This window comes from Antedon mediterranea, chromosome 7 (genome assembly GCF_964355755.1).
Source record: "Antedon mediterranea chromosome 7, ecAntMedi1.1, whole genome shotgun sequence".
In the NCBI taxonomy this organism is placed as follows: Eukaryota; Metazoa; Echinodermata; class Crinoidea; order Comatulida; family Antedonidae; genus Antedon; species Antedon mediterranea.
The window spans coordinates 11,342,621-11,463,961 of NC_092676.1; the positions used below are offsets into that span (position 1 = coordinate 11,342,621).

The 121,341-nt window shown below is 34.2% G+C and overlaps 3 protein-coding genes and 1 long non-coding RNA gene across 6 annotated transcripts; 3 read left to right on the plus strand and 1 right to left on the minus strand.

Annotated features, from left to right (window-relative positions):
- The first annotated feature begins 3,222 nt into the window (after positions 1–3,222).
- On the plus strand, positions 3,223–31,283 carry LOC140054171 (chromatin modification-related protein MEAF6-like). The gene is made up of 6 exons (XM_072099065.1): positions 3,223–3,408; positions 22,292–22,404; positions 27,648–27,735; positions 27,889–27,928; positions 28,661–28,844; positions 29,715–31,283. Exons 1-6 carry the CDS (start codon positions 3,325–3,327, stop codon positions 29,758–29,760), a joined length of 555 nt encoding a protein of 184 aa, XP_071955166.1. The 5' UTR covers positions 3,223–3,324; the 3' UTR covers positions 29,761–31,283.
- Positions 20,241–116,197, minus strand: LOC140054170 (osteopetrosis-associated transmembrane protein 1-like). 3 transcript variants are annotated; one of them, XM_072099062.1, is made up of 8 exons: positions 114,225–114,306; positions 100,514–100,856; positions 88,658–88,887; positions 88,107–88,212; positions 86,792–86,901; positions 86,268–86,417; positions 85,613–85,778; positions 20,241–20,644 (listed from the first exon to the last, which is right to left on the minus strand). In XM_072099062.1, exons 2-8 carry the CDS (start codon positions 100,515–100,517, stop codon positions 20,490–20,492), a joined length of 921 nt encoding a protein of 306 aa, XP_071955163.1. In that variant the 5' UTR covers positions 100,518–100,856; positions 114,225–114,306; the 3' UTR covers positions 20,241–20,489. The 3 variants fall into 3 exon arrangements, with proteins under 3 accessions (XP_071955163.1, XP_071955162.1, XP_071955164.1); XM_072099061.1 differs by lacking the exon at positions 100,514–100,856 and having other exon boundaries at positions 114,225–116,197; XM_072099063.1 differs by lacking the exons at positions 20,241–20,644; positions 100,514–100,856 and adding an exon at positions 31,389–32,329 and having other exon boundaries at positions 114,225–116,197.
- Positions 40,732–42,705, plus strand: LOC140054814 (uncharacterized). Its single transcript, XM_072099910.1, has one exon. The coding sequence runs from the start codon at positions 40,969–40,971 to the stop codon at positions 42,703–42,705; it is 1,737 nt and encodes a 578-aa protein (XP_071956011.1). The 5' UTR covers positions 40,732–40,968.
- Positions 106,024–106,823, plus strand: LOC140054720 (uncharacterized). Its single transcript, XR_011846563.1, has 2 exons — positions 106,024–106,266; positions 106,739–106,823. It is a non-coding gene; the product is annotated as an uncharacterized lncRNA (long non-coding RNA).
- Positions 116,198–121,341: the final 5,144 nt, after the last annotated feature.

Consider the following 121,341-nt stretch of genomic DNA (forward strand, 5'->3'; position numbering starts at 1 on the left):
ACTAGTGATACGTGTCTGTAAATTTCTAAAAGCTGCAAATGAATTGCCGATTTTAACCTAAAAAATAAATGTTTGGTCCCTGCATGTAACATGATATTGACGCGTCTCATAGCGAGCTGGCGCACGAACGATTCGTACAAAGGACACCGCCAGACAAACTGCGTACCTATAATTGTTTAGATCACTGGCAGTCAGGCAGCATGCATAAAGTATATAGCCTTCCGACGTACATCAGTATTTATGTGTGACTATGAAGTATAATGTATCATAGAGGATTATAGTGAATATTAATATTTTACACTATAATAATATCTATGGTATCAAGTACTGTAGTTCACATTATGGCATCCGATTATTTTTTTCTAGACCACCAGCCGATACGTACTAAAATGTATCAATATCACCTATTTACATATTTATATTCCTCAACAAATTTCTGTAAATAAATATTATAGATAGAGCTAGCAAATAGCATTTGCCTTCGCCCAGTTTGCTTTTTTCGGGGCTGCTCCTAGATATATTCAAATATTTAGTGTCCGAACCCCCCCTTGACAGATCCTGGCTACGGCCCTATGATGGTACATACATTGGTTTGTGGCTGCCTATACAGTATTATATTATTAAAATTCTAGGCCTATTATTATTATTACAATGACGTTCAGTACTACTATTTTTACAGTGAGTATAGTATTAGCCTCTAGTATGTATAAATCTGTCACTCGTGCAAAAAACTGCTCACGTTTTGTCTTGTGGTTGCTGTCACGCATCAGTGAGCATCGGTGGCTTACCGAAGAGTCGATTGAGTCCGAAACGAACCGATGGAGGAACTCTCGTACGGAAAAAAAAATCGCTTCCGGCAAGCGGATTACCCAGTAGGCAATGCGGCACGCCACCAAATCAATGTAAACAAATAAGATTTACATCTACGCGATAAATAGTACGACTTTATTTTATCTTTCGCGTCAAAATGAAAGAACATCTATATAAAATTCGATTATATAAATTTACTCCATTTGATATTACAATTACATATGCGTATATCACTGTCCAACCTCAAACGGCTACAGAATAAACACTGACTGTATGGAGGACGAATTTTGTAGGCAGTCGGTTGAGGCATAGTTATAAATAGTGTCGCGGGGCGCAGCGCGATGCTACGCACTTCACGCCCAAGGTCGGCCGCGGTTGGCCTAGGCTGGGATGATGGCTTAGTTTATGTGCGAGAGAAGCATTTTTTGGAGATGAATTGTAATAATTGCCAAATATATTGTCCAAAACTGTCTTTTTAATTTTTTTTTTTTAAATTGATAGGCAGGGGGATGTTCTTTCCCCTGTTTGGACCTCTCTTTCTATTTTGTGTGCTTCAGGCCTACAAATACAAAGTTCTTTCATTGCAAGGGGAATTTTACTCCGATCTGCCACAATACAACTGTAGTATACTGTACATACATTACTAGATACAAAAACAATTGTTACATTTTTTTAATTTCAAAAAAGTAAAAGTATTAAATATTAATTTTAAAAATTCATAATCATAATTTGTTCTTTTCAACCCACTTTTATTAGCTCAACTTTCAATATTACAGACAGGATTAAAATGCAATAAAAATACTGAAAAATCTCACTTTATACAATATTAATAAATAAAGATGGAATAATTAAATACACTCAATAAATAAATTACGAATGTATGGTTTTAGCCTTCTTAGATACAAGGAAAATTCTATTATTTTGATTTCTTGTATTACAAAAGAAGCCAATAGGCCTAAACAACAGTACTGATAATAACTGAATTCTGGTTATTTCCTTTCACTTTAAAGTATGAGGTGTGTGAAAATAGTGATTTTATTTGTAATCCCATAGGATACTGCTCCTTTTCAAGAATCAAAAATATAAACTATTATTAGTATTACTATTAAAATATAATTGTCCATCAGTTCTGGCCTTTGTATTTAATTCTTGTGTAAAATACCACTTTGCACTCAATCATCTATCTTCTCAATTTTACAGTATGATGACAGACATATATCTTTCTGAAATAGGGAAAAATATATCATTAAATTATTTGGTCACTTTTCGAACTGTTACATAATCATTTGATTACTTATTATAGTATTTTAAAATACTATACATTTTTAAATTCAAAACAAAAGTCAATATACTATTTATTAATATTGTAAGTATTCAAAAATGTTTACATTAATTAACTAAATATTTTTCAAATAAAGATGAAGAACAAAATAAATATGAGGATCAAATTTAAATTTAAATTTATTAAATAAAACAAACAAACAATAACATCCTCACGATTTTTTATTTCATTACATTTAATTATTTCTGTTAATGTTATTATTAATAAAACGCTATATTGTCTTGTACATTTTTATTAAAAACTCCTAATTCCCGAACAGCTTCAGTTTTTTCCTTAATCTTCCATCCATCCAAGCCTTGTTTGATCCATCTATCAAGACGCCAATCAATATATCATTCATCCTCCCAGACTTTTTTTTTATTAATCATACTAACTAAACTAGGCCTAGTATTCGGCATTAAATATGCCTAGGCCTACTACTATCTAGGCCCTAAATCAGATTGCGCAGAAACGCCTGCCTGAACTAAATTTAAACAACAATTTAATAATTTTGTTAATGTTTACTAACAAAAAAATATATATTCTAAAAACTTACCATTACAATTTACCAAATACAACACGAGAAAACTTCCCGAACAAACAATAACACGTCACACGTGGATGTGGTTCAATGGTTTATTATACACTTCCGGGGTATGTGATCGCGTAACTTGCTTGCCGGAATGGCTGCCCATGGAATTTCACTCATGCGCAGTGTATAAGAGATAGGACTTCCCTATCTTGCGCCACTTCGTGGCGCTATAGTATCTTTGGTCAAAACACAGTGAAGTTTTTTATAAAATTAAATATAATTATTGTTATCGTTGCGTTGCGTATCGTTCTCACGTACGCAGCAGATAGGCTCAACACAGGCGTAGTAGTGCGTACTGCGTATAGTAGGGCATATCTGATTGGTCGATTGCAGCCGCCATCTTGTTGGTTCCCTCTCTCCATGGAGAATCACTTTTTGAACTGCTATAACATTGTTCATTGCGATCTAGCCTTCGGCTTACAGCTCACTGGTGGCTGACGATGTTCATTCTCTTCCCCACCAATTAACCACCACCAAAGATTGTATAGCGCCGCTATATAAATATAATCTTTGTTCCAACCACCAACGGCCATCATTTTTATTTGTTGTTTTGTGAAGTTTTTCTTTTTTTAGTCATTTTCGTTGGTTAAAGTGTAACATAATGTCATCAAAATCATCACAATCACAGACAGCAGATACGAGGTCGGAATTGTCAGAACTTGTTAAAAGAAGAACTGAAATTGCCGTAAGTAAGTTTTTAAGCCTTAAAGGCATCGCATTTGCACGTCTCAACTCAATCGATCTAGCCTGGCCCTACCTCCTAGCTAAGTTTAGGTTAGGCCCAGCTAGGTAGGCCTAGCCTAGCCTAGCTAGGCCCTAGCAGTAATAGCCTAGCAGGCATAGCACACACATTGTATTCAGTCCTATTATAAGATGCAGCTTGGTTGGTGAGAGAAACAGAAAACAATTTGTAAAATTGGACTAACCAGGCCTTGTCGGCGCTACTGCAGTTTCGCACCACACTGTTGTATCTTCGATTTCTCGCTTAATTTTTTTCTCACACCCACATCATACAATTTTGGGCCATTATGTAACATGTTCCCATGATTTAGCCACCGTTAATTACCTTTATCATAACAAAAAATGCATTTCAAAACAGCTCCTTTTTTCGCGAATACTTCGATCGAACTGTGGCCATTTTAGAATCAGAAAATTGCCAGAAATCAATGTATGTTTTATTTTCTGTTTTTATTTTGAAACTGCAAAGAGTGGTTTTTATAGAGAACCAGCTGTACATCCATATCAAAACGGCGACGATATGAGTCCGTACATAAAACATTGATAGGAACCATTAATATGAATAATAATACTAATAATGAAATATTAATTTAACCTTTATTATTTCGTCGACAGCTGAAAACATTTCTTGCTTTCAAAACTAAATAGGCCTAGGCCTATATGTGTAATCGGATTTATAACACTGCCCTCTATAGTTTATACAATTTTTGGGGTAAAATGAAGCATAAATTCTGGCAATTAAGTGATAAATATAAGATGGCGAACATTTCGCAGTGTGTTGTTGACAGCGAGTTCAGTATTGTTTAAAATGTTTTGAAAAGTATTGTTATTTAAAAAAAATTACTTAGTAAGTGGTCGAATCGTATAAACATGTTACATAATATATTATGTTGTGAGTGTAAAAAACGAAAGTTTAGGTAAGAAATCGAAGATATAACGGTGTGGTGCGAAACTGCAGTAGCGCCGCCTTGTCTTTTTAAAATTGTAGGCTAGGCCTAGGTGTGCTACCAATTGCACTCCTCAATACATTTATTATTAGGGGTGCTGTAGGTGTGCTGTTTGTACTTTGTATTACATTTTATAAATCATAAATCTTACATCAATGTTTCGCAAAAATCCACATAGTAAAGACACCAGGCCTAGTTAACCAGGCCTAAAGTTGGTCCGGAACCGTTTTACGACTAGGCCTAGCCTAGCCTAGTACTACTAGCCTAGATAGTAAACTGATGATAATATCCATACCATTTCAAAACAAGTTTGTTGCGTGAAACTCGGTCACTTTCAGTAAAACACCAAAACAATTAGGGTATACATACAATAATAAAATTAAAGACTTCATATTGAAAATGACTCCATTATTTTTTATTCAGATAACAAACAAACATGTCAATCCACAAAAACCTTTGTAATGCTTCGGCGGCATAGCTAGTGCGCGACCGATACACAATGCGCCAAGCCATCGCTCTACGCGCTACTGTGATGCGCAATGTTTGTTATTTCGACAGGTACCATTTTGACAGTCGTTCGTAACCAGATTAGTTACTTTCAAATTGTAAAATATTGACGGTCCAGACCGAATATAGTGTTCATATTTATAGTATATACCAATAATTAACCTATCTACCGGATTTTGAAAAAAACGCGAAAAACGAAGATCTTCGTGTTTGGCAGTCAAGCGTTGTGTTTCCAAAAACGAAGATCTTCGTGTTTGGCAGTCAAAGTGTTAAACTTAAATTAATCAGAAGATGGATGTTTCTATTCAGTCTTAGGCCAAAAAAAATAAATAACCGGTCTCTGGTAAGACCAGATTTTCAGAAATGATGCGGCGATGCAGGTTTTTTTTTTTTTTTTTTTTTTTTTACAGATGGTACAGAAAAAGTAAGGTTTAGGGCTTTTTAGTTAATTTAGTATGCTAAAAATCAATATGCGAGGCGAATTGTCTGTAGTGTAGCATTTTTAAATGATTCAACTTCAACAACTACTTTACTTAAAGTCATATATATTTTAAACATGCTTTAATATACATTCATTTAAAACTGACAAGTAAACATTATATAATAAAGATATCTTCTGGGATGTATGATCATACTGTAAGTATATATAGAAAATTAAAACTACCAGCAATGATTCATTTAGTCAATTTATACATTATTTTGTGACTGGAATACAGATGTGAGTTAATCTATTTATTGTTTGTCTAACTAACTTTCTTTTTCTTTTAACAATGGTCTGCTTATTGGGAATTGCTTTGCAAGTGTGACATATTGGGTAAATGTTTTGAACTTGGGGTCCAGTCAGTAAATCATCTCCCAATGCACAATGACAGCAAACTGCTGCAAACACCCCAGAAGAATAGTAGGTAACCTCAACTGGCTGAACACATTGCAAATCTTTCCTGATGAATACTATCTTCAAAATGGACTCTTCCTCAGGCTCTAAATTATCTGGCACAAAGTCTGCAAGATCTTTTCCACAAGTGTAGTCTAGTTGACTTAGAGCTGCTTCCAACTGATCTAGCTGCTCCTTTTTTAGCGTTCGTGCTGCATGCATGACTCTTGGCTTACTGCACTCTTGACAAGAAACAGTTTTTTTCACACGTGCCGATGTCTGTGCCGATGGATTAAATGGTAATCCATGGCCTGTCTTTTTACCTTCTTTGAGTGACGGGCGGTCACATTCAGTTGTTGGAGTTCCATAGATCTCTGTAAACCCCTTGTAGTGTATTCCATCAGCTGCCATGATAGGATCAGGCAGAAAGTGAAGGTCTTTAAATACACTTTCTGTGAGCCTTGGGGGTTTGTGGAAACCACATTCAGGATCCGAACATTTGAGAACACAAAAACTGTAGTGTCTTAGTTGGCAGTGCTTTTCAAAAAAGTTTTTAAGACTATCAGATTTTTTCAGGTCCTTCATGGTAGCATTTTGAGGCAACTGTGCATCGATTTTGAGGACATGGTTGTGATGGCCATCCATATCATCTGTTGTGGCAGGTGTAAATGATCTAAATGGAACACCCTTTAACTTTAATTGCCTGAACAATGATGATATTAGGCAGATGGTGTCTTGAAGGCCATCAGACAGTGAACCTTTGAGAGCTGGATGGGTTGTAGCAGCGGACCGGATGTCTGCAACACTATTGCATTTAGCAAGCAAAGCCTCCATCTCTGGTGAAAGTTTTTGGCGCATAACTCCTACAGCTTGCAAGGCTAAATTCAAAATTGACATGATACGCTCACATGGATTTTTCCAAGAATGGCCTGGAGGAGTTCGTGCTGCAATGACTGCATCAAAATCACCTTCAAGAAATGCTGAAATGAGTGATAGTTGTACAGAGAGGTAATTTACTCGGTGGTCAGGACCACCATCTGAATACAAAAACAACACTTCCTTCAATGGTTTTTCGCCTTCTTTGAGCATACTCATAAGCTCAGTGGCGTGGCGTAAGGGCGAAGAAGACTGAAATACTGAATCCTTCAAGGCAGTGTAGACTTGACCTTGGTAAAAACTTCCCTCTATAGTCTCAGGGATGTCAAGTCGAAGGGCTACACTTGGTGTTAGAGTTTGCTTTGTAAAATCATGATCAGACACTTCGAAAGACTGATTTAGGCCTATCAAAACCTTCTTCCCCCTCTCAACGGCAGCGACTGGGTGTTCTGGCTCACCCACTTTTATTTTGTGTTTATCGTCAACACACAGCATTTCTGAGTGCTCTCGCAGCTTGACAGCCATCTCCTTTTGATATCTAAAAATAGCAGATGCATAATGAGTGTCTTGATGTTCTTTGCGCAATTGCCTTTGCTGTATCATGAATTTAATTTTGAGGCGTCCTGTGTACTGCAGTGATGCCTTTGATGTTGGGTTTTTTTGCCAGAACTGTAAGCGAAGCCACTGTGGTGATGGTATGGGTACTTCTGGAGGACACACCTTTGAAACACATTCAAGTAAATTTGGTACAGACATGGCTGTTGCCAAGTATGTTACAGTTCCATGTCGTCTCTCCTGTACTGCAGTTTCTACAACATTCTCCATATATTTTTCAACTTCATTCCAAAAGGGCTCATACTTGGATGGTCTACCTGGATTGTGTTCCCTGAGGTCAGTTACAATATCTGGATCACCAAGCTGAAGAAACTGTTTAACTCGTTTGTCTAAAGCAGCAGCATCTGTATCATGTGCAGATGTCCAATCACCCGTGAGCCTCTTATACATTTCCCGAAGATAATATGGTTTGACTTTAGCAATTTTTCCAAACATACCAACAAACTCTCTACGCATCTGCCTGGTATGAAACTTGGGCAATTGGTTTTGGAGTGATTGTGTCACACACACAGATTTTGACATGACATCATCAGAGCAAGATGTGGACATTTCAGGAATTTTCCAAATAAAATGAAAATTGCCAACATTTCCACCTGGAGAATGTGTGAACAACACAGTAGGATATGAAAGCCCATGCTCTTTCAAAAGTGTCAATTCTTCATATCGCATCTTTCTATCAAGTGATAAAAAATCATTAACAAAAACAGGAACAAATCCAGGCAGATCCCTGATTTTGTTGAGCAATGACTGAAATTTCCGAACAACAAATGGTACTTGTGATGTATTTGATGGCAGGACTACCATACTTGTACATTCTTCAGTAGAACGAACCTACAAGGAAATTAAATTTTTTTTTATAGTTTTGATAAATTAGTTTTAGTTCTTAAATACACCACCTTGAACTGTTTTCTTTATTGACTACAGAAAAATTACCAGGTTTCACTATCATAAACATTCTGCTGTATCCATGAATTCCAGGCCAAATCTACACTTGAATCCATGGATTCACTCAATTGTTTAAAGAGATGGTAAAACGTTTAATAGTGCAGTGCTTTATACATACCGGTTTTAAAAGACTTTGATTCAAACTTTTTTCTTCACTCTTCTTTGTCAAATACTCAGCATACTTGTTCATTGCCAGTGTCAGAGATTTCAAATTAGTAAACACCTCACTCCATTGATTCATTTTCAACCACGGCTATTAAAAAATAAATATATTAAGAAACAAAGATTTAGAATATTTTTTGTGGTCTGTATCTTGATTGGAAAAAGGATGTTGCTATTTTACATTTGTGGTGGCCTAATGTTCATATAGAAGATTGGCTATTTCAAGAGTTTTTTCTATTTTTATTGTCCATTTAATACATTCTTATGAGTCATATTAAAAAAATATATAGCCTAGACTAGGTTTAAACTTCATAAACAATCAGAGTAAATTGTTGGGATCATAAAGCCTAGCCTAGGCCATCAATGCATGAAATAGGACGTAGACCTAGGCTCACACACATAACGACTAGGCATGGCCCTGGCCCTAATTCGTTTTTTGTAGTATGTAAATCAATACTGAATGACTAATTAATGAAGTATATGCTCGGCCTATCCTATTTACCTGTTCTAAAATGTTAAACAGCAGTTGAGACTTTGTTTCTAACTCATCATGTCTGAGTCTCTGTATCAAATGCTTATGCTTCCCTGGATTATTGTATCCAGTATATAAATCAAAAATAGCAGGAATTGCACATTGTTGCTGTTCCATTTTAGGACGATGTGGATCAAGCATCCACAAAACATCACACAAGACACCAACAAAATGTTCTCCGATATTAATGTTTGCTTTTGACCATCCTAGGCCACCGGCTCGTAAGAAAGCAATTATAGAATTATAAAGCTCAAACTTTGCATTTTTTTGTGTTGTGTCACGGCAGCTGGGCAGGCACTTTTCTTTTGCATTGTTCATCAAAAGTTCAAACGCATTCGTTGCCTCAACAGCAGGCGTATTTTCTTGGATAATTTCTAAAACGAATTTAAAATATTTACCAAACTCAAGACAATCGGTAACGTTAACATTGAGAGGTATACTTTGGAAAAATCCGACCGCTGACGATCCGACCATCGCGATGACTTTCGATCTAGGCCTAGGTGTAGTAGGAGGCCTAGGCCTAGCAGAATCAAGATCGTCATCAGTAGTACATTTGGCTATTTCAGATTCGTAAATACTTCCCAAACTTGCCGTGCCATCACATGATATGATACCAAAAGGTTTAATGATTTTAATGCCACAGACAATCGAAACAGAAATAAGTGGCATTTTATTGTTTTTCTATACTGTAGGCCTAGCCTACTTCAATGTCCATTTCACAAACAGCATGCACTGTTACGACACGCTGCTCCAGCAGTCTGTCACACATACTCTCACCGCGTTCCTAATCCTAGCAGCGCATGATATGCATGCAGCATTAGCCGACCCTCCCATAATCAAGTCCAGGCTCGTCCGGTCCCCGCCGCCGGGACGATAGACAGTTGTTGCGCGAACGATTGATAAAAGTTTAGAAAATTTCATCGATAGGTGGCGCTGTTGTATGAAAAAAAAAACGTTGACGCGCAAGGTCTAAATCGACGCGCGCGCAGACCAGAGACCGTTTATTTATTTTTTTTGGCCTTATACAAACTTTTCCAAGAAAATGACCCAGATTCTTGTTATTGACCTTTGACCTGTACTGGTAGTAGACCTTTCTATATCTCAAAAACTAGTGGTCGTAAAAGTTTTTTTATGAGAAATTGTTAGAAAAATATATATTTATATGTTTTATAAGTTTCTATGAAAATGTAAAAGAATCTGAATCCTATTTATGATAACTAAATTTGTAATTTGTTAACATCCAATAGTATACAAATAATGAATGTTTATGAGTGCAATGGTACAAATAATGGCACTTGGTGAATGATGAAAGGTTATATCAACTCGGCTAATGGCACGAGGTGAATGATGAAAGGTTATATCAATGAGGCAAAGCCGAGTTGATATAACCTTTCATCATTCACCAAGTGCCATTATTTGTACCATTACACGAATACAAAACATTCATTATTTGTTTTATATAACATCTAAATAAATTCTAGTTATTTGAATCAAATAAAAGGTAGCCCTAGCCAAAGCTTACTACATTTCATTCACACACATTTGATTAAAAACAGTAACATTTGGTTTTTAATAATGTTATATTAAATGTTATATTTATATGGATTTCGTAAACACACCTACTTTTGTGTTAATTATGTCAACAAACGACCAAACAATCCTAGGCCTAGCAAGGCTAAAACGCCTAGGCTAGGCCTAGCCTAATACTAGCATGGCCTAGGCTAGACCTAGTGGCCTAGTACTAGCTTGGCTGAAAGGCAAAACTTCGACAGACAATTGGAACTTATCTAAGCTAATTATGGGTTTTCCAACAATTCCACGTCTTGTAGGGATGTCCCCATTAATTAATCAAAATCCTAAAAACGATCTAAAGCTAATTTAAATGCCTTTTTGAATGAAATTAGTACATAATGTCCAAATCGTACACAAATATCTGCTGCTGTTGCATATCTCGCGGTGGTGTTTACAAATGAAACTGAGACCAGACGACAGGTGGCGCTGTTGTATTTCACAGTACATAGCCATATCATAGGATAATTTGTGTACTAGATTTTTTTTCATCCGCGAGACATTTTTTTTTTCGTACACAAAAAGTTTCAAAAAGTACTATTTAACGATCGTTGAATAGTGCGTACTATTGCACGCCATGTGACCCACATTCGTCCAATCAAATGACAGGAATTTATATAGGTGTTATATAATATATGTTATGTATTAAAATGTGTTATATTTGCTGATTTTAGGCACTTAACGTAAATTTATCTGAACTATGCATATTTAGTGTAAAATTTGCTTTCTTTAATATAAAGAAAATGTAATTATCTATCAAATAAGACCATTTAAAAAATATTCTGACAAAAACTTAATTAGTTACAGGTTAAAAGGTGTAATTTTACTTATGTGAACAGCGCCCTCAATCTTTATTTTCCCAAAAATACCACATTTTATGTGGTTTCAGAAACTGAACTGGTTATAACTTTTTTTTATAGACTTTTTACACAGTAATTTGTAATTTACATACCACCTCTACCATTTACTAGAGCTACTTCAGTACATATTACTTCTGCCGTCCATAGATACTGTATGTGATTTCCTAGTTTACTGGCAGCCATTTTGGATTTTTTCCACCATCTTTGCGACGAGTGACCTATATTATGTACCATGTCTAAAATATGTTTCGATGACCATGATTACTCCATGTTTTCCTACTTCGTTTAATACCTATATGGGATTTCTGCAACCAGAATGATATTCCAGTTTAGGCTACTGGCAGCCATGTTGGATTTTGGCCACCATCTTAACAACGAATGACCCATGTCATGCAACATGTCTAAAATATGTTTCAAAGACCATGAATACTTATGTTTTGATATTTCATTTGCCTATATGTGACTTCTGCAACAAATGAAATGTGATTTTCCAATTTATTGGCGGCCATTTTGGATTTTGGCCGCCATCTTAAATAAATAAATTACGACCAGAGTGGCTCCTAAGCAAAAATCAATTGGGCGGTCCCAACGAAGCTCCATTCCAAAGTTGGTGCTTTTGTCCACCTCGTAACAGCGTGTAATGCCCCATTACAAAGTCGCCCCATCGCAAAAACGTTAAAATAGTTTTTCTAAAGTTACGCAATGATATTCTTGCTCAATTTGAACAAAAAATAAAACATGGAATGTGTCTGGCATTTAAAGGGGAAGCTCCGCCGTGCGTGTAGTAGGTCGCACTACCTTGGCACCCAATGCGGTTTACAGCCGAAACGGCTGCCAATTGAAACATAATTGAATGTATGAAACGCTGCGTGTGTAGTTTCACGAAATTCAGAAAAAAGAAGGTCGGCAAAAAATTGCCGACCTTAAATTCGCCAGGGTCGGCAGTCTCGGCAGTTCTAAAAATAGAAATTTCACCAAGGCCTAACCTCTTCTTGCTAACCTAGGCCTAGCCTCCCTAGCTATATGTTATGCAAAAAGAACTAGCAAAATTAACTAAAATATAAAAACCTAACACTAATATTTACAAGATAAATTCTATTTGATAACTGCTGAACGATGTCCAGCCAGGGAGAAACATCATGGTTATGGAGCTAGCCGTACACAGAGCATAGTTGTTTGCTTGGACATAACAGGGTATTCTACGGGGCGCCGTTTGGGACATTGCTAATTTTGTCGAAATATTACAATTTTGTCTACACATAATTAATTTTGTCAACACAAAATTCATTTTGTATTGACAAAATTCATTTTGTGTTGACAAAATTTATTCTGTGTGGACAAAATTCATTTTGTCTCGACAAAATTAATTCTGTGTAAACAAAATTCATTCTGTGTAGACAAAATTAATTCTGTGTTGACAAAATTAATTCTGTGTAGACAAAATTCATTCTGTAATGACAAAATTCATTTTGTGGCGACAAAATTCATTCTGTAACGACAAAATTCATTTTGTGTAGACAAAATTAATTCTGTGTGGACAAAATTCATTCTGTAACGACAAAATTCATTCTGTGTAGACAAAATGAATTTTGTTGCAACAAAATTCATTTTGTCGCAACAAAATGAATTTTGTTAGCTGAGCCTACTCAAGCGTGGGACAAAACGTTTTTTAAAACATTTTGTCCCACGCTTGAGTAGGCTCGGTTTTAACATTTAAATTAGAAGGCGGAGTTTAAACGTGAAAAGGGCAAGACAGGGTGAAGCTGACAGCGCGCGAATCTTTGACATTTGTTATTGGTTCAGTTGTTATGGCTGAGCATGCCTCCGTCTCTATTGCTATCATATTAATCTATTTTATAATATCAGGGACCCCTGAAAATATCAGATATGATCAGTATTCATACTTTGACAATTTAATATCTACAGTACGTCGTCAGTAATAATTATTATTATAATGTATTCTATATTAAAAAATCGGAAAATGGTTTTCATTAGAGCCCTGCTTATTAAGTAAAATTGTAGTAATGGGGCTATTTAATATTTTGTCGTTTAAAATATTATTTATTAATCTTATAAAATGTATACTTTATTTTAAAATTAAAAATGTATTGTCTCCCAAAATCATGAAAAATAAAGATTTTTAAAATCGGACTTTGAATAGGCCATTATGCAGTTTGTATCCAACAATCATCTTTTTCATTTTTAATATACCTTACCATTTCTGTTTATTATATTGTATTGTATTGCTATGGAGAAAAATAAATGTCTTTTGAAATGAAATGAATTGAAATGAAGTTGTTCACTTCCATAAGAACTTCCATAAGAAAAAAGAACGGAAAAAAAATTATTTCACCTATAAAAAGACAAAATAAACAGTTAAATTACCCAAAAACTCATTGGCTTCCAGACAATTTGACCATTTTTTGCTTTAAATTACAGTTTTTTCAGGTAAATCATTTTTTTTCAGACCCAATTTTTTGTGAAAGTGAATAACTATTATGTGACATTAAAATAACATATTCAACAAAAAGATTAAAAAAAACATTTTTTTCAGGGGACAATATATCTTTAAGATAATAATAATCATTGCAGAAATAATGATGCTGAAAGCTGTCCGTTATTTGAATAAAAAAAAACATTTACAGAACTGACTACAAAAGATTGCTCACGTTAGTTTTATTATAACAGTCATCCACCCTGCGAAACCTAATAACCTCTAACCTAAAGTAGTAAGTAGGCCAGGTAGCCTACATTGGCTAGGTTACAGGACTGATTGCCCATAAAACATTCGATGTATAAATATCAACACCCCAGACAGTGTAATAATGACCTTTCCAGACCGAAAACCATTCTGGTTTGACTGAGGGTCTGGGCTTCTCCAAGATTACGCAAGTTGTCTAGGACCTCTTCAGGTAAAGCTTCAATAATGGGGCTATTCGATTCGATTCGAACATTCGATGTATAAATATCAACACCCCAGACATTGTAATAATGACCTTTCCAGACCGAAAACCATTCTGCCCGAAATTACGATACTCTCTCGATACAACTCCATATTTTATTAGTGGAAAATGCACTTTTATTTAACATCAATCTTATCAAGCCAGCCAAAGACTGAATACATCAAAAGTACAAAGGACAATGTAAACCTATAAACAATTATTTGCAATTAGCAATGTATAGGCCTAAATAAAATCAACCATGAAATTGTAAAATAAGCATAGAAACATAACATTTATATCTAGCATTTTTAACATTATTATATTCAAACAACAGCATCGGACTCTGTTTTCAATTTAAATCGTTTGATTCGTGAGTCGAGGTAAAGAAAGTGCTTTACCATTTTTCTTTCAAAAGCATAGGCCTATAGCAAACAAGGTCAACAGCCACTGTAAGTCGCGTGCAGTTCAAAGAGTACAGAAAACGCGATAAAACGCAAAGTGATCGGACCGACGCTTTCACGCGACTATTAAAACAAAAGTAAATATAAACCTAACTAGATAGAAAAACTAAAAACAGTTAATTTAAATATAGAATCATATAAACATATACAGATACAAAATTTACATATTTGTAACAAAACATATTTTAAATTTAATACAGACCACATAAATAAATCGAAATAGAATTTGTAGAAGGTAAGTTTGCGTTTGCTAGGTTTTACAAAATAATGCTAATACACGCGTCCACACAAATGGTGTACGTGTAATACGTATCAACAAACCTAACCCTGGGAAGGTTTTAAACAATATACTGTACTTCAAAAAGTCACCCGAGTGCAGGAGTTGCAATTACAACTCCCTGGTGTTAGGAAGTGTAGGGGTGGGTGAGTATTACGAAGATACTAGAGTTATGTGGGTAATGATCGGTATCAAAGTGATCAGAATTGTACTGGGAATGTTTTAAATAACATTTTGAAACACGTCCTTGGGCAGGTATATACTTGCAAGTAATAATAAGTGGCTATCAAAGTTAGGTTTTTGATCGTAGGCCTATAACTGTCAATCTTCGAGTTTCCAATAACAACCCCGCCTTCTAATTTAAATGTTAAAACGTTTTGTCCCACGCTTGAGTAGGCTCGGCTAACAAAATTCATTTTGTCGCGACAAAATGAATTTTGTTGCAACAAAATGAATTTTGTCTACACAGAATGAATTTTGTCTACACAGAATGAATTTTGTCTACACAGAATAAATTTTGTCTACACAAAATACATTTTGTCGCCACAAAATGAATTTTGTCCACACAGAATTAATTTTGTCTACACAGAAATAATTTTGTCCACACAGAATTAATTTTGTCTACACAAAATGAATTTTGTCGTTACAGAATGAATTTTGTCGTTACAGAATGAATTTTGTCTACACAGAATTAATTTTGTCAACACAGAATTAATTTTGTCTACACAGAATGAATTTTGTCCACACAGAATAAATTTTGTCAACACAAAATGAATTTTGTCAATACAAAATGAATTTTTTGTTTTTATGTGTAGACAAAATTGTAATATTTCGACAAAATTAGCAATGTCCCATACGGCGCCCCGTAGTATTCCCCACACAGGTCTCCTGCTGTGCCCAGCCAGCTTGATAGAAAGCATGCAGCTCACACAAAATGCATGATGCAATGGTTGAGTGAATTCAGGGATCATCTTAATTCCATGGTTTGTTAACTAAACACCACATAGTGGTGAATATGCGTGTTAAAAGTCTCAATGATACGATCCCTTAATGTACCATGTTGTTGCTAGGAGGCTTGAAAGGAGTTTCTAGGTCGGCAAGAGAATGCCGTCCTCTGACAATTTAAGCTCGGCAATTGCCGATTGCCGACGTGAAATTCGTGGGCTGCGTTTTGTTATACAACGTGCAATCAAAACAATGTGTGGTATAATTTTTTTTTCAGATTGAAATGACTTATGACATAGGCCTATGTGAATTAATATTAACAGATAGATGATTTTAATTATTTATGTATATGTTTATGGTATATTATTGAATATTGTGTAAACATAGTTATACAGTAGAAGTGTACAGAAAAGAGTTGGACAAAATAAATGCTGCAAGAGCAGCACATTTACATTAACTAATATTAAAATCTAAAATGTCTCCCTAGTACTAATACTGTAAACCTACTAGTCAGGCAGCATTTGTATTTTACTTCATATATTTAGCCAAGTTTGATTTTTCACTTTTAAGTGATCAAGGACATCACAACGAACAACTTCCAACTTGTTGTCCAAATTCTAAACGCGTTTTTCATTCGCTGGGGGCGCTTTTTCAAAATGGCCGCTTATGCTATCAAGTACTTATATCTCGGCAACCACTAATCGTAGAGACTTGGTTTTAATCTTAAAATGTTTGTAAGGTACATATTTATATTTACTCTAATGGAATATTTTGACCAGAAATGACTGAAAATGCCATTTCTGACCGTTTGACCTTTGACCTTCTATCATCATATCTCGGTAACTAATGGTCACACAGACTTGACATTTGTTTCAAATTGTTCGCAGTATGCCTTTTTATATTTACTGTAATTAAATGTTTTGTTTTAAAGCAAACAGAAATGCCATATCTGACCTCTTGCCCTAATGCATGTAATATCCACAACTGAGAGACTATAGATTTGTCTAGTATTGTTTATAACTTGTACCGGTACTTGTGGTTTTGTTGATGATATCCCTTGTTCCAAAATCAATATTTCAAATCACCAATGGAACTGTTATAATAAATAAATACATACCATAAATATTGAATATAGTCAGATTACCCTCTCCAGTCAATAAAGTTCATCGATATTGTCTACTAGCTCTACATTCCAGTCCTTTGTATTCTCACATCCATCACCACACTCATATGCATCAGTACAGAGCAAGTTGTTTTTCTTACAACTACAGTGATTTGTTGAACATGAACCATTGCAGGTACATCGACAAATTTCTAGAAGAGCTTCTGGTGCTGGTGGATTGTTGAAAAATACCGGCTTCAAGTGACCATCTTCTAGTTACCAGGAGTAGTCAGTTGCTGGTGGAATAGATGGAGTTGGCTTGCATGATGAATTACATACAATAGACATGTAGTATGCTCTTTCCACGTGTGATCTAAGAGTTTCCATGGTTGTGGGTAATTGTTGTCCTTCCTTGCCTTTCTGTGCAAATAACATCCATCTCAAGTCTGTGACATAATCTGCCTTGATCTTAGAAGTACTGTATAATATGCAAACATATCTTTCCATTTGCCTGAAAATCCAATTTGGTATTTCAGAGGTCAGTCCATATACAGCAAATGCATCTAGTATTTCATCGTCGCATTTCAAAAGTGCTTTGAAATGGGCGGACACTCCTTTTCCAGCAAATGTACCTGTGTTATCTGTACCTTTAAATGCGTACCATCCAATCAGTGCTGCTGATATTTGTTTTCCAAGTCGGTAATAGCATTCCCATATAGGTATTTTTTTCCCTCTTTTCCTACAAATGTGGTCATTGGAGGAAGTAGAGGATAGCTTCCTGTTAAAAGGATAAAGACATCAGTATCTACAGAAAATATGTCAACATTGGCACTTGGGTCTTTGTTCATACAATCAAAGGCATACAATAAGACCAGTTGGTCCCCTTCTTCCAATGTGTGTTGTCCGTGTTTCATCTCTGGCATCATGATAACTTCTGAGAGATTGCAGTTTGCCATCATGGACGTGTGATGTGTTACTAGGACCTTCTTCGTGTTGTTCTTGAAGTGATTAGGTATCTTCTCTGACAGATATTTTGTAAGTTCAGCTTTGGTCTCTTTGTGCGATAAAAATGTCTTAATGTTCTTAATCTCAGTGTTGTCATTGACATGGTAGTGAATGGTAGTTGTTTTCTGTGTTCTCTTTCTCGTGTAGATTCTTTTAAAGATCCTGATAGATATTGATCAAATAAAAGACGAACTTCATCATATGGTTTGCTCATACCAACAATCAGGTTAACAAATTCAGATGCAAAGTCAGAAGCATTGAACTTATCAGACACCTTTTTTACCATATTGATGACACACATGCCATCAATAATTGGGATTGATGCTGCTTTTTATCATCTTTCTGTACAGGCCTGCTGACATTATCTGGTAGAGGGAGTTCTGTTATTGACTGCAATACCTTGGATTTTCCAGAAAGCATTATCATTCTTCCATCTGGATGGAAATTTGATGGTGGAGTGCTATTGAACTCATAGTTGCCTAAGACATCCTTTAGAGCGAACTCTGGCCTGCTCTTCGCCACAACTAACAATCTAGACAGCAGCTTTCTCTCTTGCTTAATTGAAACTAGTTGACCATTAATTTTGGTTTTCACCACTGCTCCTACATGCTTGAAATAAGAGAAGTTGTTTTTCTTTTGAGGGTCCCAAAATGTTACGGTTTTTTCAACCATTCGTGAAGTCACAAATTTATCCAATGCTTCTTTTCCTAATTGGTCTTGCTTTTCAATCGTTTGACTGACATCATCGGAGGTTACCATGCCAGGCACTGAGTTGGCTTGTCACTGAGTTCCACAGGGATCTCACCAGGCTAGCATTGTTTGCTAGGTGTTAGCGACAAGGCCTAGGCTGGAACTATAGTTTATAACTATTTAACTAAGGCCTCTGTACAATATTTATATCAGCATAGGTACATTATTATACAAGTAAATGTATATGTACTAATAATAAGTATGATTTCCCAGCAAACACTGTTTAAATCGGTTTAAAAAACACTTACCATTTAAACTCATGAAATCTAATCTGCTTGAACTTTCAGCCAATCACAGGCTAGGATTATGTATGGAGATAATGAGTGGCTTTTATTTATTTTAAAACTTTAATTTCCAAGCTTAAGTGAATGTTTTAAAGCATCAATAATTCAAAAATCAATAATGTGTTACAAATATGGATGTTCTGAGCAATCTGTCGAAAAATGTTATCTATAACCAACATGTTGTGGATATCACACAGACAGGTTATGGTCAAAGGTTAGATATGGTTTTTCCAGCCATCTTGAAACAAACCTTTGCATTAAAGCAAATAGAAACATGTATTTTCTGAACAATTTGGGATAAATATCAACTCTTTCTGACCAATAGTTATTGAGATATGATAAGATTAGGTTAAAGGTCAAATGGTCAGAAATAGTATTTACGGTCATTTTAGGGCAAAATGTTCCATTATAGTGAATAGAATTATGTACCTTACGAACATTTTAAGACTAAAACCAAGTCTCTACGATTAGTGGTTGCCGAGATATAAGTACTTGATAGCATAGGCGGCCATTTTGAAAAAGCGCCCCCAGCGAATGAAAAACGCGTTTAGAATTTGGACAACAAGTTGGAAGTTGTGTCTTGTGATGTCCTTGATCACTTAAAAGTGAAAAATCAAACTTGGCTAAATATATGAAGTAAAGTTAATATAGTGACAAATGCTGCCTGACTATACTGTATAATTAAGTTCAATAAATATTTAAATACCATAGTAATTTAATATAATATATTTATTAAATTCAATTTTTTGCCATCTGTCACACTCCTCACATAGCAATCCATCTTGATTCTCGATTGTTGGCATTCAATACAAGTGTTCATGTTGATAAAAACTCCATTTTAACGGAAAACGTAAGCACCAAAAAGTGTGTGGCATATCTGTGCAAATAATAGATTATTGTCTTTATGTAATGTTAGATGACGCCAATACGTGGAGCTCCACAGATAATACACGGTTAATGCGCTAACATCTAACATAAATTCAAAACAATTAGCCCCGCAGAGGTTTTGTTGATACACATAATTGTAAGACAATAGGACACAACTTTATTTAAAATGATTTATTGGTATAATATTAAAAGGTATTATTACACAATTTCATATGTTATTGAATTCAGTATGGACCTAATAAATAACAATATTTATAAATAGCTTTACTACATAACATATATTAATATTATTACAGTACGTTCATATTTGTTTTGCCTATTTGAACTTCAATAATTGACGTACCATGTTTTTTTTATGTTAATTAAATTTATATTGCGCTTAGAATGGTGAATGATTATAATAAACATTATTTTTTAAAAAACGTAACTAAAAAATATGTTAATTCTTTTATTTTATTGGTTTCATACTGTAGGCTTTACTGTACGTTCATATTACTGCATTAGCTTGTTGTTCCTGTGGCAGTATTGGTGTCCCATAGAAAATGTTGGCGGCCGTTTTGGTCACATACCTGCAATGGTCCCATGAGAGGGTCCTACTAAACACCAAACGGAAACAAACGAGACTCGGAATGTTGCAAATACCTACCAAACAAGAGTAGATACTTGTAATTGTTAATTATGAAAACCCAGTTGTCACAGCCTTAATATAAATAAATATTAAATATTATATGTGTGAATGAATACAATTATCCAACAATTACATCCCCAAATTGCATTAGTGTACATGGTCATAGTTAACTTATTAGTAGTACAGTCCGAGCAAACTTAGTGGGAAATATTTATATAAAGCTTAAATAATATTTTGAAATCATATAGTAGTACCATGATTAAATAAATTATGAAAAAAAAAAAACCTTTTAATCACCAAACAATACATTTATATTCGCATACTGTACATTATTTCGTATGTACTAAAATAATTAATTAAACCATTTCTATCTATGCTTAAAGATGTATTGTCCCTTGAAACACAAAAAATGAAGGTCAAAATATTCTAAATTTAAATTGGCCATATCAAAGTAATATTAAAGTTATTCATTTTAAGTCGAAAATTCGAGCCAAAAACAAAAAGTTTACATAATTAACAGGTAAATTAATTTGATTACATTTTGTCTGGAAAATCGTCGTGAGCGAAAGTAAACAAAGATTTCAAATAACGAGTATGCATTATGCATGATGCTAATTAGGATTGTTTACAACTCGTCACGGGTGAGAAGGTGTTTTCACACAAATTGCGAAAAAGTTTTATGATTATGCATACAGAGTAGCCAAACAAGCGCGTTGCATTATGAGATATGTTTTGATCGAAAACTTTGACTGGAAGTCAAAGTTATTTTTTGAACAAAAAAACGTCTGTATTTCAGTTACATGATTTTTTTTTCGACTAATTTTCGGTGAAAGTTAATAACTATTATGATACTTCAAAATGATGCACTTTTTTACGCAATCTTTTTTTTTCTTTTTTTTTTTGGAATTAGTCAAAGGGACAATACATGTTTAATAAAATCATATTTAATATATTATCAAAGGCTCATTATGTTAAAACGATCAAAGTAAGAAGAAGCGTCAAAATGATAACGATCTGCTGTTGTTCAATACTAATTTTTCTCCTATTAAAGGCACTATGGGTGTGCCATAGATACTCTCGTTTGGTTTAAATTTTTTTTTTTCTAAATTCATCATTTTTAACATTTGGACGATTTTTGCTATAAAAATTATATTTGTACTGTTTGTCTGTTAATTATTCAGAACTGTAATGCACCAAAATATGGGCAAAATTTGGTATAAATTTAAATGAAATTATATCAAAGATCAAAAATATAATATTAGGCTATCGCTCTCAGTAGACCTATTGTTATTGTCGGGTCATTTTTTGTTGGTGGCAGATCTCTTAAATGGCGAAAGCAGTATACTTAGCCAGCAGATGCACGTACAGTATATATGTAGTTGTGGACCTAACATTGATTTATGAAATTATGGTTGCATATCGTAACTACATGCATTTTTTCTGAAATTCTTAGATTGACTATAAATTAGAAACCAATAGATATTGGATCAGAGAAGGTAAAGTAGTGATTACTATCTGCGCGTGCATATAGAAAAAAACCTTATAGGTGCACATGTTTCAGTATTGTTAACTAAAAGAAACTCCCTATTTTCAGAACTTACTTTGCCCAGTCAACATCTAGGCCTAGCTTTAATTGAAACTTCATTCACTTTTTTTTATAGGAAACTCTTGCTAATCTGGAACGTCAAATTTATGCGTTTGAAGGGAGTTACTTAGAAGACACAGCACTGTATGGAAATATAATTCGTGGATGGGATCGTTACCTTACCAACAAGTTTGTTTTTATTTAGTATTAAGTCAAATTTGAGTCAAATCATGAAGGTCACATTTTTATGAAAAACCCAATTCTTCCACACATTACCGTGTAATCAAATTGTTGTCGTTGTTGTCAACAAGTCGACATTGTTTTTAGGTTCAAATACACAATCTTTAGTGATTTTTATCATTGATGTTTTGTATGTTCTCACTCTAGATCCTATACAATTTACACTTTATACTGATAGCTGGGCTCGCACTGGCCAATTGCCAAGTCGCCATGGGCGAAAACGCTTAGAGATTGGCGAAAAATAAAAAACGGCTACTTTAGCCATTTTGGCTATGACATACCGTATAGTTCCTAATAAACGCCCTCGGGGCGTTGCATTTTTTGAAAGGGGGGGGGGGGGCGTTTGTTAGGGGTAAAATGTAAAAATCATAAATAGAGCCTAGGCCCTATATGAGGCCTACCTAGCCTAGGCCTAGCTAGGCTAGGCCTACCCTAAACAAGTTAGTTGCTTCAGACGGTCAATCAATGTTTTTTTCGGTGTGCAACAAATAAGTTCACAGGGTACCTCCAAACCCCCTGCTATGCAACTGTGCCTGCGTTTATGGCCGACGATGCATGCAGCGTTCTTCGTTGTCGTCCTTCACAGACACAGCGTGTTTATCGTAGTTTATTGACATCCGCCCTCAACTTGATGAAAAGTTTTAACAACTCTAAAGGTCTTCATGAACCAGACGCCTTGTATCAATTCCGTGTTGTGTGAATAAACATGCGATTGTCTGATCCACGTTGTTTTCCTGGTTTTTAAAGACCAGCGATGTATGTTGTCGCGAATTAAAAAAAACGTCCAGTGTCCTACTATACTACACGCGTGAATTACCCTACGCGCCCGGTGTAGGCCTACTTGTTTGTCACGCTGTTGGCGTACATCGTTATCACAGTCGCTGAAAAATGTGACTTTCCGGGCTCAAAACCAATTCTAAACGTGAGAATCCTCTGTTTATATAGATTGGGCACTAAGGTGTGTTAACAAAATATGAAGGGGGGCCATTTATTAGGGGCGGGGCGTTTATTAGGAACAATACGGTATGATAAAATAGATAATCAAATAATCATTTTGCCGAAAGCGTAAAGTTCAACTAAAAGGTCCATTTGTCGATCTCCAAGCATTTATTTTGTTCGTTATCATGTTGTTTACTTCAAGCTCCATTTTTCGTCAACTTGTTTCGTTGTACCAGGCATCTCTTTGTTATTTCAATATGATGGAGATAGCAGAGCTAGACTGCACAGAGAGACAGACGTTACACGACAGCGTCTCTTTGTTATTTCAATATGATGGAGATAGCAGAGGTAGACTGCACAGAGAGACAGACGTTACACGACAGCGTCTCTTTGTTATTTCAATATGATGGAGATAGCAGAGGTAGACTGCACAGAGAGACAGACGTTACACGACAGCGTCTCTTTGTTATTTCAATATGATGGAGATAGTAGAGGTAGACTGCACAGAGAGACAGACATTACACGACACATGGATGATGAAGTCTACCCAAACATAATTTTGTAGACCGGCGCTACTGCACTTTCGCACCTCTTGAGCATACCCAATTTAAAAACATTCACCCACTGCGCGGCGGTGGTGGTGAGTGACCGTGAAGTATTAGGACAAATTTTCGCCTGGTGGGTACTGAAGCCATCAGACAAACATGACCAGCCAAGCGTAAAAAACAAAAATAACATAGCGTTCAGGGGATTTCAGAAAACTGTAAAATGTTTCTTATTAAATTGATAACTGTATGAATGATGTATGATTAAAAACAATTTGAACAATTGTTTGATCATTATATTATAAAATAATAATAATAGTTCATTCTTATATAGCGCATATAAGCAAGCTCTCAATGCGCTGAACATTATTACCCCAGTCATTTTTTTGGATCAAACATGTATGGAAACATACTTCAATAATGCAGCTAGTAATCAGCGCAAAGTTGTGTCTTGATCTAACTGGGTACCTATTTATACACCTGGGTGGAGAGAGGCAAACGTAAGTAAAGTATCTTGTCTACGGATACAAGCAATGCGACGAGAGTTGGATTCGAACCTCGGTCTCACTCACGATCAGTAGTCCAACGTCCAACACACTGAGCCACACGCCCTAAAATACTGTACAACAAAAATTGTTTTTATGTTAAAGGTGCAAAAGACATTCTACAAATGTGCAAATCATTTTCTTCAACCAAAATCAGTTTAAAAAAAAAATGATAACCTAATTCTAAATATTCAGTGTTTTTTCTAACATAATTTTTTCAAAAACCATTTAAACATATTTATTTGTAGTTTTAATTAAAAATTATACAGGCTGAAATAATCTGGTTTGTTACAAAAAAAACCAACAATGATGTCCCGGGATACATTTAACAGTGTGATGTTAGCATGTTAGTTTTTACAGATTTGCACATGGTATTAAATTAAGAAAGAAATTACTGTTTCGTATGCATAACAATAACATTTAGGTAGATTGTAGGTCATTGTTCTACGAACGTAGCCTACGATGTATTGTTATGATAATTATCTATGTGTCGATCGTAGGGTGGTTCGTACAGTTAATATACACCATTGTACGCAAACAATGTATTTTTCGCTAATTAAAATCCTATAAAGGCTAGAATACGTCAATTTTCGCCCTACACATCGGTTATCCTAATTTGGCCGGACTCCAGCCTTCATAACTTCCCTCTAGGAAAATGGTGAGAAAAGACGATGGTGAGTAATCTAAAAAAAAAAGAAAAAAATAACAACAATGAGTTTGAACCCTAGCCTAACGCTACAGCATTAAATTGCAAGACCCAGGCACTACCCATTCAGCCATCCAACCGGCTTACAATGCGCCGATATCATAACACATTAGTATTTTATCAAAATACTGTTCATATTACTATTGCTACTGGCAACATCATTCGCGAGTCAACCGCACGTTTCCTCGGCTTCCAGATTAAGCCCAGCAATCATTCAGCGCACCAGGCTGATTGTTCTTCACAGTTACTGTGTAGGTTATGTTTGAGATAAACGTCACCTTTTCATGTGACAGTAAAGACTTGACTTTCAACAGCCTCGTCGTTAAGAACCTTGACGTTAAGCTACTCGCCGGTCAGGTGGTAATGGTCGATGGCACAACATGCATATATGGCTCCCCCGCCTTCAACTTCGTCTGAACACCACTCGATCAGAAGCATCTCAACCATCTCACTTTTGGCCCCAACAAAACATCATATCTTGCTAATCTGTTAGACGTTCAAACCGAAAGTGCTTAAACGGTTTTTCCACGAAAGCCCTGTGTTTACACCTAATCCACCCAACAGCACTTCATCTGCGTTTTGACCATCCTTCGTGCCATCAGCTAAAAACGATCGTTCACGACATGGATGCCTCTGTGGAGCATATCTCAGCAAGATATCTCAGCAAACAGAAGAACAAAAAACCCAAATAAGAACCCAATCGCCGATAAAGCTGTCTGTGAAGTGGAAGACGAACTCCTTACACAAGAACCGAATGGTGGGTGTCTTGATGGCTCTTTCGGACATGTAAATCATTTGAACCACTGGTGAACAATGGTAAATAGCCACAACAAAGGGAAAGTAAAACTAGACTAGCACAATATATACAATGTCACTTGTGACAGTGGATCAACCCAAATGTCACTTGTGACAGTGGATCAACCCAACTATGCTCACGGCTACCACCATTGCTCGCTTAAATTCTCGACTATGCACATGTGACCCTTCGTCTAGGGAGATGTGGACGCAATGCGACCAGTTTACTAATGACCAAATTCCTCTGTCAGACAGTCACATAGCACAAATGTTGTTAACCAATCATGCACATAGCGAAAGATCAAGGCTCCAATTCGTCATTTTCCAATAAGCTCCAATATTGAAGTATGCGATCTTGTGTACAGTACGTCTTAGCCGATCGTAACAAGTCAAAGGCCCGTCATCATTATCTCTTAACGTCAGTTGATGGCACTTGGTGCGACATTCAAATGTTTATCGGATCTCAGTTACGTAGTAAGGCGTACAAATTCAAACGTACTGAATGAGCAGGTTCCATCATCACCATCTAATCGCACCGGCGTCAACTATATTACCAAGATGACTCGGAACAGCGACGATGATTACCACATTCCTGAGAACGATTATGTGTTAGATAAGTGACTGCTGAAGTATACCAAGTTGTGGGGCAGAATAATCTCCAAAGCTGGAGGGCAGTCTACCCGATGATAGCTTGTTTATTTTTCACTACACATGTATGCTTGCTTCCAGATTTGTTTATTGGACCACTAGTACTTTATTGTTATTATGCCTATGGGCTTACTTTCCCTTCGTTTTTTTGGGAGAAAAAGAATAAAAAGCTAAAGGTAGTCACGCCAGTTTGGCTGTTTATGTATGTCATCTCATTGTTGTTGTTTATCACGAATGCGTTACTGTTTGTTTTGTTAATACAGTTAATTCATTGTTATACCTCAAGTATCGGTTATTCAGTTGTATTATCTGTGTGAGTATTGTCTATTTGCGCACGAAGGAAACAATTATGATTAAAAAATATATATTTTTTAGTAAATTTACAACTTAGTCCTCTGCCATTCCAAATTCACACATTAATTTTCACTAAGAATATGGAAGGTTTATTAATGTTACGAACTCCCTACGACCTTCAGAATGTAGCTCATTGAAAGTTGTTTATTGAGGTTACAAAGCTAAAAAAGGTAACAGCTACGAAGCCAGATTGTAGGAAGAAGTTGCAGTATTTTCTTCCTGTGCTGTAGGGCACCTCTCATGACAAGTATGGATCTCTCGCGGCGTTCTACTCATATCTGGATAGACGATAACAAAACATGGGGATCGCAATGGCAAAGCAAAACGAAAATTGTGTTTTCGTTAATAGATAGATTGTAAAAATAAACTATAAACAACATCAAACTTCCAATTTTTAATTTTTATTAATAGAAAGTTAGATCTTTTTAATTGTTAATACATTTATTTGAGGTGGATTTCAGCATGACATGACTATAAATATCATAACTAATTAGTAAGTTGTTCATATAAAAGGGTACCGTAGGCCTCCCCATGGGTATTTTTTTCCTTGATATACCTTGCCAATAAATAGCCCATAGGCTTATAATTAATATCATTTATAATATTATCACAACATTTTAATTGCACAAGTTAATACTATAAATTCTGGTTCATTAACAGGAATACCAACAGCAAAACTGACAAAAGAAACAGGAAGTTTAAAGAAGCTGATCGTTTATTTTCAAAGTCATCAATAACCTCGCACTTGGTAAGTAAATTGAAACAATGAATTAATAATAATTTTGTGATGATTGCAAATCTCTTAATAGGCACTCTCTACTGTAAATAGGTTTTGGCTGTGTTGTTTACGGATTTTACTGATAAGATAATATAACAAATTTAGCTTCATTTATTCTTTCAGGCATGTAGTGGTTTATCTGATCAGTCATCAGTTGATAAACGTAAGTTGCAATTTAAGCAATTGAAGTACCTCTTTTTAGGTTCTTATAGTCTATTCTGGCTCGGTTTAATTGTTGTTGTTTAGTGAAAACTTCAACTAAATTGCTTGTTTTTAGGAAGTAAATGACTGTCAGTTCAGCTTTATTCAAATCTAATGGAACTTACATAAAAAGAGAATTTATGAATGTTGATCATCATCATGGATCTATTCTCAAGAACAAATGAGTGAAAATTAAAAACTATACAAAATATAAAGCACCAAAAGGTGACAGGAATGAATTACAAGCCTAAAAAGCTAGATGCCTCCTACATTATACAGTACATTAGTAAACAATTTGGCTTTGATTTGAGTCATTTTGTTGTTAAGAGACGGTTAATTAAAGAAATTCTTTGGATCAAAGAACTGTTGTGTTGCAGTGACGTGCGAGGCTAGGCTGTCAGCGTTAACTGTGCATTTAAAAATTCACCTGTAGTATCACGCCCTCTATAATTGTTCTACTCTGCATCCAATTGGATTACTGCCTTATGGAATGTAAAAGTAGGTGTGTTATAAAACAAATAATGAGTATTTTACATTCATGCAATGGGGCAAATAATTTCATTCATTATTTGTTATATCATAAGCATTAAACTTCACAGTTTTCAAGAACCATACTGTACATCTATGGGGGAGTAAAGCAAGCACTCCTTTAGTTATAAAACATAATTTGTTTAAATTATTTGTTTTTACGAAGGTGAAGCAAGAGAATCTGTAAGTGCAACTACAGATGGTTCACAAAGCAAGTTTGATATGATAGACCCTGATGGTCATGATCTAGAAACTATGATCCATAATAGTAATACAAATGAACATAGTAGCCACAGTAGTAGTAAGAAAAGCAGTTCACACAAGAAGAGGAAAAACAAAAATAAACACAGGTAATCACAGTTTTGTAGCATACATTTGGATATAGTGCTGTCATGGACATACAGCCATGCTGAATTGAAACACCGGTTCTTGTCCGATCACTGAAGTTAAGCAATGTTAGGCCCGTTGGCGTTTTGGGATGGGAAACCGTCTGTTAACACTACTTCTGGTGCTGTATAGACCGGAGTATGATATAATGATAAGGGAATATTAAGGTCAAGCATCTGTAGCATACTGATGGTTTACTACATTGCCTCATGCTTCGAATGGGGCATAAAGTTATTTCTTGTACATATAGTTCATGTTAAAGAACTATTAAAAAAAGAGTAGAGGATCGTCTCCAGGTGTGCTGAGCTGGTAGGCGCTACACTTCTGGCTGCTTTGGGTCCGTAGAGGGCCTAATTCAAATTTTTTCAGTTGAGGTTCATCTTTCGATAGAGTAGGGGGTTACCCTGGTGTAGTACTGTGGACAGACGAAGGGGCGTGCCATCCACACATGCACAATTCAGTCCAGTTAGACTGCAAGTCACAGGTTTAAATTCACCACATTAAACATTTAAGACATGCTTAGCGCTGTCCTGTAAAGTCCTTATTGATTGTTTTTTTTTGCATGTTCTGAATTGGTTGATTAGAATAATGCTGCCAATTGACCACTAGATGGATCTAATAATAGTATCTATTATATTATGTAAAAAAAATAACCACCAATAGACCAATGGAATGGATAGTTAGATCCATAATTTATTTGAAGAAAAACAAAATCAAAATGGTTTTAGTGTTCTTTGTTGGTGTTGATCCAATTTATTTTCAAATATAATATTATTAAAGTTAACTCTATGCAATATGCTGCATATTCAATCTGTTCTCATTTTAAATTTCAGATTTGAAGTAAAACTGAAAAAAGGTCGACATAGTGAAGATTATTGAAGTTTGAATTATGGGACAGTACATGCAGCATACATACTGTTGAAGTACTTTCTACCGCACCATTGTTAATGCGACCCTCTGTCATAGCTTATATAAGTAATGTTGAGCAGTGAATTGCCTTTTCAACAAGACTAAAAAAAGTGAGAGAATGCATTATTGTTTGATATTTAATGTGGTATATTATTATTGTTTGAACATCTTTAAAAACAAAAGTTGATGTGGAGAACAAAAAACTGTTGCTCTGTGTAAATGCTTGTTTCTGCACACAAATATGTATTTGGGATTAAGATATGCTGGTCCTGGTTAACAATCGCAATTCAACTAGTTAGTTCCTGGGGAATAGCCTCAGTGTGATCCATGATTGGAAATTATATAGTGCACATTATTTGCAACATCATAGCCAGTGAACTTTCACAAATTGCATTATGATTGATACAATAACACATTACAATAGGTGAACTTCAAAATTATTATGGTATTTTAAAATCACAAGTTGTATAATAATAATAATATAGGTGAATGAATATGAATTTTGTAACTAATAAAAACTGTCAATACAATACAGTAAACAGGTCAGTTCAATAAGTTTGTATTTATTTTTTGTAATATAAACAAAATACTCTTACGCCCGTATTCTTAAACCGGACTTTAGTCGTAGTTCGAGCTAAAACTTTAAAAATTACGTCATTTTAATTCATAAAACTAAATCGGCGATTAAATCAGGTCAACCTCGACTAAATCGAGACGGATTTTGATAGATTTTTTTAGTCCTTGAGGGGGCAGGATAAATCGCCGACTAAGTAGTATTTAAACGAGGTTTATAAAAAATGTTCAGTCATTGAGTTGTTATATTGGCCAGATATTAAAGAATGAAATATCTATTTTTATATTAACTTAATTAAATATACATTGGTATATGTTATAATAATGCAAATCATGTTTATTTACAACCGTATACAAATTACATTAATTATTTTCTTCCCGCAAGTCTGACTTAAACTGCGTCACGCCATAGCGACAATGGGAGATGCGGAAATTCACCATGCGATGGAATGTTTAGGGGCCTAGCGCTTGTTATGGTTTCTACACATATTTTGAAGATTTTGTTTGTTGTTAATCAAAAGTACTTCACTTGTAAATTAATACTGATCTTGTTCTAATATTATAATTGACAATTACAATTATTTTTCATGTATATGTCCTGATGCGTGGAAAGTGATAACAATGCACAAAATTTCGTCTGCTCCTCAAATACTCTCTTGTTATTGGCCAATATATAGCCTTTGTTACCCAGACTAAAAGCTCGACTTCATTAAGTCGAACTGCAAACTTCAACTACTTCTTTTATGAATCGAATTTGAAGTAATGGCTCGAACTAGGACTTTTTCAAGTTGAACTACGACTAAAGTTCGGGCATTATTATATAAAAAAAGTAATGTTTAAAGCATAGAGAAATAAGTTTATTATTATTACATGGTTAAAGCTATTTTAATAACTGATAATAAACATGTTTTTATCCTTGATTGCACTCATTGTTTATATTGTCTAGTTTCTGTTGGTGATAAACCAAAAAAGCACATGCAATTACCTCTTTCAATTCAAAGCCATTCTCATATACATGCTTATATATGCTTATATATGTTGGAAATTTAATTACAGTATAAAATTTGGTTTAAACAAAGTGACCCTAAATATATTATAAATCACTAGAGCACCTTTAATAGATTGCTTGGATTTATACAGTATAATCAGGGAGTTGTTACTCCCTGGTACAATCTAATACAGATAAACTCTTTGGTTTTAACTATTTTCTTTTACCTAGTTCTAATACAGTAGAATTATGATGTTTAAATGGATGCTGAATGACAATGATTAAAAGTATAAACAAGCAAAATGAATGATCACTGCAACAACCAGTCAATTTGCAGGCATCCTTGGATGTATCTATAAAACAAGCATAATATGGAATGTGGGACTATTCAGTATTCTGTACAAAAAAAAAAATTTAGATACCAAAATTTCTTTTTATCAATTTTACAAGAATTTGCATTTTTATTGTTCCTTTATTTGCATATCATAAGAATTATTAAAATCAACTAGTCTGTGAGCTGATAAAAAGGGTCAATAAAAGTTGATTATTGTAGTTAACAATTTCTATTGGCTTCATTTCATTCATTAATGGCTTCATTTAGTTGTTTTTATAATCTAAAGGTTGCAGCTTAATATTTGCTACTGTTTTTGTCAAGTTGATAAAATTGCCACATGGATACCAGTTTATAACTGCAATCAATTGGGATCTTAAAACCATTTTAAAGATATTTCTGCTGGTAAGAAAAAAACATTGTTTTTAAACATTACTCCTGCTCATTAGAAATGAGGCCCAAATGCATTCTACAACACAAATGGAAACCAGCCGTTTGTGTGCAAGACATTTGTGTAAGTTATTTTATTGTTTTTAGGTATTCTATAGGCTTCATCTTATTTCTTTTATTTGCCAGATGATTCTTGTCACTGCCAGAATTGTTTCTTATATTATAGAGGCACCACACATTCACAACACTGAATCAACCTGAAAAGCATTGTAGAAGATACATATTACTGAATTTATTAATTGAAAATATTAAAAAGTTAAAACTTAATTTATGAAAATATATTATTATTTTAAGAATAATATACAAGAAATATAATATCAGTGGCTGTGGTTTCTTCGAGGACACAAATGTTTGTAGGCCAGGTTTCAACGAAAAGATTGTGTGTGTGTGTTGCCACACCATTGAAAGCTTGTTTTAATGTTTAAGCTTGATTTGTATAATGTAATTGTGAATGTTTTGTTTCTGCTATCATAGAAAACAATTTTTCCATGTTCACATTTTTATATATGGAACAAATAAAGATTTAATTTGATTATTTTGATCTGTTTAAAAACAGTTTATAGACATCACCACAAAACCTTTGATGCTGTTAAAAAACCACTTGATCGGCTCCAAAGTTTAATGTTTGTTTTTAAGTGCAATACCAAATACTATTTTATTTATTTTATTCAGTTGACAACCAACATCGATGAAACCGCCACTAACAGGTTGAATCTAAACATAATGAACTACAGTATAATAATACATTCAAAAAAGCAACAATAACATAAACAAAGATCGGAACATTATAGAGATTTAACAATTTTACCCTTAAACTATCATAAAATAAATCAATATCCAAACAAGTAACAAGCAACCTATTAAATGTGTTAGGTAACCACTGAAAAATACCTCGTTTTGTGCATTAATTCCTATACTTTATATTACACCTACTTTCAATAATCCTATGTTTTTATAAAGGTATTATAAAATTCATAACAGCATTTTGTATTATAAAATCAGCTGCACAGATTAATATTTTCCACTAGTAAATTAATGCACTTTACATACACTATTAAAACTATTAAAGGAGTATTATCAATTAACTGTTTTATACAATAATTAAATAAAACGTTACAAATGCATTATAAATTAAAAAACATACAGGTATTAAATTATACGGTATAACCATGGTGTATATTTCCTCCATGGTATAACGCACCTAAGTAGATTCTTATTTTTTTCTTATTTTCATTTAATTACAGGATAGTGGATCACATGATATAAAACAAAATTTCTATTGCACTCTTAATTACGCACGAGTACAGCAATTTCGTTAGCGCATTCATTGTTTCCACAGTGACACGTCTCTAATATTAGCCGCTCGCAGTTGGCAAAACGATCGTAGCCTAAAATAATAAATCATTTTGTTTGACAAATCCAAATGAAACTAGAATTTAATTCGTCACTTTGACGAATTATAGGTGATCAATTTTATCATTTTATTGACATTCATATTTTTTAAACATGCACGTATGTTAACATACAATCGGAAAATGTTGATGTATGCCATCCTATTATACGCTTTATAGTGCTGAGTTGTGCCTATTATATGCCATATACAATATGTACAGTATATACTGTACTGTGTATATCTACAGTGTAGCATAGGTGAAATTACGGGACCCACATCATGTTCTAATTTTTTGGTATGATGGAATTATCAAAATAAACTTGAAGTTGACAATTTCGAAAGATAATGAATTGAGCAAATAAATAAAAGAATTGTAAGAGAAATTGGCACGTAGAAGCGCAATGCGCGCTCTTTGAAATTTGCATAACTTTGACGAAAGAGATGAAAAAACTACTTTTTAACTTCATCTGGCCATATGTTGACGTCACAACATCCGATAGGCTTGGTTTTTATATGAATTCATATCTACATTTCATCAGCTTTCATAATAAATTAAAATCATCAAGGTAACCTTCAATTTTGAAGAGCTGTAAGATATTCAAATTTACGGCGAAGGTGAAATTACACGACCTACGTTATTCAAGTTTTTACGCGTGATGACGTCATCAAAATGAAAACACTGACAACTTATGAGAAAGATAAATAATTAAGCAAGCACACACTGAAATTTGTGCGAAAATCGAGCTCAAATAGCGGAGATGCGCTCTATTGAATGTGATAACCTACACAAAACGGAAAAAAATCCTAATTTTTAAATTCAAGTGGCCATTTGATGACGTAATACAGTACCATTTTGTACGTCTAATGTGTATATACATTTATATCTACAACTCAATGGCTTCCCGAATAAGTTAAAAAACTTAGGGGTCATCGTGCATTCTGAAGAGTTATTTTCATTTTAAAAAAGACATATTTTTTACAATTTTCAGAACTTTTGTACAATTAATGTGTGCATTTTGTCATTTGTAATGTGCTCATAGACCGGGCGCCCGGAAGATTTATTCATGTGAAAAGATACAAAAGGTTTGATGATGTAGTTTGTGCGTATTAGGGTGAGATGCAATATTCGACATTGCTGCCGGGTCACAGCCTGTACATAGGGCCTGTGGGGATCATAACATAGGGGGGTAAAAATGCATTTATTCATGTGAAGCGATACAAGGATAAACTTTTTTGGATATCATTCGCAGTGGGCTACTAATGATTACATCACCAATGACAGCAACTTTATCCTGTACATAAGATCAGACAGCAGCCCTAAAGGTCCGCAGTTTCCCCCTATTCAGCTATATACTCAGCGCGTATGTCGTCTTATGGCGTTCAGCTGAGTTAGAAATACGTGATACGGACTCGGACTGACAATAAATACACAGTAGAATGATAAAACAATAAATAAAGAGAGCAGTTGTTTGCTGTACCAAATCATCAAACTCTTAGGAACTCGCCCAAAATGGGTTTATCCATGAAGTATGAATCATTTAAAAAAAAATGTTGTTTTTTTCACTTTATCCGGTACACAGCAGCTCAAATGCCCGAGGCTCCATTCGTGATCAACAATGTCGATAATACAAACACATTCACGATAACGAGTGACTTTTATTTTATAATTGAAATATATCTTTATTTTGGAATAGTAAATAACACAAAAAAAAACACTTAAAATAACCAACAGCAGATTTGTATTTTAGGGTAACATTTTGAACAATCATTTTTATATCAAAATCATTATTTCGATCAAAATAATATAATTTAAGAATATTTTTCAGATAAACCATGGATAAAAGAATTAGAAGGATATGCATCGACGGCGACATCAAACGATTTTACAACGCGCTTGCCTATACTAAAGCACTGCTGCCAATCAAACATTGAACTCCCGTGTCTCTAACCGCGGCCCTCTGTAGAACGCTGCGAATCAACTGCTACATTTTTTTAGACCAAAACGTAACCATGTAGAAATCGTATGCGCAGTCTGAATGTTCTATTGACATGTCTGCGTCGATGATTAATTGACAACAAAAATGTATTGCTGAACAATTCTGTTTTAGTTTCATAACAATCGGACTACGAAAAGTTCACTTTCTTACGACTGGTAATTTTAAGTAGTTGGTAATATTAATAAAATATGCAATTTTTATATTTGAAGTATCAAATATTTGCCTGCCATCTTCTGTCATTAAAAATTGCGTTAATCTATAGAATATTAAATTATGCATTTGACCATGTATGTTGTTAGCGTGTCCGGTGTCCACACACAGAACAATCATGTTTTTAATATATGGCTAAGCAGTGGTTTCTTCATAAATCTCCTTAATTATCGATGTAATTATATTTAAATTTTAGTGCCTGGTGATTGGCTAGTGGTTATGTCATCCACATCACATCCAATCACCGGGCCTAATTGAATGAAAACATCGATCCTTGATCCGGGATTGGCTGGCTATGTATAGTTGCGATACGTTACCTAGCGGTCGTTTTGAAAAGTACACGCATGGCAAACTTAATCACGAACAAACGAAGTACGGTACCTATTATTATTCACACAAGAAGTAAGACAACGGTGAGTATATACCGTAGATCATGATTACACGTTGTATCTACTACACTTAATATTAGCCTAGGCCTACCTAGGCAGTATCAATGTCGGCAAATCATATGGTTTACTAGTAAGCCTAGAAGGCCTAGGCCTAGTCTGGGTTCCAGACGGAGTTTTGTCTTAATATTAGTAAAAAGATAAATATTTTGGCACATATGGCGTTTCATACGTATACTACTTGATTTTGGATACTCCGTCTGGGGAAACACGCACAAGTCACGTGGTTTGACATCAAGAATTCTTGGCGCATACGATTATCCGGTTGACTATTTCAGCTGCATGCGATTGGCTACTCACTCGTACACCGTTTTAATATTCATATTTCAGAAGTTCAAAGACTCAACAACTAAGATGGTGCGCATGCGCTATGTTACGTTTAGACAACGTGTACTTGGTACATTGATGAAAGTTTCTGAAGGCTAGAAATGATTTTATATGCCTAGTAGTTTGGTAAACATTTGATGGGATTTTTCCCAAGAACATGAAAACTCGTCTTGATAAGATAGGCTGCTTCTCCGCAAATCAAACATATCATTTATTACGCGGAGATAATTTGATTTAATTCCCACCCAGACCCTGTCCTGTTCTGTGTAGTGTGTGGTGTAGCTTTGTTGTGTGCCGGTGGTATGTAGGCCTACTTTATTGGCGTTTTATTTGGCAGGTCATACGTGCGAGTTGAGTAGGACCTACGAAAGAGGCATAGGCCTAGGCCAATGACTAAACAATTAATAAAAAAACAACTTGGCAACACGATTTTATCAACAGTCTCGTCTCGTACATTCAGCACTGTACGTACTCGATCTTTTCCATTTTGAAACAAGATGATCATTGGTTGATTCGAAATCTATATTTACATACCGCCCGCCCCATATAGCCAAATACGGTATGATCACCTACGTCATTCTTATCGGACGTTTGCGGTCTACAAATCGATTTCTATACGCGTTTCACAAGTCTGTATTTTCAGACAAAAATCGCGGTCGCAATAAAAACAAATAAATAAAAAAGAAAATACAGACTTGGGGCAAGTCTAGCCTAGGCCTAGTATCCTTGCTGATTTTGTAATTTTACATGTAGGCTGAGACAACAAATAGTTGTCTCCAAAGTCAAACTTTTAATTGTTACTGTACTAATATTAGACAGTGATATCTGATAAAACGCAACATTAATTAATATTAATAATACTGAACCAAATTAAATGTCGTTACTTATCCACAATGGATCAACTACTGTATTGATTATTGGACATTATTTTACTAACTAACATAAGAATGTGATATCTGATAAAACGCAACAAACTGAATCGAATTAAATATTGTTACTTATCCATAATGGATCGACTACTGTATTGATTACTGCACATTATTTTACTATAACTGCCCAAGTCAAATTTAAAATTGTTACTGTACTAACATTAGACAGTGATATCTGCAACATACTCAGGACCAAATTAAATACCGTTACTTATCCATAATGGATCGACTACTGTATCAATTATTCATTGCACATTATTTTACTATAACTGCCCAAGTCAAATTTAAAATTGTTACACTAATAACACTGGACCAAATTAAATATCGTTGCTTATCTCTAACAGAACCCAGGTCGAATATTTTACATGCAGTGTAACTACCGACACACTGTAAAATCACAATTGAGCAAAGACATCGAGGTTACTGGCTGTATGCATTAAATTACTAAATATTGTACATTCCTCATATTCCATTACTCTGAACAGAATACACGATATGATAAAACCAATAGGGGCTATTGGATTTCTTTTTACATGATTTGTGACAGCATCATTTATAAATTTGATTATATCACACTGTAATGATACTGGATTTTACCGCAAAGGCAAGTCAATCCCATTTTACATATTATTTAGTGAAGGACAAGAAACATGTTGCTGCATTGCGATCGCTTTGTGGTGACAGGATGGACAAACCTGCAGTCACTGCCCATGTATGCAAGATATATGGGTTTAAAAGCATGAACAGTATTAATGAGGCCAGGTACCAATCGCTTCGCAAAATGACAACTGGAAAGAAGAAATTCAAGAAGATCAACTGTTCGTCATTGCCACCATGTGAAATCACAATCACCCAGCATCTGTTGAGGGCAAATTATGTATATCTATTATGTGGAGACACGCTCATACTCCTCAGCCAACACAAAACCTACACCCATTAAACTATGATGGGTTGATAATGGTGATGGAAGGTATGTACCTAAATGGTTTGAAGGAAATGCTCTACCAGATACGTTGACTAGTGATCCACACTCGGAACAAAGTGCTGAATCAAACACAGTTCTTGACGATACTTATTCAGGAATATTGGAACAAAGTTATGATGAAGAACTTGAAATAATATATTTTGAAGCTGAAATCGATGATGACCAACCTTGGAGTGATGACAGAGAAAGTGACTGTGATGATGACGAATAGATAAACTCAAAAGATTATGCATTACGGCTGATTTAATAGTTTTTAATCGTTTACATAAAACATTTGAGAGTTTTGAAGTAAATATTGTATAATATTGTATAATATATCAAATGTAAATACTGAACTATTTGATCCATAGATAGTTGGCAAGAAGAATCCAGTATCATTACAGTGTGATATAATCAAATTTATAAATGACGCTGTCACAAATCATGTAAAAAGAAATCCAATAGCCCCTATTGGTTTTATTATATCGTGTATTCTGTTTAGCTAGTAACAATGGAATATGATGAATGTACAATATTCAGTTATTTAATGCATACAGCCAGTAACCTCGATGTCTTTGCTCAATTGTGCTTTTACAGTGTGTCGGTAGTTACACTGCATGTAAAATATTCGACCTGGGTTCAGTGCAATAATCAATACAGTAGTCGATCCATTGTGGATAAGTAATGATATTTAATTTTGTCCAGTATTATTAATATCTTTTATCAGATATCACTGTATAATGTTAGTACAGTAACAATTTTAAATTTGACTTAGGCAGTTATAGTAAAATAATGTGCAATAATCGATACAGTAGTCGATCCATTATGGATAAGTAACGATATTTAATTTGGTCCTGAGTATGCATTTTATCAGATATCACTGTATAATGTTAGTACAGTAACAATTTTAAATTTGACTTGGGCAGTTTATAGTAAAATAATGTGCAATAATCGATACAGTAGTCGATCCATTATGGATAAGTAACGATATTTAATTTGGTCCTGAGTATGTTGCATTTTATCAGATATCACTGTCTAATGTTAGTAGTACAGTAACAATTTTATATTTGACTAGGGCAGTTATAGTAAAATAATGTGCAGTAATCAATACAGTAGTCGATCCATTGTGGATAAGTAACGATATTTAATTTGGTTCAGTATTATTAATATTAATTAATGTTGCCTTTTATCAGATATCACTGCCTAATGTTAGTACAGTAACAATTAAAAATTTGACTTTGTTTGAGTTAAAGTAAAACAATGTGCAGTAATCGATACAGTAGTCGATCCATTATGGACAAGTAACGATGTTTAAAATGTTGGCAGATTAAGTTATTTGTTGGTTTTTATCAGTCTAATTCACATGAAAACGGTTACTTTTTTAAAATTTAAATTGAGTTAAAAATACATTAATAGTGTGCAATCGATAGTCTAATCTATACCTTACCAATTCTCTAAGTGATTATGTTGAATTCGAACTATTATTTACTTTACTATTATGTTATGTTATGTTAAAAAATGTTGCAAATTTAGATTTCGTTGCCTTTTTTCATATAGACATATCACTAGTGTCTAGTGTGTAATTAAAACAATATTTAAATGGAGTTATAATAATAATGTACAATAATCGGTACCGGTGTCGATCATTATGAGTGTAATTATTTAGTTTATCTGAAAAATATTCTTCAATTATATTATTTTGATCGAAATAATGATTTTGATATAATATTGATTGTTCAAAATGTTACACAAATCTGCTGTTGGTTAGTTTAAGTGTTTTTGTTGGTGTTATTTATTATTCCAAAATAAAGATATATTTCAATTATAAAATAAAAGTCACACGTTATCGTGAATGTGTTTGTATTATCAACATTGTTAATCACGAATGGAGCCTCGGGCATTTGAGCTGCTGTACGTGTACCGGATAAAGTGAAAAAAAAACCATTTTTTTCAAAAATGATTACACACTTCATGGATAAACCCATTTTGGGCGAGTTCCTAAGAGTTTGATGTTTGATGATTTGGTACAGGAAACAACTGCTTTCTTTATTTATTGTTTTAGCATTCTACTGTGTATTTATTGTCAGTCCGAGTCGTCCGTATCACGTATTTCTAACTCAGCTGAACGCCATTAAACGACATACGCGCCGAGTATATAGCCGAATAGGGGGAAACTGCGGACCTTTAGGGCTCGGCTGCTGTCTGAGCTTATGTACAGGATAAAGTTGCATTGGTGTTTTTGACATCCCCAATATATACTGCTGCCATTAAAAAAAGATTCAACCTTGTATCGCTTCACATGAATAAACCCATTTGGGCGTGGCCCTAAAATGTTGCTATTAGGATAAAGTTGCTGTCATTGGTGATGTTATCATTAGTAGCCCACTGCGAATGATATCCAAAAAAGTTTATCCTTGTATCGCTTCACATAAATAAATGCATTTTTACCCCCCTATGTTATGATCCCCACAGGCCCTATGTACAGGCTGTGACCCGGCAGCAATGTCGAATATTGCATCTCGCCCTAATACGCACCTAACTACATCATCAAACCTTTTGTATCTTTTCACATGAATAAATCTTCCGGGCGCCCGGTCTACAAATCTAACATCTCAAAACAAGAAAGAGTTGCTCTTAATACATTAAAAAAGGACAAAGAAATAATGGTAATGGGTGCCGACAAGGGCAAGTGTATTGTCGTTCAAAATAAGAAAGAGTATGAAAGCAAGGTTAAGGAAATGTTAAACGATCATAACACGTATGAAAAGCTTACCAAAGATCCTACTCCGGGTTACAAACGGAAGTTAGTTGAGATTTTGAAAAGACTAAAAACCGAAAACAAGATCAATGAAAGCCACTACAGGTTACTCTATCCTACCGCCGAAAATACACCTAGAATGTACTGTACCACCAAGATCCACAAACAGGGAAATCCTATAAGACCGATAGTGGATTACACCGGGTCGATTGGATATCAAACCTCAAAAGCCCTTGCCGAGATACTCGCCCCGCTCGTAGGTACCACCGAACATCATGTTGTGAACTCCAAATCTCTCGCGGAGGAAATGACAGCGATAATGATTGACGATGGGGACATTCTTAATTCTCACGATGTCGTATCCTTGTTCACTAACACCCCTATCGAAAAAGCCTTGGACGTCATTAAAGATAGACTGATAAATGACAAAACTCTAAACCAAAGAACTAATTTAAACCCGGACGACGTTATTGCTCTTTTAGAATTTATCTGCACAACAACATATTTCAGCTTCAGGGGACAAATTTATCGTCAGATATTTGGTGCTGCCATGGGCAGCCCTGTTAGTGCAATCCTGGCCAATCTGTTTATGGAATGGTTAGAGAGAGAAGCCATCGCTACATCACCTCTCGATTGTAAGCCGAAGCTGTGGCGTCGCTACGTTGATGATGTGTTAGAGATAATTCAAAAAGACAGTACACAAAAACTTACTGACCACCTCAACTCCATCGATCCAACGGGCAACATCAAGTTCACGTTTGAGGAAGAAGATCAGGGAAAAATCCCCTTCCTGGACACATTAATCGTCGGGAAAGAAGATGGGTCACTGAAATTGCTGGTGTACAGGAAAAAGACACATACTGACCAGTACCTGAACTTCCAATCTCAACACCCGCTACACCAAAAGCTAGGGGTCATCAGAACGCTCATGGATAGAATGGAGAACATAGTTACAGAGGAGGCGGATAAGAAAGAAGAAGAAGTTAAGATCAGGAATGCGCTTAGGAAATGTGGATACCCCAAATGGACACTGGACAGAGTCAAACAACAAATAAAAAATAAACAACCAAAGCAGAGAAATAAGAACAAAGAGTCGGAGACACCATCAAAGGGTATGGTTGTTTTACCTTATGTCGAAGGAGTGGCAGAACAAGCTCAAAGGATTTTTAAGAAATATGGTATTTCCACCGCCATGCATCCAACGAACACTCTTAAAAGCATTCTAGTCCACCCCAAAGACAAGAAGGACATCACCCAAACAAGTGACATTGTTTACGACATTCCTTGCAAAAGTTGCAAGAAATCGTACATTGGGGAAACAGGTCGTCAATTTGGAGTAAGACTGAAAGAACACCAAAAATACACTGATACGGTCACCAACCGTAAATACACCCGGGCAGCTAGAAAGGAATCAACATCCGAAATCCACAAATCCGCCATCACAGACCATGCAGCGCAAGAAAACCACATCATCGATTGGGAGGGGGCCAACATTCTTGACAGAGACTCAACCCATTTAAGCGTAGAATCAGAGAGGCAATCCAAATAACGCAATCAACCGCGACGAAGGGGCTGTATATCTCGATCACGTATACACATCATTGCTACCAAAAAGTATGACGTCACCTAGAAACAATAACAACAGATTTCCAGGAAGTAGCAGTGGACCGGATCACTTGTGATCAAGCCATCAGCCAAGATGGCGAAAGCTAAAGAATGTGAGTAATTAGGTGATCATTTAGAATAAAATGATCACCTATTGTTATTGTATAAAATCTTTATTGGTTATCCGCAACTTAGTTGCGGATAACCTATGTGATTGTAAATATCTTTTTTTTTCTTCTTCTTTGTTATTCTTCTTTCTTTCCCAGATTTTTGTCCACAGCATATCCCATATTGCTTGTCAACATAACTTTGTATAACTTGGTAAAAAGATTGACATTGAAGTGTAGATGTGCAGCCAAGCTTTTTGACGATGTCAAAGTTGCGTTGCGTAAGATACGCGCGATTTTATGAATTTCTATAACTGATCATAACTTTAGAACCAACAAATATTCTTTCATTAAACTTAATATCAGGGGCAAACTTTCTACGGATTAAAAATGGCATGTTTCACAAGAAGTTACGCGCGCACGCGCATTTAAAATTTCAAAATGCGCAAAATTAATTTCTAATCAACTTTTTACGCGTTTCATGTCACTTTGAGCATGTCAAAAATTCCCACGGGCGCGCAATTTTTTACGCACGCGGTGCGCACGTAGCGATAAAAACATATTTTTTTCTCTTGAATTATATTTTTCAAGCCTTTCCTAGTAATTTTGAAAACAATTTAGACCTTTTCCAGTTTAAATAACGCCATACGAACACGTTGAATTAGACAATTTGTGCGCGTTTTTTATGAAAAAGCTTAAAAAATCATCAAAATAATGTCTTTTTTTAAACAGTCATAGTTTCTAAAGTAAACCGTGAACCGGTTATTTTTATTACAAAATCTAGAAGTTGATGAGTTGCAGATATCGGATCATGCATCGATAAGGCTAAAAAAACATTGTGACGTAATCGTTTGGCCACACGAATGTAAAATATAGGATTTTTGTCTGTTTCGTTATTGCTCATCACATTCAATGGAGCGCATCACGCTTATCTGTATTCCTTTTTCTCCTATATTTATATATTGTTTAGGTCAATCAACTTTCTTTAGCATGAGATAAAAATATTTAAATTTTTATAACGTCATCATGCCTAAAAATTTTAATTACTTGGGTCATTAATTTCATCTTTACAGTAAATTTTAATCTGTAATACCTCGTAAGAATAAAATGTGATAATCACGATTAAAACGTTTTCTGGAAGCTATAGGATTGTAGATACGTACGAATTCATGTAAACATTTTGCCAATCGGATGTTGTGACGTCATCATATTGCCAGTTGAATAAAAAAAGTCGTATTTTCATATTTTGCGTAATAGTTCATCACATTTAAATGTGCGCGCACCAACATTTTACGTATTCAAATTTCTTCTACACGTTAATATGTTGTTGCTAAGATAATTTTCTTCAGAAATTGCTATCGTTGTGTTGTTTTTTTTATGACGTCATCATGTTAAATATTTGAATTAAAGGCAGGTCCATTAATTCAGTTAATATGTCATATAATATACAGTAGTACAATGTACACCAGCATAGTCTCTGATGTGAGCAAATTGTTGTTTGCCGCCCTCTGTATCATGTAGAATTAATGTCTCCTTTTATACACAGTGTACTGTATAATTATAATACAAGGCGAAAATACAGGACCACCTCTTATAGTTTTTAACGTATGACGTGCACGTGGCATCTGTCGTGCGGATAACTAACTCGTCAAAGTGACGAGTTTCATGTCTAGTTGGTTATCCGCAACGAAGTTGCAGGATAACCTCTTGTGATTGTACGAAATCATCAACATCAACTTTTTATTTTTTGGTTATCCGCAACGAAGTTGCAGGATAACCTCTTGTGATTGTACGAAATCATCATCAACATCTTTTTTAGTTATCCGCATTGAGCGGATAACTCCTTGTTATTGTCCAGATTCTTTTTGGTTATCCGCAACTTAGTTGCAGGATAACCCATGTGATTGTAAATATCTTTTTTGGTTATCCGCACTTGGCGGATAACCTCTTGTTATTGTCAGGATCTTTTTTTTTTTTTTTTTTTTTCTTTATTCTTCTTTCTTTCCACGAATTTTGTTCGCAGCGTATCTCTAATTCTGGCCAACATATGATTGTATAACTTTGTCAAAAGGTTGCCCTGTAGCTGTAGATGTGCAAGAAACTTTTTTTTAAAAATTTCGAGTCGCGCAGCGTAAGTTACGCGCGATTTTATGAATTTCAATGATTGATCATAGAATAAAAACTAATAATCATTTTGTATTGAAACTTGGAGAAACTTTAAGTGATATCATGCGCAAAGTTTCTATGGATTGAAAATGGCATGTTTCAAAAAAAGTTACGCGCGCACGCGCGTTTAAAATTTCAAAATGCGTAAAATTAATTTCTAATCAACTTTCTACGCGTTTCAGGTCATTTTGAACATTTCAAAAATTCCCACGCGTGCGCAATTTTTTTACGCGCGCGTGCGCTTTTAGCGCAAAAACATCTTCTTTTTGCTTGATTTTTGTTTTTTCAGCCTTTTCTAGTAAATTTACCAATTTTCAATCAATTTCAACTTAAAATTACGTCATACGAGCACGTAGAATTGAACAATTTGTGCGCGTTTTTGATGAAAAAGTTCAACAATTCGTGAAAAGTATGCCTTTTTTAAAACAGTCATAGATTCTAAACTCCATGGTGAACTTTTTTAAAATTTCAGATTCTGGAAGTAGATGAGTTGTATTTCTCGAATCATGCATCGATATGGCTAACCGGACATTGTGACGTCATCATATGGCCACTCGAATATAAAATATAGGATTTTTGTCTCTTTCGCATAGCTCATCACATTTAATAGAGCGCATCTCCACTTATCCGTATTCCATTTCCCGCCATTTTGTTATATTGTCTAGGCCAATCAATTATCTTTCGCATAATCTACCATTTTTTAAATTGTGATGACGTCATCATGTCCAAAAGCGTCAATAACTTTGGTCTCTTATTTTCACCTATTCTGCACTGTATGTAGTACGTATACAGAATATAGCGTATACCGTATATACTTTGACGCGACGCAAAATTGAGAGCGCACTAACATTATTTCAATGGCGTAATCGTATTTCTGCGCGCAATATTCTAACGTATGACGTGCACGTGGCATTTGCGCTGCGGATAACCTAACTCGTCCGTAGTGACGAGTTCAAATCTAGTTTTTCATCATCTTTGTTCTTCTTTCTTTTCCTGATTTTTGTGAGCAGCATATCCCCTATTGCTTGTGAATATATCTTTTGTATAACTTTGTCATTATATGGACATTTATCTGAAGTTGTGCACCTCCATATTTTGAATGACGTCAGAGTTGCGCAACGTGACTTACGCGCGATTTTATGAATTTCAATGATTGATCATAAGATAAAAAATGAAAGTCATTTTGTATTGACATTTGGTGAATATTTAAGTCATATCAAAGGCAAACTTTCTATGGATTAAAAATGGCATGTTTTACAAGAAGTTACGCGCGCACGCGCATTTAAAGTTTCAAAATGCGCAAAATTAATTTCTAATCAACTTTCTGCGGTGATCATGACATTTTGAGCATGTCAAAAATTACCGCGCACGCGAAAAATTTTACACGTAAGGTGCGCACGGAGCATGAAAAATATGTTTTTTTCTCTTGAATTGTGATTTTCCAGCATTTCCTAGTCATTTAAAAAAGGATTGGCATCATTGCAAATTAAAATGACGTCATACGAACACGTTGATTTATACCAATTGCGCCCGTTTTAGTTGAAAAAGTTATAAAATATTGTCAAAATAATGCCTATTTTGAATCTATTATAGCTCTTCAGGATCAATGGTGACCCCCAATTGTTTTAACTTATTATGTAAGAAGATAAATTGTAGATATGAATTCATACAAAATTTTTACCTCTCGGATGTTATGACGTCATCGTATGGCCACACGAATAAAAAAAATATAGGATTTTTGTCTTTTTCGTTATTGCTCATCACATTCAACAGAGCGCATCTTGCTTATACGTATTCCATTTCCCCCAAGATTTTAATATTGTCTACGTCAATCAACTATCTTTCAAATGAGTTAAAAATATTTTAATTTTTTTGACGTCATCATGTCTTAAAATGTAAATAACGTGGGTCACTTATTTTCATCTTTACAGAAAATTTCAATCTGTTATAGCTCGTCAGAATAAAAAGTGATAATCATGATTAAAATGTTTTCTGGAAGGTATTAGATTGTAGATATGAATTCATGTCAATATTTTGCCAATCAGATGTTGTGATGTCATCATATGGCCAATTAAATTCAAAAAGTCATATTTTCATCTCTTGCGTAAAAGTTCATTGCGTTTAAACGAGAGCGCATTTCACTTTCACGTGCCCAAAATTCTTCAAATTTGTATTAATGTAATTATTTAGATAAATATCTTCTAAAATTGTTATCTTTATATGCCAATTTGATAACGTCATCGTGTTAATAATTGGATTTAAAAGATGGGTCTCGTAATTTCGTCTATGCTACACTGTATATAACATACAGTGTATTCTGTAAACACTTTAATATGCTGTATGCTACAAAATAGGTACAATTCAGCACTGTAAACATTCTTAATTAATGTCATAGGATGGCATAATAATTGTCGAAGTTCATATAGTTTAAAGTATGTGCATGTTGCGTTTGCGCGGATAACCCGAACTCGTCAAAGTGACGAGTTCAAATCTAGTTCTATGTTATTAGTTATCCGCATAGTAGCGGATAACTCCTTGTAATCGTCCTGTTACTTTTTTTAGTTATCCGCTTAGTAGCGGATAACTCCTTGTAACTGTATGAAATCATCTTTTTTTTTTTTTTCTGTATTATTCTTTCTTTCTGTCAATTTTGTGTCTCGCGTATCTCAAAAACTTGTAAACAAAACATTTTATAACTTTCTCAACATGTGGGCATTCACGTGAAATTGTGCACCTCCTATTGTGAATGACGTCAGAATTGCGCAACGTGATTTACGCGCGTTTTAACGAATTTCGCGTATTTAACATAGATCGAAAACCATATAGCAATTTAAATTGAAACTTAACAAAAGTTTAATTTATATCTTGCGCTAACTGACTGTGGAAAAAAAATGGCATGTTTCACACGAAGTTACGCGCGCACGGGCGTTTAAAATTTCAAATTGCGAAAAATCAATTTCTAATCAACTTTCTACGCGTTTCATGTCATTTTGAGCATGTCAAAAATTCCCACGCGCGCGTATATTTTTACTCGCACGGTGCGCACGTAGCGTTGAAAATAAAAAAATTTTCGCGTGATTCATGTTTTTCCAGCCTTTTCTAGTAATTTTACCAACTTTTTAACAATTTTGACCTAAAATTACGTCATACGGGCACATCCAATTGGATAATTTACGTGCGTTTTTTATGAAAAAGTTCAAAAATTTGTCAAAATTCGTCAAAATTATGCCTTTTTTTAAACATTCATAGATTCTAAACTACGAGGTGAACTTTTTTTAAATTATATATTCTGGAAGTTGATGAGTTGTAGATATGGAATCATGCATTAATATGGCTAATCGGAAATTATAACGTCATCGTATGGCCACGCGAATATAAAATATAGGATTTTTATATCTTTCGTCATAGCGCATCACATTTAATAGAGCGTATCTCCACTTATACGTTTTTTATTTTCACCCCGATTTTGATATTGTCTAGGTGAATGAACTATCTTTCGCATGAGTTAAAAATATTTTAATTTTTATGACGTCATCATGTCGAAAATTGTAAATAATGTGGGTCACTTATTTTCATCTTTACAGTAAATTTCAATCTGTTATAGCTCATCAGAATAAAAAGCGATAATCATGATTAAAACGTTTTCTGGAAGCTATGGGATTGTAGATACGAATTCATGTAAACATTTTGCCAACCGGATGTTGTGACGTCATCATATGGCCAGTTGAATAAAAAAAGGCGTATTTTCATATTTTGCGTAATAGTTCATCACATTTAAAAGGGCGCGCATCTATATTTTACGTATTCAAATTTCTTCTACACGTTAATATATGGTTGCTGAGATAATGTCCTTCCGAAATTGCTATCTTAGTGTTTCATTTTGATACTGTCGCCATGTTAAAAATAAGAATAAACGGGGGGTCTCGTAATGTCACCTATTCTACACTGTATGTAACATGTATACAGATTATACCGTTTGCACTGTATATACTATATGACACAAAATTGACAGAATTCAGCACTAACAGCATATGATATTCTTCAGTTCAGGTCATAATGCCATAATCTTTTTCCGTGTGCAAAATTCCAACGTATGACGTGCGCGTGGCGTTTGTCGTGCGGATAACTAACTCGTCAAAGTGACGAGTTCAAGTCTAGTTAGTTATCCGCACTTGGCGGATAACTCCTTGTTATTGTATGGGATCAATATTTTTTTCTGTATTATTAGTTATCCGCATTGAGCGGATAACTCCTTGTTATTGTCCAGATTCTTTTACTATGTTATTAGTTATCCGCATTGAGCGGATAACTCCTTGTAACCGTCCTGGATCTTTTTTTTCTTTATATTATTCTTCTTTCTTTCTCCTCCATTTTTGTGTCTCGCGTATCTCAAAAACTTGTAAACATAATATTTCATAACTTTGTCATCATATGGACATTTACGTGAAGTTGTGCACCTCCTATTTTTGAATGACGTCAGAGTTGCGCAACGTGACTTACGCGCGATTTTATAAATTACAATGATTTATCATACGATAAAAACTAAAAGTGATTATTAGTTGAAACTTGGTGTAAGGTTAATTCCTATCAAGGGTCAACTTTTTGTGTACTAAAAATGCCATGTTTTACAAGAACTTACGCGCGCACGTGCATTTCTCCTCCATTTTTGTGTCTCGCGTATCTCAAAAACTTGTAAACAAAACATTTCATAACTTTGGCAACATATGGGCATTCACGTGAAGTTGTGCACCTCCTATTGTGAATGACGTCAGAAATGCGCAACGTGACTTACGCGCGATTCTATGAATTTCGCGTATTTAACATAGATTGAAAACCATATAACAATTTAAATTGAAACTTAGCAAAAGTTTAATTTATATCTTGCGCTAAGTTTTTGTGCACTAAAAATGGCATGTTATAGACGAAGTTACGCGCGCACGCGCATTTAAAATTTTGAAATGCGAAAAATCAATTTCTAATCAACTTTCTACACGTTTCTTGTCATTTTGAGCATATCAAAAATTCCCACGTGCGCGCAAATTTGTATACGCGCTGTTCGCACGTATCGTTAAAAATATACTTTTTTGCATGATTTATGTTTTTCTAGCCTTTTCTAGTAATTTTACTAACTTTTAAACAATTTCGACTTAAAATTACATCATACGAGCACGTCGAATTGGATAATTTGCGCACGTTTTTGATAAAAAAGTTCAAAAATTCGTCAAAATTATGCCTTTTTTTAAACAGTTGTAGTTTCTGAACTAAACGGTTAAAATTATTTTTATTCCATATTCTGGAAGTAGATAAGTTGTAGATATCGGATCATGCATTATTATGGCTAACCGGACATTGTGACATCATCGTATGGCCATCCGAATATAAAATATAGGATTTTTGTATCTTTCGTCATAGCTTATCACATTTAATAGAGCGCATCTCCACTTATCCGTATACCATTTTCTCCGAGATTTTAATATTGTGTAGGTCAATCAACTACCTTTCGCATGAGTTAAAAATATTTTAATTTTTATGACGTCATCATGACTAAACATTTAAATTACGTGGGTCATTAATTTCATCTTTACAGTAAATTTTAATCTGTTATAGCTCGTACGAATGAAATGTGATAATCACGATTAAAACGTTTTCTGGAAGCTATTGAATTGTAGATAAGAAATCATGTGAACATTTTGCCAATCGGATGTTGTGACGTCATCATATGGCCAGTTAAATAAAAAATATCGTATTTTCATCTTTTGCGTAATAGTTCATCACATTTAAAAGGACGCACATCAATATTTCACATATTCAAATTTCTTCTACACGCTAATATGTTCTTGCTGATATCATTTCATTCCGAATTTGCTATCTTAGTGTTTCATTTTGATACCGTCGCCATGTTAAAAATTGGAATAAATAGCGGGTCCCGTAATTTAACCTATTCTACACTGTATGTGATATGTATACAGATTATACTGTGTATACTATATAACACAAAATAACAGAATTCAGCAATAAAAACATATCATATTCTTCAGTTCAGGTCATAACGCCATAATCTTTTTTCTGTGTGCGTGCACGTGGCGTTTGACGTGCGGATAACTAACTCGTCAAAGTGACGAGTTTCATGTCTAGTTCTTCTGTCTTTCTTCCTTTTTTTGTGAGCCCTGTTTCTCTAAAATGTGTGAACAGAACATATCATAACTTTGTCAACATATAGATATTTACGTGAAGTTGTGCACCTCCTATTTTTGAAAAACGTCAGAGTTGCGCAACGTGACTTGCGCGCAATTTTATGAATTTAAATGATTGATCATAGATTAAAAACCGAAAGTCATTTTGTATTGAGACTTGGTGAAAATTTAATTCATATCAAGAGTCAACTTTCTGTGGATTAAAAATGGCATGTTTCACACAAAGTTACGCGTGCACGCGCATTTAAAATTTTAAAATGCGAAAAATCAATTTCTAATCAACTTTCTACGCATTTCTTGTCATTTTGAGTATGTCAAAAATTCCCACACGTGCGCAAATTTTTACGCGCGAGGGGCGCACGTAGCTTTAAAAACATACTTTTTTCGCGTGATTTATGTTTTTCCAGCCTTTTCTAGTAATTTTACCAACTTTTAAACAATTTCGACTTAAAATTACGTCATTACGAGCACGTCGAATTGAATAATTTGCGCGCGTATTTGATCAAAAAGCTAAAAAAATCGTCAAAATTATGCCTTTTTTTAAACAGTCGTAGTTTCTAAACTAAACGGTGAAAGTTATTTTTATTACATATTCTGGAAGTTGATGAGTTGTAGATATCAAATCATACATTAATATGGCTAACAGGACATTTTGACGTCATCGTATGGCCACGCGAATATAAAATATAGGATTTTTGTCTCTTTCGTTATTGCTCATCACATTCAATGGAGCGCATCACGCTTATCCGTATTCCATTTTCTCCGAGATTTTAATATTGTCTAGGTCAATCAACTACCTTTCGTATGAGTTAAAAATATTTTAATATTTGTAACGTCATCATGCCTAAAAATGTTAATTACTTGGGTCATTAATTTCATCTTTACAGTAAATTTTAATCTGTTATCGCTCGTAAGCGGATAACTCCTTGTTATTGTCCAGATTCTTTTACTATGTTATTAGTTATCCGCATTGAGCGGATAACTCCTTGTAACCGTCCTGGATCTTTTTTTTCTTTATATTATTCTTCTTTCTTTCTCCTCCATTTTTGTGTCTCGCGTATCTCAAAAACTTGTAAACATAATATTTCATAACTTTGTCATCATATGGACATTTACGTGAAGTTGTGCACCTCCTATTTTTGAATGACGTCAGAGTTGCGCAACGTGACTTACGCGCGATTTTATAAATTACAATGATTTATCATACGATAAAAACTAAAAGTGATTATTAGTTGAAACTTGGTGTAAGGTTAATTCTTATCAAGGGTCAACTTTTTGTGTACTAAAAATGCCATGTTTTACAAGAACTTACGCGCTTTTAAACAATTTCGACTTAAAATTACGTCATTACGAGCACGTCGAATTGAATAATTTGCGCGCGTATTTGATCAAAAAGCTAAAAAAATCGTCAAAATTATGCCTTTTTTTAAACAGTCGTAGTTTCTAAACTAAACGGTGAAAGTTATTTTTATTACATATTCTGGAAGTTGATGAGTTGTAGATATCAAATCATACATTAATATGGCTAACAGGACATTTTGACGTCATCGTATGGCCACGCGAATATAAAATATAGGATTTTTGTCTCTTTCGTTATTGCTCATCACATTCAATGGAGCGCATCACGCTTATCCGTATTCCATTTTCTCCGAGATTTTAATATTGTCTAGGTCAATCAACTACCTTTCGTATGAGTTAAAAATATTTTAATATTTGTAACGTCATCATGCCTAAAAATGTTAATTACTTGGGTCATTAATTTCATCTTTACAGTAAATTTTAATCTGTTATCGCTCGTAAGAACAAAATGGGATAATCACGATTAAAATGTTTTCTGGAAGCTATTGGATTGTAGATACGAAATCATGTAAACATTTTGCCAATCGGATGTTGTGACGTCATCATATGGCCAGTTAAATAAAAAAAGTCGTATTTTCATCTTTTGCGTCATAGTTCATTACATTTAAAAGAGCGCGCATCAATATTTCACGTGTTCAAATTTCTTCTACACGTTAATATGTTGTTGCTGAGATAATTTCCTTCCGAAATTGCTACATTCGCGTTTCATTTTGAAACCGTCAATATGTTAAAAATTTGAATAAATAGCGGGTCCCGTAATTTCACCTATTCTACACTGTATGTGATATGTATACAGATTATACTGTGTATACTATATGACACAAAATAACAGAATTCAGCAATAAAAACATATCATATTCTTCAGTTCAGGTCACAATGCCATAATCTTTTTCCGTGTGCAATATTCCAACGTATGACGTGCACGTGGCGTTTGTCGTGCGGATAACTAACTCGTCAAAGTGACGAGTTTTATGTCTAGTTAGTTATCCGCATTGAGCGGATAACTCCTTGTAACTGTCCTGTTACTTTTTTTAGTTATCCGCATTGAGCGGATAACTCCTTGTAACTGTCCTGTTTCATCATCTTTTTTTTTTTTTTTTTTCTGTATTTAGTTATCCGCATTGAGCGGATAACTCCTTGTAACTGTCCTGTTTCATCATCTTTTTTTTTTTTTTTTTTTTTTTCTGTATTCTTCTTTCTTTCTGTCATTTTTGTGTCTCGCGTAACTCAAAAACGTGTAAGCATAACATTTCATAACTTTGTCAACATGTGGGCATTTACATGAAATTGTGCACCTCCTATTTTTGAATGACGTCAGAGTTGCGCAACATGACTTATGCGCGTTTTTCCGAATTTCGCGTATTTAACATAGATCGAAAACCATATAACAATTTAAATTGAAACTGAAAAAAAGTTTAAGTTATATCTTGCGCTAACTGACTATGGGGAAAAATGGCATGTTTCACACGAAGTTACGCGCGCACGCGCGTTTAAAATTTCAAATTGCGAAAAATCAATTTCTAATCAACTTTCTACGCGTTTCATGTCATTTTAAGCATGTAAAAAATTCCCACGCGCGCGCTTTTTTTTACGCGCGCGGTGCGAACGTAGCGTTGAAAACAATTTTTCTCTCGTGATTTATGTTTTCAAGCCTTTTATAGTAATTTTACCAACTTTGAAACAATTTCGACTTCAAATTACGTCATACGGGCACGTCGAATTGGATAATGTATGTGCGTTTTTGAGGAAAAAGTTCAAAAATTTGTCAAAATTATACCTTTTTTTAAACAATCATAGATTCTAAACTACGAGGTGAACTTTGTTTAAATTACATATCCAGGAAGATGATAAGTTGTAGATAAGGAATCATGCATTGATATGGCAAACCGGACATTGTGACGTCATCGTATGGCCACGCGAATATAAAATATAGGATTTTTGTATCTTTCTTCATAGCGCATCTCATTTAATAGAGCGCCTCTCCACTTATCCGTATTCCATTTTAACCCAGATTTTGAAATTTTCTAGGTCAATCAACTATCTTACGCATGAGTAAAAATTTTTAAAATTTTTATGACGTCATCATGTCTAAAAATGTAAATAACGTGGGTCACTTATATTTATCTTTACAGTAAATTTTAATCTGTTATAGCTCATCAGAATAAAATGTGATAATCACGATTAAAACGTTTTCTGGAAGCTATTGGATTGTAGATACGAATTCATGTAAACATTTTGCCAATCGGATGTTGTGACGTCATCATATGGCCAGTTGAATAAAAAAAGACGTATTTTCATATTTTGCGTAATAGTTCATTACATTTAAAAGGGTGCGCATCTATATTTTACGCATTCAAATTTCTTCTACACGTTAATATGTTGTTGCTGAGATAATTTCCTTCTGAAATTGCTATCTAAGTGTTTCATTTTGATACCGTCGCCATGTTAAAAATTTGAATAAATGACGGGTCCCGTAATTTCACCTATTCTACACTGTATGTAATATGTATACAGATTATACTGTTTGCATGTATATACTATATGACACAAAATTGACAGAATTCAGCACTAACAGCATATCATATTCTTCAGTTCTTGTCATAATGCCATAATATTTATCTGTGTGCAATATTCCAACGTATGACGTGCACGTGGCGTTTGTCGTGGTGCGGATAACTAACTCGTCAATGTGACGAGTTTCATGTCTAGTCTTCTTTCTTTCTGTCATTTTTGTGTCTCGCGTAACTCAAAAACGTGTAAACATAACATTTCATAACTTTGTCAACATGTGGGCATTTACGTGAAATTGTGCACCTCCTATTTTTTAATTACGTCAGAGTTGCGCAACATGACTTACGCGCGTTTTTCCGAATTTCGCGTATTTAACATAGATCAAAAACCATATAACAATTTAAATTGAAACTGAAAAAAAGTTTAAGTTATATCTTGCGCTAACTGACTATGGGGAAAAAATGGCATGGTTCACACGAAGTTACGCGCGCACGCGCGTTTAAAATTTCAAATTGCGAAAAATCAATTTCTAATCAACTTTCTACGCGTTTCATGTCATTTTAAGCATGTAAAAAATTCCCACGCGTGCGCTTTTTTTTACGCGCGCGGTGCGAACGTAGCGTTGAAAACAATTTTTCTCTCGTGATTTATGTTTTCAAGCCTTTTATAGTAATTTTACCAACTTTGAAACAATTTCGACTTCAAATTACGTCATACGGGCACGTCGAATTGGATAATTTATGTGCGTTTTTGAGGAAAAAGTTCAAAAATTTGTAAAAATTATACCTTTTTTTAAACAATCATAGATTCTAAACTACGAGGTGAACTTTGTTTAAATTACATATCCAGGAAGATAATAAGTTGTAGATAAGGAATCATGCATTGATATGGCAAACCGGACATTGTGACGTCATCGTATGGCCACACAAATATAAAATATAGGATTTTTGTATCTTCCGTCATAGCGCATCTCATTTAATAGAGCGCCTCTCCACTTATCCGTATTCCATTTTAACCCAGATTTTGAAATTTTCTAGGTCAATCAACTATCTTACACAAGAGTAAAATTTTTTTTCATTTTTATGACGTCATCATGTCTAAAAATGTAAATAACGTGGGTCACTTATATTTATCTTTACAGTAAATTTTAATCTGTTATAGCTCATCAGAATAAAATGTGATAATCACGATTAAAACGTTTTCTGGAAGCTATTGGATTGTAGATACGAATTCATGTAAACATTTTGCCAATCGGATGTTCTGACGTCATCATATGGCCAGTTGAATAAAAAAAGACGTATTTTCATATTTTGCGTAATAGTTCATCACATTTAAAAGGGTGCGCATCTATATTTTACGTATTCAAATTTCTTCTACACGTTAATATGTTGTTCCTGAGATAATTTCCTTCTGAAATTGCTATCTAAGTGTTTCATTTTGATACCGTCGCCATGTTAAAAATTGGAATAAATGGCGGGTCCCGTAATTTCACCTATTCTACACTGTATGTAATATGTATACAGATTTATACTGTTTGCATGTATATACTATATGACACAAAATTGACAGAATTCAGCACTAACAGCATATCATAGTCTTCAGTTCAGGTCATAATGCCATAATCTTTCATGTCTAGTTAGTTATCCGCTTAGTAGCGGATAACTTCTTGTAATCGTCCTGTTAAAATTTCCCACGTGCGCGAACAATTTTATGCGCGTGGTGCGCACGTAGCGCTAAAAGTATTTTTTTTTATTGAATTATGTTTTTCCAGCCTTTTATAGTAATTTTACCAATTTTAAAACAATTTCGACTTACAATTACGTCATACGGGCACGTTGAATTGGATACTTTACGTGCGTTTTTGATGAAAAAGTTAAAAAATTTGTCAAAATTATGCCTTTTTTTAAACAGTCATAGATTCTAAACAACGAGGTGAACTTTTTTTTAATTACATATTCTGGAAGTTGATGAGTTGTAGAAATCGGATCATGAATCAATATGGCTAACCGGACATTGTGACGTCATCGTATGGCCACACGAATGTAAAATATAGGATTTTTGTCTCTTTCGTTATTGCTCATCATATTCAATGGAGCGCATTACGCCTATCTGTATTCCTTTTTCTCTGAGATTTTAATATTGTCTAGGTCAATCAACTATCTTACGCATGAGTTAAAAATATTTTAATTTTTATGACGTCACCATGCCTAAAAATTTTAATTAACAGCGTCATTAATTTCATCTTTACAGTAAATTTTAATCTGTTATAGCTCGTAAGAATAAAATGTGATAATCACGATTAAAACGTTTTCAGGAAGCTATGGGATTGTAGATACGAAATCATGTGAACTTTTCGCCAATCAGATGTTGTGACGTCATCATATGGCCAGTTAAATAAACAAAGTCATATTTTCATCTTTTGCGTCATAGTTCATTACATTTAAAAAAGCGCGCATTAATATTTCACGTATTCAAATTTCTTCTAAACGTTAATATGTTGTTGCTGAGATAATTTTCTTCCGAAATTACTACAGTACCTTCGCGTTTCCTTTTGAAAATTAAAATAAAATACGGGTCCCGTAATTTCACCTATTTTACACTGTTTGTGACATGTATACAGATTATACTGTGTATACTATATGACAGAAAATATACAGCATTCAGCACTAACAACACATCATATTCTTCAGTTCAGGTCATAATGACATAATCTTTTTCGGTGTGCAATATTCCAACGTATGACGTGCACGTGGCGTTTGTCGTGGTGCGGATAACTAACTCGTCAAAGTGACGAGTTTCATGTCTAGTTTTTTCTTTCCTTCTCCCTCATTTTTGTGTCTCACGTATCTCAAAAACTTGTAAACATAACATGTTATAACTTTGTCAGCATGAGGGCATTCACGTGAAGTTGTGCACCTCCTATTTTTGAATTATGTCAGAGTTGCGCAACATGACTTACGCGCGATTTTATGAATTTCACATATTTAACATAGGTCAAAAACCAAATAACATTTTAAATTGAAACTTTGCAAAAGTTTAATTTATATCATGCGCTAACTTTTTGTTGAAAAAAAAATGCGTGTTTTACAAAAAGTTATGCGCGTACGCGCATTTAAAATTTCAAAATGCGCAAAATTAATTTCTAATCAACTTTCTACGCGTTTCATGTCATTTTGAGAATGTCAAAAATTCCCAGGCGCGCGCAAATTTTTACGCGCGCGGAGCACACGTACCGTTAAAAACAGATTTTTTCGCGTGATTTATGTTTTTTCAGCCTTTTCTAGTAATTTTACCAACTTTTAAACAATTTCGACTTCAAATTACGTCATACGGGCACGTCGAATTGGATAATTTATGTGCGTTTTTGATGAAAAAGTTCAAAAATTGGTCAAAATTTTTCAAAATTATACCTTTTTTTAAACAGTCGTAGTTTCTAAACTAAACGGTAAAAGTTATTTTTATTACGTATTTTGGAAGATGATGAGTTGTAGATCATGTATCATGCATCAATACGGCTTACCGGACATTGTGACGTCATCGTATGGCCATGCGAATATAAAAAATAGAATTTTTGTATCTTTCATCATAGCTCATCACATTTAATAGAGCGCATCTCCAATTATCTGTTTTCCATTTTCACCCCGATTTTTATATTATCTAGTTCAATCAACTATCTTTCGCATGAGTTAAAATATTTTAATTTTTATGACGTCATCATGTCTAAAAATGAAAATAACGTGGGCCACTTATTTTCATCTGTACAGTAAATTTCAATCTGTTATAGCTCGTCAGAATAAAACGTGATAATCATGATTAAAACGTTTTCTGGAAGCTATTGGATTGTAGATACGAATTCATGTAAACATTTTGCCAATCGGATGTTGTAACGTCATCATATGGCCAGTTGAATAAAAAAAGTTGTATTTTCATATTTTGCGTAATAGTTCATCACATTTAAAAGGGCGCGCATCTATATTTTACGTATTCAAATTTCTTCCACACGTTTATATGTTGTTGCTGAGATAATTTCCTTCCGAAATTGCTATCTTAGTGTTTCATTTTGATACCAAAGCCGTGTTAAAAATAAGTATAAACGGGGGGACCCGTAATTTCACCTATTCTACACTGTATGTAACATGTATACAGATTATACCGTTTGCACTGTATATACTATATGACACAAAATTGACAGAATTCAGCACTAACAGCATATGATATTCTTCAGTTCAGGTCATAATGTCATAATCTTTTTCCGTGTGCAAAATTCCAACGTATGACGTGCGTGTGGCGTTTGTCGTGCGGATAACTAACTCGTCAAAGTGACGAGTTTCATGTCTAGTACTTCTTTCCTTCTGTCATTTTTGTGCGTCGCGTTTCTCTAAAACTTGTAAACAGAACATATCGTAACTTTGTCAACATATCGACATTTACGTGAACTTGTGCACCTCCTATTTTTGAATGACGTCAGAGTTGCGCAACGTGACTTACGTGCGATTTTATGAATTTCAATGATTGATCATAGACTAAAAACGAAACATAATTTTGTTTTGACACCTTGTGAAAATTTAAGTCACATCAAGCGCAAACTTTCTATGGATTAAAAATAGCATGTTTCACAAAAAGTTACGCGCACATGCGCGTTTAAAATTTTAGAGTGCGAAAAATCAACTTCTAATCAACTTTCTATGCGTTTCATGTCATTTTGAGCATGTCAAAAATTCCCATGCGCGTGAAACTTTTTACGCACGCGGTACACACGTAGCGTTAAAAACATATTTTTTTCGCGTGATTTATGTTTTTTCAGCCTTTTATAGTAATGTTACCAACTTTTAAACAATTTCGACTTAAAATTACGTCATACGAGCACGTCGAATTAAATAATTTGCACGCGTTTCTGGTGAAAAAGTTCAAAAATTCGTCAAAATTATGCCTATTTTTAAACAGTCATAGATTCTAAACTACATGGAGAACTTTTTTTAAATTACATATTCTGGAAGTTGATGAGTTGTAGATATCGAATCATGCATTAATATGGCTAACCGGACATTGTGACGTCATCGTATGGCCACGCGAATATAAAATATAGGATTTTTGTCTCTTTCGTCATAGCTCATCACATTTAATAGAGCGCATCTCCACTTATTCGTTGTCCATTTTCACCCCGATTTTAATATATTCTAGGTCAATCAACTATCTTTTACATGAATTAAAAATTTTTTAATTTTTTTAACGTCATCATGCCTAAAAATTTAAATTACATTGGTCATTAATTTCATCTTTACAGTAAATTTTAATCTGTTATAGCTCGTAAGAATAAAATGTGATAATCACGATTAAAACGTTTTCAGGAAGCTATTGTATAGTAGATACAAAATCATGTGAAAATTTTGCCAATCGAATGTTGTGACGTTATCATATGGCCAGTTAAATACAAAAAGTCGTATTTTCATCTTTTGCGTTATATTTCATTACATTTAAAAGAGCGCGCATCAATATTTCACGTATTCCAATTTCTTCTACACGTTAATATGTTGTTGCTGAGATAATTTCATTCTGAAATTTCTACTTTTGCATTTCATTTTGAAACCGTCAAGATGTTAAAAATTACAATAAAATACGGGTCCCGTAATTTCACCTATTTTACACTGTTTGTGATATGTTTACAGATTGTACTGTGTATACTATGTATATGACACAAAATAACAGAATTCAGAAATAACAACATATCATATTCTTCAGTTCAGGTCATAATGCCTTAATATTTTTCTGTGTGCAATATTCTAACGTATGACGTGCACGTGGCGTTTGTCGAGCGGATAACTAACTCGTCAAAGTGACGAGTTTCATGTCTAGTTTTTTTTTTTAGTTATCCGCTTAGTAGCGGATAACTCCTTGTAATCGTCCTGTTACTTTTTTTTTTTTTTTTTTTTTTTTTTCTTATTTCTTTCTCCCTCATTTTTGTGCCTCACGTATCTCAAAAACTTGTAAACATAACATTTCATAACTTTGTCAACATATGGGCATTTACGTGAAGTTGTGCACCTCCTATTTTTGAATGACGTCAGAGTTGCGCAACGTGACTTACGTGCGATTTTATGATTTTTTATGATTGATCATAGACTAAAAACCAAGCATAAATTTGATTTGACACTTTGTGAAAATTTAAGTCATATCAAGGGCAAACTTTTTGTGGATTAAAAATGCCATGTTTTACAAGACGTTACGCGCGCACGCGCATTTCTCCTCTATTTTTGTATCTCGCGTATCTCAAAAACGTGTAAACATAACATTTCATAACTTTGTCAACATATGGGCATTCACGTGAAGTTGTGCACCTCCTATTGTGAATGACGTCAGAAATGCGCAACGTGACTTACGCACGATTTTATGAATTTCGCGTATTTAACATAGATTTAAAACCATATAACAATTTAAATTGAAACTTAGCAAAACTTTAATTTATATCATGCGCTAACTTTTTGTGGAAAAAAATTGCGTGTTTTACACAAAGTTACGCGCGCACACGCATTTAAAATTCAAAATGCGCAAAATTAATTTTTAATCAACTTTCTACGCTGATCATGACATTTTGACCATGTCAAAATTTCCCACGCGCGCGAACAATTTTATGCGCGTGGTGCGCACGTAGCGCTAAAAGTATTTTTTTTTTATTGAATTATGTTTTTCCAGCCTTTTATAGTAATTTTACAAATTTTAAAACAATTTCGACTTACAATTACGTCATACGGGCACGTTGAATTGGATACTTTACGTGCGTTTTTGATGAAAAAGTTCAAAAATTTGTCAAAATTATGCCTTTTTTTAAACAGTCATAGATTCTAAACAACGAGGTGAACTTTTTTTTAATTACATATTCTGGAAGTTGATGAGTTGTAGAAATCGGATCATGAATCAATATGGCTAACCGGACATTGTGACGTCATCGTATGGCCACACGAATGTAAAATATAGGATTTTTGTCTCTTTCGTTATTGCTCATCATATTCAATGGAGCGCATCACGCCTATCTGTATTCCTTTTTCTCTGAGATTTTAATATTGTCTAGGTCAATCAACTATCTTACGCATGAGTTAAAAATATTTTAATTTTTATGACGTCACCATGCCTAAAAATTTTAATTAACAGCGTCATTAATTTCATCTTTACAGTAAATTTTAATCTGTTATAGCTCGTAAGAATAAAATGTGATAATCACGATTAAAACGTTTTCAGGAAGCTATGGGATTGTAGATACGAAATCATGTGAACTTTTCGCCAATCAGATGTTGTGACGTCATCATATGGCCAGTTAAATAAACAAAGTCATATTTTCATCTTTTGCGTCATAGTTCATCACATTTAAAAAAGCGCGCATTAATATTTCACGTATTCAAATTTCTTCTAAACGTTAATATGTTGTTGCTGAGATAATTTTCTTCCGAAATTACTACTGTACCTTCGCGTTTCCTTTTGAAAATTAAAATAAAATACGGGTCCCGTAATTTCACCTATTTTACACTGTTTGTGACATGTATACAGATTATACTGTGTATACTATATGACAGAAAATATACAGCATTCAGCACTAACAACATATCATATTCTTAATTCAGTTCAGGTCATAATAACATAATCTTTTTCGGTGTGCAATATTCCAATGTATGACGTGCACGTGGCGTTTGTCGTGCGGATAACTAACTCGTCAAAGTGACGAGTTTCATGTCTAGTTTTTCTTTCTTTCTCCTCTATTTTTGTGTCTCGCGTATCTCAAAAACGTGTAAACATAACATGTTATAACTTTGTCAGCATGAGATCATTCAGGTGAAGTTGTGCACCTCCTATTTTTGAATGACGTCAGAGTTGCGCAACATGACTTACGCGCATTTTTACGAATTTCGCCTATTTAACATAGATTGAAAACCATATAGCAATTTAAATTGAAACTTAACAAAAGTTTAATTGATATCTTGCGCTAACTGAATGTGAAAAAAAATTGGCATGTTTCACACGAAGTTACGCGTGCACGCGCGTTTAAAATTTCAAAATGCGAAAAATCAATATCTAATCAACTTTCTACGCGTTTCATGTCATTTAGAGCATGTAAAAAATTCCCACGTGCGCTCAAATTTTTACGCGCGCGGTACGCACGTAGCGTTGAAAACAATTTTTTTTCGCGTGATTTATGTTTTTCCAGCCTTTTCTAGTAATTTGACCAACTTTTGAACAATTTCGACTTAAAATTACGTCATACGGGCACGTTGAATTGGATAATTTACGTGCATTTTTTATGAAAAAGTTCAAAAAATCGTCAAAATTTGTCAAAATTATGCCCTTTTTTAAACAGTCGTAGTTCCTAAACTAAACGGTGAAAGTAATTTTTTTTGCATATTCTGAAAGTTGATGAGTTGTAGATTTTGGATCATGCATTAATATGGCTAACCGAACATTGTGACATCACCGTATGGCCATGCGAATATAAAATATAGGATTTTTGTATCTTTCATCATAGCGCATGACATTTAATAGAGCGCATCTCCAATTATCTGTTTTCCATTTTTACCCCGATTTTTATATTATCTAGGTCAATCAACTATCTTTCGTATGAGTTAAAAATATTTTAATTTTTATGACGTCATCATGTCTAAAAATGTAAATAACGTGGGTCACTTATTTTCGTCTTTACAGTAAATTTCAATCTGTTATAGCTCGTCAGAATAAAACGTGATAATCATGATTAAAACGTTTTCTGGAAGCTATTGGATTGTAGATACGAATTTATGTAAACATTTTGCCAATCGGATGTTGTGACGTCATCATACGACCAGTTAAATAAAAAAAGTCGTATTTTCATCTTTTGCGTCATAATTCATCACATTTAAAAGAGCGCGCATCAATATTTTACGTATTTAAATTTCTTCTACACATTAATATGTTATTGCCGAGATAATTTCCTTCCGAAATTGCTATCTTAGTGTTTCATTTTGATACCGTCGCTATGTTAAAAATTTGAATAAATGGCGGGTCCAGTCATTTCACCTATTCTACACTGTATGTAATATGTATACAGATTATATTGTATATATAATATGACACAAAATAACAGAATTCAGCAATAACAACATATCATATTCTTCAGTTCAGGTCATATTGCCATAATCTTTTTCTGTGTGCAATATTCTAACGTATGACGTCTACGTGGCCTTTGTCGTGCGGATAACTAACTCGTCAAAGTGACGAGTTACATGTCTAGTTCTTCTTTCTTTCTGTCATTTTTGTGGGTCGCGTATCTCAAAAATGTGTAAACATAACATTTTATAACTTTGTCAACATGTGGGCATTTACGTGAACTTGTGCACCTCCTATTTTTGAATGAAGTCAGAATTACGCAACGTGACTTACGCGCGATTTTATGAATTTCGCGTATTTGACATAGATTGAAAACCATATAACATTTTAATTTGAAACTTATCAAAAGTTAAATTTATATCTTGCGCTAAGTTTTTGTGCAAAAAAAATTGCATGCTTTACACGAAGTGACGCGCGCACGCGCGTTTAAAATTTCAAAATGCGCAAAATTAATTTCTAATCAACTTTCTACGCGTTTCATGTCATTTTAAACATGTCAAAAATTCCCAGGCGCGCGCAAATTTGTACGCGCGCGGTACGCACGTAGCGTTAAAAACATATTTTTTTCGCGTGATTTATGTTTTTTCAGCCTTTTCTAGTAATTTTACCAACTTTTAAACAATTTCGACTTCAAATTACGTCATACGAGCACGTTGAATTGTACAATTTGTGCGCGTTTTTGATCAAAAAGTTCAAAAAATCGTAAAAATTATGCCTTTTTTTAAACAGTCGTAATTTCTAAACTACACGATCAACTTTTTGTGGATGACATATTCTGGAATTTGATGAGTTGTAGATATCGGATCATGTATTAATATGACTAACCGGATATTGTGACGTCATCGTATGGCCACGCGAATATAAAATTTAGGATTTTTGTATCTTTCGTCATAGCTCATCACATTTAATAGAGCGCATCTCCACTTATCCGTTTTCCATTTTCACTTCGATTTTGATATTGTCTAGGACAGTCAACTATCTTTGGCACGAGTTTAAAAAAAATGTATTTTTATGACGTCATCATGCCTAAAACTTTTAATTACTAGTGGCATTAATTTCATCTTTACAGTAAATTTTAATCTGTTATAGCTCGTAAGAATAAAATGTGATAATTACGATTAAAACGTTTTCTGGAAGCTATTGGATTGTAGATACAAAATCACGTGAAAATGTTGCCAATCGGATGTTGTGACGTCATCATATGGCCAGTTAAATAAAAAATGTCGTATTTTGATCTTTGCGTCATAATTCATTACATTTAAAAGACCGCGCATCAATATTTCACGTATTCAAATTTCTTCTACACGTTAATATTTTGTTGTTGAGATAATATCCTTCCGAAATTGCTACCTTCGCGTTACATTTTAAAATGGTCAACATGTTAAAAATTGCAATAAATGACAGGTCCCAAAATTTCACTTATTCTACACTGTATGTAATATTTATACATATTATACTATATATTATACTATATGACACAAAATTGACAGAATTTAGCACCAACATATCATATTCTTCAGTTCAGGTCATAATGCCATAATTTTTTTCTGTGTGCAATATTCTAACGTATGACGTGCCCGTGGCGTTTGTCGTGCGGATAACTAACTCGTCAAAGTGACGAGTTACATGTCTAGTTCTTCTTTCTTTCTCGCTATTTTTGTGTAGAGCGTTTCTCTAAAATGTGTAAACATAACATTTTATAACTTTGACAACATGTGGGCATTTACGTGAAGTTGTGCACCTCCTATTTTTGAATTACGTCAGAGTTGCGCAACGTGACTTATGCGCGATTTTATGATTTTTTATGATTGATCATAGATTAAAAACTAAAAGTGATTTTTAATTGACACTTTGTGAAAGTTTAATTTATATCATGCGCTAACTTTCTGTGTTTTACACAAAGTTACGCGCGCACGCGCATTTAAAATTTCAAAATGCGCAAAAATAATTTCTAATCAACTTTCTACGCGTTTCATGTCATTTTAAGCATGTACAAAATTACCGCGCGCGCGAAAAATATTACGCGCACGGTGTGCATAGAGCATGAAAATCATGTTTTTTTCTCTTGAATTGTGATTTTCCAGCCTTTCCTAGTCATTTTCAAAAAGATTGACATCATTTCAAATTAAAATTACGTCATACGAACACGTTGATTTAGCCCATTTGCGCGCGTTTTAGTTGAAAAAGTTACAAAATGTTGTCAAAATTATGCCTATTTTGAATGTTTTATAGCTTCTCAGGATCAACGATTACCCCTAATTTTTTTAACTTAATATATAAGCAGATATGTTGTAGATATGAATTCATGCAGAATTTTTACCTCACGGATGTTGTGACGTCATCATATGGCCACACGAATGTAAAATATAGGATTTTTTTTGTCTTTCGTTATTGCTCATCACATTCAATGGAGCGCATCACGCTTATACGTATTTCTTTTTCTCCGAGATTTTAATATTGTCTAGGTCAATCAACTATCTTTCGCATGAGATAAAAAAATTTAAATTTGTATGACGTCATCATGCCTAAAAATTTAATTACGTGGGTCATTAATTTCATCTTTACAGTAAATTTTAATCTGTAATAGCCCGTCAAAATAAAATGTGATAATCACGATTCAAACATTTTCTGGAAGCTCTTGGATTGTAGATATGAAATCATGTGAACATTTTGCCAATCAGATGCTGTGACGTCATCATATTGCCAGTTAAATAAAAAAAGTCGTATTTTCATCTTTTGCATCATAGTTCATTATATTTAAAAGAGCGCGCATCAATATTAAACGTATTCAAATTTCTTCTACACGTTAATATGTTGTTGCTGAGATAATTTGCTTCCGAAATTGCTATCTTAGTGTTTCATCTTGATACCGTCGCCATGTTACAAATTTGAATAAATGGCGGGTCCCGTAATTTCACCTATTCTACACTGTATGTAACATGTATACAGATTATACTGTTTGCATGTATATACTATATGACACAAAATTGACAGAATTCAGCACTAACAACATATCATATTCTTCAGATCAGGTCATAATGCCATAATTTTTTCTGTGTGCAATATTCTAACGTATGACGTGCACGTGGCGTTTGTCGTGCGGATAACTAACTCGTCAAAGTGACGAGTTACATGTCTAGTTAGTTATCCGCATTCAGCGGATAACTCCTTGTAACTGTCCTGGTTCTTTTTTTTCACATTATTCTTCGGTCTTTCTCTCTCACTTTTTGTGCAGAGCGTATCTCTAAAACGTGTTAACATAACATTTCATAACTTTGTCGACATATGGGCATTCACGTGAAGTTGTGCACCTCCTATTTTTGAATGACGTCAGAGTTGCGCAACGTGACTTACGTGCGTTTTTATGAATTTCGCGTTTTTAACATAGATCAAAAACCATATAACAATTTAAATTGAAACTTAGCAAAAGTTTAATTTTTATCTTGCGCTAACTGTATGTAGAAAAAAAATGGCATGTTTCACAGAAAGTTACGCGCGCACGCGCATTTAAAATTTAAAAATGCGAAAAATCAATTTCTAATCAACTTTCTATGCGTTTCATGTCATTTTAAGCATTTAAAAAATTCCCAGGCGCGAGCAATTTTTTTACGCGCGCGCGCGCACGTAGCGCAAAAAAAATATTTTTTCTCATGATTTATGTTTTTCCAGCCTTTTCTAGTAATTTTACCAATTTTTAAACAATTTCGACTTAAAATCATGTCATACGAGCACGTAGAATTTAATAATTTGCCCACGTTTTTGATGAAAAAGTTCAAAAATTCTTCAAAATTATGCCTTTTTTTAAACAGTCGTAGTTCCTAAACTAAACGGTGAAAGTTGTTTTTATTACATATTCTGGAAATTGATGAATTGTAGATATTGGATCATGCATTAATATGGCTAACCGGACATTGTGATGTCATCGTGGGGCCACGCGAATATAAAATACAGGATGTTTGTATCTTTCATCATAGCTCATTACATTTAATAGAGCGCATCTCCACTTATCTGTTTTCCATTTTTACCCCGATTTTTATATTATCTAGGTCAATCAACTATCTTTCACTTAAGTTAAACATATTTAAATTTTTATGACGTCATCATGTCTAAAAATGAAAATAACGTGGGTCATTTATTTTCATCTTTACAGTAAATTTCAATCTGTTATAGTTCGTCAGAATAGAACGTGATAATCATGATTAAAACGTTTTCTGGAAGCTATTGGATTGTAGATACGAATTCATGTAAACATTTTTCCAATCGGATGTTGTGACGTCATCATATGGCCAGTTGAATAAAAAAAAGTCGTATTTTCATATTTTGCGTAATAGTTCATCACATTTAAAAGGGCGCGCATCTATATTTTACGTACTCAAATTTCTTGTACACGTTAATATGTGGTTGCTGAGATAATGTCCTTCCGAAATTGCTATCTTAGTGTTTCATTTTTATACCGTAGCCATGTTAAAAATAAGAATAAACGTGGGGTCCCGTAATTTCACCTATTCTACACTGTATGTAACATGTATACAGATTATACCGTTTGCACTGTATATACTATATGACACAAAATTGACAGAATTCAGCACTAACAGCATATGATATTCGTAAATTCAGGTCATAATGCCATAATCTTTTTCCGTGTGCAAAATTCCAACGTATGACGTGCGCGTGTCGTTTGTCGTGCGGATAACTAACTCGTCAAAGTGACGAGTTCAAATCTAGTTTTTTCTTATTTCTTTCTCCTCCATTTTTGTGTCTCGCGTATCTCAAAAACTTGTAAACATAACATTTCATAACTTTGTCAACATATGGGCATTTACGTGAAGTTGTGCACCTCCTATTTTTGAATGACGTCAGAGTTGCGCAACGTGACTTACGCACGATTTTATGATTTTTTATGATTGATCATAGACTAAAAACCAAAAGTCATTTTGTTTTGACACTTAGTGAAAATTTAAGTCATATCAAGGGAAAACTTTCTATGGATTAAAAATGGCATGTTTTACAAGAACTTACGCGCGAATGCGCATTTAAAATTTCAAAATGCGCAAAATTAATTTCTAATCAACTTTCTACGCTGATCAGGATATTTTGAGCATGTCAAAAATTCCCACGCGCGCGAAAAAATTTACGCGTAAGGTGCGCACGGAGCATGAAAACCATGTGTTTTTCACTTGAATTATGATTTTACAGCCTTTCTTAGTAATTTTTAAAAAGATTGACATCATTTCAAATTAAAATGACGTCATATGAACACGTTGATTGAGACGTTTTAGTTGAAAAAGTTATAAAATATTGTCAAAATAATGCCTATTTTGAATCTATTATAGCTCTTCAGGATCAAAGGTGACCTCAATTTTTTAAAACTTATTATGCAAGAAGATAAATTGTAGATATAAATTCATGCACAATTTTTACCTCTCGGATGTTATGACGTCATCGTATGGCCACACGAATGTAAAAAATAGGATTTTTGTCTCTTTCGTTATTGCTCATCACATTCAATGGACCGCATCACGCTTATCCGTTTTCCATTTTCACCCCGATTTTGATATTGTCTAGGTCAATCAACTATCTTTCGCATGAGTTAAAAATATTTTAATTTTTATGACGTCATCATACCAAAAAATTTAAATTACGTGTAGCATTAATTCCATCTTTACAGTAGATTTTAATCTGTTATAGCTCGTAAGAATAAAATGTGATAATCACGATTAAAACTTTTTCTGGAAGCTATTGGATTGTAGATACGAAATTATGTAAAAATGTTGCCAATCGGATGTTGTGACGTCGTCATATGGCCAGTTTAATAAAAAAGGTCGTATTTTCATCTTTTGCGTCATAATTCATTACATTTAAAAGAGCGCGCATCAATATTTCACGTATTCAAATTTCTTCTACACGCTAATACGTTGTTGCTGAAATAATTTCCTTTCGGAATTGCTACCTTCGCGTTTCATTTTAAAACTGTCAACATGTTAAAAATTGCAATAATTAGCGGGTCCCGTAATTTCACCTATTCTACACTGTATGTGATATGGATACAGATTATACTGTGTATACTATATATGAATTTATATATAGATAAAATTCAGCAATAACAACATATCATATTCTTCAGTTCAGGTCATAATGCCAACGTGACCACTTCCTTTTGTCCTCAACCTATCCCCTTAATGTTAATGTTGCACCACTTGCGCGGCGGATAACCAAACTCGTCAAAGTGACGAGTTACATGTCTAGTTCTTCTTTCTTTCTGTCATTTTTGTGGGTCGCGTATCTCAAAAACGTGTAAACATAACATTTTATAACTTTGTCAACATGTGGGCATTTACGTGAACTTGTGCACCTCCTATTTTTTAATGAAGTCAGAATTACGCAACGTGACTTACGCGCGATTTTATGAATTTCGCGTATTTGACATAGATCGAAAACCATATAACATTTTAATTTGAAACTTATCAAAAGTTTAATTTATATCTTGCGCTAAGTTTTTGTGCAAAAAAAATTGCATGCTTTACACAAAGTTACGCGCGCACGCGCGTTTAAAATTTCAAAATGCGCAAAATTAATTTCTAATCAACTTTCTACGCGTTTCATGTAATTTTAAACATGTCAAAAATTCCCAGGCCCGCGCAAATTTGTACGCGCGCGGTACGCACGTAGAGTTAAAAACATATTTTTTTCGCGTGATTTATGTTTGTTCAGCCTTTTCTAGTAATTTTACCAACTTTTAAACAATTTCGACTTCAAATTACGTCATACGAGCACGTTGAATTGTACAATTTGTGCGCGTTTTTGATCAAAAAGTTAAAAAAATCGTAAAAATTATGCCTTTTTTTAAACAGTCGGAATTTCTAAACTACACGATCAACTTTTTGTGGATGACATATTCTGGAATTTAATGAGTTGTAGATATCGGATCATGTATTAATATGACTAACCGGATATTGTGACGTCATCGTATGGCAACGCGAATATAAAATTTAGGATTTTTGTATCTTTCGTCATAGCTCATCACATTTAATAGAGCGCATCTCCACTTATCCGTTTTCCATTTTCACTTCGATTTTGATATTGTCTAGGACAATCAACTATCTTTGGCACGAGTTAAAAAAAAATGTATTTTTATGACGTCATCATGCCTAAAACTTTTAATTACGTGTGGCCAGGCATTAATTTCATCTTTACAGTAAATTTTAATCTGTTATAGCTCGTAAGAATAAAATGTGATAATTACGATTAAAACGTTTTCTGGAAGCTATTGGATTGTAGATACGAAATCACGTGAAAATGTTGCCAATCGGATGTTGTGACGTCATCATATGGCCAGTTAAATAAAAAATGTCGTATTTTGATCTTTGCGTCATAATTCATTACATTTAAAAGACCGCGCATCAATATTTCACGTATTCAAATTTCTTCTACACGTTAATATGTTGTTGTTGAGATAATATCCTTCCGAAATTGCTACCTTCGCGTTACATTTTAAAATGGTCAACATTTTAAAAATTGCAATAAATGACACGTCCCAAAATTTCACTTATTCTACACTGTATGTAATTATTTATACATATTATACTATATATTATACTATATGACACAAAATTGACAGAATTTAGCACCAACATATCATATTCTTCAGTTCAGGTCATAATGCCATAATTTTTTTCTGTGTGCAATATTCTAACGTATGACGTGCCCGTGGCGTTTGTCGTGCGGATAACTAACTCGTCAAAGTGACGAGTTACATGTCTAGTCTTAATCTTCTTTCTTTCTGTATGATTTTTGTGTAACGCTTTTCTCTAAAACTTGCAAACATAACATTTTGTTAACTATGTTAACATTTTGACATTTATGTAACGTCGTCAAGCGAAGCTTTTCATGATGTTTACAATTGCGCAACGTGACGTACGCGCGATTTAACGATTTTCTCGTATTTAACATATGTCGAAAACCAAATAACATTTTAAAGTGAAACTTTGCAAAAGTTTAATTTATATCATGCGCTAACTTTCTGTTGAAAAAAATTGCGTGTTTTACACAAAGTTACGCGCGCACGCGCATTTAAAATTTCAAAATGCGCAAAATTAATTTATAATCAACTTTCTACGCGTTTCATGTCGTTTTAAGCATGTCAAAAATTCCCACGCGTGCGCACATTTTTACGTGTGCGGTGCGCACGTAGCATTGAAAACGTATTTTTTTCGCGTGATTTATGTTTTTCCAGCCTTTTCTAGTAATTTTACCAAATTTTAAACAATTTCGACTTAAAGATACATCATACGAGCACGTCGAATTGGACAATTTGCGCGCGTTTTTTATGAAAAGGTTAAAAAATTCGTTTAAAATATGCCTTTTTTTAAACAGTCGTAATTTCTAAACTAGACGGTCAACTTTTTGTGGATGACATATTCTGGAAGTAGATGAGATGTAGGTATCGGATCATGCATTAATATGGCTAACCGGACATTGTGACGTCATCGTATGGCCACGCGAATATAAAATATAGGATTTTTGTCTCTTTCGTCATAGCTCATCACATTTAATAGAGCGCATCTCCACTTATTCGTTGTCCATTTTCACCCCGATTTTAATATGTTCTAGGTCAATCAACTATCTTTTGCATGAATTAAAAATATTTTAATTTTTTCAACGTCATCATGCCTAAAAATTTAAATTACGTTGGTCATTAATTTCATCTTTACAGTAAATTTTAATCTGTTATAGCTCGTAAGAATAAAATGTGATAATCACGATTAAAACGTTTTCAGGAAGCTATTGTATTGTAGATACAAAATCATGTGAAAATTGTGCCAATCGAATGTTGTGACGTCATCATATGGCCAGTTAAATACAAAAAGTCGTATTTTCATTTTTTGCGTTATATTTCATTACATTTAAAAGAGCGCGCATCAATATTTCACGTATTCAAATTTCTTCTACACGTTAATATGTTGTTGCTGAGATAATTTCATTCTGAAATTTCTACTTTTGCATTTCATTTTGAAACCGTCAAGATGTTAAAAATGACAATAAAATACGGGTCCCGTAATTTCACCTATTTTACACTGTTTGTGATATGTATACAGATTGTACTGTGTATACTATGTATATGACACAAAATAACAGAATTCAGAAATAACAACATATCATATTCTTCAGTTCAGGTCATAATGCCTTAATAGTTTTCTGTGTGCAATATTCTAACGTATGACGTGCACGTGGCGTTTGTCGAGCGGATAACTAACTCGTCAAAGTGACGAGTTTCATGTCTAGTCTTCTTTCTTTCTGTATGATTTTTGTGTAACGCTTTTCTCTAAAACTTGCAAACATAACATTTTGTTAACTATGTTAACATTTTGACATTTATGTAACGTCGTCAAGCGAAGCTTTTCATGATGTTTACAATTGCGCAACGTGACGTACGCGCGATTTAACGATTTTCTCGTATTTAACATATGTCAAAAACCAAATAACATTTTAAAGTGAAACTTTGCAAAAGTTTAATTTATATCATGTGCTAACTTTCTGTTGAAAAAAAATTGCGTGTTTTACAAAAAGTTACGCGCGCACGCGCATTTAAAATTTCAAAATGCGCAAAATTAATTTATAATCAACTTTCTACGCGTTTCATGTCGTTTTAAGCATGTCAAAAATTCCCACGCGTGCGCACATTTTTACGTGTGCGGTGCGCACGTAGCATGGAAAACGAATTTTTTTCGCGTGATTTATGTTTTTCCAGCCTTTTCTAGTCATTTTACCAAATTTTAAACAATTTCGATTTAAAGATACGTCATACGAGCACGTCGAATTGGACAATTTGCGCGCGTTTTTTATGAAAAGGTTAAAAAATTCGTTTAAAATATGCCTTTTTTTAAACAGTCGTAATTTCTAAACTGGACGGTCAACTTTTTGTGGATGGGATATTCTGGAAGTAGATGAGTTGTAGATATGGGATCAGGTATTAATATGGCTAACCGGACATTGTGACGTCATCGTATGGCCACGCGAATATAAAATTTAGGATTTTTGTATCTTTCGTCATAGCTCATCACATTGAATAGAGCGCATCTCCACTTATCCGTTTTCACCCCGATTTTGACATTGTCTAGGTCAATCAACTATCTTTCGCATGAGTTAAAAATATTTTAATTTTTTTGACGTCATCATGCCTAAAAATTAAAATCACGTGTGGCAGTAATTTCATCTTTACAGTAAATTTTAATCTGTTATAGCTCGTAAGAATAAAATGTGATAATCACGATTAAAACTTTTTCTGGAAGCTATTGGATTGTAGATACGAAATTATGTAAAAATGTTGCCAATCGGATGTTGTGACGTCATCATATGGCCAGTTAAATAAAAAAGGTCGTATTTTCATTTTTTGCGTTATAATTCATTACATTTAAAAGAGCGCGCATCAATATTTCACGTATTCAAATTTCTTCTACACGTTAATACGTTGTTGCTGAGATAATTTGCTTTCGGAATTACTACCTTCGCGTTTCATTTTAAAACCGTCAACATGTTAAAAATTGCAATAAATAGCGGGTCCCGTAATTTCACCTATTCTACACTGTATGTGATATGGATACAGATTATACTGTGTATACTATATATGAATTTAAATAATAAAATTCAGCAATAACAACATATCATATTCTTCAGTTCAGGTCATAATGCCAACGTGAACACTTCCTTTTGTCCTCAACCTATCCCCTTAATGTTAATGTTGCACCACTTGCGCGGCGGATAACCAAACTCGTCAAAGTGACGAGTTACATGTCTAGTTATTAGTTTTTGGTTATCCGCAACGAAGTTGCAGGATAACCTCTTGTGATTGTACGAAATCATCATCATCATCATCATCATCAACTTTTTTGGTTATCCGCAACGAAGTTGCAGGATAACCTCTTGTGATTGTACGAAATCATCATCATCAACATCTTTTTCTTAATCTTCTTTCTTTCTGTATGATTTTTGTGTAACGCTTTTCTCTAAAACTTGCAAACATAACATTTTGTTAACTATGTTAACATTTTGACATTTATGTAACGTCGTCAAGCGAAGCTTTTCATGATGTTTACAATTGCGCAACGTGACGTACGCGCGATTTAACGATTTTCTTGTATTTAACATATGTCGAAAACCAAATAACATTTTAAAGTGAAACTTTGCAAAAGTTTAATTTATATCATGCGCTAACTTTCTGTTGAAAAAAAATTGCGTGTTTTACACAAAGTTACGCGCGCACGCGCATTTAAAATTTCAAAATGCGCAAAATTAATTTATAATCAACTTTCTTCGCGTTTCAAGTCGTGTTAAGCATGTCAAAAATTCCCACGCGTGCGCAAATTTTTACGTGTGCGGTGCGCACGTAGCATTGAAAACGTATTTTTTTTCGCGTGATTTATGTTTTTCCAGCCTTTTCTAGTAATTTTACCAAATTTTAAACAATTTCGACTTAAAGATACGTCATACGAGCACGTCGAATTGGACAATTTGCGCGCGTTTTTTATGAAAAGGTTAAAAAATTCGTTTAAAATATGCCTTTTTTTAAACAGTCGTAATTTCTAAACTAGACGGTCAAATTTTTGTGGATGACATATTCTAGAAGTAGATGAGTTGTAGAGATCGGATCAGGTATTAATATGGCTAACCGGACATTGTGACGTCATCGTATGGTCACGCGAATATAAAATTTAGGATTTTTGTATCTTTCGTCATAGCTCATCACATTGAATAGAGCGCATCTCCATTTATCCGTTTTCCATTTTCACCCCGATTTTGATATTGTGTAGGTCAATCAACTATCTTTCGCATGAGTTAAAAATATTTTAATTTTTTTGACGTCATCATGCCTAAAAATTTAAATCACGTGTGGCATCAATTTCATCTTTACCGTAAATTTTATTCTGTTATAGCTCGTAAGAATAAAATGTGATAATCACGATTAAAACTTTTTCTGGAAGCTATTGGATTGTAGATACGAAATTATGTAAAAATGTTGCCCATCGGATGTTGTGACGTCATCATATGGCCAGTTAAATAAAAAAGGTCGTATTTTCATCTTTTGCGTCATAATTCATTACATTTAAAAGAGCGCGCATCAATATTTCACGTATTCAAATTTCTTCTAAACGCTAATACGTTGTTGCTGAGATAATTTCCTTTCGGAATTGCTACCTTCGCGTTTCATTTTAAAACCGTCAACATGTTAAAAATTGCAATAAATAGCGGGTCCCGTAATTTCACCTATTCTACACTGTATGTGATATGGATACAGATTATACTGTGTATACTATATATGAATTTAAATAATAAAATTCAGCAATAACAACATATCATATTCTTCAGTTCAGGTCATAATGCCAACGTGAACACTTCCTTTTGTCCTCAACCTATCCCCTTAATGTTAATGTTGCACCACTTGCGCGGCGGATAACCAAACTCGTCAAAGTGACGAGTTACATGTCTAGTTAGTTATCCGCACTCAGCGGATAACTCCTTGCAACTGTCCTGTTACTTTTTAGTTATCCGCACTTGGCGGATAACTCCTTGTTATTGTATGGGATCAATATTTTTTTCTGTATTATTCTACTTTCTTTCTCGCTATTTTTGTGTAGAGCGTTTCTCTAAAATGTGTAAACATAACATTTTATAACTTTGACAACATGTGGGCATTTACGTGAAGTTGTGCACCTCCTATTTTTGAATTACGTCAGAGTTGCGCAACGTGACTTACGCGCGATTTTATGATTTTTTATGATTGATCATAGATTAAAAAATAAAAGTGATTTTTAATTGACACTTTGTGAAAGTTTAATTTATATCATGCGCTAACTTTCTGTTTGAAAAAAATTGCGTGTTTTACACAAAGTTACGCGCGCACGCGCATTTAAAATTTCAAAATGCGCAAAAATAATTTCTAATCAACTTTCTACGCGTTTCATGTCATTTTAAGCATGTACAAAATTACCGCGCGCGCGAAAAATATTACGCGCACGGTGCGCATAGAGCATGAAAATCATGTTTTTTTCTCTTGAATTGTGATTTTCCAGCCTTTCCTAGTCATTTTCAAAAAGATTGACATCATTTCAAATTAAAATTAAGTCATACGAACACGTTGATTTAGCCCATTTGCGCGCGTTTTAGTTGAAAAAGTTACAAAATGTTGTCAAAATTATGCTTATTTTGAATGTTTTATAGCTTCTCAGGATCAACGATTACCCCTAATTTTTTTAACTTAATATGTAAGCAGATATGTTGTAGATATGAATTCATGCAGAATTTTTACCTCACGGATGTTGTGACGTCATCATATGGCCACACGAATGTAAAATATAGGATTTTTTTGTCTTTCGTTATTGCTCATCACATTCAATGGAGCGCATCACGCTTATACGTATTTCTTTTTCTCCGAGATTTTAATATGTCTAGGTCAATCAACTATCTTTCGCATGAGATAAAAATATTTTAATTTTTATGACGTCATCATGCCTAAAAATTTTAATTACGTGGGTCATTAATTTCATCTTTACAGTAAATTTTAATCTGTAATAGCCCGTCAAAATAAAATGTGATAATCACGATTAAAACATTTTCTGGAAGCTCTTGGATTGTAGATATGAAATCATGTGAACATTTTGCCAATCAGATGCTGTGACGTCATCATATTGCAAGTTAAATAAAAAAAGTCGTATTTTCATCTTTTGCATCATAGTTCATTATATTTAAAGAGCGCGCATCAATATTAAACGTATTCAAATTTCTTCTACACGTTAATATGTTGTTGCTGAGATAATTTGCTTCCGAAATTGCTATCTTAGTGTTTCATCTTGATACCGTCGCCATGTTACAAATTTGAATAAATGGCGGGTCCCGTAATTTCACCTATTCTACACTGTATGTAACATGTATACAGATTATACTGTTTGCATGTATATACTATATAACACAAAATTGACAGAATTCAGCACTAACAACATATCATATTCTTCAGATCAGGTCATAATGCCATAATTTTTTCTGTGTGCAATATTCTAACGTATGACGTGCACGTGGCGTTTGTCGTGCGGATAACTAACTCGTCAAAGTGACGAGTTACATGTCTAGTTTTTTTTTTTTTCTTTCTTTCTCCTCTATTTTTGTGTCTCGCGTATCTCAAAAACGTGCAAACATAACATGTTATAACTTTGTCAGCATGAGATCATTCAGGTGAAGTTGTGCACCTCCTATTTTTGAATGACGTCAGAGTTGCGCAACATGACTTACGCGCATTTTTACGAATTTCGCCTATTTAACATAGATTGAAAACCATATAGCAATTTAAATTGAAACTTAACAAAAGTTTAATTGATATCTTGCGCTAACTGAATGTGAAAAAAAATTGGCATGTTTCACACGAAGTTACGCGTGCACGCGCGTTTAAAATTTCAAAATGCGAAAAATCAATATCTAATCAACTTTCTACGCGTTTCATGTCATTTAGAGCATGTAAAAAATTCCCACGTGCGCTCAAATTTTTACGCGCGCGGTACGCACGTAGCGTTGAAAACAATTTTTTTTCGCGCGATTTATGTTTTTCCAGCCTTTTCTAGTAATTTTACCAACTTTTGAACAATTTCGACTTAAAATTACGTCATACGGGCACGTTGAATTGGATAATTTACGTGCATTTTTGATGAAAAAGTTCAAAAAATTGTCAAAATTTGTCAAAATTATGCCCTTTTTTAAACAGTCGTAGTTCCTAAACTAAACGGTGAAAGTAATTTTTTTTGCATATTCTGAAAGTTGATGAGTTGTAGATTTTGGATCATGCATTAATATGGCTAACCGAACATTGTGACGTCACCGTATGGCCATGCGAATATAAAATATAGGGTTTTTGTATCTTTCATCATAGCGCATGACATTTAATAGAGCGCATCTCCAATTATCTGTTTTCCATTTTTACCCCGATTTTTATATTATCTAGGTCAATCAACTATCTTTCGTATGAGTTAAAAATATTTTAATTTTTATGACGTCATCATGTCTAAAAATGTAAATAACGTGGGTCACTTATTTTCGTCTTTACAGTAAATTTCAATCTGTTATAGCTCGTCAGAATAAAACGTGATAATCATGATTAAAACGTTTTCTGGAAGTTATTGGATTGTAGATACGAATTTATGTAAACATTTTCCCAATCGGATGTTGTGACGTCATCATATGACCAGTTAAATAAAAAAAGTCGTATTTTCATCTTTTGCGTCATAATTCATCACATTTAAAAGAGCGCGCATCAATATTTTACGTATTTAAATTTCTTCTACACGTTAATATGTTGTTGCCGAGATAATTTCCTTCCGAAATTGCTATCTTAGTGTTTCATTTTGATACCGTCGCCATGTTAAAAATTGGAATAAATGGCGGGTCCAGTCATTTCACCTATTCTACACTGTATGTAATATGTATACAGATTATATTGTATATACTATATATGACAAAAAATAACAGAATTCAGCAATAACAACATATCATATTCTTCAGTTCAGGTCATATTGCCAAAATCTTTTTCTGTGTGCAATATTCTAACGTATGACGTGCACGTGGCCTTTGTCGTGCGGATAACTAACTCGTCAAAGTGACGAGTTACATGTCTAGTTAGTTATCCGCACTATGGCGGATAACTCCTTGTAACTGTTCTGTTTCATCATCTTTTTTTTTTTTTTTTTTTTCTGTATTATTCTTCTTTCTTTCTGTCATTTTTGTGCAGAGCGTATCTCTAAACGTGTAAACTTAACATTTTATAACTTTGTCAACATATGGGCAATCACGTGAAGTTGTGCTTTCCTATAATTGAATGACGTCAGAGTTGCGCAACATGACTTACGCGCGTTTTTATGAATTTCGCGTATTTAACATAGATCGAAAACCATATAACAATTTAAATTGAAACTTAGCAAAAGTCTAATTTATATCGTGCGCTAACTTTTTGTGCACTAAAAATGGCATGTTTTACACGAAGTTACGCGCGCACGCGCGTTTAAAATTTTACAATGCGAAAAATCAATTTCTAATCAACTTTCTACGCGTTTCATGTCATTTTGAGCATGTCAAAAATTCCCACACGTGCGCAAATTTTTACGCGCGTGGTGCACACGTAGCGTTAAAAACGTCATTTTTTCGAGTGATTTATGTTTTTCCAGTCTTTTCTAGTAATTTTACCAACTTTTAAACAATTTCGACTTCAAATTACGTCATACGAGCACGTAGAATATGATAATTTTCGCGCTTTTTTGATGAAAAACTTCAAAAATTCGTCAAAATTAAGCCTTTTTTTAAACAATCGTAGTTTCTAAACTAAACGGTAAAAATTATTTTTATTACATATTCTGGAAGTTGATGAGTTGTAGATATCAGATCATGCATTAATATGGCTAACCGGACATTGTGACGTCATCGTATGGCCACGCGAATATGAAATTTAGGATTTTTGTATCTTTTGTCATAACTCCTCACATTTAATAGAGCGCATCTCCACTTATCCGTTTTCCATTTTCACCCCGATTTTGATATTGTCTAGGTCAATCAACTATCTTTAGCATGAGTTAAAAATATTTTAATTTTTATGACGTCATCATGCCTAAAAATTTAAATTACGTGTGGCATTAATTTCATCTTTACAGTAAATTTCAATCTGTTATAGCTCGTAAGAATAAAATGTGATAATCACGATTAAAACGTTTTCTTGAAGCTATTGGATTGTAGATACAAAATAATGTTAAAATTTTGCCAATCGGATGTGGTGACGTCATCATATGGCCAGTTAAATAAAAAAAGTCGTATTTTCATATTTTGCATCATAGTTCATTACATTTAAAAGAGCGCGCATTAATATTTCACCTATTCAAATTTCTTCTACACGTTAATATGTTGTTGCTGAGATAATTTCCTTCCAAAATTGCTACTTTCGCATTTCATTTTAAAACCATCAACATGTTAAAAATTGCAATAAATAGCGGGTCCCGTAATTTTCCCTATTCTACACTGTATGTGATATGTATACAGATTACACTGTGTATACTATATATGAATCAAAATAATAGAATTCAGCAATAACAACATATCATAGTCTTCGGTTTAGGTCATAATGCCATAATCTTTTTCCGTGTGCAATATTGCAACGTATGGCGTGCACGTGGCGTTTGTCGTGCGGATAACTAACTCGTCAAAGTGACGAGTTTCATGTCTAGTATTCTTCTTCTTTCTTTCTGTATGATTTTTGTGTAACGCTTTTCTCTAAAACTCGCAAACATAACATTTTGGTAACTATCTTAACATATTGACATTTACGTAACGTCGTCGACCGAAGCTTTTCATGACGTTTACAATTGCGCAACGTGACTTACGCGCGATTTAACGATTTTGTCTTATTTAACATAGCTCGACAACCAAATAACATTTCAACTTGAAACTTTGTAAAAGTTTAATTTATATCATGCGCTAACTTTCTGTTGAAAAAAAATTGCGTGTTTTACACAAAGTTACGCGCGCACGCGCATTTAAAATTTCAAAATGCGCAAAATTAATTTATAATCAACTTTCTACGCGTTTCATGTCGTTTTAAGCATGTAAAAAATTCCCACGCGTGCGCACATTTTTACGTGTGCGGTGCGCACGTAGCATTGAAAACGTATTTTTTTCGCGTGATTTATGTTTTTCCAGCCTTTTCTAGTAATTTTACCAAATTTTTAACAATTTCCACTTAAAGATACGTCATACGAGCACGTCGAATTGGACAATTTGCGCGCGTTTTTTATGAAAAGGTTAAAAAATTCGTTTAAAATATGCCTTTTTTTAAACAGTCGTAATTTCTAAACTAGACGGTCAAATTTTTGTGGATGACATATTCTAGAAGTAGATGAGTTGTAGATATCGGATCAGGTATTAATATGGCTAACCGGACATTATGACGTCATCGTATGGCCACGCGAATATAAAATTTAGGATTTTTGTATCTTTCGTCATAGCTCATCACATTGAATAGAGCGCATCTCCACTTTTCCGTTTTCCATTTTCACCCCGATTTTGATATTGTCTAGGTCAATCAACTATCTTTCGCATGAGTTAAAAATGTTTTAATTTTTTTGACGTCATCATGCCTAAAAATTTAAATCACCTGTGGCATCAATTTCATCTTTACAGTAAATTTTAATCTGTTATAGCTCGTAAGAATAAAATGTGATAATCACGATTAAAACTTTTTCTGGAAGGTATTGGATTGTAGATACGAAATTATGTAAAAATATTGCCAATCGGATGTTGTGACGTCATCATATGGCCAGTTAAATAAAAAAGGTCGTATTTTCATCTTTTGCGTCATAATTCATTACATTTAAAAGAGCGCGCATCAATATTTCACGTATTCAAATTTCTTCTACACGCTAATACGTTGTTGCTGAGATAATTTCCTTTCGGAATTGCTACCTTCGCGTTTCATTTTAAAACCGTCAACATGTTAAAAATTGCAATAAATAGCGGGTCCCGTAATTTCACCTATTCTACACTGTATGTGATATGGATACAGATTATACTGTGTATACTATATATGAATTTAAATAATAAAATTCAGCAATAACAACATATCATATTCTTCAGTTCAGGTCATAATGCCAACGTGAACACTTCCTTTTGTCCTCAACCTATCCCCTTAATGTTAATGTTGCACCACTTGCGCGGCGGATAACCAAACTCGTCAAAGTGACGAGTTACATGTCTAGTCTTTTTATTGTTTCTGTACACTATTTTGTGTAACAATTATCTCAAAAAGTTTAATGTCAATGATTACCGAAATTTCAGAATATCTTTCAAATAATATAACTTAATCCTAATAAGCTTTCCAGCGTCATCACTCGTCCGTGACGTCATTTATACGCCATTTTGCGAAATCACATTATCAATCATATCTCCATAAATCATTATCACATATTAATGAAATTCACTACACGTAAACTTCAGGTCAAGGGTAAAAATATTAGCAAACAAAAACGCACGCGCACGTAGGGTCATGCGCGTGAAATCACGCGTTAAAAATTTAAAATGCTCAAAATTAAGTTTTGATCAATTTAGAGCATGAATTAGGCCATTTGCGTGTTTCAAAAAATTACTGCGCAAAAATGTGAATTTTTTTTACAAATCTCATTCTACTCACCATCCTTAGTACATTCACCAAATTTGAGTCAGTTCCGACTTAAAATAACGCTATACGAGCACGTTATAAATGACAAAATGCGCACATTAGTTGTACAAAAGTGCTAAAAATTGTAAAAAGTAGGGCCTTTTTAAAATGAATATAACTCTTCAGAATGGAAGATGACCCCTAATTTTTTTAACTTAATATGGAAGCCAATAAGTTGTAGATATAAATGTATATACACATTAGACGTACAAAATGGTAAGACGTCATCAAATGGCCACTTCCATTAAAAAAATAGTAATTTTTATCTTTTTGTGTGGGTTATCACATTCAATAGAGCGCATCTCCGTTATTTGAACCCAATTTTCGCACAAATTTTAGTATGTGCTTGCTCAATTAATTATCTTTCTCATGAGTTGTCAACATTTTTATTTTGATGACGTCATCACGCGTAAAAACTTGAATAAACTAGGTCGTGTAATTTCAGCTACACCATATATTTGAATATCTCATAGCTCTTCAGAATTAAAGGTGACCTTGAAGATTATAACTTATTATGAAAGCTGATGAAATGTAGATATGAATTCATATAAAAATTAAGCCTATCGGATGTTGTGATGTTATCATATGGCCAGTTGAAGTTAAAACGTAGTTTTTTAATTTCTTTAGAAGTTATACAAATTTCAAAGAGCACGCATTGCGCTTATACGTGTCAAATTCTCTTCCAATCCTTATATTTATTTGCTCAATTCATTATTTTCGAAATTGTCATCTTCGAATTTATTTTGATAATTCCATTATACCAAAAAATTAGAACATGATGTGGGTCCCATAATTTTACCTATGCTACACTGTATATAGATATACAGTATATACTGTACATATTGTATATGACACATAATAGGCACAACTAAGCGCTATAAGTGTATATGCATCATGTCATAGGATGGCGTACATCAACTTTTTACGATGGTATGTTAACGTACGTGCATGTTTAAAAAATGTTAATTTCATTAAATTGATGAAAATGATCACCTATAATTCGTCAAAGTGACGAATTAAATTCTAGTTTCATTTGGATTTGTCAAACAAAATGATTTATTTATTATAATAAAGCGTATTCAGAAGCCCTTGATATTTTTGAAAAGATCTTAGGCCCAATTCATCCTGGATCTACAATCCTACAAGATGCACGTATTCACGGATCGTAGCCTACTTTTTCCCGCCGGTAAACACATTTGCGTTCAATGCTAACGTCAAGGGGTTCTCCCGAATCATAAAGATTTCCCCTGGCTAGGGCCTGAACAACATCGCTATGAGTGTAATTTGGGATGGACCTGTTTATATTGTTCTTTCTATTCTATTATTCTAATGTTTATTGTAAAAGTTGCCACCGACGGTACATCAAACTTCGCAGTTTTTCAGTCAAGTTACACACTCCTTTGCAAACTACAGAAAAATAGCGTCGTAGAACCAGTTGGTAGGTTATTAAATCCACATCCTAAAAGGGGATTCCCAATTGTGTGTACGCTACGGTACTTGCCGCGCGTCAACAGGGGGAAAAACTGTAGATGTAAAATGTAATCAGTGTTGTATTCTACAAAACTGAGAAATTTCAGTGTATAATTGATAAAAAGTTTCAGATCAGAAACAATTTCACGACCCATCAATTTTTTTCTCGCGACCCAAACATAAGGTAACGACCCATAGGTTGCGGAACGGCTTGTTAGATCAACCTGTAGTGTGCGCCATCTACAATCGTTCAACTCCTCATCCAAAATTGGAGGGCTGCTTTTTCGAATGGTTTAGGGGTTGGCCTAGACTCTCATTAAAATAAAACAAATAATGAATGTTTTATATTCTTCAATGGTACAAATAATTTCATTCGGTGAAAAATGAAAAAAAAATAAAATACCTTTCACTTTATGAAATTATTTGTACCATTTTACTAATAAACATTACTTATTTGTATACTATTCTTTAATACTGGAAACAAATCATCAAAACCATTTTTGCATCCCTCCACTAGAATTAAATTTTTTATTTGATTTACTGTACAATATAACATGCATATGATTTATATGCTTAGTGGTTTAGTTTTTGTTGATATGAAACACTTACAGCATGCGCCAATAATACAACAAAACTATTTTATATAGACAGATATACATTATCATTTACATATTCTTAATAACTCACCATAAAATGATTTTTGATTGTGCTTGCCACCATACCATCTTATAAGAAGGTAGAATATAACCGGTAGAACACAGAAAAAAACTGATATTCCCATAACAACCTCTGTATTCTTATCATGGATATTGCAATGGTAGTCAGAACTCATTATTCTCTGTGTAGTGTTCATCTGAAAAATTAAACAAACAAATAAGATAGGTATTTGTATTTTTTTTTGTATTTTGTATTAATATTTGTCCTCAGTGAGGAAATTCGGATTAGGCCCTCCACGGACCCACGGCAGCCAGCAGTGCAGCGCCTACCAGATTAGGCAATGAGAGTTAAAGCATCTTGCCTAAGGATGCAATTAGTATGGTACAGATAACCTCGAACCCATGCCTATCACATGCTAGTCCGATATTACTATTACACCATCACTCTCCAGTATATACAGCACCCGCCACGATTTCTAGACGGTCTCCCATCCAGAACGCAACCGGGCCCAACGTTGCTTAACTTCGGTGATCTGACGAGAACCGGTGTTTCAACGCAGTATGGCCGTAGTGGAACAATTAAATTTTGAACAATAACTGAATCTTGTATGCATCTACTGTATAAGTTTTTTTTTCCACTGAAGATAAAAATATATCTACTGTAATAAAATATACAAGTTGCCTACCTTTTCCATTACATCAACACACATTTCAGTTTCACCAATTACCGATCGGATATTTTTGTACACTTTAAACATTTGCTTGTAAGAGTGTTTGCATTCAATGCATAGTGCTGATATTGATCTGTTACTAGGACTTGATGGAGCGAGGTCAGCCTATCAACAAAATACAGTAAAACTATAAAACAAAATCATACATTATTTCTGCTCGAACCAATAATACCATAAAGAAGAAAAATATAAAAACTGGTTATTATTTAGATATTTTCTACCAAAAAGTCTCAAAGTGGTATACCCAGATGTTACTAAATTTATATTATTAATAGAGCTTGCTCAAGTGTAGATGATGGTTTTCAAAAATTTGAATAATGTCTTGAGAAAACTTGAGCCTTGAGGTTGTAAAAGGACATTACACTCCCCGGAAAATTTCAGCCCAGGGGATGTATACGTTTTACATGTTGCATGCCTTTCTCAGAATTAATATTAACTGCAATTTCAAACTATAAAATTCATAATTATAAAATACTTACTATTGAAAAATTTTGAAAACAATCCATTGTTTGATTGAAGAGTTTGAAGAATTGAGCTGTCTGCTTATTCAACGTATATGTGTCATTACAATTGGAAAATTCAAAACAATCTACAAAATAATAATTCAGTATGAATTTTTTCAACTAAAATTTACTACACATTACTTTTTTAACATTATGCTGACATATGCTACTTAATTTTTAAATGTCATATTTACTGTTATTGTTGCCGGAAGACACATTTCAAATTATTCTATTTTGACAATAAACTTATCTTGAATGAATCTTGAACTAATGAAATGAGGTCAGTTACTCTAGTAAAGCTATAGAAACAGGCAAACTTGAAAATCAATGACTAAACGGACAAAAATAAAAGGGTCAAAATAGCAACAGATGTTGAATCACAAAAAAAAAGATAGTAACAAGTTCTACACCTCTGGTGCAGAAACTGTAAATGATCGGCCACTGCATGACTTTATCTGTCTGATGTTGATCACAGTGGATGAGTTACAGCACAAAGTTGAATTTATGTAGTTCAGAAATGTGTATATCATTTTATGAATACAGTAGATATGAAAACAAATACAGTAAAAGAACATTAAAGTTGAAACATTGTTGGCAATGGCAGACTGCAAATTGATTTGATGTTGAAATTTAGGTGTACAAGAGATAAGACAAGCAGCAATGTTCGCAGCAGGCTACTCTTCGCCATTCGGCGAGAAAATTAGTGTTATGATTTTCCATTATTTTACCCATTTAAAAAAAACTAAATGACAATATATATCTATCTATAAAGTGTATACTTATCTAGAATGATCAGTTAAAGATTTATTGTCCCCCCCCCCCCCGACCCACCCCAAAAAAAAAATATTAATAAAATCAGACTTTGAATAGATTTTGTAGTTTTAATCAAGTTATCACTTTCAAATAAAAAAACAGAAAACATTAATGTTTTCACTTACAAAATGACAAAATAATGGTTAAATTCAACGAAAAACCCATTACCAATTTGACTATTTTTTGCTTTTAAATTCCAGTTTTTTAGGTAAACAAATTTTTTTTGGATCCAATTTTTGGACAAAGTGGATAACTATTAGGTGACATTCAAATGGTATATTCAACAACAAACAAGTTAAGAATTATTTCTTTAGGGGGACAATATATCTTTAACAATTTTACTGAAAATATGACAGTTATTGCCTCGTACAATGACTAACTGATGACGAAATATAATTGGTTATTTTCCACACAAATTCGACAATATACAAAAGAAGAGAGATAATTGCAGTAAAACAGTGTAAAATACTGTACTTACTATTGCAATTACCAGTATTCCATAGGTCTTTTAGGAATTGATTAGTTGTACTTATTACTTGTAAATAATCAGATCTCAGTAAATGACTACTGCATTTGGTTTCATTCTAAAAAAAAACAAATTTCAGGTAAAGTAAATCTTTAACCCAATGATGGCTAAAACATACCATGGAGAAATAAGTTAACTTATTTCTCCATGAACATACCAAGCACCCATTTTGGTCAATTCTATAATTTGTAAATACTGCATCTGGCAAAAGATGAGTCGTGCTCAGAAACAAAAAACTTGTCTTTGTTAAAAACATAAAGTCTCTATTGGTTAATTTAAATATTTTCATGTAATGCTTTTGGTGACACTTTTACTGTAACTGTAGTGAAATAATATGTGCAATGCTCATTAGTTTCATGAGAATGATCAAATAGATTGAAATTTTGTATTCTCAAAATGTGTCTCTATCTATCTCTTTATTGGAGTTGTTTTATTATATGTTCATTAATTTAAGTGCCCCAATGACAATGTAAATTAAATTTATTGATTAATATAAAACTTACATTAATTTTGTTGTAAGCTTTTAAAACTTGCATATATTTGGAAACACATCTTTCACAAAAGTTTAATGGTTTAGCATGCTTGACTGCACATTCCATAAATTGTGATGAAGTAACTGCATAGTTTTCAAGTTTTTCTTTACAAGCATCACCTGAAACTATTTTTTCTATATCCTCAATCTGGTCATTGCTGAACATTGAATATGTTAATACATTTACAAGTGAGCTGGAACCTATGATATAAAAATACATGCATTCAAAATGTGTCTGATTCTGAAACCTGTTTGCATTACTTGGCAAAACTGAAACTGTAAACTGTGATATTATATTGTGATTGGTTGAAACATCACATATGACTACTGCTGCGATGATCGTAAATCGTATATTTCCTTGAGTACGATTATCGTGTCCCTGTCATAAACATATAAAATCGCGTAAATTCTTATTAAGTACGATGATATTGACTGTGTAATTTTAGTGTGGCGATAAATAAACAAAAGTCACCTACTGAGACTCATGAAGATTAGTCCACATCATCACAAGACAATGTTTTACCCGCTGCGCCACGTAACTTGCTTGAAGAAAATAATCAACTAAATTATTTAAACTATATGCATACATAGCGAACTCATTTGTTATTCACCCTCTATAGATGTGACGAAAGACCGTTTGTGATTGGTCAATACTCACGGTAGTAACCTGGTACGCGCGGCGTGCTGAACATCCAGTGATTCGGCTCGAAGACGACGAATTATTATTTATTCGGCCTAGGCCTACCTGATAATAATATTATTATTAATGTAGGCTTCTGATTGTGATACACTTGACCGCGCAAGGTGTCAAAGCCTCGACGGGGAACCCCGGAATATAACGGCGTTACGTTCTCACAGAATGCCCGTCTGGCATTGCGGGGAATATCCCTAGAATATTACTAGGTCTAAAGCAGGTCATGTCGATGCCGGCATGATGCCAAGATGAGTTGACCCGTTCTCACAGAAAACCATACCGGTATGGTAGGTAATGGTATATTCCCGCAATATTCCTGGCACAGAGCTCTGTGAGAAAGGGGCTTAAGTGAATATTTTATTGCCAAGGAATCATTAATTAGTAATTATCTGTATATTATTCTTCGCAAGGTAAGGTGCCTAACTGTAGGCAGGCTTATTACATAAAGGAGGCCTAGCTACCCGACCCAGTAGATATTCTATTTGTTGTTGGCTATAAAAATATAACAAAACAAATACTGTAAGGTCCTACCGTGATAACTTTTCGTCTTTAATTTGTAAAAATGTAAAGTCGATTTTAATAATTTAAGCGGCACGCTAAATCCCAACACGTATTGCGCAGAGATTGATATTTTAATGTTTCCTACTGTACCTCAAACGATCGTGGAGGCCAAAACAAATGAAAGAATCGTAACTTTTCAGTGAACAAATTTTCCCCAATTTGTATTGCAATCTGAGAAACAATGAAACGCAATATCTATACAAAAATGTAAGAACAAAATAAGTGAGTTTTTTAAAGCTTCATTTCAATATACGCCTATGATTCTAATGAATGTTTTATATTAATTTGTTTAACATAATATGCCTTTTATTTTAATTGTTAGTTCGCAACAAAAACAATTGTAATACTATAATCAACTTTTAAAAAAAAAACATGCGTCTTTCCGACTCGCATTTTCCAACCCGAAACTTGCATTTTCTGACTCGCAACTCGCATTTCTCGTCGCGGTTCCCAACTGGCAGTTTCCGACTTGCAACTCACAGATTCTAACTCGCAACTCCCGACTCGCAACTTGCATTGAAGTAACACTACTAATACTATAGTTCATAGCAACACATAAATACTGTTGTAGGTAACCGCGGCATTCCATTTTTTACCCAATCGTCAGTGGTTCCAATCGCCCGTCAACCAGACAGGGGGCTACTACTAGGCCTAGGGCCTAGCCTATCTATGGCCGGATGCTAGTCAAGTCGCCCCTCACAAAGTAGCCCCAAAACAAAGTCGCCCCGACACAGTCGACCCATCATAAAGTCGCCCCATCGCAAAGTCACTCCAACATAATTTTGCCCTATCTCAAAGTCGCTCCTAAACGTTAAAATAGTTTGTAAAATTACGCACTTGATATTCTTGAGCAATTTGAACACAAAATAACACAGAACGTGTAGGAATAAAAAGAGGAAGCCAAGCCGTGTAGTACGTAGTTTCAGGTCACAGTACATCGATGTTATAATCTAAACTACACAGTTGATTTAACCAATGTAGTGTAAGCCAGGCTTTGAATTGAATGAATTAAATTGCTTGATTTTTGTTCATCTTTGTGTTGATACCTATGCCTAATATTATATTTTAATATTGATCAAAGTCTTAAAGTTTTACATTTTTTATACTAGGCACATAAACTGGTAGGCTCTAGGCAATCTATCATTTTGAGTGAAACAAATTGCAAACAGAGATTTTTCTTTTTTAAATGGTCACATATGATGAGGAGATAAAAATTTGAGCATCACACCTCTGGCACTCATCCCAATGATATGCAAATTCGTAGCTTAAATATGCAAATTAGGGTGAAATTAGAGGGTTACCATATCTCAAAAACTACTAGTCCGAGAGAGTTGATTTTGTCACTGATTTATTCAAAATGTATAATATTTATATTTACTCTAATGAAACATTTTACGAAAAAATGACCAGAAGTACAACATTTGACCTTCGACCCCATTTCTCAATGTTTGCATACACAATGTGACTAAAATGTCTGTAGAAACTTTATTTTGCCCTCAAATAATCCAGACATAGGTTCCTAATAGCCAGCATAGAACCACTTTGTAATTCCCAAAATCACACCTTTGTCACACACCTCGAAAGTATGCAAATTAGTAGTACAATTTAAATAAAATATGCAAATAAGGGAGAAAAATTACAGTTGTCCTCTATCTCTGTTTCCAATTTGTTGCAATTTGTTTCACTTTGGGCTGTTTCATGTTTCATCATGTAGTTTAAAACTATGACTGTTTAAAAAAAGGCATAATTTGGACGAATTTTTACACCTTTTCATCAAAAACGTGCGCAAATTGTCCAATTCAACGTACTCGTATGACGTAATTTTAAGTCAAAATTGTTTAAAAGTTGGTAAAGTTACTAGAAAAGGCTGGAAAAATATAAATCACACGGAAAAAAATTGTTAATTGTTAACGCTGCGTGCGTGCGCACTGCGCTCGTAAAAAATTTTGCACGCGTGGGAATATTCAAAATGACATGAAACGCATAGAAAGTTGATAGAAATTGATTTTTCGCATTCCTAAATTTGAAACGTGCGTGCGCGGGTACCTTTCTGTGAAACATGCCATTTTTAATCCACAGAAAGTTGACTCTTGATATGAATTCAATTTTCACCAAGTCTCAATACAGGTTCTGTTTACACGTTTTAGAGAAACGCGACTCACAAATTTTGTACACTTTTTGTTCGACTACAGGTGAAAGAAAAATTGAGTTATGAATAGGGGGATGTAAGTGACGAAAAGTTTTCTTAGAGTCATTGTTTTTTTTTTTTGATGTAGTAAAAGTTTTACTAAAGTAATCAGATTTAGCAGTTTTTAACAGGTTATTTAATTTATTTCAATAGCACTTATATTTAGATATATTGGAAATTGTTGGATCAATCAATCAATCAATTTTATTCGAGCACATAATTAACAATACAATAATGGACTGTTGTAATATAAACTTAAAAGTAAAAAACAAAGCTCAGGATGACCCAATAAAACCTTGCGGTTTATTTCCGTTGGGGTCCTATAACAAAAAATTACCGGTACACTCCATAACATTTAAAATACATTAAGACATGATGTATTAAAATAAACTACCTTAAATAAATACATGAATACTTTTAAAATTTAGTTAATAAATATACTATTACTATAAAACTAGAAATAGGCCTATAATAAAATCATTTTAAAATTAACATAAACATTAGAACATAAGATATTTTAAAAACTACTTCTACTACTACTACTAGATGGCGTAGACTTTTTGAATAAAATTTCTGTTCTTACGAAATCGAGGTTAAAAGTCCATCGGTCATCCATGGTTTAAGTTTAACTTTAGCTTTGGATGGTTCAACTAAGGGAAAGTGTTTATTATAAATGGTGGTAAAGTTATTAATAAATGTGTCATATGCCATATTTGCATCCTGTGTACTCACAACATCATTCCATAGACAATTTGATAAATCATTATGAAAATTAAGGATATTGTGTTCACTAGTATTTCTAAATTTGAGATTGGTATCAATTACTAGCATACTCAATTTTTTTGAACTGATGTTAAAAAACAGGAAGATGATATGTAGCATCATTAATAATGATACCACTGACAGACTATCCAAGATCATGTGAAAATGTTATCAATTAAAGTAGCGGAATGTTCGGTGATGCGTGTCGGTCTATGAATAAGCAAAATGAGAGAATTATTGAAAAGACAATGAACAAAATCATTGATATAGTCCAGTCCCTAAGGGGAGAAAAAGGGGTGGGATGTTACCAGACTGGATACAAATTTTTCAGTATAGCAGTTTGGTAGAGTATAGTGTGGAGGTGCCAAAACAAAGTTACTGGAAATCTGATTTGACCTCTGTGACCTCTGACCTCAATTTTTATATTTTTCTATTATATAACTAAAAATCGCCATATCTTGACAACGCATGGACATTTTACATTTATTTTTTTTTCAAAATGCTTGGAAGATATATATTTATATTCGCTATAATGAAAAAAATTGTACAAAAATGGCCGCAAAGGCTTTATTTTTCAGTTTGACCTTTGACCTTGATTGCCTAATATCTCAATAACACGCAATCTCAGAGATTTGAGAATGGGCTCAAAATGTTAAGAAAATAAATCTAATATTTAGTCTAATAGAAACTTTTTTCAAAAAACTACCATAAATTAAGCTTTTTTTACCCTTGACCTCTAATGTTTGAATATGTCAATATCTCGGTAACTATTTGTCCTAAAACGTTCAGTTTGGTGTCAAATTGTTTAGAATATACACATTTATATTTGCTCTAACAAAATATTTTGTCAGAATTCAATTGGAAATGTCATTTTGAGCTATGACCCATCGTTTTGCATATATTTAGCAATTAATAATCTATAAAAAGAGATCGAGAGAGGGGAGGGGGTTGGGGTGGATGGAGAGACACATATTTTTGTTACATGTTACACAAATGTTAAACTCTGTCTACACTATAACATTTTTATGCGACAAAAAAATGTGATGTGCCCATATATATGGACACGATGAATGACATATCACTACCATATTTGGGCACACCACACCTTTTTTGTTAAACTAAGTTATAGTGTAGACAAACGTGTAAAAAATATGTGTCTCTCTATCACCCCAACCACCTCCCCCTCTCTCGCTTTTCCAATGCTACTGCATGCATCTATACACATCAAAATGGCCGGAATTGTACTGGAAAGTTTTTAGCTACATTTGAAAATAAGTTCCAGAGGATGGGTGTATTGTAATGTTATCAGAATTATGGCAATTGTTTGTAATGGGAAAGTTTTAAAACTACATTTGAAATATTTGCTAATAATATCACATGCTATTAAAGATATACTTATTTTCCCCCTGACAAAAGTAATTTTGAAAAATATTTTTGTTGAATATGCAATTTTAATGTCACACATAATAGTTTCACCAAAAATTGGATTGAAAAAAAAATGATATAGTGCATACCCAAAAAAAAACTGTAATTCAAAGCAAAAAATAGGCTGGAAGTCAATGTGATTTTGGTTAAATTAACTGTTTATTTTGTCTTTAAAGTGATATTTACTCTATTTTTTAGATTAGCTCTTTGATTAAACACCTCTTCCAATGCAGTGAAGATCTTAAGTGTTGCCTTGTCTTACTAATCTTTCTTAACTTCTCTTTGAACGATCGTAATCAATATTTGTTGAGGTATAATATTTCCCTCTAATATGGTAATGCCTGTTTTATTGAGCCAAATGCTTTCTGATAATCTCTAAATCAAAGATTTGGTGATATTCATTTCCTTTTTATTTTAGTTGATTGACAAACTGTATAAGATGGTCCTACTGTATAAAGCCTTATTGGTTTATTTACTTCTAGTCGGTCTCTGATTTTGTTTTTTGATTACTTTTGTAAATTATTTGTGTACATGTGATAATGTTCGTTTGGTCGGTAATGGTTGATGTCAGTTTTGTCATGTTTTTGTGGATTAAAGTATAATTATCATTGCTTCTCTTAATTTCTTCTGGTTTCAAAGATTTTGTTGTATAGTGTTATGAGCTGGATGTGTTATTGCCTCATCAAGCCAAGATGGTAATTTTGACTGCTCACTGGTTTGTTTTCCTTTTATATTCCACTACAGTATGTTCTTGAAAAGAAATCAGTTTTGTAATTAATTTGTCTTTGATCCTTTTCAGATTTCTAATATTTTAAAATATGTTTTTCTTTTCTTCGCTTTTTCCTCACTGTTTCAAACATTTTATTTTTTCAGCATACTTCAAGCAATTAATTGATAATTAGGTCATGTTTTATGAGTATCAAATCGCATTGGTTAATTCTTCTTTTCTTTCTTTAAGATCCTGATTTTCTTTCTTTTTTTAAATGTTATTTAACTTTTAAGTTTATCTAATTTTTTGTTGATATTAAGTGTTGCTCTTACGGTGTAGGCCTACCATGCGATGGAATTATATATTGAAATTAAATTAAACATTAAGTTTTAAGAAAATTGTAAAAGGCTAAATAGGATATTGAATGTAGTTCTGGTCCATAAATCTATATTTTAGGTATATTATTATAAGTATGACACACGCACGCTTAACTGTATATCCTGGTCATACCTCAAACTGGCATTTTCAGTAAAAATATGATAACATCTTCTATTAGAGCTAATATAAATGTTTACATTTTGAACATTTTGACACCAAGTTGAACTTTTTATGACATTTGGTTACAGAGATACAGACATATTTAAACATTAAAGGTCAAAGGTCAGTAAATGACATTTCCTGTGGATTTGGAAAAACATGTTTAATTAGAGTATATATAAATATGTATGCTCTTAACAATTTGAAACAAATTTCAAGAAATTTTGATCAGTAGTTATTGAGATATAGTAAGTCGAGGTCAAAGGTCAAAACATTGAGAAATTACATTTCCGGTCGTTTTTTTTGGAAAAAGTTCTATTAGAGCGAATATAAATATGTACCCTCTGATCTATTTGACACCAATATCATTTCAATTGTCAAACCCGTTGCGGAGATATGGCTGTTTAAGATAGAAATATAAAAATTGAGGTCAGAGGTCACAGAGGTCAAATCAGATTTCCAGTAACTTTGTTTTGGTATCTCCATATCATGTTCTATCAACATGCCAAAGGGCACACTTGTATCCACTATGGTAACATCATTTCCCCTTAGGGACTGGACTAATATAGATATATATATATATATAGACAATATAGTTTAAAATCAAGATTTGTCAATGTCAGAAATGGAAAGTATGGGAGTTACGACTTTCGTTGCAAAAATACGACCATCAATCGACCAGACACTGCTTGTTTTCTGATGTTGCTTAACTTGGGCCAGCAGATTGCATCTTTTTAGGGTAAGATCCTCTTGAAAAGATATCCCAGAGCCTTTTAATTTCCTGCGTACTGTTAAAACGTTTCTTCGACTTCTATATGATGTAAACTTTACAATAATTGGCCTAGGTCGATGTACTTTAGTATTATTTTGTCCAGTTTGGTGAGAACAGTCAATATCGTGTAAGTTAATGTTTACACCCAGCTTGTTGCTTGCTAATTTGCATACTAATTCATCAGTGTTTTCTTTGTCAGATTCTGGTATTCCAAAAATTCTGATATTATTTCTGCGTGAATACCGTAAAACCTTTTAGTGCTCTTGGGTGGGCTTCTTTTCGAGATGGGCTTCTTTTCGAAAGTACTTTTGCAAACTGTAGAGGGGGCTTCTTTTCGAAATGAATGCTGTAAATTTTGTGAATTTCTACTACAATAATATGACTTTTGAGACATTTTTTCAACCATGAAATTATGTTTAATATACCAATTAAAAAACAATATAAAAAGCAAACTAGACATGAAACTCGTCACTTTGACGAGTTAGTTATCCGCACCACGACAAACGCCACGTGCACGTCATACGTTGGAATGTTGCACACAGAAAAAGATTATGGCATTATGACCCGAACGGAAGAATATGATATGTTGTTAGTGCTAAATTATGTCTATTTTGTGTCATATAGTATATACATTTTAAAGTACACAGTATAATCTGTATACACGTAATTTAAATGTTTAGGCATGATGATGTCATAAAAAATAAATATTTTTAACTCATGCATAAGATAGTTGATTGACCTAGACAATATTAAAATCTCGGAGAAAAAGGAATACAGATAACCGTGATGCGCTCCATTTAATGTGATGAGCAATAACGAAAGAGACAAAAATCATATATTTTACATTCGTGTGGCCATACGATGACGTCACAATGTCCGGTTAACCATATTGATTAATGATCCGATATCTACAACTCATCACCTTCCAAAATATGTAAGTTAAAAAAAAGTTTACCTCCTAGTTTAGAATCTATGATTGTTTAAAAAAAGGCATAATTTTGACGAATTTTTGAATTTTTTCATTAAAAACACGCACATATTGTACAATTCGACGTGCTCGTATGATGTAATTTTACGTCTAAATTGTTTTAAAATTTGATAAAATTACTATAAAAGACTGAAAAAACATAATTCACGCAAAAAAGATGTTTTAGCGCTACGTGCGGACCACGCGCGTAAGATTGTTCGCGCGCGTGGGAATTTTTGACATGCTCAAAATGTCATGATCAGCGTAGAAAGTTGATTAGAAATTAATTTTGCGCATTTCAAATTTTAAATGCGCGTGCGCGCGTAACTTCATGTAAAACATGCCATTTTTAGTGCACAAAAAGTTAGCGCAAGATATAAATTAAACTTTTGCTAAGTTTCAATTTAAATTGCTATATGGTTTTCAAACTATGTTAAATACGCGAAATTCATAAAATCGCGCGTAAGTCACGTTGCGCATTTCCGAGGTCATTCACAATAGGAGGTGCACAACTTCACGTGAATGCCCATATGTTGACAAAGTTATGAAATGTTATATTTACACGTTTTTGAGATACGCGAGACACAAAAATGGAGGAGAAATGCGCGTGCGCACGTAACTTCTTGTAAAACATGACATTTTTAATCCACAAAAAGTTTGCCCTAGATATGAATTAAATTTTCACAAAGTGTCAAAAAACAATTATGCTTGGTTTTTAATCTATGATCAATCATTAAAAATCATAAAATTGCGCGTAAGTCACGTTGCGCAACTCTGACATCATTCAAAAATAGGAGGTGCACAACTTCACGTAAATGTCCATATGATGACAAAGTTATGAAATGTTATGTGTACAAGTTTTTGAGATACGCGAGACACAAAAATGGAGGAGAAAGAAAGAAGAATAATACTAGACATGAAACTCGTCACTTTGACGAGTTAGTTATCCGCACGACAAACGCCACGTGCACGTCATACGTTGGAATATTGCACACCGAAAAAGATTATGTCATTATGACCTGAACTGAAGAATATGATGTGTTGTTAGTGCTGAATGCTGTATATTTTCTGTCATATAGTACACACAGTATAATCTGTATACATGCCACAAACAGTGTAAAATAGGTGAAATTACGGGACCCATATTTTATTTTAATTTTTAACATGTTGACGGTTTCAAAAGGAAACGCGAAGGTAGTAATTTCGGAAGAAAATTATCTCAGCAACAACATATTAACGTTTAGAAGAAATTTGAATACGTGAAATATTAATGCGCGCTCTTTTAAATGTAATGAAATATGACTTTGTTTATTTAACTGGCCATATGATGACATCACAACATCGGATTGGCGAGAAGTTCACATGATTTCGTATCTACAATCCCATAGCTTCCTGAAAACGTTTTAATCGTGATTATCACATTTTATTCTTACGAGCTATAACAGATTAAAATTTACTGTAAAGATGAAATTAATGACGCTGTTAATTAAAATTTGTAGGCATGATGACATCATAAAAATTAAAATATTTTTAAGTCATAAAAATTAAAATATTTTTAACTCATGCGTAAGATAGTTGATTGACCTAGACAATATTAAAATCTCGGAGAAAAAGGAATACAGATAGGCGTGATGCGCTCCATTGAATATGATGAGCAATAACGGAAGAGACAAAAATCCTATATTTTACATTCGTGTGGCCATACGATGACGTCACAATGTCCGGTTAGCCATATTGATTCATGATCCGATTTCTACAACTCATCAACTTCCAGAATATGTAATTAAAAAAAAGTTCACCTCGTTGATTAGAATCTATGACTGTTTAAAAAAAGGCATAATTTTGACAAATTTTTGAACTTTTTCATCAAAAACGCACGTAAAGTATCCAATTCAACGTGCCCGTATGACGTAATTGTAAGTCGAAATTGTTTTAAAATTGGTAAAATTACTATAAAAGGCTGGAAAAACATAATTCAATAAAAAAAAAATACTTTTAGCGCTACGTGCGCACCACGCGCATAAAATTGTTCACGCGCGTGGGAAATTTTGATATGCTCAAAATGTCATGATCAGCGTAGAAAGTTGATTAAAAATTAATTTTGCGCATTTTGAGTTTTAAATGCGCGTGCGCGCGTAACTTTGTGTAAGACACGCAATTTTTTTTCCACAGAAAGTTAGCGCATGATATAAATTAAACTTTTGCTAAGTTTCAATTTAAATTGTTATATGGTTTTAAATCTATGTTAAATACGCGAAATTCATAAAATCGCGCGCAAGTCACGTTGCGCATTTCTGACGTCATTCACAATAGGAGGTGCACAACTTCACGTGAATGCCCATATGTTGACAAAGTTATGAAATGTTATGTTTACACGTTTTTGAGATACGCGAGACACAAAAACAGAGGAAAAATGCGCGTGCGCGCGTAACGTCTTGTAAAACATGCCATTTTTAATCCACAAAAAGTTTGCCCTTGATATGACTTAAATTTTCACAAAGTGTCAAAACAAATTTATGCTTGGTTTTTAGCCTATGATCAATCATAAAAAATCATAAAATCGCACGTAAGTCACGTTGCGCAACTCTGACGTCATTCAAAAATAGGAGGTGCACAACTTCACGTAAATGCCCATATGTTGACAAAGTTATGAAATGTTACGCTTACACATGTTAGAGAAACGCTCTACACAAAAATGGAAGGAAAAAAATAAGAATAATACAGAAAAAAAAAAAAAAATGATGATCCCATACAATCACAAGGAGTTATCCGCCAAGTGCGGATAACTAATAAAGAAAAAAAAAAAAAAGATCCAGGACGATTACAAGGAGTTATCCGCTACTAACCGGATAACTAATAATACAGAAAAAAACTGTTGATCTCATACAATAACAAGGAGTTATCCGCTTGGTATACCAAGCAGATAACTAAAAAACAGTCCTATGATTCACCGTCAAATACAATCATTTCGTTATCATCGTCATCATCATCCACAATGGAATATTCAAGAGTGTCGTCTGTCGATGATGGCATCTCATATCCAACCAACCCTTCGACGTTTACTTCTTTTTTTTCAGAACCATCAAGGGCTACATTTATCCCACACTTTCTGAACGACCGAATTTGCAGCGATGGATTTTTGTTCATCATGGACCAGGCATTGCCAACCCATTTTATTATAAGAATTCACCTATGGCTTGCGCATATCTTACCCATTCACATAATCATCGAGGTTATCATTGATATGTTTTTCAAACTCCTCTTTTATCGCATTCTTAAATGGCCTGTTGAATACAACATCGAGGGGCTGTACTCTACTGGTACAACCAGACGGTACGTTGACCAACACAGTGTGTTTGGCGGCCAAAAGCTCCTTAACTGTGTCTGTTTGCTGTGCTTTATGTACATCTGCGATCAACATGTGCTTACGATTTGGGGTCACAGGATTGGTAAATCGGTTTCTCCACTCTTCATCTCTATCCAAATCTTCATAATGCCTTTGTCACACCATGCTTTAGGTTGAAATTCCACCCTGACTCTCTTGTCCCATTGACTCTGAAAATGGAAGTAAATTTTTAAGCATTTATTATAGTCTAAATTTTATTGGATTGCAGTGACCGTTATAATTATTATTAAAAATCCGTTTTCACTATAAATAATATCGGTATTTTAACTGACTTTTTGTGAAATTGTTAATCCCATTCCTCTAAATATGACCATCAGCCGTACCCTAGGGATTCCATCTGCAAATATAGTCAACTGAACTGTACACTGTCGTTTCTCAAGACCAGATGAGCCACTCGCCACCCATATCTCTTTCTTTCCTTCTACGTCATACATCCTTCCATCAGACATAATAAAGGGCAGTGGTGTTTGATCCATGTTAGCGGTATCTCACTATCTACGAAGTCTCGCATTAAACGTTGCCTTCGGACGGCTTGGTGGAAGAAAGTAATGGCTGGACCCAAAGCTGTCGGTGGCTTTTGTGCTTGGTACGTTTTCCTTCGATGGCTTAGTTTATTCCTCTTCTTGAAATTCATAAACCATCCATTTGAGGTTTTAAAGCCAACTGCTCCCTCTTCTACTGCAATTTGCTTAGCTCTAGACTCTATCCACCATCGTTTCGCTTCAATACCATTATTCCGCTTTTCTTTGAAGTCTTGAAGAAGCTTTTGCTCAAGTGTCTCATATGGTGTCTTTCTTCCTCGCACGCCAACGAACGAACAGTTCTTTAAATAATTGCATCAATTGCGTCCTTTTTCTTTTTCCACTCTCGCACCAGCTTACGATCAATACTAAATTCTTTTGCAGTCTTTGCGACACAATTGCCATTAGTGCTATGCCACTGCAAAACATTAAGCTTATAGTCTCGAGTATACACTTTCCTCGTCTTTACCATTTTGCAAAAGCAAAGAAAAATAGCAAATACACACACAACGTGTTGTTTACTGTCACGTTTGACAAACTACGCGGTGCAGGCACGTCACTATGCGCTGTGCGTACCGTGTATCGTCTAGGCCCAGAGATTTTTTACTGGGGTCTTGTACTTTTGCTTTATAGCTGGTGCATAATATAAAAACAAATACAGTAAACGAAAATGGCTACACCAAGTCCTATCCACAAAGTGGCAATTGTTTCATCTAGAATTAAAGGACACCATGTTTTTCAGTACAATTACGAAATAAACGAAGAAATGATATGTAAACTGGAACCTGAAAACAAGAAAAGCCCGAAATGCAATCAAGTTATGTTTCCCCTTTTTAAACAAGAAATATTTCTTACAAAAAACGCCGCGTAACTTTTTGACTGGACAGTTGTAAGAACAGTCTTCATTAATTTATTATAATAGGTCGGCCAATCAAAACGCAAGTGAACAATTGGGACTTTACTTGTGATTTATGTCATTGGCCTGTCAGCACAGTCGTTTCTTTCTAGAATTAAACGCACAAACTTGTATTGGGAATAATTTATGTTTATGTGGTTATTACTATCGCATTTAGGTATTGATAATAATAATAATATGGCTTTTGAATATATAATTACTGTCTGTAGAATAACATTTATACATTTTCGGTTCACGATGAAAAGTTATATGAATGGATTTGTAATAGGTATTTATAATAATAGTATATGGGTTGTATTATTAAATATTGCTAAGCTATCACCAAATCGCGTTATACCATTATTTCTCAGGGTTTTTTGCACCATTGATCAATACCAAACGCTTATCGGTATTATTTTAATGAATCATTACATTAATAAAAATACCCAATTAAATCAATCGCGTCAGTCCAATTCCGACTTATGTTTCGATCACATAGTTCTGTGTCTACACTGTCTCAACTAGTTTAACAAAAAAAGTGTGATGTGCCCAAATATGGTAGTGATATGCCCGAATATCGTAGTGGACGTCATGTCTATATAATATGGGCACATCATATTTAGTTTGATAGTATAGACAGAGCTTAAGGATTATATTTAAAAAATGTTTTCTTACATTTTGAAAAAAAGTATTTATTTGTTTATAAGCCCAATTTTCCAGTCTTAATTTTACATTTTGAAAAAAAAGTATTTTATTTGTTGATAAGCCCAATTGTGCAGTCTTATTTTACATTTTGAACGAAAGTATTTATTTGTTGATAAGCCCAATTTTGCAGTCTTATTTTACATTTTAAACGAAAGTATTTATTTGTTGATAAGCCGAATTTCCAGTTTAAATGACCCCTTCCACAGTGCTTATACCATATACATTTTACATGATATTGACCGTGGGTTCTTTACGCCTCTGATGCATTTGTTTTTATTGTACCTTTTTAATAAATTATTATATGTTTAGGCCTAATCACACCAAATTTAATGAAACGGTCAGATTCCGATTTCAATTGAACGAAAGTAGTACTGTACGGCGTTAGCCGATATCTTGAGCATTTGACTCATGTGTCAACCTGTAACACAAATCATTCTTCAAAATCTAAAGAAAGAACCTCACACGTCTTTTTTGTGAGTGATACACTATGGATATGCCCACGGAAATAATATGTGGACATTGCAAACAATCATAGGCCTACAGTAACAAACATAACATGGCTAATAAGCATAACATTCAGACTTGTTTGTTTTCTAGTGGATTTTTATTTACTTTAGCATGTAGAATAAAACTAGTAACAGTGGCTATATTAATAATTATTATACTGATTATCCTTGATGTTATCGCGTCTAATAATAAAATATTTTGTTGTTGATAAGCCCAATTTTTCAGCCTTGATTTTACATTTTGAACGAAAGTATTTATTTGTTGATAAGCCCAATTTTGCAGTCTTAATAATGACCCTTCCACAGTGCATTTTACATGATATTGACCGAGGGTTTTTACGCCTCTATAGCCACTGATCAATACCACAATTAATGTACTTTTTTAAATGAATATAGAAATGTTTCAACATACCAATTAAAAAAAAACGGTCCGTTTTCGAGTTCAATCTTATGATTAGAGAGGTTGGAGTTTCATTTTGAACGGAAGTATTTATTTGATTGATGAGCCAAATATCTAGTCCTAATGATTTGAGATTCAACGGGTTTTGCTTTCAATTGTATAATAATATAATTATATATATATATATATATATATATATATAAATATAATATTAAGTATAATTATGAATTCACTTTCAGGCCCAATAACAATGATCCCGGGCCCGAGTTTTTGTAGACCGGACTTCCATGCACAGCCACATGTTAAGGAATATGAATCTCTTTATGATTTTAATATGGTTCGAAATGATATTACACAACAACGGAGCAGGCGTTCCTAATAATCTGCTGCTGCTACCTAGACTGATTGTTCACCTTCTGACGATAATTGATTGGACCCCCCCCCCCCCCACGGCATCTGATAACCAAAAAAAAATTTACCAGGACTGTTTCAATGATTTAATATCTGACGGCGTATTATTATAACATTGGCCTAGATTGACAGTCAAAAGAAAGTCATTGTAAATACCTCCCTTTATGTTGACAGAGCCAAAATAAAGTTTTGACCATTATCGAATGATTATTTGACAGTGACTTATACCGGCCTGGTTGACAGCAAAAACGAAGTTATTATTTATTGAACAAGATTTTACAGATTTCCGTCTACATCTCAATAATACTGTATTATCAGCAAAGGCTTTCATATAGACTCTCTTCTCCCAGACGTTTTTTGGGTCCAGCAGCTACCTATAAATTATAGTCGAGTTTCCAAATTCACAAAACTGTCAGCCTTAGATACTAAAGCTACCGCTATGAAACAGCTTATTAATGAATGTGTCCTCCTGGGACATAGCTGGCTAGAGCCGCGGCGCGAAAACATGCACTTGTTAGTGTGTCAAATCATGGACAAAACAGGTACGATCGTTGTCCATGGCGAGGTAAAGATTACGTCTATTACTAATAACCATACATTTGAAACGTCTATAGGCCTCCTGCACGTGTTTTTGTGAAACGATCCAATGAGCTATAGATGCTCGAAGCGATTATGAGATCATATTCATTCATTCATTCTTTATTTAGCCTTTAAAATCGAAATACATTTAAAACATAGGTAACCAAATCAAGACACGTGGAAATAAAGGAGGCAAGGATAAGCAAAAGCAATTAAAATCGCTGTAGCTCACAGGCTTGCTTATCCATAATAATTCCGAATAAAGCACCTTTTCTATAATTTGACAGTATGATTTATATATAATTTACGTATACGTCGGCGATACTATAGATTTTAATTTGAATATCTTTTATTTCTTCATTTATAATAATCATTTAATGTACTAATTAAGTAAGTGCAACCACCTAGTGTCTCACATTCATACGCCGTTCGTAAATCTAAATGTTTTAATATCAGTGCAGATTACCTCTTTGAGAATCGTGTCCACCTTTATTATCCATACATTATTATTCTCACATCTATCATTGTACATCATAGTCCTACTGTAGGCCGGTAGATTGATTTATAACGGCATGTTATCTATATATTTTATTAATATCCTAAAACCATACGTAATTGTTTGCATAATAAAAGACACGACAGACGTATATTCTCTATATAATATATTAATTCAGTACATATAAATAGAGGTAAATTATTATATGCCTACACACTTAAAACTAAAGGTGCAATAAAAGGTGCAAACCTATAAAAGGGTGCTAATTTGCGCCTTTTTCTCATAAAATGGTGCAGAGTTCATAAAAGGTTTATTTTTGCACCTTTTAGATCGAAAAAAAACCGCAAAGGCCCAAGTAGGCCATGGTGACTGTGTGACAAATAAGACCTATTAGATTAATGAACGCTTCTTGATATGTTTAACTTAGGGCTTCTAAAAGCTTAAAAGGTGATGATAAGGACAATTTTTTTAGAATGACATTATTGTGGTAAGTTAAAACAAAAATAAGAAAGATTAATAATAATATAGATAGGTTTGTGGGGACAGCTATCGGAATTCGAACAAATCTTTTTTTTACGGAACATTAGAAAGTCGCTGGCTTGTAACTGAAAATTAAAGTTTAATACCTTTAACATGATAAATTCAAAGGTTCAACTGGGCACCCTATAAGGTTTAACATCAGTTAAAAGGTGCATAATAGCACCTTTTTGTACAATTTTTGTACAATTTTCGTACCGTATGCACACGCAAGATGTCTGTAAACAATTGTTAAAATATTGAATTTCAGAGGTTATTTACTCTGGTTTGCTTAAGTCTAGAATAAGTAAACTTTTCTTTCATATTTAACAATATTATTAGAATATCTAATATCATAATGTAGGCATCTGTTCTAAATTTATTTGAAACAGGAATTGAACAATAATTTTAAGCGCGTGCGGTGGTTAAACATGCAGTTTGAATTGAGGAGTTTGCGCCCAAAAAATCAGGCTATAAAATTAAACTAGGCCTAGCTCCCACACCTCTCCAGTGTAGGATAGCTGTTAAAAGTAAGTAACGAAGCTTTATAGGCATGTAGTTTGGTTGTTAATTACATTAATTATTGTATAGGCCTATAAGCCTAGGCTAGGCCTAAAACTTAAAAATGATAGCTAAATAAGGCTAGTTAGAGGCCTCCTACCTAGCCTATCTAGGCGGCCTCTATTAGGCCTAGGCTAGGTTAAGCCTAAAGTAGGCAGTCTAGAGGCCTACTTAGCCTACAGTAGCCTTTCGGGCGGGGGCTAGTCCTAGACCAGGCCTAGCCTACTTACCTGGGTCTAGCTAGTAGGTTAGGCATAATAGGCTAGCTATGCCTAGGTTACTAGGTAGGCCTAGACCTTAAACTTAATTAAAAGCAGTCCTAGGCCTAGCTAGGCAGGCCAGGGGCCTAGTTATTAATATTAGTTATTACAGTAGCTGGGTATTATTAGGCCTAGGCCTATATTAAATTCTTATACACATTATCATTATTTTTAATTATAGTTACAGCCTACATGATGTCATGGAGGGATAAAATAAGTTTAAAACATGAAAGAGCACCTCTGCTCTAATCAGCAGCAATAAAGATGTTCAGAAAAGGAGAAAGAAATGTGACCACATGTAATACTCTAGTAATAATAGGGCCTACTATACTACGAGCTGAGGAAAGGGAGAGGAACATACTTTAAAGTATGTGAAGCATGTGGTCAAGGTAATTTGACTTTAAAAATCAGAACAATGTCAATAATGTATTGTATGATGTTGTCATATTAATGATAATATTAATAAATAGTATCCCTTCCTATTTCATGCTTTTTAGGAAAGTACATAATCAGGTGAAAATGTTCGGAAAAGGTGAACCAGACATCAAGAACACTGTTTCAGATATATGGGGATAAGAAGAGAATATACTGCCAAAGATGTCATCATTAGATAATTTTAACAATAGGCCTATTGTTGGTTTGAGAAGAGATGGCCACACTCTATTTAAGGTGCAGAGACTGGTAATTACCATCCATTAATTCAGCAGTTGAATTGAATAATGTAATGTTTTAAAGTTGAATAAAATTATACAAAGCTTAATCAATATTTTTTGTATTTTAGTGATTTTTATTTGTGCACCTTTTTAACAGAAATTTGAATCTTAGAGGAGCATTATTGAACCTTTTATTAGGGTGTAAAGTTGCAACTTTATTTAGAGGTTGAATTTTGCTCCTTTGGGGAGCTGCTATTGTTGCATTTAGTTTGCACCTTTTAGGGTAGAAAATTACACCTTATATTGTGCAAATGTGAACTCCAAAGGAGCATTATAGCACCCTTTATCAGGGTTCAAAATTGCACCTTCCGTCAAAGGTGCAGTTGTGCACCTTAAAGGGAGCTGCTATTGTTGCATCGGTTTGCACCTTTTTAGGTAGAGATTTGCACCTTTTTACTCGGGGTACCCGAGTCTAGTACTTACTCATTTTCTCCTTCTCTTCCTCCATCTGGACACTATTGAGTAAAAAGTGCGATTTTTAAAGTACTACTCCTCCCTTATTCGTTATAGTATTGAGCTGGGATTTGGCATGAACATACTACAGGGACATGTCCTCAAAGCTATAGAGCCGGATTTTTAATTTTTTGTTAATTAATTTGTTTAATTAAGAAGCCACAATGTGTGACACACACCACAGCGTTATGTAGTTATATGGTTATATGCGGATTCTTGGCGTAGTGGTTATCACGTTTGCTTAACACGCAGAAGGTACCTGGTTCGAGCCCGGACGAAACCTTTTTTTTTTTAATTTATGGTGAAAAGTACTGTATACGCAATATGATAATTATACAGAGTATATCTTATTTTTATTATTTTTTAAAATACTTATTTTGTGTAATCGGTAATTATCACTTTTACACATGTTTATTTTGCTTTGTGCTTATTACCATTTATTTGTAATTTAAATGGATTAAAAAACTTTCTGTAACCCACATTTTTAATGTAAGAGGTTTCGTAGTGTAGTGGTTGTCAAGTCTGCTTAACACGCAGAAGGTCCCGGTTCGAGCCCTGGCGAAACCTATTTTCTTTACTTTCTAACTGTATACGTCTGTATACAGCTTCTTTCGCTGTACCCCGAGTATTGCACATTCGTGCTTGTTTTTTTAGTGTGTAATATTACTCTAGTAGCTAGATCAACTTTTGTATGCACTTTGAGGTCCAGAGAATTTGACTTCAGAAATTGGTTTAGGGTGGTCAAACAATCATATTTGGCTTGGTTACACATTTTGAAAATGTGGCGAAAGGTCAAAGTGAAAGGTCATAAGACCAAACATAAATATGTCCTTAAATCTCAACAACCACTGGTCACAACGAGGTAATTTTGGTCTTAAATTAATCAGAAGGTATACATTTATATTCAGTCTAATGGGACATTTTATTAAAAAATGACCGGAAATGCCATTTATGACCTTTGACCCACAACCCAGGGCATGTATGTATCTCCGTAACTACTGGTCGTAGACACTTGAATTTGGTTTTAAACTGTTCGAAATATATGTTTTGTTATTTGTTACACATTTTGAAAAATGTTACAAAAGGTCAAAGGGTCAAGGTCAAGGGTTATTTGAACAAATAAAAAAAGGTACTTGTATCTCGGCAACCACTGGTCGCAGCAAGTCAATTTTGGTCTCATTTTAGTCAAAAATGATCTGAAATTCCATTTCTGACCTTTGACCCACATACCAGGGCATCTTCATATCTCTGTAAGTAAAGGTCGTAGAAACTTAAATTTGGTATCAAATTGTTCGAAATATACATATTTACATTCATTGTAATAGAAAATGTGGTTAAAAGATGAACAGAAATACTATTACCAATATTTCAAACAAAAAACATATCTACACAACTTATCCTTAGACAGTAATGTTATGCAATAACTGATACTTTAAATTGTTTTAATTTCAAGTACTAATTATTGCTGTCCCCGAGGACATTTTGATAGAAACGTTAAGCTCAACAGTTCTTTTCAGAATGCTAGAAGTAACTTGCCATATGTATCCGATTAAACGCCCCAGGCATTTATTGTTCAAAAGGGTTTTTAGGGGGAAAGGAGGCAACTTTATTTGGGGTATAATATGGTAACATGTATAATCAAATAAATACCACCTAGATGTAAAAAAATACTGCACAATTAATATCAAAAAGTAATAAAATTATGTGATAATGCTTGGTAAACTGTAGATTATTGTAGTTAATGAAATGTGTTGACGTGATACAATTATTGTGTAAATGCATGTGGCGGGGCGTTTATTCCACATGGTGTTCTATTGGAGGGAATGGTGGCGTTTATTTGAAGGAATACTCTAATTTTAATAACTGTATTTCGTTTCTCAACTGATAAAAGGTACTTTACATGATTCGTTTTCCTCTTTATGCTTTTTAACGAAATGTTTCTGTCTTTTAAAATAAAAGTGATAGATTCCATTAAATGGATCTTCTCCTCTATGGAACGCCTCCTCTGCCTTCAGTTCACAATGGTCATGCAGTACACACCAATCGTCATGCAGTACACACCAATGGTCATGCAGTACACACCAATGGTCATGCAGTACACACCAATGGTCATGCAGTACACACCAATCGTCGTTCACATTTATCATGCAGTACACACCAATGGTCATGCAGTACACACCAATCGTCATGCAGTACACACCAATAGTCTTGCAGTACACACCAATCGTCATGCAGTACACACCAAACATCATGCAGTACACACCAATCGTCATGCAGTACACACCAAACATCATGCAGTACACACCAATGGTCATGCAGTACACACCAATTGTCATGCAGTACACACCAATCGTCATGCAGTACACACCAATCGTCATGCAGTGAAATATTGCGTAATTTATACCGCCACCTATCGACAAAATCGAATATCACGTGACGTTTATTAGACGGCTGTAAAACTAGGCCATCGACTCTAAGATTTCTTTTATGTTTGACATACTGTACTTATTTTAACCGCTACACATCTCTGTGAATGCTCTGTTTTTTTATATATACAATAATTTATTATGCGAGACACAGGCGCGGCTAGGAGGCCATTGCAATTATTGAATTCCATAAAAGAAGTTTAAATAGTCTTAGTTTTACAGCCGTCTAATAAACCTCACGTGATATTCGATTTTGTCGATAGGTGGCGGTATAAATTACGCAATATTTGACTGCATGACGATTGGTGTGTACTACATGACGATTGGTGTGTACTGCATGACAATTGGTGTGTACTGCATGATGTTTGGTGTGTACTGCATGACGATTGGTGTGTACTGCATGACGATTGGTGTGTACTGCATGATAAATGTGAGAAACGATTGGTGTGTACTGCATGACAATTGGTGTGTACTGCATGACCATTGGTGTGTACTGCATGACCATTGGTGTGTACTGCATGACGATTGGTGTGTACTGCATGACGATTGGTGTGTACTGCATGACGATTGGTGTGTACTGCATGATGTTTGGTGTGTACTGCATGACGATTGGTGTGTACTGCATGACGATTGGTGTGTACTGCATGACCAATGGTGTGTACTGCATGACGATTGGTGTGTACTGCATGACGATTGGTGTGTACTGCATGATAAATGTGAACTGAAGGCAGAGGAGGCGTTCCATACTCCTCCAGGTGCCAGTATAATGATATAAAACAATGACACATCATTATCCTGACACGATTGCACTCATAATGGATCTTCATTCTATCATCTATTTGTTTGTAACTACAATTTGACAACAATCTTTTGCATAGTTTTAAATGCCAATACATAGTTTCATTACTATTGTACAATATGTCCAGCTTTCCTGAAAACACCCTTGTGTACTGTAGTACAGTGTTGTAGTATGATTTTATCATGATAAACTTCTGATGCTTTTATTGTCAATACATTCAGTACCTAAAACATGTCAAAGTTTCTAGTGGTATTGATAATAAATCTCCAGAAATATATATTTTGTTTTATTATCTACACTGGGAACAGACGTGTATATGTATAAGTTTTGTCGTTGACATTCAAAACTATTATGCAACAGTGTTACGGAATAATGACAATGAATTGGTCTATTATAGTTGTCTCTGATACCTTTTATTACATGATTGTACTTCCACCAGGATAGAATGAGGTTTAATCCCGTTATTATTCTTATTATATATATATATTTGTTTATATATATATCTGGGGTGTATTTATTTGATTATACATGTTACCATTATTACACCCAACAAAATAAACGCCTTCCCTGAATAAATAAATTCCCGAGGCTTTTATTCAGGTAACTACAGTAAATTACTTTTAGCATTCTCAAAATATTTGAACGTTCGGGGGTCAACAATACTTTCTAGCATTATTATAAGCAAAAGTACAATTATTACAAACAGTAAAGGATTTGTTTTAATTCCTACAGTATAATGAAATCATTAAGCATCAATTATTGCATAACATTACTGTCTAATGATAAGTTGGGTAGATATGTTTTTCATTTAAAAGATTAATAATTAATAGTATTTCTGATCATCTTTTATCCAAATTTTCTGTTAGAATGAATGTAAATATGTGTATTTCTAACAATTTGATACTAAATTTAAGATTCTACAACCTGTACTTACAGAGATAAGAAGATGCCCTGGTATGTATGTCAAAGGTCAGAAATGTTACTTCCGGTCATTTTTTACTAAAATGTTTCATTAGACTGAATATGAATGTATACCTTCTGAACATTTTGAGACCAAAATTTACTCGCTGTGACCAGTGGTTGCCGAGATACAAATACCTATTTGTGTTTATTCATATAACCCCTGGCCTTGACCTTTTGTAACATTGTTCAAAATGTGTAACAAATAACTAAATGTATATTTCGAACAATTTGAGCCCAAATTCAAGTCTCTACGGCCAATAGTTACGGAGATACAGACATGCCCTGGTTTATGGGTCAAAGGTCAGAAATGGCATTTCCGGTCATTTTCGACTAAAATGTTTCATTAGACTGAATATGAATGTATACCTTCTGATCAATTTGAGACCAAAATTACCTCGCTGTGACCAGTGGTTGTCGAGATTTAAGGACATAATGGTGTTTGATCTTATAACCTTTGACCCTGACCTTTTGACCTTTCGCCACATTTTCAAAATGTGTAACCAAGCCAAAAATGATTGTTTGACCACCCTAAACCAATTTCTGAAGTCAAATTCTCTGGACCTCAAAGTGCATACGAAAGTTGATCTAGCTACTAGAGTATATAACATTATGCCTAATAATAATATAATATTTAAACGTGTTTAGAAATGGCCATTTTGAAAAGACACAGTCCTTCTCCGAGACCTGTGATATACAAAAAAAAAATTAATTTAATGATTAATAATAAATATTTATTAACCAAGTAAAAATATCCACATAAATAATCTAGTTCCTAAAAAATATCAATTAAATCTATATAAACGAAAAATGTATATCCCGCTCTAGCATGCATCCCGCTCGATCCATACAAAATAGCGCGACCGATTTCAAACGCGACCGATTTCAAACGCGACCGATATAATCAAAAGTATAGTTCTAGCGGCGCGCCATACAAAATACTGGAAGTTGATTTTATCGCGACCGATTTCAAACGCGACCGATTTCATCTGACACCATTTGCGATATGGGGCGACAAGTTTGTAAGTGTAAGGGGCGACTTTGTATGGGGCGACTTGACTAGCATCCCTACTAGGCTCTAGGAATACAGATCACTCCGGCCGCGCTTCACTCCGGCCGCGATTCATTCCGGCCGCAGCAATGGAGCGCCCAATGAGTCTTTTACAACCGAGACACGTTTTTTGTAGAGAATCAAAATAAACATTTGTAATCATACAGTATATTTTTTCTCTTTCAGGATCACAACAACATCGCAAGTGTTTTAAATTAGGTCTAATGCTAAAACAAAATAATGTGTTTTATCCAATGTAATAGGCTAGTATATTAATTGTAATGTGATTAATTAATGTAATTTATTGCAATGTACCCTATATGTCATTATTTTTATCATATATAAATTAAAATATAAAATCATTGTAAATTGGACTGTACAAAAATGATATATTAATTCTTGATACAATTCCAGGTAACATTAATTAGACAGATATTTGATTATTTGAAATAAATAAATTAATATTGTAAATATTGTTATTAACTATAATTAGTAAGTATGGGTACTGGCAAGATAAAGTGTTATAAAAATAAGGGTTTTAACTAATTTTTAATGTTAATAAATGTAAAGCTATAAAATGTACATAGAAAGAAATTAAATATTGTTATTCAAGCATTAAGACGGGTATTTGATTATTATTTTATTATTGAATTAATTAAGTTAAGTTTAGTTTGAAAGAAAAAGCAGTTCCAACTTCTTTGAATGTTATTGTTGAAAAAAGTAAAATTGTTGCTAATAAATATTCAACTAGTTCCATTTAAATTAAATTTAAATTTAGATATGGGCGCCCCATACTAACGGCCCCTTTGGCAAAGGCTTTGCACAGGAAGTCGAATTGAATAGCGGCCGGAGTGCATAACATCGCGCTAAACTGATACGGCGGCCGGAGTGAAGCGCGGCCGGAGTGATCGGCTACCGGCTCTAGTAGCCTACTAACTAAAGGCCTATACCTAGTGTAGTAGGCTACTACCTACCCTCCCCTAGCTAGCCTAGGCTAGGCCTGGCCCTTCATTAGTAAGAATACAGGTCAACCCGTACCCATGATGGGTACGGGTACGGGTTGGTTTGGGTACGGGTTGACCAGCACCCCATAGTAAAGGGCCAGCCAGCAGGAGGCCTATAGCGTATATAGGCCTAGCTAGGCTAGCTAGGCCTCTAGTATAGGCCCTCTAGGCTAATCCGGCCTAGCTAGTAGCCTACACCCGTCAACTAGGCCTAGCTAGGCTAAGCTAGGTCTACAGCTCAGGGGCAGGTATGCTACTTACCTATAATGACTATCATATAAAAATATAACAGATATTTTGAGTTGAGTAGCATGTTAAAAAGGACGCCGTGGTTAGGATTCCGGCACCGGAACTCAACTGCCCAGCGTTAGGGATTCCGACACGCTATTGCGCATGCCCAGAGCGAGGTAATCGGCGACTCTATACTTATCAACAGCGATGGATTATTTCATAGCTGCGCCACACGGCGAACTAGCCTAGAGGCCTTCTAATATGGGATCCACTAATCTAGGCTAGGGCTACCAGTTAGACGGGATCCAGTCAAGTTGCCCCATCGCAAAGTCGCCCCATACAAAGTCGCCCAATACAAAGTCGCCCCATCGCAAAGTCGCCCCATAACAAAGTCGCCCCGGCACAGTCGCCCCATCGCAAAGTCGCTCCATCACAAAGTCGCCCCATCGCAAAGTCGCCAAATCTCAAAGTCGCCCCAACGCAAAGTCGCCCCATCGCAAAGTCGCCCACGGTTTTATTTTGGTAGTTAGTACGCTGTTTTAATCATATCGGTTGCGTTTGATTGATCGCGTTGTTACTTTGGTCGCGCTAAATGTCGTATTCGTATACATAATGTTTATCCTATTATATACATAATTTGTGGTTTAATTTTTATTTTACAGGTTTTAATGGAGTGATGTGCTTTTTAAAAATCATTAAAAAAATAGTTCCATGTTTGAAAGTTCTAAAAAGATTATCCCTGATTTATAGTTTCAAAAATGTTCATTTAATATGATTTTAAAATTAGTTACCAGAGCCACAATTATGAATCTTTCTTCAACCTACGCGTTGATACCAGCTCATTTTTTAGGATAATATAATAAATGTATAAATGTGTAGTAGGCCTTCGTATAGATTAGTTAAAACATAGAGATATTATAGTATAATATCTCTATGGTTAAAACAATAACAGCGTTGTAAGAGTGTGACACAATGAGTGTTATAGGCTACTTATTGATCATTTTGCATTTATTGACAAGTTGTGTCTATTGTTATTTAATTTTATTATGACTTTTCAAAATGACTTTTTATATATGCAGGTATTTTAGCAAAATTAAAACGCTACATTTTTACCATGGAAAAACCATCGTAGAGTATCGTGTGCGTGTTTTTAAAAAAGGGGAATCCCCGGCCGATGGTCAGCAGAAAGACGTAGCAGCTGTGAGAAAACAGGTACCAGAAAGGCGCAGCTCCGATTGGTTTCAGATTGCAAGTCGCCTTTTATTCAAAATTGTCATTTTTTAAGGCACACATCTTTCTCATCATAAACCTGTAAAATTAAAAAAAAATCAATTATTAATATAGCCCTAATAATAATAATAAATATTCATCGACCAAAGTAAAATAATCTAGATCGTAACATCATTTTATTGCGACCAAAATTAAACACGACCGATTTCAAACGCGACGCGACTGATATCATCGTAAAACTCCGGTGGGGTTTCCCCATCTTCAGATGGGGGTTTTCCTCTGGTGAGTTCAGTGCGACCGCGGATGATGATGATGATGGGGGAGCGTGCCGATCGTGTAACCTGAGAATACATGGCGGGGCTTCCCATTTTATGCCGTGTTATTTTGTGTATCATTGCGACATTTTACGCACTTGTAAACTATTTTAACGTTTTGGGGCGACTTTGCGATGGGGCGACTTTGTGTTGGGGCGACTTTGCGATGGGGCGACTTTGCGTTGGGGCGACTTTGCGTTGGGGCGACTTTGCGATGGGGCGACTTTGCGATGGGGCGACTGTTTTGGGGCGACTTTGCGATGGGGCGACTTTGTATTGGGCGACTTTGTATGGGGCGACTTTGCGATGGGGCGACTTGACTAGCATCCCAGTTAGACTACGTGACCAGTTGTGGGCCTATAGTATTTATTTTGTAATTAAAAAGTGGTTGCTTCATTCATATATTAAATTCATATCATTATGAATTATATAATTACATGACTAGTTTTTTGATTTTTCATAACGCATTATATAGTCTGGGTTCCAGACGGAGTTTTGTCTTAATATTAGTTAAAAGATAAATATTTTGGCACAGATGGCGTTTCATACGTATACTACTTGATTTTGGATACTCCGTCTGGGGAAACACGCACAAGTCACGTGGTTTGACACCAAGAATTCTTGGTGCATACGATTATCCGGTTGACTAGTTTCAGCTGCATGCGATTGGCTACTCACTCGTACACTGTGTAAATATTCATATTTCAGAATTTTAAAGACTCAACAACTAAGATGATGCGCATGCGCTATGTTACGTTTAGACAATGTGTACTTCTTGGGTACATTTATGAAAGTTCTGAAGGCTAGAAATTATTTTATATGCCTAGTACTAGTAGTCTGGTAAACATTCGATGGGATCTTTGAAACATGAAAACTCGTCTTGATATATGATAGGCTAGCTTCTCCGCAAATCAAACATTGAATGGATCATTTATTACGCGGAGATAATTTTGATTTAATTCCCACCGAGACCCTGTCCTGTTCTGTGTGGTGGTGTAGCCCTGTTGTGTGCCGGTGGTATGTAATGTAGGCCTAGGCCTACTTCATTGGCGTTTTATTTGGCAGGTCATACACGCGAGTTGAGTAGGACCTACGAAAGAGGCCTAGGCCTAAACAATTAATAAACAAAACAACTTGGCATTACTATTTTATATTTCAACAGTCTCGATCGTACATTAAGCACTGGTTGGTAGGCCTACGTACTCGATCTCTTTCATTTTGAAACAAAATGATCATTGGTTGATTCGAAATCCATATTTACATACCGCCCGCCCCATATAGCCAAATACGGTATGATAACCTACGTCATTCTTATCGTATGTTTGCGGTCTGCAAATCGATTTCTATACGTGTTTCACAAGTCTGTATTTTCAGACAAAAATCGCGGTCGAAATAAAAACAAATAAATAAAAAAAAAAGATAATACAGACTTGGGGCAAGTCTACGCATTATACTGTAGGGCCTACATATACAACATGCAATCACAAGTTGATTTGTTGAAGGCAGCCACCGCGTGGATGTGAAAAAACTGTTCGGGAAGTCAGGGTCACAACGCTAAAAACAGCATTACGATTCTTAGATAGATACTGATACTTATTAATATCATTATAATTATTTTAACGCGTAGTCATATTTTAATTATTAATTCATGTATGGCATAGGCCAAGTTTCATCCATCGCTCTCTCGCTCGCGCAACGACTATCTAGGCTACAGTAAATCCCTATAACACTCCGACTCTCCGTGGTGTGGCACTATTATTAGTGCAAGCTATAATTAATTCACTTCCCAGAGCTCTGGACATGCGCAATAGCGTGTCGGATTCCCTAACGGTGGGCAGTTGAGTTCCGGTGCCGGAATCCTAACCACGGCGTCTGTGAAGTTGGTTACTAGTTCCTAGTTCCTTATTCAAATTCAATTAAAGGGACAGTCACAAATATTTAAAAAACAGATTTTAATACGTAATAACTGTCTAATTGAGTTGTTATTGCATCAACATGTTAGCCTTGACCTCCTCTACTTCTTCCGGTCAAAGTTCAATAACATTTGATGCATTTACAGCGAATAAGTAACTAGCTTTTACGGACGTTATAACACTTGACCTACTTAATATTTTCAAAATATTTTGTTATAGATCGATGACCCTTGACCTACTCTACCATTTGCCACCCCAGTTCCGCGAACTTTTTTGCATCTACGCCCTCTACGGCGAATAAGTAACTGCCTTTTAATTATGCAAATTAGGCTACTTCCCGTTGTCGAAAAATGTCCTAACGTTGATAAATGTGTTCAGTAGGGTCTAAAGAACACATTTCATCAAAAAAACCTTTTCTTGCAATTTGTGTGAGTTAAAAGTCTAAATCCCATGGACTATATGTTCCATACAGTGTAAATCAACTGTTATTTAGAATTTCTTGATAAAATATATTGATTGACAGTATACGATTATTGTTCACAGAGAAGAAGATATAATAGTTCGTGCGTTGTCATCGATTGATGAAATGTTTTATTCAACACAATTCCTGGCAGTTATTATCTGACGGACGCTGTCTCACCCACTAACGTAACAACCAACCATCAATGTAACATTAACCACTAACGTAACAAAAGTCAAACACTATTTAACATTAACCACTAACGTAACAAAAGTCAAACACTATTTAACAATTTCATTAACCGATAACGTAACAACCTAAATTTAACCACTAACGTAACAGCAGTAGAAAATGTTGAGATATGGTTGGACTTATACTTTTTGGAAATCTTTCTTGAAGTTCACTTTTAACTATGTGTGTTTTTTACAAACCTATGTTTAAATTTGTGAATGCATCTCTTTACTTATAGCTATCAGTCTCCACCTTTTGTAAAGACTTTCAAAAGCAGCCATCTCGTAAGTGATCACCTCCCTAAAACGATCATATAATCTCTCGTAAGAGGGACCGCGTCTTATAATCGACCACCTCTCGTAAAAAGTGACCACCTCCTATTGTAAGGGACCGCTTCTCATAATCGACCACCTCTCTTAACGACCACTGACTCTCGTGAGGAACCACCTCTTTTAAAGGACCACCACCTCTTGTAAGGGACCGCTTCTCATAATTGACCATCTCTCTTAAATGACCACTATGGTCCCTTAACGAGAGGTGGTGGTTCTGGCCTTTTAGAGAAAAGGTGATTCCTTCCGAGAGGTACCGTAGTCGATTGTTCCATAGGAGAGGTCACTAACGAGAAATGGTCAATTATAAGACTCGGTACCTAACGAGGATACAAGATACAAGATACAAGATAACTTTATTGTCAAAATTGTTAACAATTTCGAGATATGTTTTGTACCTGAGTAGAATAAATAATACGATGTGATAACTATATAAATAAATACAAATGATACAAGTGACTATCTTGAAAAGTTTTTGTTAAATAAATTGCATACTATGTACATTGGTGAAAATCTGAAACGGTTTGTGGATTTTTTTTTTCTGTGTCAGTCTAACCCTTCCTGATCTACTTATAATGATGTCTGAATGTAATGGATTTATGGTCATTTAAGATGGGTAGCAGGGGCGCAGCCAGCAAAGAATTAAAGGGGGGGTCAACCAATATGTGAGTATTTTGCGAGCGAAGCGAGCAACCATGGGCTGGGGGCCAGGGGGCCGGCAAGGGCCCCCGGTTGGGGTCCAGGGGGCGATTTTTTTTTCCGTACGAGAGTTCCTCCATCGGTTCGTTTCGGACTCAATCGACTCTCTTCGGTATTCGGTAAAGTCAGCTCACTGATGCGTGACAACATAATACAATTTACATTTACAAACCGCGAGCTAACTTTCACACAGGCTCTCATAATAGTAAAATGAATCTACACTAATACGAGTTTTGATGACATTAATTAATAAATACTAGGCCTACTTAGTAATTACATTAAGAACCCAATAGCATATTGAAGATATTTAGGTCTACGACCCAATAGTAGGTCGTATCAGATATTATTTTTTGAAGTTGAACCATGGAGGTATAACCTCCATGGTTGAACGACCTTTTGTCACGAACGAGAGGCCCTTTTCTTATCGTTTATGGTATTGTTTGTAGCTAGCCCATGCAGTGTATGTTTTTTATACCTTTTAAAATAATATTATTAAATTAATATTTATATTGTAAGGTAATGGAAATTTTACGTTAAAGGTGTACGTATTAATTATCCCCAATCTTGAAAAATAAAGATTTCAGACTTTTAAAATAGGCAATTTTGGAGTTTTAATTAAGTTATAGGCCTACAACTAATATTATTGTTTATTATGTGTATATGTAATTTGGAAAATCATAAAAAATACATGCAAAGTAAAAAACATTCAATTACGGTACTGACACGACTGCAATAGTACAAATACATTAAATAAAACACATTTTCCAGGAAGCTTATAATTATATAGTATACTATCATCTTGTCATGAAGATCGGTTTTCTGTATTCCATATTCTTGATTTTATTTTTTTTATTATGGTTTCTGAAATAAATTTTTTTTTTTAAATTGTTCATTTTAATTCGAAATTTCCACCGGCCAAGATATCAATAATTATTAAATTAACACAATATTAAACGCTTTATAAGCAAGCATGTGTTTCTATACATTACAACTTACAAGAATACATGTTACTAATAGGCCTATAATGTATACAATTTTTCAAATGTTACACTTAAAAACCTGAAGACAATTGTAATTTTCTTGATAAAAACATCTGTTAGTGTTACTTCTGTACATATAATTCCTAACCTACTAGTACCTACTGCTGTACTTCATTATTAAAATAAAAAATAGTACTGTAGATGGAAATGTACTACATTGAATTTGAAGCACACGTACGTAGGGCTAGGCTAGCTAGGCCTTGCTTGTGACGACCAACAAAGTGCTGCTGCTGTATGTGTGTTACTGTTTGTGAATCTGATGCAGGCCCGTAGCCAGGGGGGTTTTTATGGTTCGGGCGAACCCCCCTTTACAGCGAACCCCCCTTAACCAACTGCGAACCCCCATCCCCGACATGCCCAATACCTCACCCTCATCTCCAAAAATCCTCCAAATACGTGCCCACCACAGTACAAAAAGTTGTTTGTAAATTGAAAAATTCGTAAACTTGTTCGTGAACCTTCTTCTCTGTATGAGCGTCAACTAGTGATACGTGTCTGTAAATTTCTAAAAGCTGCAAATGAATTGCCGATTTTAACCTAAAAAATAAATGTTTGGTCCCTGCATGTAACATGATATTGACGCGTCTCATAGCGAGCTGGCGCACGAACGATTCGTACAAAGGACACCGCCAGACAAACTGCGTACCTATAATTGTTTAGATCACTGGCAGTCAGGCAGCATGCATAAAGTATATAGCCTTCCGACGTACATCAGTATTTATGTGTGACTATGAAGTATAATGTATCATAGAGGATTATAGTGAATATTAATATTTTACACTATAATAATATCTATGGTATCAAGTACTGTAGTTCACATTATGGCATCCGATTATTTTTTTCTAGACCACCAGCCGATACGTACTAAAATGTATCAATATCACCTATTTACATATTTATATTCCTCAACAAATTTCTGTAAATAAATATT

What these genes read in the sequence shown, in the direction of transcription:
- LOC140054171 (XM_072099065.1), top strand. Translation starts at nt 3,325, where the DNA reads ATGTCATCAAAATCATCACAATCACAGACAGCAGATACGAGGTCGGAA. An exon ending in GATCGTTACCTTACCAACAA is followed by an intron (nt 22,405 to 27,647) that starts GTTTGTTTTTAT and finishes GTTCATTAACAG; the next exon opens with GAATACCAACAGCAAAACTG. An exon ending in TCAGTCATCAGTTGATAAAC is followed by an intron (nt 27,929 to 28,660) that starts GTAAGTTGCAAT and finishes GTTTTTACGAAG; the next exon opens with GTGAAGCAAGAGAATCTGTA.
- LOC140054814 (XM_072099910.1), top strand. Translation starts at nt 40,969, where the DNA reads ATGAATAAATCTTCCGGGCGCCCGGTCTACAAATCTAACATCTCAAAA.
- LOC140054170 (XM_072099061.1), bottom strand. Translation starts at nt 114,276, where the DNA reads ATGCTACTCAACTCAAAATATCTGTTATATTTTTATATGATAGTCATT. An exon ending in AAGCTTACAACAAAATTAAT is followed by an intron (nt 88,213 to 88,657) that starts GTAAGTTTTATA and finishes GTTTTTTTTTAG; the next exon opens with AATGAAACCAAATGCAGTAG. An exon ending in GTTTTCAAAATTTTTCAATA is followed by an intron (nt 86,418 to 86,791) that starts GTAAGTATTTTA and finishes TTTTGTTGATAG; the next exon opens with GCTGACCTCGCTCCATCAAG.